This window comes from Cryptomeria japonica, chromosome 11 (genome assembly GCF_030272615.1).
Source record: "Cryptomeria japonica chromosome 11, Sugi_1.0, whole genome shotgun sequence".
Classification (NCBI taxonomy): domain Eukaryota; kingdom Viridiplantae; phylum Streptophyta; class Pinopsida; order Cupressales; family Cupressaceae; genus Cryptomeria; species Cryptomeria japonica.
Genome location: NC_081415.1, coordinates 132,068,158 through 132,212,336, shown reverse-complemented (window position 1 = coordinate 132,212,336; position 144,179 = coordinate 132,068,158). Strand labels below are relative to the sequence as shown.

The following is a 144,179-nucleotide window of genomic DNA, read 5'->3' as shown; positions in this document are numbered from 1 at the left end:
GAAAAACACAGTTTGGTTAAGGTTATATAACTTCCCATCGGACTATTGGCACATTGATATCGTAAAAGATATATGCAAAGATCTGGGCACTTTTGTTTCTGTGGACGATATTCTGGAGGATAGGGTGTGGGGTAGCTTTATCAAGATATGTATTAATACCAGCCAGATCTCCAAAATCCTAGAAGAAGTCAAATTTATTGAGGCCGGAGAGGTATGGATTCAAAGGATTGACAGGGAAGATCAGTTGCACCTTTGCCCCAAATGCTTCTCAAGGGAGCACATATGTCTTGATTGTGAAGTATCGGCCTCTATCCTTAAAAGTTATGCTTGTGTGCAATCTAAGCCGGTTGACATGAAATTAGTCGAGGAGAATACAAAAAATTGGGAAGCAAATGATGTTGAGCAATCCTCAACGACCAGTATGAAGGAGATGGAAAAGAATAATCATGTTGTTTATTCTCCTCATGTTGTGTCTAGCCATCAATAGGCCCTTTCTGCCAACAGTGAAAGTAATCAAGCTCTACTAAATCTTTTGGAAGATGCTAAAACCCTTCAAAAGGATATTATAATAGAGTTTGCAGCTACTCTTTCCTCAGTACCAAATAAGACCGGTGATTTTAGTATGATGGAGGATGAGATTACCCCCCCTCTGCCAGATGGTCCAACCACCTTTGATGATCCAGGCAAGAAAGGCTTCACCATTGGCTTGGAAGAAGGAGAAATTGTTTCCTCTGCCTCAAAATGGGAAGAAGATACTGAACTGGTTGCCAACCTTATAATGGATGATACTACAAAAGGGTTTGGGAAGTCTGAGTCACATATTAATGTACCAAACTTCCATCCAAAGGGTAAAAGGGGGTGCAAATCAAGGTAAACAATGTTGATAATCGCAAATGCAGCTAATGGGCAATCCAAGCTTAACTTAGGGAAGGGGAACCCCCTTCCCCAAGCTCCGTGAAACTACTATCCTAGAATGTCAGGGGCCTTAATGCCCCTGACGAGTGGCGTTTAATTAAGCGCCAGATTGATGAGACTAAGGGGGATATTTGGGTATTACAGGAGACTAAATGGAGTCAGTCTGAGATTGAAAAAAAAAAAAGTATGGAAATAATGGAAAGGTCTTTTAAGGTAATCTAAGGGAGCCTCTAGTGGCATTGAAATTATCTGGAACCCTTTGAATGTTCAGATCACTCTCCTTGGCGAAGATAAATATTGACAGCATTGTCTGATCACTAGTTTATGCAAAAATAAGAGTTTCAATCTCTTTAATGTCTACGAACCCTCTGCTGCTAATGACAAACGTGAGCTATAGGCACTCCTATCAAACAGATTCCAAAATATCACTATGGGCAACTGTGTGTTTGCAGGCAACTTCAATGCTATCTTGGCAAGTAATGAAAAGAAGGGTGGTATTCAGAGGATTGGTATGGCTCAAAAAAATTTCCAGGATATTGCTGATAAAAATCAGTTATTGGATGTTGCCCCGAAGAATGGTACCTTTACATGGACAAATAGGTGTGTCGGTTTCACTGAAATTACAGAACGTCTTGACCGGTTTCTGGTGGCTGGTGATTGGCTAGCTCAAAATCTTATTCTTGAATCAACTATTCTACCCCTTATAGGTTCAGATCATTTCCCTATTTGCCCTAATGTGTCTCTAGAACATTCTGAGGGTGGCCATCCTTTCCGATTTGAGTTGATGTGACTTAGAGTGCTAGATCTACATGATCTGATAGCAGCATGGTGGAATAAACCGGTTATCGGAAACAACTCGAGTTTGTTCGAGCTAAATAAGAAACTCAAGTATATTAAGATCAAAATCAAAGAGTGGAATTTGAGTCAGTTCCAAAACATCCATATGGAGAAACTCAGGGTTACAGCAAAACTGGAGGATCTTTCCAATTCTGTCATTAAGTCAGGCGTGACTGAAGTACTCTTCCAAAGGGAAAGCTCTCTCAATTCTGAGCTAAATGAAATTCTCCGGCGTGAAGAAATTCACTGGAGACAGAAATCTAGAGAACTTTGGCTCAAGGATGGTGATAGAAATACCAAGTTCTTCCACAGATCAGCTAATGCCAATCGTAGTAGGTCCAAAATATCGGAGGTGGTAAAACTAGATGGTAGTATTGCCAGAGATTATGAGGATATTGCCCAGGAAGCAGTAAGACATTTTGAATCTCTGATGAATGACAATTGTCAGAATGATCAGGAATCAAGAAACATAATTCTAGATGCAATCCCTCCTTTAATTACTGAAAGACACAATATAGAGCTCTTCAAACCTATTGACTTAGAAGAAGTCAGGAAAGTTACCTTCCAGTTGAATCCTAATAAGACTCCAGGCCCTGATGGTTTTCCTGCGGCCTTCTTTCAGCATTTCTAGGACATTATTGCCCAGGATTTGCACCTAGCGGTAGAAGAATCCAGGAAAAAAATGACTCTGTTGGGAGCCATCAATCACACCTTTCTAGCCTTAGTACCGAAAAAGAAGAACCCTCAGCAAATGAGCGATTTTAGACCAATTTCTTTATGCAACTCAGTTTACAAAATAGTAACAAAGATCATTGCTAACAGGCTGAAACCTCTTCTAAAAAATATTATTTCAGATGAACATAGTGGCTTTTCCCCTGGTCGCTCTATTGTTGAAGGCATCATCTCTACTCATGAAACCCTCCACACTGCTAGGAAGACTAAAGCTTCTTGTATGATATTAAAGCTGGATATCATGAAAGCCTATGATATGGTGGATAGGGAATTTCTAGTAGAAGTATTGAGGAAATTTGGCTTCTGTAATGAATGGATTACTTGGGTCAATAATTGTCTATCAACCACCAAATTCTCAATTTTGGTTAATGGTTCATCTCATGGTTTCTTCCCTTCAACAAAAGGCACCTGCCAAGGGGACCCTATGTCGCCATTTTTGTTTATAATTATGGTTGAAGCTTTAGGTCGGATGATTAAATCTCTTCACTGTGATGGTCACTGGCTGGGTGTCAATGTGGCTACAGGAATTGAACATTCAACCCACTTGCAATTTGCTGATGATACTATTCTTTTTGGATCCTCTATCAGAAGAGAGGCAAGGATAAGAAATACATGCCTGAATGACTATGGTAAGGCTTCGGGGCAAAAAATCAACTGGAACAAGTCAAAAGTTTTATTTATCAACACGATGTCGAATATGCAAGTTGTCCTATCAAGAATCCTTAATTTAAGAGTGACAAACTTTCCAGGTAAATTCCTTGGGACTCCTCTTTTTAGTGGCTGCAATAAGATTTGTTATTGGACACATCTTATTGAGAAATGTAAAGCTAGGCTTGAAAATTGGAAAGGGAAGTGGTTATCATCTGTCGGCAAGCTTACTATGATAAAATCAGTCCTCTCCATGGCTTGCATGAAGCTACCGGTTGCCATAGAAGATGAGTTAATCACCATAATGAGAAATTTCCTTTGGAATGGATCAAATGATAAAGGGAAGTTTCCACTTATTACCTGGGGAAAAATAAGCCAACCAAAAAAAATTGGAGGTGTTGGCATTCAACAGATTTCTATTATGAATTTGGCTATGGGGGCAAAATTCGTGTGGGAAGTTTGTAGAGGCGGTAATCAAAGATGGACAAGAATCCTTAAACACAAATATCTGGACTCACTTGAGCCTAAAAGGATTCTCACAGTTACCGACCCTCCTAGGGGCTTAGCCATTTGGAATTTTATTTAGGAGTGCAGAGAGATCACTAGCGATCAGGTCACTTGGGATGTTAGAAATGGGAGGAATGCATCCTTTTGGTTGGATTCTTGGAGTGGCAATGAAGCCTTGTTTCATAACCCTGTTCTTCAACCTATAATGAGAGAAACTTGTTGGCTTTGGGGTCACAAGGTCTGTGATTATGGTCATTCAATCAAGGAGAATGGTATGGACAAAAGGGTGTGGAACTCTCTGGACCCATTGGTTTTAGCCCAAAATCAAAAAGACCTTCTTACCGATATTCTAAAGAATTGTATTATTCATCCATCCCCAGACGAGGACATCATTAGATGGTGTGGCTCTTTTGATGGTGAGTATAAGGTATATTTTGGCTATAAATTGAAAGAAGCTACAGTAGATAAGAAGGATTGGCCAGTTAGGATGTTCTGGCACAAACATCTTCTTCCTAAAGCAGGTTCATTTGCTTGGATGGATTTTCAGAGGAAAATCTTAACCAATGAAAGACTCCTTAAATTAGGTATTAATGGGCCTAGTAGATGTGTATTATGTCAGAATCAAGAGGAAACAATTGATCACCTTTTGCTACACTACAATTTCTCCAGCAACTATTGGTGGCATTTTATGGGTAAGTTAAATCTGGTATGCCCTTTTCTGAAAGGTTTGGATGATTGGTTTCTACTATGTCCTAAATCAAAATGCCAGGCATTATTTGGGGACTTATTTGTTATCCTTCCCTCACTAATGATTTGGGAAATTTGGAAAGAAAGGAATCGAAGAATTTTCCAGGATAAAGAGATGGGCCAGTTAGCCCTCTGTGGGAAAATTGAGAACCACCTAGTTGCGCTCCTGAACAAAGCGGCCAAGTCCAAATCGCTGAAAAATAATTTATACATTGACTAGGATTGGAAGTTAAATCTTGTGTTCCCAAATTTGACCATCCCCTCGCTTTTCGATAATGGCAATCCTGAGATACCAGTTAATCCAAGATTGAATGTTAAGTGGGAAGCCCCAAAACCAGGGTGGCATAAGATTAACTTCAATGGTGCCTCTGTGGGGAATCTAGGGCATAGTGGTATTGGATGTTGTATTAGAGATTCTGAAGGCATTTGCATTAAGGAAAATTCTGAAGACATCGCTCTGGCCACTAACAATGAGGCTGAATTTCGAGCGGCATTAAGAGGTTTGCAATTGGGGGCTAAGTTGGGGATAAAAAGAATCCATTTGGAGGGTGATTCATTAAATGTTATCAATGTTTTTGTAATAACCATACCCCCAATTGGCATCTCAACCTATGGCTTCGACCTATGGAGGGTTTGCTTGAGACCTTTGAAGATTTTCGGATCAGCCATATCTATAGAGAAGGCAATGTGGATGCAGACAGACTATCTAAGATGGCAATTGCAGACGGTGGTCTTGATCCGAGCATTCGGCTCAGGCATAGGTAAATCTTGATAATAGCAATTATTATGATTTAATGCTGCATTTACTTTGGCAGAGGAATGAACCGCTTTGGTTTCCCGAAGTTTGGTCTCTATCAATCGGGAGTACAAACCGGGGTATGTACCCTTACCGAGTATGGGTCTCCCTTTGATGGTGGTTTTTATAGCTCCTACTGGTAGGGGTATCAATCCTGGCTACCTGGTCTTTACCAATTGGCGTTGTCATTGTTTTCATAGGCCTCTTGTACCTTTCCCCCCAACTAGTAATTTGTACGCTCCGGTTTAGGATCTCTTCGGAGTTACTCCAGTGCCTTTATTGATGCTGCCAGAACGATTGTCTAGCAAATTTTTGATAAGCGGTTGCATTCGGTTCTCTCTTCAGACACCTAGTTCAGATGGAGGCACGTCTACATTTTGATTATGGTAATTATTATGGCTGAAGTGTTACATCCGATCTTGTTCTAAGAAGGGATGTTTGTGCCCCCAATGGCATTGGCCCCTATCGATTGGTAGTTCTTACCAGGAGATGTATTCTTACTAGGAGATGTATTCTTACCGACCTCTTAACTATCCCCAACCAGTATTCTTTATGGTTTCGGTAGTATGATCCCACTAGGATCATTAACTCAAGCTCTGGTTTAGATGCTGTCAGAAGATATCTAATTTGCATCATTACTTTTAGATACGGTAAAGTCGGACGACGGCTAACATCAAAGAGGCAATCAATTGCGATTAAGGTGGCATGCTTAAGATGTACCTTGTTTGTGCGTAGTAATTTGGCTCGCTTAGCTAAGCCCTCGAGCTCCTCAACCTTTATGAGCTGGCGAGATAAATATATAGGTGTTGAGAAAATATAACACCACAGGAGCCTGAAGATCTTCTGCAAGCCGAATAACCTGTTACAAGGAGAAGCAATGAAGCAAAATTTGAAGAACATACAAAACACAGAGAATATGCTCAAAAAGAGAGAGCTCAATATTCACAAAAATATGTAATGTGATTCTTACAATGAAAAGAAAGAACTCAACCTTTAATAGGTCAAGAAACCCTAAAAAGGGAAAACCTAGGTTTGCACATAATAATTAATTAAAATAATTAATTATATGCACCTAAAGTTAGCTTAAGTGTAAAAGAGATAAAGGGAACTTAAATAATTAAACAAAGAATGTTTAATTAATCAAGTAAATACTCGAATACTCTAACAAAATAAAGGATGACCTGCCTATTTTTAACATATCAAACTCTTCCCATTTCTTGCTCTACTGCTTACAATGGAAACACCAATTTTGTTGGAGGCAATCGGTCCTCGGATGGCATTCCTAGGCAAAATCTCTGATAAGCACTTGCAATCGGTTCTCTCCTCAAGTCACCCCTTGATTCTACATTGTATTAAAAGAATTTTGGGGGAGGAATTCCTTAATGCATACCATAGATATAGAGCTAATGCGGACATCCCGACTTTCTTCCTAGCCATGCTTCTCTATATGGGGACTAGCAAGCAAAGGGTTAATCTTCTCACCCAAATGGTGTTTGAGCATCGCTTTCTTGGGGAAATTGATGCAATATTGGATAATGTTGATGGCAATCTCAGATTGCCCTTTCCCCAAAATTATTATATGAGTTTGGGAAATGGTGCAGAGGTGCGGAAAATGGTGATCGTAAGCTCTTGACTTCAATGCCTTGGAAGCCTCCTAGCCTATTATTACCAGAAATATTGAGTTCCTCTGCAAGATTGTCGATATACTGCCCAACTTCACGGTTTCCTGGAGAAGCACCTATATCCAGGAGGAAGGGCTTTCGGGTAGAGAAGACATTGGTATTACGGCCAACGGTGACATAGTTGAAGGCAACTCTTGGGGGCTTGGCAGTGGAGAAGAGTGGATTCCAGATGATGACCATCACCCTTGGGAGAAAACGGAATCATTGGCCCATGCAGCTTGCGGGAATGATTTCCCGGTAATTTTGGATGTAGTTGTTGCTGCTGCTTCTAGTCCCAAGGACCCAGACTCAAATACAGAAGAATCTTGATTTCCTTGTTTAATTTCATACGCTGTTTAGGCCTTTGGTTCAACCGAAATTTTTCTCCTCTGGTTGTTTTCTCCTAGATTTTTAGCATCTCGACCAGCGTGGCTGGCTTTTTTGTATTTACTGTTGGAGCAATGGTAGGGGGTTTTCTTGCTGGTTCTTTCCCCCTACGGCTCTTTCTGAACCAGTTATGTATTTTTCAAGTTTTGATTAATACAAGGGTGTTGCCCCTTTGCAGTTATTAATCTATTAAAAAAAATCACCTATATCCAGGAGGAAGGGCTTTCGGGTAGAGAAGACATTGGTATTACGGCCAACGGTGACATAGTTGAAGGCAACTCTTGGGGGCTTGGCAATGGAGAAGAGTGGATTCCAGATGATGACCATCACCCTTGGGAGAAAACGGAATCATTGGCCCATGCAGCTTGCGGGAATGATTTCCCGGTAATTTTGGATGTAGTTGTTGCTGCTGCTCCTGGTCCCAAGGACCCAGACTCAAATACAGAAGAATCTTGATTTCCTTGTTTAATTTCATACGCTGTTTAGGCCTTTGGTTCAACCGAAATTTTTCTCCTCTGGTTGTTTTCTCCTAGATTTTTAGCATCTCGACCAGCGTGGCTGGCTTTTTTGTATTTACTGTTGGAGCAATGGTAGGGGGTTTTCTTGCTGGTTCTTTCCCCCTGCGGCTCTTTCTGAACCAGTTATGTATTTTTCAAGTTTTGATTAATACAAGGGTGTTGCCCCTTTGCAGTTATTAATCTATTAAAAAAAATCATAACAAAATATAAACTAATCATAGAATGAAAAAGAAAAAACGCAACCATCTACCTTCCATGGTTACAATAGCCTATCTTGGCATGCAAAGCATAATGTGAAGATCCAACATTGAATCTCTATTTTTTTGTATGTATTTCTGCAAATGGTCTCTTCTATCACCATTTGCCTTTCGATGACATAGATATAATATGTCTATGGTCTCCAATTTTGTTCTATGGAGATGAGCACTAGAAATATGAGTCTAGGAATGTGTAGATATGTATGGTAGGACTGGCTTTGGGATAGGGGTCGGTTCACTTTTTTGGAACCTAGTGATGGATGAAGAACATTCTCTGTAAGTGACAATGGATGTAAAACTTTTTATTATCAATACAACGGGTGTTGCCCCCTTAGCAACTATTTAACTATAAAAAAAAGACCTATCTTATAATGGAATAAAATAATCATCTATGAATGTTCTCACTACTAAATCTTTGTATAATACTAGCAACAATCAAAAAATATTTTAATATATGAAACAAAAGGTAAAGTTGGAAGCTATATATGAAAGGAAAGCTTCAATTTGAACAATTTCTAATGATAATCCTTCAAACAAAGAGTGTACTTGTTTAGTTTTAATTTTGATTCGAATAGAAGATTGTATCAAACATTCACATATTGAAACGTATTCTATATAACATAAATTGGTGTGTACAAACATCAATTTAAGAATGTATCCTTATAGTTCTCTAAATGTTGCAACCAAACCATATCCATATCAGATCTCTCTAAGAACTCATACACAAGTCTTTAAAGATGGAAAAGTGTTGCTTTAAAATTTGAAAACCCTCACAATATACGAAGCTCATATTAGATTTTCCTTTTGTAGAATATTAATATTGTAACATTTGATCCTTGTATTGTGACACCCACAAAGCTCTTAAAGCAATTTATAATTTGGAAGATATTTGGCAGTTGTAGAACTATTTTAAACATTAGAAAAAACCTTCAAAGCATTTAAAAATTCTTCTATTTTTTATGAATAGGTACATTAGTTTCTATTAATTATAAAATATACACATATTCACAATTCTTTTATTTTTAACTTGTTAAAAATCAATAAAAAATTTCAAAATCCTCCTATTAAAAAAATATACATCAATAATTTATTTTACATTACCTCATTTTATATAGTTAAAAATCTAATTTAAAAATAATTTAAAAAATATTATTTTTTTTATCTTTAAATAAATTTTTTTTAAAAATTGAAACATTAAATACCACAATTTAATTGATTGAATACAACAAATAAGAATAATAACATGTTATTTGATTATATTATTTACCAAAATTCAAATCTTTTAAAAACACTTAAATGGAACACAACAAATAAAAACATTAGTATTCTCAACAGCCAATATTTATTTAATCCAATTATTTCTATTAAATAAGATATCCTTGCTATACTCTTCTCCACTACAATATGTATTAAAACAGCATGCATTTGAAAAATCAACTGATTATTATAGGATTTGAACGAATTGTGTGATGTTCATGTGATCTTTAAATGCTAAGGAATGGAACATTTGGCATTTTCTGAACCAAAGACAAATGGAATGAGTATCTTCCCTTATTTAATACTGTCCACCGAATATACATCTTAACCTCTATGATAGCGTGGCCCCACCACACAACATCATAGCCCGGAACAATATAATTGAGAAAATACTATTCTTGCTTGCGCGATCTTTCGTAGATACTCTCTTACCAAGCTAAGAAAGTGGCCACCCTCACAAGTCAACTCCAACTTTATATCATCCTCTCAACCTGAGAGAGACAATATAATTGACAAAATACTCTTCTTTTGCACAAACTAGTGAAAGTGTGTTATCTGGAAGGAAGAGAATAAGGACTTTGTCAGTACCAATTTTCCATTCTTATGAGTGACACTTCAGGTTTTTTTTCCCTTAGAGAGAGGTTGAAAAAAGTATGATCATGTCTTCCTATCTAAATTTTGTATGGAAATTCTTCTTTGGGTGGTATATATCATTATGAAGATAAAGGCATATTGCACATTCATCTAAATTTTTAGATGAGTCTTTCATAGTATTCTTAATTCATAATTCATGTAAGATCAGTGAAAAAATCTAATCTTGTAATATGACGTGAATATGACAAGTTTGGCATCAGTGCACCCAATTTGGTCATAAAATCTTGAATTATAGAACACTACAACCAATAAATGTTGTTATTAGCCAAAACATCTAAATGCATTACTAGATTAATAATACATAATGTGGACAAATTTAGAAGAGAGAAAATGGCCTTGAGGTGATGGTCCAATACGACACCCTCCTAAAGAGAGCACTGCATTAAATATGTCATACTTCAAAGAAATCAACACCCGAATCAAAAATAGCATAATAAAAGCATGTTAATTGAGTTATATTTGTGGGGAATTTAAGGCCAATCCCCTAAAAGAGCCATGTGTTAGGAGAAAGATTTCAACCAAAAAGGTTGAAAGAATTCATGAATTTAATTCCAAAGTTGTTGATATCTAGGATAAAACCAAAAAAGATGTTTAAAATATTCCATCTATCCAAATAAAGGGCAATGAGGGTCCCAAATACCCATATGATGAAGCCTTAACCCCACTAATAATCATTGCAAAAGAGTACACCAAGCATGTAGTAGGAGGGCTTGGGTTCAACAATAGTTGGCCAAATGTTAATGAACTTGCATTGCTAGATTGAGATCGGTGATTGCAAATGCCATCTCATTCAATGCGTGACTTGCAATTTTAAAAAGTTGTAAAGTTGTATTAGGACTTAGCCTCCAATCATTCCACCAAGTTCTAGTAGAATGAACACCAATTTTATGTATCGTCTTGATAGGCATGGCCCTCGTAATTGCATCAAACATGTCCCAATCCTGATGAGACGAGTGAAACTGGTCATGAGCTCATCCTAGGACATGAAACTCATTAAAGTTTTATAAAATAAATCTCAAGGGAATTGAATACGTTTCTTGTGAAATTGTAAGGCCTTGAACCATGAGAACCAGGCTACTATGAGACCTTGATTATGTAAAAGAGGAGACCGCCAGAGATTATGTTGATTAAGGGAAAGGTCATCCCTAAAACCAAACATATACCATTGAAGCTAAGGATTGATAGCTTCCCAAGCACACCAAATGCTTTTGACAAGCTTTTGACAACAAAGGTACCCTTGATATGAACAACATCCTTCATGAAAAGGGTTTGAAACCCTCTCCCCTTCAAGCATGAGACACTCATAAAAGCATAGTAATTCATTTAAAGTAATATCACTCTTGGTTTATTTTTGTACTCTCATTGGTATGAGTGCTTCATTGAAACCTACAAAATTATAAAAGGTGTGCAATTAGTAGTGTTTGCTTCATGATCAAAATAATTACAAACTAGAAGTTGCTTCAGCTATTTAATAACAATCAAAAGAAAGGTGAAAGGATAGAAAAGTTCACTTATACAAAAATTGATATGAAATATTTTGCATGTTGTGGTAGTACAATATGAACCCATTTGATGCATTCAAGTGATAGACTTTGTGTAATATAGCAATGCAACAAGTCTCTATGTGTTTTTGATATTTAAAGTAGCCAAAAACTAGGGGGCTGACCCAGATACAGTCACATTAACAACAGATGAACAACTGTTAGTAGAAAGACAACAAAATCACAGCCTCCTAAAACTTTTCTCTATCAAAAACTTTAAACATACTACCCATATTAATAGAGTTTAAAAGAGTCATAATAAATAGTAAAATATGCCACGTAGGGCTAAATATGACCAATTCCAAGATTAACCAGGAAGGATTATAACCATAACTAGAAACAGTAAGGCCACCTAGGCCATCCAAAAACTCAAGAAACCACCAAGTAGCTAACATCCCTACTTCTTTTTGCCATGACTCATACTGGGTAGGAGCCTCCTAGCCCATTCCTTGGTAAGAAATTTAAAGAGGTATTTGTAGTCCTCTTCCTCCTTCCTTTTTCCTTTCTAGGTGTTCTCCTACAAAAGACACAAGGTGGTCGCAGAGTTGTGCATGACTTTCAGCGTGATCTTAGTGACCTCATGCAGCCTTTTTTCGATGAAATTTTCTCTATTAACAATTTCCTGCATTTTCTCGTTCAGGGCGTCCACTTTCATCTCCAAATCTAGCAGCTTGCCCTCCGCTTCCTCCTTGATACTGCTAGCTTCCTCTACAATAACCATTTTCTCAAACCTAAGGGTAGGGGACGAAGAATTGGCCCGAGACTTGGGTTCAACATTTGGGTTCATAGATTTTTTAGGGCTCTTAGAGACGTGAGTAGAGCTATCAGTGTGAGGGGCCGAGGTAGAATGAGATGGGGCCGCATTACCCGAGGGGTTGGTGTCCCCCGTATCATGGGATGAGGAGGGGTCCTTTAAGGGTTTCTCTTTTTCAGGGGGTTTGGACGCCAATCTCACAGAGCGACGGGAGTGTTGGCTTCATTAGTGATCTCCACATCAGAGTCAATTTGTTGGATTTTTACTTTTTTGGACTCGAAGGGTTTTGAGTCCTCCGAGTGGTAGGAACACTTTTTGTTTTTCTTGCTAGAGGAGCCAGGTTCAAGCATAAGAGTAGGGTTTTTTTCAAGGTTGGCAGTGGCCATGGGCGGGGACTGGTTTTCAGGCACATTTTGGACCGAAATCGTGCGAGGAGGGCAAAGAGCCAAGTGGAAATTATACATGCAAAGGATAAGGCCTTGATGAAGAATAGTGCAATCCTTTTTTTTCTTCTTGGCTTCAACAACATCTCTCACATTAGCAGCCATATAATGCAATAGATAAAACGAAATAGAAATAAGATCCATATTCCTAAGATGATTGAGAAAAGGGAGGTGGTAGTAATAGAAAACCCCATACCGCCCTTTGAGAGTAAAATATTTCATAATGACGTAGCACACCTCATCCCATGGCGCCAGAAGTTCCTCACGATTGAATCCATCGGCCCGCTTCACAGGGTTTTCACCATCGCAAAGAATTGATTCAAACTAGTGGTGTCCAAGATACGACTCTACTTTTTCCATTTTCGGCCTTCCATGGAAAGGCTAGTCGCCTGAGAAATAACCTCCTCATTCACTTCAAATGAAATGCCACCCATAGTGACCCTTCTATCCTCTCAGAAAGCCACAAACTGTTTAGACAGTCTCTCGTCATTGCCTTTCATACTCTCCATGAACTTATCAATTCCTCCTTCCATGCACACAAACCAAACTGTCGACCTGGCTTTGAAATCATTTGTTTTATCCAGTTCAAGTCTTAGTCTATCACCCCCCATAATCACTTCCTCCAGCTTAGCAGTAGTAATGAGAAGCAGGGCAATGAAAATACAGAGCCTCTCAAGAGCCAAAGCAGAGTCCAGAAATAGGACCTAGCGAATTTTGATATAAAACAGTGCAATAATTGTCGTGATTATTGCAAGTCATGTTTAAATAGATCTCCCAAGACCAAGATCTATTCTGCTCGTGTGAACCATCAATCTACCCAATGTTACTTAACTGAGACAAGCTTTTGCCTTCATCACCACTAATGTCATTCATCTAGATGATTAAAAAAATATTGCATTTCCCGATATCGGTACTTCGCAAGTAGATAAAATCATTATTTAACCCCCTTGATTTATTTTGGGAATGACAAATAGACCATATGCTTCTACGTGGTATATCCACCCTACAATTAGCGGGTTCCAACTTCAAATTCAAAATTTGGTAATTTATGATCCTCATCAAATTACAACTAATTAAAAGGTAAAGCAGAGGGAGGGGAGTCATCATTAGAACTTAGTCTTTTCTTTCTCCAAGATCTCCTTGGTGATCACTAGCAGCGGATCAGTATTCCTCCAACACCGTAAGCCCTCTTGTAGAATGCTGACAATAGCCATGGAGTCGGTAGCCACATTCCCTTCTCTGTAAACGTGGTGGATAGTGAAACTGTCAAGATTAGCTAGAAGCATTCTGGCATTCTCAATATCGCTTCCACTTTCCAACCCGTCACAGTTCTTCCACTGACAACCTCCACAATTACTTTTGAATCACCTTCAATTTCAAGTTGTCTGATACCTATAGCAATGTCAAACTTCAATCCCCATAGAAGGGCCATTCCCTCGGCTTGGTTGACAATATGATTCCTCAGGCTTCCCGCAAAGGCAATGATAAGACCACCCTGATGATCTCTTATAACACCACCTCTCGCTTGCCAATCATTGTGGGCTGCCCCATCAAAGTTTAATTTGTGCCATGAGGGACTTGGGGCTTCCCATTTGGTCCTTTTTTCTATCAATCTTTTTAGTGTTTTTAAACAACTTAAACTTCAAGGGGAGTTTCCAATGTTCAACAATTATCCATTTAGTTGGGTTAGGGGGGTTGGAGGAGGTTTTCCATCTAGTCACCGAGATATTGTCCATAATTATCTTGAAGCAGCTATTAAAAACATTGTCTGGGGAGTTTTCAGCATTCCTAAAGATTCTGATATTTCTTTCTTTCCAAACACTCCAGCATATATGAGGAGGGATCTACTTCCACAACTGTATAACCAGGGGGTGGTGGGAAGGTGATGACCAATCATTCACAAACTGGTGTATGTCACCATGGAAAACCCATCAAAGATCATATTTTTCAAGGGTAATGGTCCACAAGTGTCTAGCAAAAGGGCAGTGGATAAAAAGATGGTTGATAGATTCTTGCTCTGATTTACAGAGACTACATTTGTTAGGTAATTGGAAGCCCCTTCTTCTCAAGTTATCTCGAGTCAACTTTTCCATGCATGAGGGTCCACTAGAAAAAAATAATCTTTGGAATAAGTTGCAAGTTCCAAATCTTTTTCCAGCATTCCATATCTCCATTGAATCTCAAGAGCTATTTGTAAGCAGACCTGACCAAGAAATCCCCAGACTGAGTCCCCTTCCAGATGAATTTATCCTCGTGGGAAGATAGAGGTATCCATAACATGTACATGAGGTCCTGGAGTTCTAGGACATTAGGTAATAGGTTAGGTCAATCAATAAAGATCAAAGAGATGTTTTTCCACTTTCCACTTCCTGGCATAATGTGGTCAGCAATATAATCACCAAAATGGTCGTTTAGGATGTTCATTAATTGGCAGAAGCGGGTTTCAGCCAGAGGTTTATCTTCCAGCCACATATTCTCCCAAAATCTAATATTTCTCCCATTTCAAATCTGTCACTTCAGTCCCTCCCTGATAATAGGTCTAAGTTCAAGTATGTTGTTCCATAATTTAGATCTAAGAGGTAGGCCAACGGAATTCAAGTTGAAACAAAATTGTTCCCTTTCCAGGTACTTAGCCTTGATAATGTTACACCAATCTTCCTCCCCTTTAGCTAGGTTCCAACCCACTTTGGCAATTAAGGCCTTGTTCAAGATGTTTATCTTTCTGATACCTAGACCACCCATAGACTTAGGCAAGCATGCAATATCCCAATTAACTAGGGAGAGGCGTTTCTTTTCTTCCATACCCGTCCAGAGGAAAGATCTTTGAATTTTCTCAAGCTTCTCCCCCATAGAGCCCAAAATTTTGAATAGGAAAAGGAAATAAACAGGGATACCCTGGAGGGAAGTAGCAAGGAGTTGGAGCTTCCCCACACTACTAACAAATTTACCCTTCCAACCCGCAAGTTTCTTCTGTATTCTTTCAATGATAGTATTTCAGAACGCCAGAGTCACCTCTTTGACAGTGAGAGGGAGACCCAGGTAAGTCCTAGGTAAATTGGCAGAATGACACCCAAGAATATTAAGAATTTTAGTTTGTAAGTGGTGTTGAAAAAGTAAATATTACTTTTATTATAGTTGATACATTGACTTGAAGCATAGGCATAGTAAGAAAGCGGGTTCTTCCAATGTTTAGCTTCTATCACAAAGGATTTACCAAATAGGAAGGTGTCATCCACAAATTGTTGGATCACAAAAGGGGGAATAGTAGAAGCAGCTTTGATACCCTGTAATCTCCCATTGACCATCATATCTAGGAAATTTATGCCCAAAACCTCTGCAATCATGATAAAAAGATATGGGGACAGGGGGTACCCTTGTCTGATACCTTTTTCAGATTTGAAGTAACCCCTAGGAACCCCATTGATCAAGACAAAAAATTGAACTGTAGACACACTCTCATATCATATCAACAATTTTTGGATTAAAGGCCAATCTTGAGAGAGTTTTGAATAGGAAACACCAGTTGACTTTATCATAATCTTTTGAGATGTCCAGTTTAAAAGCCATACCTAGAGATCTGCTCTTGTCCATGGAATGGATAATTTCATGAGTGGCAATGGCCACATCCAAGATTTGATGACCTGGGACGAAGCCTTTTTTAGAAGGGTTGATAAACTTAGAAAGAAACGGTTTGATTTTGTTCACTAAGACCCTAGAGATGATCTTATAAATAATATTGCAGAGGCTTATAGGCCAAAAATCCATCATGCATTTAGGGTCATGATACTTGGGAATGAGAACAATGTAGGTGCTATTCAACTTTTTCAACAATTTACCAGTCCTAAAGAAATCCTTCACAGTTCTGGTGACATCAAAGCTAACAATGTCCTAGAAATCCTGGAAAAAGGTCGAGGGGAAGCCATCGGGACCCGGGGTCTTGTAAGTACACATCACAAAGACTGCCAAATGGACCTCCTCCAAGGTAATGGGTGAAAGAAGCTGGTTGTTATCCTCTTCACCGATGGCAGTAGGTAATTTACTCAAAAACCTGTCCTGAAGAGCCTCACTTCCTCCTCCAAACTCAGTATACATATAGATGAAGAAGTTAGTAGCAGTTTGACCAATTTGGGCTTCATCCATGAACTCTTGTCCATTGCCATCCTTTAGACATTTGATTATGTTTCTCTTTTTGTGAATACTAGTTGAGCGGTGGAAGAAGGCAGAGTTCCTGTCTCCCTCCTTCAACCATTGGATTTTGGATGTTTGTTTCCAATAGATTTCCTTCTAAGATAGAATTTCCTTCCATTTATTTTTGCAGTCTTCTTCTTCATTAAGGAGGGACTGACGAGGATCACTAGAGGCTATAATGTTTTGAATTTGCTCCATCCTGGAGCATAGATCCTTCTTCTTGAATATGTCACCAAAAGTTGCTTTATTTCATCCTTTCACTTTCTATCGGATGAGGTTCGGTTTCTCAGCTAACCTGAACATAGCTATCCCTTGGATAGGGGAAGCCCATCACCACCTGACCAGATATCTAAAATTTGTGTGGGAGGCCCACATAATCTCATATCGAAAAGGAGGGGGACCCAAGGGGTCTATCAGCCCAGTGGAGGAGGAGAGGGTTATGATCAAAATCAGTCCTTGGGAGGGTCCTTAGGTAGGAGTTGTGACCAATATCCCATTTAGCAGAGACTAAGAATCTATCCAGTCTGTCTTGGATTAGGTGGTTCCCTTTCCTATTATTAGACCAGGTGAAGGGGACACCCTAAAGATCTAAATCAAAAAGACTAGTAGCATTTATAAGATTGCCCAGATCCCCCATACAATCAGAATAATCCATAAGACCACCACATTTTTGAGAAGGGTAGAGAGGGGTGTTGAAGTCACCAACCAACATGTAGTGAGTATTCTGATCCTCAAGGATGCAATCAGCAATTTCATACCAAACCAGGCACCTTCCCAACTTAGAATTTGGGGCATATATATTAAACAGATGCTAGCAGATATCACCAAATTGGAAAGTCACTGCCAGATAATTCTGTGAGCTTCCATGAACATTACCTTGGGGCTTGCAGGGGTTCCAAAGGGTAGAAAATCCACCAGATGCCCCCAACGCCTCCACGTATAGAAACACATCGCCCGACCAAAGTTTTCCAGCGGTCATTGCAAAGGTTTGGTGGGACATTTTGGCTTCTTGCAGTAAACAAATATCAATCTTCATATCTAAGATATATTGTTTTATAGTAAATTGATTTTTGGGGCTATTGAGTCCCCTTATGTTATAGGAGAGGAACTTCATTTCTTAGTTTTGTTATTTCCATCAAGGGTCATCTATCGCCCCCTTGAAATATCCCTCACTGTAGATTTCTGCCTCAACACTCTCTCAGTTGGTCTTCCAACTTTGTTGTCAGTGCCCACATCCACCTTCTTAGTCCTAGTTTTTTTCTTCTGTGTCAGCCATTCCTCATTATCCACAGAAGGAATACAGGGGGGGAGGTCTTCACATTAGATGTCAACAGGAATGACTTGGACAAGTCCTCCAATATCACCAAATTGCTAGAGGACTAGGGTGGAGATGTGAAGCTTGGTTGATTTAGTCTCCCCAGAGAAGCTTTCTCATCACAGGTTTTTTGGGGGGATCGGGGAAGCAAGGGGTTGGCTTCACTAATGGGGCGAGGGGAGTGGTGAGCATCATCCTTATCCCTTGAGGGAGAGGAGGAAGGATTAGGGGATAAACACAGGATAATCACCGGGGGAATTTCTCCATATTCAAGAGTCTCCATTGGTCTCATTTTCTTCACAGGATCAACAGGAGTTTTGATTATATCAAGGATCTTGTCTGTGTGGGGGTAGTCTTCAGACATCGCATAGGGGTTAGTCAATCCCATAGGGGCTGAAGATAAGGGTGCACTTGGGCTAATAGAATCATCGTTGATAGTAATCTTCTCTTTAAGCTTGGGTTCATAAGTAGTCAAGGCTTTACAGTCAATAATAGTATGCCCCTGCTTAGCACATTTCTAACAAAAAAGAGTAGCATTTTCATAGATAAGGGGCTGAGACCATTTTCCCCATTTTGATTTGAGGGACATAAAGTTGGGTAACGCTTTGTTAATAGCAACATTAACACAAAAACGGGCATAAACTAACTTGGATTTAGCAAGGGTGACTGAATCAGCAGTGACAACTTCCAAAGGAATTCCCAATCCAACGGAAGATTTTCTCATCCAAAAATTCCAGCGAGAGGCCAGGAAGCCTGACCCAAATTGGAGCCATATGGTTGAGTTCAGCAGAGGGGTCAAATCCAGGTTTCCATTTGGATAGTGTTAAAACATGTTTTCCATAGGCCCAAGAACCTGAAATGACAAAGATCAAGTCCTCCTCAGCAGTAAACTTGAAAAGGAAGAGACCTCCCGACATAGCCAAGATATCAACACTTCCCTTTAACTTCCATATTGTCACAGCCCATCATCTAACCATGTCGATAGATATTCTGAAGGAGAAGAATGGTCCAACAAGCGCCAGATGCAGGGATGAAGCAATTTTATCCATGAGATTATCAGGTAGCCTGATCTCCATCCCCTCCTCAGTTTGGATAAGGTTAGCCAAATTCGTCTCCAAGGTCGTATTTGTAGAACCAACAAGTGCACTTTTCCAATTGGATTTAGTCTCTTTTTTACCTTCTTCTACATCCTTCTATCTGGCAACATTTTTTTGGCCCAATAGAAGGGGATTTCTTATTACCAGATTCAAGGTTATCCTTTCTTTTGTCCACATCCTTCTAACCAATGGTAGATTCCATTAGGACCAAAGGGGATGAGCCACAAGAATCTTTGCTCTTGTCAATCTTTTCTGAAGTACCCGCAAGCAGTGGGGTCCCAAAAGTAGACACATGGGCCTCATGAGGAGCATGTGAACCTATAGCAGTATTGGGAGGGGGGTTTGGTTTCAAGGAGGAAGGATCCTCCCCTGGGGTAGCAGATATGCAAGGGATTTCAAAATTCAAACGTTACCAAGAGCAGGAAAGTTGCAGAAGTCATCCTATGTTCTTTGAGTCTCTATGTGTTGTAGACATGTAGTGCAATGAATTTTCATGCAACATGGTAACATGATAATCTATTTGTAATCCAATTTAATGTTATAAAATTGAGCTCTATCTAGATGTAATGATGAAGCTTTGTCTATCACAAATCACTATCTAATATCTCAACTATGAGAAGCATTGAATGATAATATGTTTTCCCTCCTATTGGTTGCATCTAATAGATACAAGGAATTGTCGGAGAGGAAAATTGATACATGACAATGATAAAAACATAAATAAGTGAATAAGGTGTAAGAATATAATCATGTGTAACATGTAAAGATGGCTCTAATTAATTGTGTGAGATTGTAAATTGGAAATGAGCATTAAGGCATAATGTTGCCCCTGATATAGAAATTTCATGAAGTAAAAATGGCAATATGAAGAGCATAAGAGTATTAATGGATTATATAAGATAAAGTTATGAAAAGAGTATTAAATGTATGATCATGAAAAAAATTTGAATATGGACTTTATAAGGTATAGTAGCACAAGCATAATACAATAATAATCATAAAGTGACAAACATTAAGTCATAAGTAGGTACTCATTATAAGAATAAGATAATAAATCATGGGTAATGGTAAATATAAACATAAAAGAGATATTACTCATGGCATGTGGTAGGAATTGTAAGTGTGTATAATTAAATTGTCATGGATCATGAGAACATGATATCACAATAATATGTAAATAGATAAGTGAAAGTGGTATCTATATGGAAAAGTATAGAAAATAACTACTATCTAAAATTTTCACCCTTGCTAAGCCATCAACTCAACAACCTAGAGAAATATGGGATCATTCTCAGGTTATGGATGACTTGTGGTGGAAATGAACCTCTAGAGAGGATTGGTTCCATTCAAGCTTCACCTACTAGAATTAGATTTTTGGGACAAGGGAAAGATATGGCTTGGAATTAAACCTAAGACTACATGTGGCGATGCACCAATTTTATTTCAAACCTATATTACTATTTTAGACATACAACATGACCAACAACTAAAACCACAATATACACAACTCTCAACATTTTAGATTGCAAAATTGTTTTATAACTAGGTTTAGTATTCTGTAGACAACATTAAAAGGAGCTGAAAAAGTTGTTACAACTTAAACTCTATCTTTAATTGATTAAACACAAGCCATGACTTGCAAAATATACATCTTTTTGCATAAAGGCAATGAATATGGGATAGAAACGAAGAAGAAAATACATCACAACAAGATTACACAAGCCGTCTTGAATAAAATAAATCATAATGAAACAACTCTAAGAAGGTTAGAAAGCTTGTATTTATTTATCAAAAGGTGTTACAAATAGATATACATGTCTAAAATGTTTTCTCTTTGAATTACACTATTTTAGTCGACTAGAAAGAGTTGGCTTTTATTGGGAAATATATAGGAATACCAAAGATTGTGAAGATCAATCTCTATCCAATAAAACAATCAAAGGATGAGATACAATGCTTGGACAACTACAACATGAAAATATAAAACTTATATGGAAATTTAAAAAATCAAGTCACCTTAATGTGGAAAATCACGCTTAGAACCTTCTTCTTAATGATGCCAAAAATCAACCTACATATCATACTAAGTAATTCTATCTTATGTGAACTTATAACAAGATAAAGAAAGAATATCACCACCATAAGATAGTAGTAATGAGGCACAAATCAGCAACATGAGCACACCACATAGCATAGGTTTTACATAGAGAAACGCTTGCAAGAAAAAACTCCACCAAGAAGAGAGGTCAAGTATGTGTTGTCAATAGTAAATATAAATTTACAATACGTTCACTTTCATTCTCCTCTTTTCCTCCAACATGGTATAACCTTTATAACTCTGGACAACCTCCTTATGCCTCCCACCTATCCTTGAACTGTAAATTAACTCTCCATTCAATTGTTCTTCATTTCATACATTTTACATTCAAATATATAAATTTATAGAATGACAAGAACTCCAAAACCACCAAATAAAGCTCTTCATTCCAAATGACCACTGCCCTTATTTCCTTCACAAGAGTCAGAAGGACGCTAGTTTTGGATCCAATACTCGCCCTCCAACTTGGGCACCCAATCTTGTGAGATAAACATTACATTAAATGCAATGATGGAATACCAAGAGATGATTGTTGCCTCTTCCAAGCTTGCAATTGGAGAAGCCCAAATGTCACTCATTTCTACACTTCCTAAGTCATTAATTATCTTATTCCAAGCATCCACATGTGGGAAAATAATATTAAAGTATTGTGTTCACAACCCACCTTTAGTGTTGCTAGTGGAATCCATCACCCCTTGTGAATGTATTACAAACAATAGTGAGAATACATATTAAAAAATATTTCCCCTATATAACCTAAGTGCCTTGGGACACTTTCCAAGGATGTTGGAACCATGCCATAGGATTTACAAGGTAGATGACACCTTAATCCTAACATCTTCCACTTGATATCATACATTGTAAATACACCCATAGAAATCACATACAAGGGAAACCATCCCTTTTCCGACCATTTACCATCTAAATCTCCATCATGCTCTCATACTCCAACAAGACACCTGCAAGATCAACCATGATAACCACTATCAAGAAAAAAAATCCTCATATCCTCCAACATGTCACATATGGAATAAAAAGGAACATGCCAAAGTGAACCATATCAACTATCACTGAAACATGCATTGATATTTATGTGAACATGAGTTCATCAAATTCAAATGATAATAAAGGCTTTGAGTAACTGCCTTAATCATACTACTTAGAATAGCAATCCCGACAAATTGCAATTTATCCAAGCTAACCATACCTCAAACCAAGGTATACCAACATAGATAAAACTTCATGCCATCAACATATCAACTCTAAATTTATAATCAAGTATCTATATATCCATCCTACAAGACCAACTAAGTATGCATCAATAATGAAACAACCTCATGGATTTAGATAATCCACATTCGAGTCATATTACTGTAATTGAATAGATAATTATCCCACATAACTGCATAACTCATAGATCCAAACATTGAAAAATGCAAACTAATCATCACATCAATAATCCACAGACCAAGATATCAAAGAGAATACCCAAACATATATCCATAAACTCTCATTCCATGACTAATGTCAAATATAAAAATAGATCCAAGCATATCAATTCTATCTATAGTACTTCACATAGAGGACATGGTTAATTCTTGTATCACAGTGTCAAGGAATTATGCAAAGATCCACAAATCCCATAAACAAATATGTTGTAGTACCTCTCTCATTGTCGTTGTCCATAACTCTCCCAAGTTCTTCATACTCAGTTATGCTAATACAAACATCAAGGAAGTGGAACAACTTCCTACACTAATCATGAGAGGAGTTTAATGCACAAAGAATTTAGATCTTTTATAGTTACAAAAACTTAACAAAAAAAACATAAATGTCATGCATACTACAACACGGTGATTTACATGGGGAAAAACTCTTTCGGGAGAAAAAACCCACACTCCAAAAGTTGCCCAATATATTATTCATGTAAATCAACAACAAAATACAATATACTTGCAGAGCAAGCTTCTCACAAGAGTATCACCAGCTAGAGATTTGAAGGTAACTCAATAGATATAAGACTCTTACACACAACCTCCATCTCTTGTACCTAATATATAGGAGATACAACGCATGAAACTATCAAATGGTATTACAAAACCATGAGCTAAAACTACCCAAAAAGTGGCACCCAACTTAGTACCAATCCAAGACGCCCTATGATGTGTCAAAACACACACCAACATGTGTAACTCCCTTTTACAGTTACTCATTTATGTGTCCAACATGTTTTTATATTTCCCATTTTAGGAGATCCAACTTCTATAGGTCATAAATTTTGATCTAAAGTCTAATTAATGAATCATTTGAAGCACTAGAAAGCTTGTGAAGTGCTTTATCAAGCTATAACCTGCTATGTTGGTTACAACCACTTTCAGGCCTAAAATTTGCCTCTAAGGCCTTCAAAATTGACTTTAGAACTTTCAAATAAAACTTTCAAAAATGGAAACTTTAATATTTTTTAATCTAGACATGATCTTGCAATGAAAATTTATCGACATGCTTATTTAGCCAATCTATAGGTTTGGAGAAAATTTTGGACCAATTCGTGCTGAAATGTAAAACTTACTATAAGTAGTAACCTTATATAATTGCACGGTTGAAACAACATTTTCCTACTAGGGAGAAGAACAAACCCAAAGAGAGAACCTGCAAATCAAATCGTATCTTTGTTCCGCATTAATATGTACTGAGTTGTGTACAAGGTAAGATCTCCTTCGCCATTCCCAAATTGAAATGATATCAACATCTAACATTCAAATTAAATCAAACATGACTTGATGATAGATGTAGACCTCTCCTACCAAAGGTAGATCAAACAAACCAATCATTCTCACAACAAAGGTAATGTTCCCAAAGCCACAAACCATTTCCCATGTACCTCTCCAAATAGGTCCTCAAAACTAGATCCATAACTTAAGATCAACAACAAGGAGACCATTAAAAATTCATAAAAAGCATGCACCTTCTTCTCAAGAAGTCATAATAATCACATGAGAAGACAAGATACAAAATAAATAATGCATCTACTAATCAAGTGGGCAATACCACATAGATCATTTACTTACCGAGTAGACCAAGAGTGGAAAACAAGATTTTCACGAGCACAAAAAAAAAGCAATTAAAGCTTACAAAAAATGATAATCTTCTCTTCATGTCCATAATGGATTCACATCCATAACTAGGTGTATGCTCCTTGGTATTTTTTCTAAAATAATAATAAAAAATCAACCATCTCGAAACACGATCCTAAAAAACATGAGATCTCATAGCGTCATCAAAGTCTCTCCAGTCTCCATGAGCATCCACCAATTAATCCATGCCAACTTCAAATGAAATCTTGCAAAGTAAAAAGCTCCAAGACAATGATTAATACTCAAAACCAAGGAGAACCAACAAGACCATTGTCAAAGTTCCAACAATAATATCGAGAACATATCATGACATTGTGATCTAACATATCCTTAAAGGAAATCATGTGCTCGAAATAACATATCATAATTGGTAGCTCACAAAAGAATCAAGAGTCCTCCACGGCAAACCAAGATGTCACCATCTCTGAACCACATGAAGATATTCATTCATCATCAAATGATGAATCCATGTCACTACCAAAGCTCCTATCGAACTGTGTAACCAAGTTCTCTAGGCATCGTGATAACCATCTTCTAACTAAAGATCCTCTATGGACCCATCATGATCAAAGAACTCAACACCAAGAGCTCTTGAAGGGAAGAGTCAAACCACAATCTCCAAACTAAGAATATGTAAGTGCACATCCTTCGTAACTAAAACCAAAGATGTAAAACTCTCATTACAATTTGAAGGCATAATCCAAGAGCTCCAAATAACAACAACAACCATTGCAAGAGACCATTCATCTTCTAACCAAATATTATCCATGGCTAACTGCACACAACAACAACAACAACAACTTAGAACCAAAATCTTGAAACAAAGTAGATATAATATATTACGTAAGTGCATAAGGCTCCCACTGAAATTGATATCAAGATATACATAGCATCACAAACAATATCATTACCAAAAATCTACTAAAAGTGAATGGAGGTTCTCATGCACCATAATCTATTGCTAAGATTCAAATGAATAACTACATCAGGTACTCCTAATAAATCCATTTCTCATTGTAATCAACATAATAATGTAATAATGGTGATCAACAATAAGGCCTGCCAAACTAAATCCTTATCAAACAATTTACAAGGTCTACATACATGCAACATCTCGAAGGAGAAATAAATAGCTAGTTCTCCAACCTCAAATAACCAAATGATTTAAACCCACACCAGTCTCATGCAAAACATAGATAATCAGGCATAACATGTGGATTTCCAAGACCTAAACACCAAAATAAAAACTAGATATGATTTTCCAAACAAACCCACACAGGAGCAAGCATAGATCAATGAGAAACCTCTAAGAAACCATGCAAACTTGTAATTTTCTTCATTTAGAACACCCCGAATACAGTCTTATCACATATCTCCATACCACAAATTTTAGTTAAGATGTAAAACCTGCAAAACCATCTCTGTAAATTTAAAATCCACTTAAACATACAAACATTTGCATTAAATTTGTCATTTGAATAATTTGGAATAAGCACAGATCTACAAACCAATAGTTGAAAAAAGAGAACACTGCAACTCAATAAGTAAAGCAATTTGTCCAAGAGCTTAAAACATATGAAGCATATCAAATCTACAACTCATAAAGAGCTCAATGGCTTATCTTTTAATTCTTTCATGTAACCACAGGCTAATAATATGAACCCAACATAAATACTCCAATATGTAGTCCAAATAGTTGGTATTTCTCTATGTAACTAGGATGTTAATATCCATCCAGCATGAACACCTTCTCACTACACATGACCACAAGGTAAATTAACAAAACCACCAAACAATAATATACACACATATTATCAAATAAGAGATCCAAGTTACCAAACCATAACCAACTCCATGAAGATCCATAATCATGAGTTTCCAATACCCACCACACATCACATTAATAATATCTATAATTTCTAGTCTCACAAATCTGCAAAACTAAGTTAACTCGTAAAAAAATCATTACAACCCCATAAGACTATCAACAACCTTTAATTCCTTCTAATAGATTCCCACAAGCTTTCCAAGCTAAGAAATAAAAAATAGAGGAATACTTGAAACTAGTTAAACCTTTTGCTATGATACCAAATATTGTAAACTATATAGGTTCAATACCCAATATTATGAAGATCATTCTCTATCTAATAAATTAATTAAAGGATAAGATGCAAGGCTTGGACAAATACAACATAGAAATATAAAACTTAAATGCAAATCTAAAAAAATAAGTTGTCTTAATATGGAAAACCATTCTTAGAACCTTCTTAATGATGCCAATAATTAGCCTACATATCATGCTTAATAATCCTATCTTATGTAAACTTATAACAACGATAAATAAAGAAGATTATCACCACAAGATAGTAGCAATGAAGCACAAATCAACAATATAAGAACACTACATAACACATGATTTATGTAGACAAACCCTTGCAAGAAAAAACTCTATGAAGAGAGAAGATCAAGTATGCATTAGCAACAATAAATTTATTTACAATACATTCAATTTGGACAAAATAACAACTCCTATGTTCCTCAAAAAAACCTCCTTATGACTCCCAATTGTCCTTGTTCTTGCAAATTAACTTTGAATTCAAATTTTCTTCATTACATACATTCTACATCCAAAGAGCTAAATTATAGAATTGCAAGAGCTCCAAAGCCACCAATAAAGGTGTCCAAATAATGCTCTTCATTCTAAATGACCACAACACCTGGATTACCTCCATGGAAGTTGAAAGAACACTATTTTGGGATTCAATACTTTCCCTCCAGCTTGGGCACCCAATATTGCAAGATAAACATTACATTAACTGTAATAAATGATAGAATATCAAGAGACACCCAATGCTTCTTCCAATCCCCCACTTGGAGAATCCCAAAGATCACTCATTTTTCCACTTTTAAAGTCATTAATTATCTCATTCTAAGTATTCACGTGTGGGAAAAATGGTATTAAATAATTGTGTTGACAACCCACCTTTATTGTTGCTAGTGGAACCCATCACCCCTTATGAATGTATTACAAGCAATAGTGGGAATAAATATTACAAAATATTTTCTCAATACAACCTAAGTGCCTTAGGACACTTTCCAAGGATTTTTGAACCATGTCATAAGACTTACAGGGTGGATGGTACATTAATCCTAACAATTTTTAGATTACAATACTAGTCTAAGAGAGCAAGAACGAACTAAAAAATAAAGCCTAAGTATTTGATTTACGTTGTGCAACATCTTGCCAAGCAATGGGAGCACATGTTTGAGATAAAATGACAAAAGCTACATCAATTTTGTTGGGTCAAATCTTCTTGGGCGTCTAGTTGATGTGTCCCCCCACTCTCGAGGTCCTTAAAGTGCTCTAAAATGGTGGTTACATGAAGAATCTTCAACTGATTTGACCCTTCCATTAATGGTGCCCCTTAATCAACTTCTAAATACTCTTAATAGGCTCAACATAGCCTCTTTCATCTCCTCATATAACCCCTATATTCCTATCCCATGTTTCCAACTTGCCCAACTACCTTTCTAAGCTTATAGGCCATGCGTTCTTCATGAATTCGGAGTTGAAAAGTTGTAAGATCAAATAGAAAAGAAATAGGTTATTAAAGACCTCTCAAACTACTCTTAATTGTGCAATAATGGCATATAACAAACCCTTAAATGATTTTAATACACATAGAGAGTATTTGTGCAGGTCAAATTGTTAAGAAAAGTGTCAAAAGATTGGAATTAGAACTTTTGGGTACAAATTTCATGTATGCTTTCAATTTCTTTTCTTTTCATGAGGTCAACTAAGCTTGTGTCCATTATAGGACTATCATTCCTTTCTACCATACCATTTATTAGTTGGCATTTTTGATGATTATGTTGTGATTGTCATTGATGGACACACACTTGCTATGAGATCACTTTTTGTATGTATGAGCTACACTCAATCGGTATTTGTTTCAAACCGGTATTATGTTATAGTCTTTAGACTATCGGTGTCTTGCAGAAAGTGTTTACCGATCTCCAGCGGCATGAGGACCTCAAGCGGTTCGAGGATCTCAAGCGAAACTGAGCAAAGGAACTAGAAGCGGCAATTATCATTTTCCCAGTCTTCATTTCTGCCAACTGGTAATCTATTAAACCGACATTACTCTAAGTTACCAACCAGTAATCGGTAAAGTTGTATAAACCAGTAATACTCTGTGATGAGTTACCAACTGGTATATCTTTGTGATGAGTTACCATCCACCGACACTTTGACGGTGATTTTGTGTCGTGTTACCAAATGTGTCTAGATACAATGAACCTAGGAACTTTCAATGTAATCCTATTGGACTGACATGAAATCATATTCCTTTTAAGGACATCATGTCTAGGGTTTTAATACGTGTGTAGTTGTTAGGGTTTGTGGTGGTTGATGAGTTCTTGTATGTGCGATCTTAAAAGAAAAGATCAAGTCTATGTGTTGTAACAGAGTGTGGATTTACTGAAGACTGAAGTAATGCTGAAATGCATTAGCAATGAGCTATCATGGATCTAACCAAGTAGACTGTGCTATTTGCTAGATCATTCACTTGTTGATTACTCACATCTTTGACAAGTTAGAAACCCTTAATCGGGTAGGCCCAGAAAAGCCTTTGTAAATCCTCTAACAAGGTGATTCACATCTGCGGATCTAAAATCCTCTCACAAGGTAGTCTTTAATCGGACTTATCTCCTAACAGAGATTGAGATTTCTAACAGGATCTGTTCTGGTAAAGAACATTGTATGACCTTAACCGGTCTAGTTACTATTCTGCAGATAGTTACTTGTGAGTTTCATCTCACCGTGGTTTTTCCCATTTGGGTTTCTACGTCAAAATCTCTTGTGTTATGGTGATTGTGCTTCTGTGGGTGAATGCCTTGCTGTTTGGTTTGCATTTGTGTTAACCGATTTGTTAGTTAAACTGTTATATCGGTTTATAGCTAGACTGATAAAGTGTTTGAGTTCAGTAATTATTGGTATACTAATTCACCCCCCCCTCTTAGTATTCATCAATTGGTATTAGAGCCAACCTTTCTATAAGTCTAACCACTTGGAAAGAGATATGGGGGAATACACCGTGAGGGAACTTACTCATCGACTCACTCAGACTGAGCAAGCCTATGATGAACTTAAAGTCAAATATAAGAACTGAAAACAGTTCTTTTGATGAAGTGGACATGGAAGCCCTAGTTCAAGAAGTTGAAAAATTGAATGAGTCCAATGCCAACCTAAGAAGGGAACTTGAAGGACTAACTATCGGAATGTGTCAAGAGCTTGAGAACCGGATGAAAGCTGAATATCTGGTAAAAGACAAAGATCATGAGATCTCCAAGCTGAAGCAAGAGATCAGTGCACTTACCGCTCATCTTCATGAAAATAAAATGGAAAAGGAAGAAATTCAAGGTGAACTACACATGGTTGTTTCTGAGAATTCAACCTTGAAGGAATCCAATGCTACTATTACCAAAGAACTTACTGAGTCAAAGGAAATACTTGCCAAATTCAATAAGAGCACCGTCAAGCTAGAGTAGAAGCTTGAATCAGCTAAACTGATAAGGAATACCAATGGAATTGGTTTCTCTGAATATGAGGAAGGTGAGACCTCTGGAACAAAAGATGGAGCTCAAAGAAACAACCGGAACCAAAGGATAAAGGTAAGCAAAAGTTCAAACCTGTTTGCTTTAATTGTCTCAAGGAAGGACACACTGCTAATGTATGTAGAAGTAAGGCTTACAATAACTTTCCTTATTTTCTAAATGATAAGCCTAGACCCAATAGATTCAATGGCAATTGTTATGCATGCAACAAGTTTGGGCATAAAGCATTTGAATGTAGGTCTATCATGCACAACACCAAAAGATATCCTCAAAGGAGTAAAGGAGCTTTTTCTGAATCCTCTGGGAACTGGAACCCAAACCGGTTTAATACCTATAATTATCAGTCAGAAAGCAGTGGCTATCAAGCGGCAACTGGATGGAGAGCAACCTTTTTGATCTATCATGGTAATGGTCACACTGTTGCAACATGCAGAAGGAAGAATGGAAACATGAACAATGGACCTTGGAGAGCACCTGGAATGATTTGTTATCATTGCAACAAACCGGGTCATAAAACAAGATTTTGCAGAACGAGAAAGAATATATCGGGTGATCTATCGGTAACTCTGGAAGGAAAGATAGATGTTGAAACCGTTCAAGCGGATATGAAGAAAACCTGGAAGAAGAAGCCAGAAGAAGTGATTCAAGAAGAACTGGTTTCTGCACCTAGTGTGGAAGTCACTGAACCAACAAACTAAGCATTAGAAAAGCTTAGGGGGAGCAAACGGTGAAATATCTCGAACCCCCGATTTACACCAGTAAAAGACCTTAACTGGTAAATGATACCCGTCAACTGGCAGAAGACCGGAAATGATAAAAGGCAAATTAGGGTTTACGCTCTAATAGTGGAGCATTTATTATGGTAGGTGGAGAACTTGTTTAAAAGGATTTTTCAAGTCATTTTTCACCTATCAGTTCTCGAGCGAAGAATTTTTTTAAAGCACTGAGCGACGAAAAGCGATTTGGATTGCGATTCGAAGAATTCTCAAAATCTTGAAGAAGAATCAAAAGCGAATATCAATCGATCAAGTGTAGAGCACAAAGCGGTATTTCAGCAACCGAAGGAGTGCATGGCGAAGTGTAATTTGCAAGCCCTAAATTTTGAATTACGAAGGTATTTCTCAAAATCTCTTTGTTTATCATGGCTTCCGCATCGCACTCTAGCCCTAGTGCACCCGTTGATCCAGTAGACTTCATTCAACGGAAGGCAAAATACAATGCCCTATCTCAAATACCCGCTAGTGTTATAGTGGAGGAAGGCATTTCCGATTACATTGATTGTAAAATTGAAGACTTAGGATCTCTTGTAATCCATTCCCAGTTGAGTTTGTTCTGCGGGAAGGACAAGAAGATTAAACCAGAATTTAGCATCCTGGAAAAGAAGAAGCTTCACAATCTAGTCTATTTCCTTGAAGAGTTTTCAGATGATCACATCTGCATCATTTTGAGCAGAGTGCACGGTGATAAAATGTACTTAGAGCAGATGCATGACATCACACCGGAAGTGATTCATGTCGTCATGAGTTTCTATAACGTCGGTGAAGTGCCAGCCTTAAGGAAGATCAACAAGACTAGAATGACCAAGCTCACTGGTTCTGTAAGCGACCAACGAGGAATGACCATCAATATCATCAAGGACGATCTGGTGAAATATGCCTACATGGTAATAGGTTACCAGACATTTTATGCTAGTAGGATCAACTCTGTCTCTACTGCAGCGGTAAATGCTGCCTACCAGATGATCATGGAAGATGCATCATTTGACTTATGCACCTATATGCAAAGGCAACTTCTGGTGAACCTAAAGTCAATTAAACAGGACAATGCCTTGAGATTTAAGTTTGGACAACTATTGGTTGGGTTGTTCTTCTACTTCCAAGGTTACTTCCCAGGAGTCAGAGATATTTAGGGGTCTGTCGACCAACTGGTTACAAAGCAAATCAAGGAAATCCTTCAAATGGTTTGAATCGGTTATCCAGAAGTTCTGAACAAATACTTTGATGAGTTCAGACGCAAAATGAGCCAAAGAGTGAGAATATCAGGTGATATTGTCAAGAAATATGAAGATGACATCTGCTTCACCATCGGAGTTGACGAGTGCATAATGGAGGTGGTTGAGCCTAGACAGGAAGAAGCGGAACCGATGGGATATGAGGTAATGTATGACATGCTAGATGGGTATGCCTCTACCCTACTCGCCTCGCCCCTTGATCCAAAGGCAAAGAGAACCGACACCTATTTGGAAAGGGTTACACCGGTTGAAGAACCGTCAGTAAATAAGGGAAAGGCAATGCCTTCAGTATCCACACCAGTTACCACAACAAGTCCCAAAGTGACCAAGTTGTCACCAGCAAAGAAGAAACTGAAAGCTGCACCCGCCAAAGTCTTTGAGAGAAAGAGGAAGACAAAAGACACCACACTGGACTCAGAGGACACTGTGTCTGAAGAACAACCTAAGAAGACTAGGCAAATGAGGAAAAAGACAAAGAGTGAACTGGCAACATCTGCACCGGTAAATATTGATATTTCCTCCTACAAACCTTTGACACATTGTCAAAGAACTATTAAGAATATTAGAAGAAAAGTACTTGGTGATTTGAAAGAGTGCTTTTATGATTTTAATGATGATGAAAAGAAGGAAGTTGAACAAGAAGTCATCAATTATTTATGTATTAATGACCGGTGGCCATCAGAAATTAAATTTGAGACACCTGATTCTTTGTATAATTCTTTAGATAACAAGTGACGCATTGCCATAGAGAAGGAACAGGAAATAAGAGAGGAAGTATTTGCACAATACTTTCCTGATGTGCCTAAAATTGAACTTTATGAAGTAGTGGAAAGATATAAGGGCCTCTTCTTCATGAGAAGAAGGAGACTTTTGTTGCTAGAAGGAAAAGTTCCTGAAGTGGTAAAAGATACCCACTCTCATGCCCAAGCCACTTTAAGGTTGCATCAAGTGGCTGAAGCCAACAAGAAAGCTGAGCAAGAACCGACAACCAATAAACTGGATGAGGTATATGACAGTGAAGGAGAACAGGTCACTGATCAAATGGACCTTATTGATGTTGATGCCTTGAATGGTGAAAATGTCACTCCAGGTACACCATCAGAAGTGGCAGGACAAGAAAAACAGGATAAAGAAAAGGCTGCCAAGGAGCAAGCGGAGAAAGAGAAGAAGCAACAGGAAGAAGAAAAGAAGAAACAGACAGAAGAAGAGAAAAAGAGAAAAGAGGAAGAAAAGAAAAAAGAGGAGGATAAGAGGAAACTAGAAGAGGAAAAGAAAAGAAAAGAAGAGGTGAAGAAGAAACAAGAGGAAGAGAAGAAGAATAAGGAAGAAGAAAAGAAAGAAGAAGAGAAACGATAGAAGGAGGAGAAGAGAAAGGCAGAAGAGAAAAAGAAGCAGGAAGAGGAGAAGAGAAAGGCAGAAGAGAAGAAGAAGCAGGAAGAGGAGAAGAGGAAGAAGGATGCAGAAGAAAAGGAGCGAAAAGAAGAAGAGAAGAAGAAGGAAGAAGAAAAAAGGAAGGAAGAAGCAAAGGAGCAAAAGAAGGCAGAAGAAGATAAGCTAAGAGCCAAAGAGAAGGAGGAAGTGACACAGAGCACACAGGTGGAGACCCCAAAGGCAACCGGTAGTCAAGTCAAATCGGCTGACATTACCAGTCCCATTGACCTCCAATCTGCTAACGAACCGGAGCTGCTACAAAGCATTAAGCTTGCTCAAGAATGCCAAGAGGTGATAAAGAGGAAGAAGGAGCAAGACGTGATCTAAGCTGCAGTTGACACTCTTACCAGTTTGATATGTTAGAGTATTTGGGTATTTACTTCATTAATTAAACATTATTTGTTTAATTATTTAAGTTCCCTTTATCTCTTTTACACTTAAGCTAACTTTAGGTGCATATAATTAATTATTATGTGCAAACCTAGGTTTTCCCTTTTAGGGTTTCTTGACCTATTAAAGGTTGAGTTCTTTCTTTTCATTGTATGAAGAAGGATTATTATTGATATACATTTTTGGAGATTATTGAGCTCTCATCTTTTGGAGCATATTTTTTCTGTGTATTCTTTCCTTCTGTGATTTGCTTCATTGCTTCTCCTTGTAACAGGTTTTTCAGCTTGCAGAGATTATTTGGGCTCCTGTGGTGTTGTATTTTCTCAACTCCTATATGGTATCAGAGCTTTAGATCTGCAGCTGCCTATTCTTGTTTTGAGAATTTTTGCTTTGGAAGCAGATCTGGGGTTTTAGGAATTTTTTTATGTACCTAGGGTTTGACCTTTTTTTTTTTAGCACTTTGGGCCTAAATGAACCTCACCATCGTGCTTAGAAGGCCCGAAAACCCCTATGGTCATATAAAAATTGACCTATTTTGGTTCCTGAGCTTGTGGGTGAATTTTTTTCTCAGATCCAGGCCATACGACCCTGACACGTAGATCGAGAAAAAAATTTTGAATTTTTTTTTTTCCTTTTTATAGCATGCAGGCCGGAATTTTGATTTTTTATTAAAAAATCTTCAAAAAAAAAGAGGCGAAAAAGGATTTAAAAAAAAAAAAATTGTTTTTGAAAAAAAATTCGGGGGGGGGGTTCCCATGGTACGCAGGGTACCATGGGGCCCCTTGCCCCGCAGGCCTGCATCTGTCCTTGCAGGTACTACCACCCGGCACCGGCTGTTCCCTTCGGCCTCCCCGCCGCCTGTTGCTGCACCCAGCCCCTTGGCCGTCGGCCCTCCGGACCCTCCGCTGGCTCCTGGCCCCCTGCCGGCCTCCCGTCGCCGTGCCGCCCACCTACGTTGTTGGCTGCCTTACCGCTGCCCACCTGCAGTATCGGCTATCCAATCGCTGTGCCGCCCACCTGCGCTGTCGGCTGCCTTACCGCCACCCAACCGCCACTTCCCTACCGGGCCCTGCCCACTTCCGCTACTGGTTGCTCGACCACCGCCGCTTGACTCTTAGCCTCCGCTTCGCTCCCCAACCGCTGCTTCGGCTACCACTTGCGTCTACCCCCTTTTTTTCGACCGACCACCGCCCAACCACCGGAGCTCCGCTCGGGGGCCACCGGTCCACCACCCACTGGCCACCAGACCCCCTTTTTTGGCTTTTTCAGGGGGGTTTTGGTTTTTTGGCCCTATCTTGGGCATGCAGAGTCATTTTTTTGAAAACGAATAGGCATCGAAAAGCTGGTTCCGAGGCTGACCTCATGGTGTTGGTAATTTTTTCCAATTTTTCCATTTGACTATGTTTTTTTGCAGTCAAAGTGAGGTCTCTTTTTTGCACTCCAGGAGACGTAGAATGAGCATTCGACCTCCGTTTTTTGAAAAATTTATATTTTCAAAAAGATTGTGTTGTGTACTTTCCATCCATCTAATTTTTATTTCTAGATTATGCTCCATGCATATTTTATTCAATTTTTTGCTTTTCAGCACTCTGGTGGATATCGTGGTTGTTTCAGGTCCTGGGATCTCTTCTCTAAGTAGGATGTATCTTTTTTGATTCACGTTTCTTTTTCCAGTCTTCTTATCATTGTAGCATTGTATATATGCAAACACGCTGAGATAAAGTGCCATCATGCATTGTTTACTTGGAATCTTGCATATCTTGTGTCTTGTTGTACATGCACTATTGATCAAGTGCCATGAGGGGGTTGATGTTTGCCTTTTGTTTGCCATCTTCCTTTGTCAAGTGAGTGTTCCTTCCACGACATTCGCCTCATGATAATGTGTCTCAGCACCTTTGATGTTCTTGGTTCTTCGTCATGCAGTTGTTTTTGGCTGTCCTTTTTAGTGTTCCTGTCCCTCTCCCACTTCCGCATTATGGGGAGGTTTATCCTGTTGGTTCTACTGCTTCCGTGGTTCGATTGATCGGCTCTTCAGGCTTTGGTTTCTCATGCCATATGTATCTTCGATTTCAGTTGTTTTTGCCTTGTTTGCCTCCTGATTCGAGTAGTGTCATTTGAGGGCACTCATGTAGATTACAGTCTTCTCTACCTGGTCACGTTCTAGTTCAGTGGATGTTCTTTAGATCAACAGTTATTCTTCGACAGAGTTTGCAGGTTCTTCATGCTTCAGTGGTATTCTTTTCCATCTCTTTTTGGAGTAGAGTTTTGTTCCCACATGGTTTTCTCTATTTCTCTAGTTCATAGAGATTTCATTATATTTGGGTACCTGATCAGGCCTTGTTGCCGGGACCCATCTTTATTTCTTTCAGTAGCTGGTCTAGGTTTTAGCTTCTCTCTAAGTCTATCTTAAGGGGGGGTGTTAGAGTATTCGGGTATTTACTTGATTAATTAAACATTATTTGTTTAATTATTTAAGTTCCCTTTATCTCTTTTACACTTAAGCTAACATTAGGTGCATATAATTAATTATTTTAATTAATTATTATGTGCAAACCTAGGTTTTCCCTTTTAGGGTTTCTTGACCTATTAAAGGTTGAGTTCTTTCTTTTCATTGTATGAAGAAGGATTATTATTACAATACATTTTGGAGCATATTTTTCCTGTATATTCTTTCCTTCTGTGATTTGCTTCATTGCTTCTCCTCATAACAGGTTTTTCAGCTTGCAGAGATTATTTGGGCTCCTGTGGTGTTGTATTTTCTCAACTCCTATATGATACCCAGTACCAACCTCCCCGGTACTGATTCCTCTCTGGCCCAACTAAAACTCTTATGCACAAGTTGTGGAGGACCAGGCACAAAGCTTGGAAGAGGTTGCCAAAGCGCATGCCAAGAAGGAGCATCAAAAGGCTTTGAACATTGCCTTGGTGAAAAAGTTACATGAGCTCCGGTTCGATCTGCAGAAGGCACAGAAGGACATCAGAGATGCAATGGATGAGGGGAAATTGTTGCTCAGTAAGATATGTCCACCCCATCTATTTTGTGATAATGTGCTTGCCCAAAAAGAGAAACCGCAAACTGATTTGTAGACATTCATAAGCACCTTCAAGACGCCATATGATTCCTTTACTGCTTATGGGCAAATCATTCACTGATTTCAACTGCAGGCTGCAAGAATTGATTTGGAGATTAGCAACCAGACCAAGGATTTGCAGAAACTACAACTGGTTCTACTACCAAGACTGCAAATACTTCAGAAGTGCTATCTCAATCTGGATGCCTTGATGGTTACTCAAGAGATGAGTACCTTGGACGCCATGGAGGAATAGGTATCCTAGATGCAAACAAAGAGTGAGGTTGCTACCTCATTACTTGAGTCATGGTCCTTATCCATGAAGCAATTTATGCAGGACTTTAAATTAGTTTTTGACAAGTTTCACTCTTTATTGTCATAAACATTTATTCAGCTAATAGAAACAGGGGTTATTCAGATGTATTTTTTCATTGTTGGCAAAGGGGGAGAAGTATTCTAGTATTTAAAATTTTGATGCATGCTATGTATACTCATGTTTATCTCTGTAAGGAAGTAGTATACATTTTTTTTGCAAAGGGATAGTGTATATGCTTAGGGGGAGTATTTTTTATTATGGCATATTTCTTTTGTAAAAACAATTAGACGTCAAAATTTTTCCTAAATGTTGCCATCAATGCCAAAGGGGGAGATTGTTGGCATTTTTGATGATTATGTTGTGATTGTCATTGATGGACACACACTTGCTATGAGATCACTTTTTGTATGTATGAGCTATACTCAACCGGTATTTGTTTCAAACCGGTATTATGTTATAGTCTTTAGACTATCGGTGTCTTGCAGAAAGTGTTTACCGATCTCAAGCGGCATGAGGACCTCAAGCGGTTCAAGGATCTCAAGCGGAATGGAGCAAAGGAACTAGAAGCGATAGTTATCATTTCCCAGTCTTCATTTCTACCAACCGGTAATTTGTTAAACCGGTATTACTCCGAGTTACCAACCGATAATCGGTAAAGTTGTATAAATCGGTAATACTCTGTGATGAGTTACCAATCGGTCTTTGTGATGAGTTACCATCCACCAACACTTTGACGGTGATTTTGTGTCGTGTTACCAAATGTGTCTAGATACAATGAACCTAGGAACTTGCAATGTAATCCTATTGGACCGACATGAAATCCGATTCCTTTTAAGGACATCATGTATAGGGTTTTAATATGTGTGTAGCCGTTAGGGTTTGTGGTGGTTGATGAGTTCTTGTATGTGCGATCTTAAAAGAAAAGATCAAGTCTGTGTGTTGTAACATAGTGTGGATTTACTGAAGACTGAGGTAATGCTGAAATGCATTAGCAATGAGCTATCATGGATCTAACCAAGTAGACTGTGCTATTTGCTAGATCATTCACTTGTTGATTACTCACATCTTTGACAAGTTAGAAACCCTTAACCGGGTAGGCCTAGAAAAGCCTTTGTAAATCCTCTGACAAGGTGATTCACATCTGTGGATCTAAAATCCTCTCACAAGGTAGTCTTTTATCGGACTTATCTCCTAACAGAGATTGAGATTCCTAATAGGATCTGTTATGGTAAAGAACATTGTACGACCTTAACCGGTCTGGTTACTATTCTGCAGATAGTTACTTGTGAGTTTCATCTCACCGTGGTTTTTCCCATTTGGGTTTCCATGTCAAAATCTCTTGTGTTATGGTGATTGTGCTTCTGTGGATAAATGCCTTACTTGCTGTTTGGTTTGCATTTGTGTTAACCGGTTTGTTAGTTAAACTGTTATACCGGTTTACAGCTAGACTGATAAAGTGTTTGAGTTCAGTAATTATTGGTATACTAATTCACCCCCCCTCTTAGTATTCATCATTATCCTCAAGAAAGACATTTGCCCTATCCTCACTCATGTGGGTGCATTTATGTCAGTCACATCTCCTTGGGAAGAGAAGCATAGATGGGATTGAGATCCATGTGTCGTCCTCTCATTATAAGAGGGGAGATGACATGCCACCCTTGTTTATACCTCCTCTCAAGCTTGAGAGGAGAGATTTTGGAGTTCACTTCTATTTTCTTGTGTTAAATGTTATGGTTGGGAAGAGAGAGCTTGAGGAGTGTGAGAAGAACAAAGAAACCCTTACAAGGGATTTGAAGCTTGGATGGGAAGGTCTTGAAGGAGGAATGAATAACTTATTCTTTACAAGCTATGTAGAAAGATAAGTCCCCATACTCTATTTCTATTTTTATTTATTGTGTATATTCTTGGAAAGTTTTATCATCATGCAAATTCCATTGTTCTATGTAGTTTAGTGAAGAGAATTGTGTTCATTTGGAAATGTTTTTTTATTGAAGCAAATAAAGTTTGGATAAACTATTAGTGTTGTTTTTGTGAGTTATGAAACGTTATTTTGTAAGATTGTGTTCCATATGAGTTTTGGGTCTATATTGATCCTCCTTACTCAAGGGAATGTTTAGAGCCCTAAGATGCTTAATAATGGTATTTGTGATAGGGCGGAGAGCAAGTTTCTTCTTTTAGTATCACATGAATAAAGATTACAACTTTTGCATTCTTGGATGGTTATGCTTATTTAAAAGTGAAGTAACTTTCTTCAAATTGAAGTAGAGGGGTGGAGTTTAAGGTTTGTATACAAGTGGATAAAAGTAAGTGTTTCTATTATTATAGGTTGGACTAAATGTGTAATAAATTCATATTCAAGCCCTTGTAATCTCCATTATAATAAATAAGCCATTAAACAAATGTTTCATGTAAGCATACCTACTTGAAAATATGACATTTCAACATGATCCTCAAATATTTTAGTTTATTTACAAGAGGATTATAATGTGTTATTATCTTCTTCTTTTTCCATGACAAATCATAACACACAAAGTTTTGTTCCATATTTGTACATCAAAACTTGTATGCAATAGTATATTACCTATGGATCTCTAAAACTCCCCAATAAAAAATAAAAACTAAAAAAATGATAGCTTGTTGCTTTTATTGGTGGAACTTGTATCAACGATACATGTAACATTATACCCACATATTTATCAATGTTAATAAACTACTGAATATATATGCTTTATATTAAATATACTCCAAACAAAAATCAAATTAGGTAGGGTAAATCCCTTGACATGATTTTCAATTCTATAATTTTGATTAATAGTATTAATTTTTTTATAATTTGGAATTGTCATTGAAGAATTCATAGGATGAAAAACTCAAAACTATCATATCAAAAGTTAGTTTATAACATAACAAGTTAGATAGCATCCTAAAAGCTTGAGGCCTAATGAAACTATTATTTATAATACAATTAAAGGAGTATATATAGAACAAATCACTTCATGGAAGATAATATAAACAAGCCGGACTATCAACTTTACAATCTATTATATTTCTTCAAGTGAACATAGGTAAAATAGTTCCCACCAAAACCTATGATATAATGACCAAACGAGTAGGATCTAGACCATATATTACAAGAGTGTGGACACATTTTTATAGATGTTGAGAAATGAACCATAATCAATGCACTCAAATTTTACCTAAATTATCATTTTTCAATAAGACATGGTTCACAAAATCACCAAGTCACATTAAACTCATAAGAAGTTGACATATATGAAAAGGTAAAAGTGAGGAAAACCTTTTTAAGTATATTTTGTTTGGGTGTTTTGGTTAGGGTTTTCCATTTGACTACAAGGACATCTTAGATTCAATTTAATTCATATGGTCGAATCACTATCTTATGCCAAAGCCTTCCCTTTTTTTGCATTTTCTTTGGCTCGACCCTTCATGGCTTCCCAAAAACACAAGGACATCAACATTCACATAAGTTCCCAATTTCAACAAAACTAACCATTTTGTAATCATTATTGTCAATGAGCTATACTCAATTCAATAATAGAAAAACAATTATTTAGATAATCCAAATGAAACCCCACCTTTGAATTTTGTCATCTAGCATAATCCATGCTAGTAGGAGTAGAAAGAACAATGCTAGCCACTAAATTTTGCATTAGGTCATAATTGATATAAGCCAAGGTTTGGCTAGACTCTTGTATCAAAGATCCATTCAATATGGTCCCTTGACCTTTTACTATAACCATTTCAATATCATTTGTGATTTATATACATTATATTTTTATAGTCCATAATATAATTTTTTTGTAATCTTTTGGATTTGTTCATGTAGATTTATTTATTATCAACTTTTCGAATCATACTCCACGATCCATTATCGTTTCTCTTCTTTGGCTCTCTATATTTGGCTAATAGATCATAGAGTCAAAACATTGATGAAAAAAAATCTCTAGAGTCAAATCCAAAAGCTTAAAAAAATTAATCATTTACCATGTTTAAGACATATACTTGTCTAAATTCTAACACAACTCCTCAAGTACTTGTGTCTAACTTTCCATTAAGGTCCTACATCTAAAGCAATAATACTATATCACTACGACTGACCAAGGTAGATAAGAAAATCTAAACACCATTGTAAGGTCAATTAGGTTTTATAAAATATGACAAATTATTACTAACATCTTAATTTGACCCTTGATAAACAACAAACAAAACTCTATGTTAGGACGAGGGAAATTTATAGCTAGTGATCTATAATGTATTTTCCAATATATGACATTCTTACTAACATCTCAAATTTGACCCTTGATAAATAAGGACACAAACTCTTTGTTAGGACGAGAAATTTAGAATTGGTGATCTATAACATATTTTCTAAAATATGACAAATTCTTAACAACATCTCAAACTTGACCCTTGATAAATAATGGACAAAACTCTTTGTTAGGACGAGGGGAATTTATAATTGGTGACCTATAATAAGAGTGAAGGTAAATAATAAATAACAATTACAAAACACACATAAACAAATAGAGAAAGATAAAATAAATTGAACAAATGAACAAACAATTTTTTAAGGGTAAACCCTTTTGATTCGGAGCTATGAACTAGTGAGGTCACAAAAGGGGGTCGTCATCCCCAACATAATGATCAATGATAACACCTTAATAGGGTTTGGATCTTGATGACAAAAACCACATTTAAACCTTATGCCAATACCAACAATAACATATAATTTTACTTATAGATAGTAATTATTAAGTTATCTATTTCTTTCTTTTTTGATAACCCTATAATTCATTTATCTATTTTTAAATATAAAAAATAATTTATTTATAAAAAATTAATAAATATTTATAAATAAAATTAATATAAAAATATTTAAAAAATCATATAATCAAAAAACTTTATAATTGTCATATTTTAGAAAATATGTTATTGATCATCAATTCCAAATTTCTCATGTCTTAACAAAGAGTTTTTGTCCTTTTTTATCATGGGTCAAATTTGAGATGTTAATAAGAATGTCATATATTAGAAAATACATTAGGGATCACCAATAGGAGTTTTGACTGTTGTTTATCAAGGGTTAAACAACAACAATTAGAAAAAGTTTGAAAGAAAACTTTATATAAAAATAAAGCTACCAAGGTACCTATCGGGAAAAAAGTTGAAATAAAACTTTATATAAAAATAAGCTACTAAGGTATCGGAAAAAAACAAAAAGTGCGATTTTATTGAATTGTTCCAATCATAAATATGCCGAAGGCAGATAATTGTGCTACGCTTTCCATGCATAGGGAGAGTTTTTTCTTCCTTTTTAGCCGTTCAGAATTTTTAAAGCTTTCCACCCGCGATTTCATTTTCCCTCCACATCAACATGGGGCCAGATGCACAGGTCTCCGTGTATCTCAGTAACTCTCGGAAGCATTAATTATAAGTAAAGACGCTCCATTTTTATTATTATTGTAAAACTGGTGGGACTTCACAAAATCATTCCATGTGCTCTTTCCAACTAACAAGCCAAGAAAGAGAAAAGCAAAGACCGCAGACGAAGGAAAAAAAGATTCCGAGCAACAACAACACAAGGTGCAAATCCCAGCGCCCACGAGTTTCGATCCTGGGACCTGTTGTCTTTCTGATAGGTACTACCGGAGTAACAAAACTTGAGGAGTGAGCACTAGTGTACAGGTATGCAGGCTTCGGATTAATCAGCATTTCGATGAATTCTGTGCAAAAAGCTTGGCATTTGTTGTCTCATTTATTCTCATTATTCTATGTTAATCTATTGAGACTTAGCTTGACCAGTATAACAGTAGAAACTATATTAAACTTATATTTATTGAACAATATTTACGCGTAGGCATTTGTTTTCAAATCTACATAGCAACCTGTTGTTGTGCTCTGCTAAATAAATGGAAATATTGACTGTATTTGATATTACACCCTAGAGAACTGTACTGTAGTAATATTGGATATGTATGGCTGCGGAAGGGAGCATTTGTAAAACCTAACAGGCTGCGGTGGAAAAAGAAGGTTTTAGCGCGAAAGTGAACTTTTGTAATTTATTGTTAATTGGAGGTGCTTTTTTATTTATTTTGGACTGTTTATTTAGATGCGGCCGCGGAACAGTTAGAAATCTTTTGCTACTGTTCTTTGTAGAAGGTTAGTGAAACAAAACCCTGTTTAAGCATTTTTTTGTTTCTTGCGTTGCTGCCGGTATTTTAGTTTATTATCAATCCAATACGTTTTATGTCTTTTCTAATCTGCGGCTGTTGATTTGGCTGTGGTCGCTGATTGCTGGAATTTCTATTCCTGAGTACTTCCATTTTTAAATAACATGTTAGATCGACAGGATCCTAGGTGTCTATATTCTTTATTAGTGTTGAGAAGCGATTTCTTAGATTGTTACTTTTTTGATTTGGTAAAATTTCAATAATTGATTTCATAAAAGAGTTTCACTCGCTTTTTAGTATCGTTCGCTTAAAAATGCTTTGTTTTTTAGCCGCATCTTTTGCATGTTAGATATGTAATTTTGTGAAATTGCAACATTTTCTCATGTGTAGCGAGTTTGAATCCTGTTCTTCGGCTTTGAATTAACTTGCTTTTATCATTTGAAGTCATCCTTTTGGATTATATTTAGTTTCCTAGATTTTTGTTATCATTTGAACTCATCCTTTTGGACATTATTTATTTTATTTGAATTCTAAGGCATTGTGTTTTCCTAGTTTGCTTTTACTGTTTGAGCTCACCCTACTGGATATTGTTTTGTTTATTTGAGCATTATTTATTTTATTTGAATTCTAAGGTGTAGTGTTTGTCTTCTCTTTTATCACTTGAGCTCATTTTATTAGAAATTATATAGTTTATTTGAATTCAAGGGGTTTGTGATGCTTATTTGGCAGTGATGGCTGAATACTTAGAAATTCATTGCCATGTATTGTCACTTTTTGCAGTTAATGGGCAGTCAAACAAAACCTTTTTCATATGTGTGCTTTGCTTGTAATGCCACGGGCAGTATTTATTCATTTTTCTGTCCAATATTGTGTTTAGGTAGAAAGAGAAAAAATTCATTTTGTTGATCGACTCGTGTTTTTGCTGTTTTAATCTAGAAAGTTAAAAGAATATTTGATAATTCAAATAAAATGGCTGCCTTTTTAAATCTGTATTTACTATTTCTGCATTAGACTGTGTTGTGTCTTTATGCGATCAACATGTCAGGTCTTATCTTTTTTACTCCTTTTCCGGGTTTAGGAAATATGCATATTTTCAAATTTAAGGATGTTATTCTCTAAAACCTGAAATTTTATAATTTGTGTTGTTTGGTGGCGAAAGTTATAAATCTTATTATTTTCCCTTTTTATTTATTTTATGTGAATCAGGAAATTGAACTTGTCTGGTGATTTAGGCTTCGGCAGGGAATTTTGAAGGGCTGCAAGGCCATATACTGGTACTCTATTGAAAGTTGAGCCCTTTCGACTGACATATATGTTATGTTAAATACTTGACCACATGAGGTTTTGTAATGGTAGTTTTGTGCTCTTATCATTTTAATTTTAAATATTAGCATGAAGGATCTAGTATTTGGATATGCCGTCCTTTTCTGAATTAGTAGATTTTGGGAGCAGGCATTTTTCCCAATTGGATATTATTCCAGTATACTTGTTAACTGCGATCAACTTTATTTTGAATGGAAACCCATAATTTTGGCAAGGCTGAGTATGACGCTTCTTCTATGAACAAGAGCTCAGAAGCTGACACTTTGAAAAATTCAGAAGCAGTTGGAATAAATAATGGGAATGGAGATGAAACTTTGGATCTTGGATCCACTCAAGATGACCCAGATTATGTTGTTGGCATTCTCGCTCAGTTTGAACAGACCCAAGATTTTCTTGAGGATCTGGAATGCAGGTTATCAGTGTCAGCCATGGTTTCAGATGCTGTCACAAATGGGGTTGCGAATGCCCTCATGGAGGAAACATCTGAGGCCCTTACTGCAAAGGAAGCTGAAATAGTTGCATTAAACGATAAATTGGAAGATAAAGATATTAAACTATGGAACCTGACAGAAAAACTACGACAAAAGGAGCAGGAGCTGGCGATGCTCCTTGCCGAGAACAACTCTGACCGTGGAAGGCTGGTGTCAGACTTTATGTATGATAAAGAACGTCTGAAGCGTAAGTTGAGTGAAGCTGAAACACATTGTATAGAAAAAGAGAAACAGTTGGCAGAAAAAACTGAGGCCATGATGAAGATGACATCAGAGTTGGAGGCTGACAGGAACAGAATCATTGTTATGGAAGAGCAAATAAAGAACTTGCATGAAGAGGAGTTGGAAAACGAAAGAAATTCCCTTGATTTGGTTGAGCAACTTGAGAGATTGAAATCACAATACGTTACTGGAAAAGGGTCAATTATGGAAGAGGATGTACAGAATCTTACATCAAAATGTGGAGGACAACTAGTAGCAAAAGAAGAATGCGAAGCACAGATGCTTAGGCATGAAATTGAAAGATCTGTCTGTGAAAGCATATATGAAGGACAGCTGCTAGAGCTACAGGACAAACTTGAAACAGACAGGTTGTGGTCTAGGTCTACGATTGCTACTATGGAAAAGGAAATGAAGAAGGTTAAGGAGTTATCTGAAACTAAGTTGATGAACAAGGGATTTGAAGTTATGATTCTTGCTGAACAGTTGAAGGAAATTGAGGTTGCTAATGCATTGCAAACTTCCGTTATTGTTGGTGTACTGGATTCATCAATTCAGGAATTACAAAATCAGATTTCGAAGAACATTCAGGACTTGGGTACACGTGACGAACAGATAAATTCTTTGACTTCTATACTTAATTGTCTAAAGCAGGAGTGTGAAAGTCTGAAAGCCCAAATATCCAGCAATCATGTGATTGATGCAGAGATTGAAAACAATCTGAGCACCTTAAAGGTAACAATGGAAAATCAATGTACTAGATTGAAGCAAGATGTCGAGGAAGAAAGAGCACGAGTAAGAGATGATTTGTCAAGGATAACAAAACTTCAGAAGCTCAACAATAGTCTGGCTAAAAGATTAAGGGAACAGCAGATAAGCTTAGAGCAGGTGGAGGAGAAACTGGCAGAACATGAATGGCAACAATCAATTGTGTGCCTTTTTACAGAAGAAGTTTATGGGAGCAAACTGAATGAAGCTGTGCAACTCATTACAAACCTTAATTCAGAGTTGGAAAAGAAAGATTCAGAAGTAGCTTCTCACATGGAAAAAGCTGCTGCTCTGCAGGTGGCATTAAATGCTGAGAAGTCAGAGGTTCTGAGTTTACAAAGAAGGTTGAAAGGTTTTGAATTTGAGATTGACAGTTTGAATAGCATCGACTTTCAGAAGGTGGATTCAGCATTTGAAAATATTGATTGCAGATTCTTGAAAATGTCTTTAAGACTGGATGGCTTTGAAAAGAATTCGAAAACCTGCTTTGAAAATATCCAATCTCATGTTGCCGAATTTCTGGAGAAGCAATGGAAGCAGAATTTTGAAGAGCATATCAATGGACTTGTGCTAAGGGAATTCCTTGAAGGCCTTGAAGAGCAGCTCAAAGCAAAAGAGCTGGAGGAAAGAAAGTTCTGGGCAATGCAAATCAGATTGGATAAAGGAAGGGAGGCATTGATAAATGAGGTTAAATCTCTACGTCAAGAGTTAGAGCAGTTGAAATTTGATGAGCCAGGGAAATCTACCTTCACTGCTGATGGTAACAATTCAAATGGATTTCAAACTTTCTCCCAACTTAAAAAGGAAGTGCAAAATGGAGAAGCAAATGATGGTCACAGGAAGGATTGGACTCCGAGGAGGTTTTCTACAGGTCAGATTTCTACTGATATGTCAAAATTGGATGATGGCTGTGGGATTGCTGTGACAGGAAAGGTTGGAGAAGCTCAATTGACAAAGGAACTTGATCTATCTGTGCATACTTCACTTGAGTTTGCAGACACTCCAGACTCTCCATTAAAAATCCTTTCTAGAGAGCAACTCATAGAACATTTCAAACGAGTACTGGCTGAGCGAACAAGGAAAACAGAATGCATATTGGAAGAAAAAACAGAAGAGATCTACAAGCTTAAGAGGGACTTGATGAGAGGGAAAGATGGCACTTATCTGAAAAAAGATAAGGAGTTGAATGCTTTGAAGAAAAGGATTACCGAGATTACAAGGAAATTGGACAATATTGTTGAGGAGAACAATAAGCTATCTTCCTGTGTGGTTGAGGTTCAGGATCAGAACTATGATTTAGTTTGCAAGCTCAAGGATGAAATGAAGGCCGAGAGGAGACATTTGCTTGAGAAGCTTAGGCAAAAGGAAAACGAACTGAAAGCACTGTCTGATAAACTATTAGATGCCTTGAGAAAAGAGAAAGATTGCTTGGTTAGAGAATCTGACTTATTGAAACGCATTGCAGACTTGGAGTCAGAAACGGAAATGGTAGACATGATGCACCTGTATGAAGCTGACATAGTAAATACAATCTTTAAAGAGACAATTAATGAGAAAAAAAATGCCTTGAATTTGATACTGAAGGAAAATGATGAGAAAACAGAGCTTAAGAAACAAATTGTTTTGTTGGAGGAAGTGATCAAAGAGAAGGATGATACTTTAGGTTTAGCATCTTCACAGTTAGAGGAAATAGAACAATTTGAAAAACAGAAAAGCTCTTTAGATTTGGCACTGAAAGATTGTGAAGAGTTTAGGAAGCAAGTATTATCTTTGAAGGAATGCATAGAAGAAAAAGATAATAAATTGAAAACTTTATTTAGGGAGTTAGAACAAGTTAGGAATGAAAAAATCACACTGGAGGGAATTGTCCAAGACAAGGAAAATATGATAAAGACAGAACAATACCAAACGAAGCAATTTTTAGCCGCCACTGCAGAGAAAGAGAATGCTTGGACTTTGGCTGCAAAAAATACCAAAATACATGAAGAAATGATTACTTCCCTACAACAAACTCTAAGACACAAGGAGTTATGCCTACAGTCAACTATAAAGGATAAAGAAGAAGCTGAAGAACAGAAATATCTCTTACAGGAAGAGGTACAGAAAGTCATGAGTACTCTCAAGCGCATGCAAATACAAACAGAAGCAGCTCAGAAGCAGTATAAAAAAGAACTCAAAGATTTTGTTTGCAAAAGCATGGATGCTTCTTTACAGTTGGAACAGAGGGTTCTGAAAAGGATTGCAGAGAATATGTTTAGGTACTCAAACTGCAACTTTTTTTTGTTATGCTTACTCATTAATGTTTAGAATATTGTATCTTGGATGCAGTTTGAGAATCTTTTCTTCCATATGAGGTTGGCTTTTGAAGTGGTCTACAAGCAGATATGATTTTGAACATATTTTTGGTCAGCTAGTAGGATGACATTAATTCAAACAGTATTTTAGATGTGCCTGTCGACAGTCTTATTTGATTTCTGAAGGGAAGAAAATATTGCTTGTGCATGCATGCAATCTTTATTTTTGGCTGTTATGAGTTTGGTCCATGCTATGCCTCTTAGATTTATAAAATTATGGATACCATGGTTACATTTGCTTTTATAAGTTTATATATATGAACTGGAGTTGTGATAGCATTTTGGAGGTTTGCATTATGAGCATTCTGATAATACTTTTCAGCCAAAATTTAAACCTTTTCTCATCAGGTTGGAACGGAGTAAGCAACATATGGAGAAGTTAAAGGGTGAAGCCAATTCATTTGTGCTGGGAAGCTCATACTACAAAGACAAGCTTGAAAAGAAATGCCTCAATCTTCAAAAAGCTGAAGAAGAGGTAAAGCAGAGTTACCTCAAATTGTGATAACTTGTTTAATGTTATATTCATCATTTCCATGTGATATTTATTATAACACAATTCATTCATTGAGTCCATAACTTATGCATCAAAGGATTGTGTTTCATCATTTCCATGTGATATTTATTATAACACAATTCATTCATTGAGTCCATAACTTATGCATCAAAGGATTGTGTTAACCAATAGTTCATTAACTCATTTGAAAATTCAGCTACCTCAGAAAAACGCAGTTTATATAAGCAAACTACCATGGAACTCCTCAAATTCCACTTACAGTTGGTTGACACAAAAATCAAAATATAATGATTTAAATTCGTGAACTATTTTTCATAAATCAGAAGAACTCAAATCTATGCTCATGCCTTCAATTCTGTTCACGGAAGTTTTATTTAAACAAATCCTGAGGGCTTCCTTATGAAGGAGATTCACATAAATATTTCTTCAGAGTTTTAATTTTCTGATATAGTAACTCTTTCCCATGGTTTATGCTTTAAAAGGCCTCACAGACAACTTTATTTTCTCTTCCAGGTGTTGTACATTTCTAATTGCTTCCACTATATACTTATTTGTTTTAATATTTTCATCCTAAAATAATAATTTCTTTACAGTATTCTGTCATTTGTGCAATATGGTTCAAATTTGCTGATTAATTTATTGCGCTGTTAGTTGTTTTATAGCTCTGAACAATTTATTTCTTTGTCCCCTAAGAGATCTGTATGTGATGCAGTTCAGGATCTCTGTTTAGAGTAAAAGAAGTGTCTTTGTTAAAGGTTAGATAGCCTTGAGTGTGAGTCTTCTCTTTAGTCTAACTACAACTGCAATGTTTTTTCCTGTACGTTCCATCAGGTATGGAGCTATATTAGATAATCTTTTTGCCTGCAAAACATGGAAGACATCATGCTTGGCCATGATGCCTATATAGATCATAAATTTATATAAAAATTCAATTTTAGCAACTATTTGGACTATATGGGTCTCAAGAATACTCCTTCTGGATGGTAATCCTAAAAAAATGCCCATCTTATAGATCATAAGTTTCATTAAAATTCTTAAAAACTTCTTGGATTTTACAATTAAAATGCAAGCCTCAAAGAGTCAAGTACTGCAGGTGGCTTGCCACTAAATTAGCAGTGGAAGGAAAGCTTTCAGAGTTTGCAAGTTTAATATTGACTGTGAGAGAAGCAGGTACAAATATCACAATTTTGTGCACCAGTTGGAAATGGTTGTCGGTGAAGGGTTTGCTCATGAGATTGATAATTGTGAGCTTAGGATGATTCGTCTAAATGTCTGGATGACAATGACATTTGATTGATTGCTAGCGACTGTAGGAAGCTAGTCAAAAAAGGAAATGTCAAGAAATGCTTTCACCTGATGTAGGGTTTGTGCTTGAGATTGAGAATGGTGAGCTCAATTCAGTCTTGGAAATGTTGAGCAGTTCACGCAAAGCAGAATGCTAGTTATCTAAATTTCTGGATGACAATGCCATTCAATTCATTGCAACCGAGTGTAGAAAGCATGTCAAAAAGGAAATATCAAGGAATGCATTCACCTCTTGCACACTTTATGAAATTGTCATTTTCCTATCAAGGTTTTTGTGGAACCAATGTTCATTATTCAACAATGTTATTAAGTTTAAGAAGATCAGAATGGCACTTAGATATGTGGTTATCCTTCTACTACCCCATGTTTGGTTCAATTTTTTTATTCGTGAATTTGGAAAGCAAGGTGATCTGATATCAGCTTTATTGCTTTTCAAAAATCTCAAAGGGCAGATATGAGCGCAGATATGTTTCCATACCATGATATAATAGATGCTTGTGGTCTTTGTGGAAACTTGAAAGGGCTAAAATTATGTTCAAGGAGTTGCTCAGCAGAAGGTTACTCCAAATGTTTTGTGTATAGCACCATGAATGCCAATGCAGGGAATTTGATTATGTTTTGCCAATATGCAAACATATGTAGAACTGAGGTGTGGCTGCTGATATGACAACTATGATATATTATTAAAGACATGGACAAGTGGCAAGATTTGTGGTGGTTGTGAGTTTGCACATTAATGTTCTTGCCATCATCGTGAAAACCATTGGAAAACTAGTCATGTAGCAACTTGTAGCAAGATTCAGTCAAGTTCCAAGATTGGTGCGGCTTCGAGTGAAGAATTTGGTTGAGTGATATATATTAGATTGTAGTTAAGTTTTAATAGTTTGATAATAGTAAGCTGTTATTTATCATCCAATTATTACTAGTTTAGTGTCTTAAAATGTATTATTTTGTTTAGAATAGGGTCCATTGCCATGTTAAAATGCAAAATTGTAAAAACAAATTATTAAGAAAGAATGCTTATATTGTATGTGGATGCATTACATGGCGTCCATCTTATGGGGGGCATTCCAAAACTGAGATTGCATTCTAAAACTGAGCTTTAAAGTGAAATTTTCTAAGTAGCAAATCAATTGGAATATGGAGGCACAAGAGGTTGGAGGACATCGATGACCTCTTGACTATCACTAGCGACGAGGCTGCAAAATTGTTTTAGTGACAAAACTACTTGTGCCAAAATGATTATAGCCAAGATTGGTTTCCTAGTAGCAACAATGACTAGTACCCCAAGCCTTTTTATAGCGATGGGAGATACAAGAAACCATAAATGGTATTTAAAACCACAAACCCTAAATCATGGGTTTGCATTTCCTAAGGGCATTGAAGTATGACTATTGATGTGCCTTTGTCACCTTTCACCTACCTATTGGTGCTCAATTTAGCAGTGTTGGAATTTGCTAAGTGTTGATGTGTTTTTATGCACATGCGAACATAGAATAAAATACCCAAAAGTACCTCATCCTCTTGAACAACAACTTATGGATGCTGAAGATTTAGCTTAAGGATCACCCAAAAAGACTCCAAGGTTCATGTATGTAGGATCACTTCGTGTGGATAAGCTCATTGGTTTGATGTGATTATGCTGGAATCACAAGGGAACTTACATTTGAATACCTGAATGCTTGATTTGGTGGAACTCGATCATCTGATGTTGCTATATGGTGATGCTCTTCGTCCTAAGCTAGCTCGATTTTGAAAAAAATGGCAAAAAGTAAAGGGTTGAGAAAGCCTATTCTAAGACCTAGAATGTAAGAACATAGATGAATGACTATATGGAACCCTACCGAGCGAGGTCTCACCATCAACTTAAACAATTTGACACAAGCTTAGTGCAATCTTCTAAAGATGTTTCAACGATGTTCAAATCAATACTATCAAACATTGATCACAATTCAAGTTAATGCATAAACAATGATTGTAGAACGATTCAAAATTAAGCTCATATCATTCCAGTTGACCACACAAGGCGCACTTACAAGTAGCAAGAGGCTAGTGGTATGGATTAGGCAGATTCCACACAAATGCATTCAACGACTTCTTCCATTCAATCTAATTAACATGAAAATAAATTGAGAAGTAGAACCATGAGGCTTGTTGAAATAACAAGTTTCACCATAACTTTAATGAAAAGAGTATATCATTTACAAGTCATACCAACAATTCTTCCTTCTCCTAATCTACTTCTATTCTAAGTGCTATTCTACTCACTATTAACCAACTATTAGCTATTAACCTTTACAAATGAAGAGTTTGAGCTTTATATAGAGAGCTCATTTACAATGAAGGGCCAAGATTGAATCTCTATCCATGGCCAAGATTTTACAATGAAAACCCTAATTAGGGTTTGTTAGAACAAACTCTCCTTAGCCAATGAAAAAATTACATTCAATGAGCGTGGACCAATAGATGTCAAGGGTATGTGTCTCGAAGTTTGTGCCATCATGGAGGAATCGGGTTCGCTGAATCAAGACATGCCAATGTGTATCTTCTCTGATTGGCACATGGTGACTGGGATGATGACTAGGACACCACCTTTAACTTGCACTTTGTAGGCTTGATAGATCACCATGAAGGAATGTTTCTTGATACTCAACATTATGTAGCTTCCGTGATGATGATGATGATCTTCTGACTTTGATTAACTCTTCTGAAACTATACTCCTGAGGTTTTCAATGATGGAAGTGCAAGGTATAGATCTTGGTCTTGAAGTATTGATGTATCTTAGAATGAACTCTTGATGTCACCACTACCTTTATCCTTTGGAATTCCTTCTCAGTGACTCCTTGGTGCTGTGAGAGTTGGTGTTGTGGTTCATGTCTTTGTCTAAGTGAGTGCTCCTTGTATAATCACTTTTTTATGTTTGTCTTATGAAGTTCCCTCGAGTGTATCTTCCTTGTATTTCAACCTGGATGTTGAAATTGATCCTGGAGCGGCTTGTTTCAATCCTCCTTCAATATGATCGCCCTGATTTCTTTCTTCATCTCTTGCAAAACAAATAAGCAAGCATCAAATACATATGATATCCCTTATATTATAACCTCCTAGTTCGATGTAATTATGTGATTTCATGTGATTTGCAGGTTTAACAAGAGCATCTATAAAAGGGGTCACTCCTTGGTTGAAGCAAATTTGTTGTCTTCTTGATGAATTCGCTTCTTTTGTGACTTTTGCTGTCACCAATGATTGGAGTTGCTACTTGTGAATCGGATTTGATGTTGATGCTTACTGAACTCACTGTGGATGTAATCAAATTCGCTGATGATATGTTTCCTGAATCAGATCTGTTGTTGATATTGATTGGACTCCTTGCCCTGCTGATTGAATTAGCTAGTGGAGTTGATGGGGACTGCTGATCTGCTGATCAAGTTCACTCTAAGAAAAAGGATCGCTTTGAATCAGTGACTAAATGATTGCTTCAAGTCTTATTATATAGGTGTCTTAATGAGGAGATGAGTCCTTTTAGGGTGACGCCGTCTTGTCATAAATTAGATTAAATCAAAACTTACCTTGGTCGACTTACCTCTAGATTGATTTTGAATTTGTTTTGGGAGCTAAAATGTTTGCCTCGTGGAATTTTTGCTTCGTGCAAGGTACATGTAATTCGCTTGATGTAGTGACTTCACTCTATGTCCTCTCTAAGGACAGGCCCAAAACGATAAATTCGCTTTGTGTCCTTGATAAGGACAAGGTCAAGTTCACTCAATGACATCTCTAAGGACAAGGCATGATTCTTAAACAAGGTTCGGATCAAGGCACGAGAAGACTCTAAGCAATTTTGGTCAATGATCTTAGTAAGGACAGGACCTATATGGGAAATTTCGCTCTAAAACCCTTCCAAGGACAAGCTTCAAGAGGTGAATTCACTTGATGTAGTGACTTCGCTCTATGTCCTCTCTAAGGACAGGCCCAAAATGATAAATTCACTCTGTGTCCTTGATAAGGACACGGTCCAAGTGAGGTTCGCTCTCTTTCCTTGGCAGGGACAGGGCCTATTTAGCAGTTCGCTCTATGTCTTCTCTGAGAACAAGACCTATAATTGATCAAGTTCGCTTGGTGAACTTAGCAAGATACATTCTCATCAAATGAGCTTTATGTCTCATGGGCGGACAAGGTCAAGATAAATGTTTCGCTCCATGTCCTTTCTAAGGACAGGCCCTATTTTGATAAATTCGCTCTTTGTCCTTCTCAAGGACAGGACCTATAGTGCAGTTCACTCTCTGACCGGCCTAAGGACAAGGTACATGCTTGGAAAAATTCGCTCCAAACTTAGAGCAATGTACATGGCATTTGTGATGATATTCGCTTCCCTTTTGATCTTACTTGCATAGTAATTTGCTCATCCTTTTGACTTCAATACTTGAGCGTTTCAATTTACATTCTTGGAGGTTCGATTCTTTGATACTTAGATTTTAACCTCCATCTTTGTGACTTGTAAGAGCGAATTTCATCCTTGTTTGCACTTTCAATTTCCAGCTGTTTAGGTTGGGGTCTCGTTCAAATACTTCTTAATTTCATCCAACTCACTTCCTTCTTGATTTTGACTTCTCAAGTTCGCCTCATCTTCCCTTCCAAGTGTAGTTATAGTTCTTCCTCTTACATCGTTCAAATACTCCTCATGATCTCAGGTTGATGAGCAGTTTTCTTAGTAATTTGCCAACCTTCATTTCTAAGGAAGATCAATCTGGTGCTTCATTTGTTGCAGATGATTAAATTGATCAACTTTGATCACTTAGTTGCTCCTCATGAAATCGGTCCTTAAGGCTTGGTTTGTGTAATCTGTTTTGAAGCAGCTTTGTAAGCTTCATTCGTACAATCTTGGACTTACTGAGCAAGCACTCATCAAGGTCATTTTCTTCTTTGAAAGTTTATCTCATTGTATAGATGCAGCCTATATGATATGAATTCACACATGATCTTCACTTAGATCTGAACTGAGCTGAATCTGTGATTGAATTGTATGAATATCCACCACTCTTCCTTGTTAAAATTTGCATTTCCGAGTTCTTCACTCTCCCTGTATTGAATGTGAAACCTGAATTCTTGATTGATCTCCTTCGTTCCATGCTCCATGCATCCTTGCTCCCATTAAACCTGGAAACAAACATATTTTGATCAAGATACTAGAAAGAGAACAATGTTTTCTCAAATCTGGAAATAAATTTTGAATCTGATTTCCCTTATTTCTAATATGTATTTGCTCCTTTATGTTGTTATTTGCTTCTACTCTTTTATACTCTGATTTTGAATTTGCTTTGATTTACTTCATTTGAATTTAAATCCCAAATGGTTTTGGTCTAAAGGACACGTCTTTAATTTCAAGGGCCAGCTTCCTTATCATTAACTCCACACCTTGCAAGGAAATGGTGAGGTGGATGTTTTCTTCTTTTCTTTCTCTAAAAAAAATGTCTTAAAACTTTTGAATCTCCACCTTAGAGTTTTGTGGGGGCCAAGCAACGATGTGGCAAAGCATGTGGAGACTTTTAAAATTTCCTTCTTTAAAGTTTGTGGGCCCAAACAGTTATACAGTAGAGAGGGAGAAGAATGAAATACTCTATGTCTTAAGAAAACCTTTTAGATCTCCATTTTAGAATTTGTGGGGCCCAATAATATATGGCAGGGTAGAAAGGGATTTAAGGCAGTGAGGGGGATGGAAAGGGGTGGTAAGGAATAGTCACGAGAGTAGGATGTAAGGAATGTAAGGGGGAGGATAAGAGAAGTGGGATGTAGGGTGGGGTAAGTGAAGGTGGATACAGGGGTTATAAGGAGTGCTGTGGTGGGAGGTTAGAATGGGGTATAAAGGGGATAATGAAGTTTAGGAAGGGTAGTGGTATAGGATGGGATAGGGGTAGGAGGTAGAGTGGTAGGTAGTGAATGGGTATGAGGTAGAGGCAAGCTTAAAGAAATAAGGTAGGTAAAGGCTATAATGGATGAGGTTAGGATAGGTGATGAGAATAGGTAGATGGGTAAGGAGGTTAGGATGGGGTATATGGGGATAGTGAATGAAGTTTTAGGATATGATAGGAAAAAATGGAAAGGTAGGAGAGGGTAGTGTAGGTGAAGGGTATAGGTGATGAGATGCAAGGGGGAAATGGGGATTGCAATGATGAGGGATGGAAATGATGGAAATCGGGTTTGGACGCCCACTGACAGTGTTGGGAGAAGTGGTTGTGATTGTGCCTTGGCTGGGCAAAGGGAGTGTTGAACCTCACTTCATCCTTAAGAAAGAGACTTGATCAGCTCCTGAGCAACTACAAACAAAAGGTCAATACCAAAGACTTGACATCAACTAACAACTAAGCCAAGACGACTAACCTAGAAATCGAAAAAGTGGGGGTCCATGAGCTTTTAGGCATCTTGCTTGGTATACCCTTTGGTTATGATCAATTTCAGAGACTTTCAAATGGGATCCTTTGGTCAGACTCACTTTAGTGTTGTTCTTGGCTTTCACTCAAGTTCATATCATGTGTTGAAGATTGCAAAAATCCAAAGAGATCATGAGTCAGAGAATGTTTTGGTCATTTTCTATTTTTTCACAATGTTGTAGACTTTTGGTGTGGAATTAGATATTTCTTGCTCAATCAAATGCCTAGTTCCAATGTGTACTCTTTCATAAAAGTTTCTCATGGGCTTTTGAATCCTTCCATCCCTCCCTTTCCTTTGGGTTCACTTTTTTGTGAGATCTTGATGTGGTTCTAGACATTTCTTCTTGACTTTTGGTCGCTGCTATCAGGTATTCTTTCTTTCCATGTTCCTCGGTTTTCTCTTGGGAGATTTGGACTGTCATTTAGACATTTTACCTCATGTCTCAATCGCTCATCCATTCTCGTGTCATATCCCTCTATATTTGCCTCATACCTCAACCCCTCATCCATTCCCACATCATATCCTTGTAGATCCATAATCTCTTCTTTCTTTTCACCCTTGTGAAATTTCAAAGTAGATCTTTATCTCCACTTTATCCACTTCCTATGTCCACTTATACAAGTTTATCCTGCAGTCTTCTTTGTGAAATTCCTAGGTATCTAGGCCTCCAGCCCAAATGCCCACTTTCTCCATCCACTTTGGAAGTTTTTCTTGCACTTTGTCTTGTCCCTTTTTGCAAAACTCTTGCCCACCTCCAGACTCTTGACACGTGTTTGTTATTGTCAACTTAGATAAAATTAAAAAAAAATCTTATCTTTCTTGAAAGAAGATCAAATCTTGAAATAAAATTTGATTATCTCAAGGCTTCGAATGTCAAGTCTTGACATATAGGATAAATTAAAAGTTCTTTGTGGATACTATTTAACAAGTGCCTTTATGGTTTAGGTGTTAAAGATAGGGTTATGCAGATGATTTTGATCAAAATTATTGGATTTATTGCTAATTGATGCTTGGAGATTTAAGCTTGACAAAGAAATAGAAAAAGAAAGGGGAGAAGAGAAGGTTATAAATCTTAGGAAAATTGCACAAGTTAATACCTAAAATTGCAATTGTATGTCATAAAGCCAATCTATATTTCAATAGACATAGTCACAATTACATATAGATGGTGCAAGCTTCAATGGAAAAATCTCAAATCATGAGAGATTATGAAATGCCTAGAAACATGGCAAAATCCCACAATATTTTACAAGATGACAAGTCACTTTTGATATTTAGAGATAAATGAAAGTATGGATGTACAATTACATACCCACAATAATCTAAGACAAAATTCACAAATCTGCATGAAAAAAACTTTAAAGGTAACTGAGCAGTAATGATTCTTTATTGCTAGTTACACAATTATTAACAATTTCTCTTACTATTTAAAATGATAGATTGATGGGCTTTCTATAGACACAAGGTGTAAAAATTTGACTACAAAATAGTAACTTAGATAAAAAAGTAGAGATCAATGACTAAGATTTAAAAGCATAAAATCCTTAAAAGAATATTTGTAAGCTAGAGCATATTTAGAAATAAATATGCACTTGGTGAAAGATATACAAACTTATTAGGATCTAATGTTCAATTATCTTGTTTGTCATCAATTTTAATGAGGACTTTATCTTGCTTTGCTTCATTCTTTCCGGAATCTCTGTAGGCTATTAACATGTTCATTGTCCCATCTCTATCTTGCCCTGCATGAATTTCTATATGAATCGTTGAGAGCTGAAGACAAATTTTGGCATATCTCGTGTTTCTCTTAGCATCAATCCTTTTTATTATTTTGATAACATGGCTCATCTTCATCATTTTATTAAACATTTCCATATTAAAATCCTTAGCTTGTTGATCAAGCTTATTTAGAGTGAGCTTTTGCATTTTGATAGAAGATCATCAATATTTTCAACCTCATCTTGGAGGACTACCAAGTTTGTCAACCCTTTAACAATTGTAATTTCTTCATATTTGGACTCATGTAGCTTGTAATTCAACTTCTTAATTTCATCTTTACATTCAACAATCAATTTCTTTTCCCATTTCAACTATGTTACTCGTGGACGTGTCTGGGAGCCTAAATCCCCTATCGCTGTCTTGGGGATGTTTCAAGGGTGCGGGGATGACCAGGGTACGTCTTCCCGCTGTCCCCAAAATTGCAAAAATTCAAGGAAACGTCCCAGAAATTTAGGGACAGCAGTGATTCTCAAAGGGGACGTCCCCCCATCCCCAATATGGTTGGGGACGTCTTTGATGTCCCCTTGTCGTCCTAAGGACATGTTGTAACGTATTCACACATTGCTCCATTGCAAATGGGGACCCCTACTTTTTGCTTTTTAGGGTTAGTCTTCTTGGTTTAGTCTTTTAGATTCTTGGCTATTAGCCTTTGCATTGGAGAGTTGCTAGAGAGATCATTAGGATAGCAGGCTTTGCTTGAGTTGAGGTGGGTTAGTAGGTGGTCTAGGTCAAGGTCTCTTTGAAAGCCTTCTTTAGGTCAGGCCTTGCTCTTGTTTCTAGGTTAGGTCTTGATTGAGTTTGAGGAAGTCCTTATATCCTGCTAGGGTGGCCTTGCCTTTAAGACCTAGGGCATTTAGTCATGGAAGTGATGAAGAATTTGAGCACAATTGCAAAATTCGCTCTTGACCCTTCCAAAAGGACAGGAGCGAATTTCCTTAGAATCCTCTTTTGCTCCCAGTCTAGATTTCAAAGCTTACTCCTACGCCTTGACTGAGTAAGGAATGACCTATTTTTGCCTTGTGAACAAGTTGGAACGAGATGGGATGAGGAAATTGAACCTAAAACATGAATTTCGCTCCTATTTTTGCCATGGGAGAGGGAGAAGAGAACTTCATTTGAGGGGATAATTTAGGGAATCAGAAGTGCAGATCTGATATAAATAAGAAGTGCAGATCTGAATGTGAAAGGTTGTGTTCCTTTCAAAAGGCAGAAATAATGAAGAGTTGCACTCTTTCAAATGGTGCTAATGGTGGAAAGGGTGTGTCTCTTGGCAAAGGGGCATACATGATGAAGAGGTTTGACCTCTCCCTCACATTGGAGGATATAAAAAGGAGAAAGTCTCATTTGAGGAGGACATCCAAGGGAGATCAATTCGAAGAATAATTTATTATTCTCAAAGGGCAGCAATGAAGTGTGATGATTCATTTCTTATGAAGAGGTGTGACTTCCCGCAAATGAAGATATAAAGAAGAGATTAATTCAATTGAGAAGGGGGAATTGGAGGAACCATCCATAAGATCAAATAAGACAAGAAGCGGTTGTAGGTCATAATAACAATGGAATACTATCAAAATATTTTCCAACCAAAAAGAAACAATGAACTACATGCAAACAAGTGCTGGCATATTGACAATGAATTTTCAGTTATAAATGCATATTGAGTATTGACAATGAATTCTAAATTATGAATGGATATTGAGTATTGATAGTGAATTCTAAACACAAATGTGCTAGTTAAGGTTCTATAATATATATATATATATATATATATATATATATATATATATATATATATGCTTTATCCATGTTTTCATATGAATATAATGTATATATACATGCTTTATTTATTTTTCATATGAACATTTAAAATTTCCCTATATATTTAAAATTTTCCCTATATTTAATATAGCCATCCCCTTTGCTGTCCCCCTGCCGTCCCCAAAATTCGCACGAAAATTTGCTGTCTTGGAAACTTGTCCCATTGTCCCCTACCGTCCTCGTCTCGGAAACTCGGGGTAACATAGCATTTTAACGATTGAATCCACCTTCGAAGTTGTATGATTGATTGCTGATCCAATATGCTCTCCTATAAGAAAGTTTGATCATCTAGTTGTTCAATTGCTAGGAGCTTAGGGAGTTTGATTTCATTTTGCTCCTACGTGATATTGCATTCTTCAATTATCTTTTGGATCTATTTTTGCAGCACCATAGTTGAATCCTAGGAATTAATGGCAATTTTGTGCTCCTCTTCTCTTTCATGCACTAGTTTGTTTATCCATTCTTCTGTGGCATTGGATATGTTTTTTGTTTTATCCAAGGAAGATGCTTCTTGTAATATTGACACTAGGGAGGTATATGTTCCATCCTCTTGGCACAAAGGCTTACAATTTGTTTTATACGCGCTTGCAATTTTTCAATTTCTTTTCTATTTCTTGTTCCTTTGTCTATTTGCATTTTGTTAGTTACAACAATAACTGTGGATCAAAGTTTTATTATTTTCTGTTCTTTGGTTACATACCCTAGGTTGATATTTGCAACAATAATCTATTAAGTGCTTATCTCTACTGTCTTTTTCTATAGTAGGAATGGCAATTTGGGCAATTCTAGATCTTGATGTATCTCTTTTGATAGTTGATATCATCTTGGCTTTTTTCTTGAGTTTTGGAATGTTTATTAGTCCATTATATTCTTAAAATCAACAAGAAAAACACTTGGGATTGTTCTCTTTGTACTTTTACTTCTAACGGAGTGGGGTAGTTGGTATTTGGTAATCCTCTTGCTGCTCTTGTTCTATTTCTTGTTCCTTTGTTCTTGTGGGATTGGATGCCTTTTCTTTTTATATGTCTTCTTGAGTTGGAGCTTTTGTTGATACCTGTTGTGACGTTTGCACACATCGCTCCATTACAAATGGGGACCCCAATTTTTGCTTTTTAGGATAGATGTTTTGCCTAGTTTTCTAGTTTTAACCTTGGCTTATGAGAGGGTGTCATGTCAAAATGCAAAAGGATGTTAAAATTGTTAAAATGATCCTAAGTGTTAGGCTGCCTTGGAGTTTTGATTTATTCTTGCTAAGTGTTGAATTTCAATTTTGCCTTAAAATGTGAGCGTAATGTGTTTTAAATGTTCCAAAATGACGTGATTTTTGTGAGTAGGTTTTAAAAGTCCCTATAGGAGTTGTTTTTCCACTCCTAGGAGGTAAAATAAGTCAAATGTGCACAAAGTCCCGATGGACTCTTGTTTTCCCCAACTCAAATCTAGTTAAAATGTTGAAAGTCTCGATGGAAATAGGATTTCCACCGAGCGAATTGATAAAATTTTTTAAGTTTTGGTTTTTACTGTGTGAAAATTGCCATAGTCTTGATGGGAAATGTTATCCCCCATGAAATTAAGGCATAAAATCAAGTTGTCCAAATGGGAGGCGTTTTTCCACCAAGTTTTGAAGGTAAAATGGACTCTGTCTTGATGGAGGGCGTTTTTCCACTGAGTTTCATGTTTTTTGGGGAAAATCCTGATGCATCTGGATTCTCCATTGCGGTTGTCACGATGGAGGTCGTTTTTCCAATCAAGGCGAATGAAGTGTCTTGATGACCCATGTTTTTCCGCGAGGCTAGTATTTAATAATATTTATCCCACATTCATTGTGGAGTGGAGCAAAATGAGGTAAAAATGAATAAACATGCAAGGACTTGAACAAGTTTATGTGTTCGATGGAGGTTGATTATCCATTGGGGATAAAATGATGGAAAATGACAAGATTTTCATGTCTAGATGGGGTTTGATTTTCCCTTGGGGATATTTTGATGGAATTTGACAAGTTTTAATGGGATTCTGAGTCCCAATGAAGGGCGAATTTTCACCAGGGGGCATTTTTACATGAAATGATCAAATTTATTTGTCTAGATGGCCATCGATTTTCCCCTGGAGTGAATTTGGGGATGCAAATGAATTAAGTGATTGACTTGAGATCTGATCTTAGGAAAATCAGCATCCAAGAAGATGAAGAGTTGCCTAGACGTACTCGGGAACGGAAGACACGGATGGCGCACGGACACGATGGGCCTACCCGTCGGTGAGATTAACCCAGAGGCCGACGACGCGCAAACGGAACAATCGTCGTGGGACGTAGAGTGTGATGGCAAGAGGTGAAGGGGAAATTGAACCCCGTAATAATCCCGACACAATGTTGAGATAAATTGTGGCCGAAAGGAAAAATAATAAAAGTTTTTTTTTTTGTGTACATGACGTGTGCTTGCTATGTACGGAAGTGATTTATGCCCAATGTATTAAATAAAGATAGAAATATAAAAGCAGAAACGGACGAGTGGGAGGCCGCGCAGAGGGCCTTGATTCTAGAGCAGCGAGTAGAACGGAGACGGAGGCTGAGGCAACTTGCCGAAGGATGACCTGTCGAAGGGTGGCCCGAGGGGAACCAAGGAGGTGTCACGGAGGGTGCAGAAGCTGACGGAAATTTGTACGCGTTGCCAGAACACCGTAGGGTGCGAAGCCATGAAGAGTTTCTGGAGGAAACAAGGTTAAGGAGAGATCTAGTCGAAGAGACCCGGGATCGGTTCAAAAACTTATCCCTTACACCACAAAGTGAGGATCCCCAAAGGGAGCTCGGAGTGGGCGCGGGTGACAATGAAGGGGAGGATAACCGTATAGTAGGTGCCACACTCGGCAGGCAAAACACCGTACCTCCAGTCACCCATGCAGGACACACCACCGGCACTGGAGGGATTGGAGGGAGCGGCCAGGGGCCCACACACAGCCATAGCCACCTCCACGAAGATGACCCCCATCGATGGGGAGTAAACAGAAACTACCGAAGTTCAATGGCGATGGGAAGGAAGATCCCGTCCGCCATTGTCGAACGTGGGAAACCATATGGTCAGTGAACGGTGTTACCAACCAAGACGAATGGGTAACACAATTCCCAACAACCTTGAGAGGAGTGGCCATAGACTGGTACTCAGACATGGATAAGGCCAAAGTCGGCACATGGACAAACCTGAAGGAGTTTGGATAGAGTTTCGCCTCTTGAGAGATGACAACGAAATAGTCGCCGAGATCTATGGAATGAAGCAGAACAAGAATGAGACCGTCCGAGCCTATAGTTGGCGGTTGAAGGAACTATTGGGAAAAATGGAGAGTCAACCAGCAGATGGGTTGAAAAAGCGATGGTTTGTGGAGGGACTAAAGCATTCCCTCCGAAAGAAGATGAAAATCGTTCCACCTACATCGTATGAAGACGCATACAATAGAGCGATGGATCTCGAGAGTGAGACCAAGACATCGAAGAAAAAGAAGAAGAAGGATAGCTCGTCCGAGGAGGATGACTCGTCACACGAAATCAGTAGCGATAGCAAGGTTGGCAAATGGGTGGAAGTGCTCCAGAAAGACATGGAGCGAATGAGGAGGGAATTCAAAATAATGAGAAGCACCGGTTGAACTGAAGGGGACATATGGTGCACTGCATGCAAAGAGGAGGGGCATACAAAGGGTACTTGCCTGAAGAAAGCATTTTGCGAGATTTGCCAAGTGATGGGACACTCCATCAAGGAATGCCCATACAACATGAAAACCCAAAGTACGCAATGAGCCAAGTGTTGTTCACGGAGCAGGCCACAACATCCGCACCAGCGGGTACGGCCTAGCAAACCAACACAACGGCATCATCTGGAGGTTACCGGGACAACAGACGCGGCAGCGGAAGGAATAGCAACAATAACAATAACGGAAGCCGTATCCAGTATGACGCCAAGGGCTGGCCAATTATCCAATGTAGGGCCTGTAATTAGTGGGGGCACTTCGCCCGTGATTGCACGAAGGAAGCCACCCCTCAGCACCTCTGCCGATGGTGTGGGTCAGGCGATCATGAGGACACAAATTGCCCATAGGCAGGGGTTAATCTCCTCAACATTGAGAAGGCTGAGAAGACTGGTGAGAAAGAAGTACTGGCGATCACTTGCGCCCAGACGGAAAAGGCCACTTATCTCGACCCCCGTACGGATAAGGAGAGATTATTGGAGGCAAAGGCCAATATTGAACGTGAGATGATGGCCGAACAACGGGACAGCGAGGTGGCGAGTACATCATCCCGTACGGAAGCGGAAAATAACATCATTGGGCAAGTGCTGCAGATGGAAGTACCTATAAGGGTAAAGGACCTTCTAGAAACAATGCCACAGTTAAGAACCGCCATTCTTAGTTCCATACAAACCACTACGCAGGCACCTTTGCGTGCCACATGGGCGAAAGTTCCGGTCAGCCCCTCGGCTGACCCAATGTTGTTGTCCTTAAATAGTAGTCGGCATCCTGTTGTAGTAGAGATGGGAATTCTTGGGGCTATCCTCAAAGACACCATCGTGGACGGAGGTTCGGGGGTGAATGTACTGCCAGAGGATACGTGGAAGAAGCTGGGGAAGCCAACACTATGGCCACCTACGTTCAACTTGGTAGGTGTAGACCAGCACGGCATCAAGCCACTCGGCACCCTGATGGCCCAGTCGGTAACCATCTACACGCAACCTTTCATACTAGATTTTGTGGTAATCCCACTCAAGAAGAAGGGGTACGACGCCATCTTAGGCAGAGGGTGGCTGGTTACAGCAAAGGTGAACCACGATTGGAAAAAGAACACCCTTTCTATGGAAAAAGGGGGGTGGAAGTACACCATTGATCTGAGGACCCAGGTTGTTGACGAGGAACTGGCATCATCTTTGGAATCGGAGGATGAAGGAAAAGGCGACTCGAGGGACGAAGGACGGGGATGAAGGAGGGACGACCAGATTGAAAAATTATTTGATGGCATCTGGAGCCTGGTGAGCCCTCGGACCTCGTGAGGGGCGTTGTTGACCTTGCTGGGGTGCTGCCCCAGACCCCAGTTTATTTTTGAGCTACAATACACTTGTTGGAGTTGGGCGAAGGGCATTAGAGATGTCATGGTAAGTGTTGTGGTTGTCCGTACTGTGAGAAAGAAGCCTGCAGCTAAGCATTGGCGGGGAAGCCATCAGCTGTAGAGGGAGACATCAGCCGTAGAGGGAGACGGATTTGGAGGTTGGGAACAAACAGAGTTTGAGGGGAGGCATTGCAGGTCCGCGCAATTGTATGACACCAGGTAGTTATTCAGTTCAGTTATTAGCCTTTGGGGAGTGTGACAGAGTATTTGAGGTGTCTCCTAGCCTTTGTGCCAGTGGGTTGTGGCCACCTCTAGGCAAGAATGGTATGCTTTGAGGAACTTGGAGTATGTCTCGACTGGACGTGAGGTTGCCTTGGTGGATGCAAAGAGGGCTCGGGAGGAGCTGACCACCAAGTTGGAGGCAGTACTAGCGTGAGACATAGCTCAACGTACCCAGGAGTTGGTTGCCGAGAGGGCAACGCGGGTGGCTATCGAGGACAAATTGGCTAGGGAGACAGTATCATTTGAGTAGCAGTTGGTGGAGGTTGAGATTGAAACACGTGTTTTGCAGACAAGTTTGGTTTAGGCACAGGAGGATTGTGATGTCAAAGGAAGCACTAATGGTGAAATCTGCACTTGAGCATAGGATGGTAGCAGAAAAGGGTTTTTAAGCGAGGACGCAACAGGTGTATAAGTTCAGGGCTCGACTGGCGTCAGCAATTTTGTTTAATGTCATCTCTATTTTGTATTAAGTCGTCCGGAGACGACTTCTTTTCTTTTGGGGGGGATGATGTTGGCGGCAATATTGTACATGAAAATAAAACTAGTTAATTAAGTTGTAATTGTCTTGGTTAGTTGGCAACCAAGGGGTGGTAGTTGCGGTGCGACGGTTGGCGCTCGCACCCCCTCGGTATCTTTATATACTTCCGAATGTAACTTGTGACGGGGAACAATTATGAATGGAATAACATCTCTTATATTACATCTGATATCTATGGCATTATTATTCTGCATTACGTGTTTTATCTGTGTGCTTTAAGTTATTCACCCGAGAGGGCAAACACTTATGTCCAAGGCTGGAAATATCCTCTCTAGTGACTCCAACTCCACATAGAACCATCCTTTGCTCAGAATATCTTCCCAATCCTCTAGTTGATGAGCAAAAGGAACCATCAAACACATCTGAGGATCAAAATCTGAACTCGTGTAAGCTGATCAGATTGTGGATAGTAGTGCTAACGCTCATTGTCACAACTCCAAGGCTCTTTGAAATATGAGCCATAGCATAAAGATGTTCACTATCCTGGACCAACTTTGGAGGTAAATTGTTAAAGTTTACAACACAAACCTTCATAAAGAGAACTCCTTGAGTTTGGAAGGTCTGAAATAAACAATAACTACTGCTGTAAATGATTGAAATCAATGAAGTGCAATCTGATTGAAATGCTCTACATAGAGGACAATAGTAGTACCAATGAATTTTCCAAGTATAAGCATGAAAGTTGAGCATTCCAAATGCTCAAAAATAAATCAAGAGTGGCTAAAAAACACCTCCAAGCAATCTCCAATTGAAAACCATTACTTGCATGACCAAAGAAATTGAACAACTGTTTATAATATAAAGGAAAGTGATTGGTATGCAAATATTATAATATTAATCTCCATATAAATCTGTTAGGAAGATGCATTAGTACCGGTCTTCCCTCATCAAGCATGCCACCCCAAGTTGGATGGACTGGAGGTCTTGCCGAACTTGTGGGCCAAGGGGCCAAATGACTCAGAGGCTCATTCCATGCCCTTGGGCTTGGTTGAGGAAGATAGTCTCTCGACATCCTAACAAGAAATATAAGATTAGTAATCATTCATTTGATTTTCCTACAAACAATCATATCTGGGATTAGTGAGGAAATGTGGCAGGGAGATGCAGCAGTACCGGTTCCCTCAATTAAGTAGACCACCCCAAGTTGCTTTGCTTGTGGGCCGATGGGCTGAATTGACTTGGATGGTTGCTCCGCACTCTTGAGCTTAGTTGTGGGGGATAGTCTTTGGGTGTCGTATCATGCTTTCCCATCAGATTCCTAATATGGTTGGCTGTTGGAAAAAGCTATAGTATGGATCCCAATGCATTTAGGATGTTTTGTTTTCAATAGGGATTATTCATGATCATAATTTTGATGTTAATGAATTACAATTTCTCTAAGTTTAATTGCAATTATGTAATTTAGTTATAGAATACCCCTTGTATATAAATTGTATCGTTTGAACTGTTATTTTTGGGCAAAAATCAGGTATATCCCCAAGGGGGACATTACATAAGTTTTAAAAATGTCACTTGATTAGATGGCGAATATAATTTTTCATGCAGAAGAAAAAACAGATGAAAGAAATGAGTGGCATCAGAAATAGTAAGACTTGAAAGTTACATCAAGCACTTAAAGAAAATCAACTTTTTAAAACAGATTGAGATGATTAAAAGAGTGAATTAATAAGTCATATTTGTAAAGGAGGCAGTTCTTGATGTTTTGAGCTGGCAGACAATCTTTGTATGTGAAGAACATGTTGGGAATTGGACATTGCAAAAGAGTTTACATTCCATTGCATTGATGCATTAAATCTGTTTTTTGACTGTCTTATATTAAGAAGAATGATGTAGGTACCATCAAGGATAGCATAATATATGTTCAGGTCCTACTGGTTGTAATATTATATAGAAAATTATATATGTGACTATAGAAAAGGGAAAATGTAGGGTTTATACCAGGCACATAATAAAATTATTAAACAAGCAGTATATTAATTTGCAGTACTTAAGTCCTGAAATGCCAAAAATTCATCCAATATTAAAGCACATAGGAGTAAAAAAGGCCTACTTTGCAATTCAAGCTGGCATATATCATAGAGAGAAAGAGGGGTAAAAATCTATTCGGAAAGTACAAACAAAAAGGCCTTTGGCTCCACCAAAACCACCAACAAACAGCTAAACAAGGGACCAAAGAGATCCCAGAAAAGAACACTTAACCAGGCCTGTCCTCCATGACTAATCTATCAAGAGTCTCTGAGTACTCAGGGGGGAGGAGCCCTCGATTTTCAACATCCCACCCATCCAAGCTCTCAGAGGCCTCTTTAGCCAAACAGTCAGCCACCTTGTTCCACTCTTGAGGAATATGACAAAAAGAAATCTGATCAACCCTAGTGTTGATGTGTTTTTTATGGACAATCAAACACAAAACAAAATACCAAGGTATCTTATCCTCTCTTGAATAAAGTCTCTCAAATGCAATGCTTCGCGATCAAATGAGAGAACTCCAAGGTTTCTACTGTTAGGTCTTGACTCGTGGATCAACTCGATTGGTTGTTGTGATTGCTTTTAATTCAAGGGGACTCACGTTGAATAATTGGATGCTGAATGTTTGGGTGTTGATGGAACTTAGATTCTAACTACTAGCTTGGAAATAAAAAAAGAGCAAAGAGATGGGTTCAAGAAGACTACACTACTCCTAAGAATGCAAGAGACAATGAACAATTAGGTGAAGTTCAACTAAGCTTCGCTTCGCCATCAACAAACAACTCCACAAAGCTAGTGCGATCTCCTAAGGTAAGCATATGATGTTCAAATCACCACCATGAACATAAACACCATCAAGATGATGCATGTCAATGAAGAAGTAGCAATTGAAGTGAAGTTTGGCTAAATAGATCCAGTTGACTACGCAACGCAAGTCTACAATCAGCAAACTCCTAGTAGTAGGGACATACGAATTTCACCATCGATCATACACAAAGTTCTTTCATTTATCTAATTATCATTATCTAACATGAAGATCCAACAAGAAACAATGCAATTGTGGAAGAAACAACACATTCCACCATAACTTCAATGAAAAGGATGTTTATTTACAAACTTGGCAACAATTTCTGCCTTCTCTTCCTTTTCTACTCTAGCTGCTATTTGCTGCTAAACTATTCTTGAACTACTAACTATTAACTATTAGCCTGCTATTCGTTATTAACCTGCTATTAACGTATACAAATGAGAGATTTGAGCCTTTTATAGATAGCTCTTTACAATGAGTGGCTCTGATTGATTCACAATCAATGGACGAGATTACAAGATGGCAACCCTAATTAGGGTTTGTTACAACAAACTCTTATGACCAATGAGAAAATTACATTTAGGTTCAATATTGAATGTGAACCATTAGAATATGGGGGTAGGTAGCTCAAAGTTTGTGCCTCCATGGACGAGTTAGGTGCATTGCATTTGAACATGCTGATGTGGAACCCTTTGATTGGTTGAGTGATGACAAGGATGCCACCTGAACTTGCACTTGTAGACTTGATTCATCATCATGAATGAGTATTGAGTAATATCTCTTGATACTCAACATTATTCAGTTTTCTCAATATGATGATGATTGATCTTCCCTTATTCATAGTCTTAATTTTGTCATTCCTTGGTGTCATTCTTGACTTCATGTTGTGGAATCCTTGATTTCTCATCACTTCCTTGTAGTGCGAATCTTGCCTTGATATTTTCTTGTTGCTGAATCTAAGTTCTTCATGCTGATGTTGTTCCTTCTTGATGCAACATTGTCCTAACCTCCAATTTGCCACCTTGAAGTGTTCTTGGCTGAGTCTTTCATCTGACTTTTCTTCCATGTTCATCATGACACAAACTCATCCTTCCTTGGTGTAACTCTCAAATGTTGCAATCACCTTAAATGCCTTGAATGTGATGAAGTCTTCACGATGCTGACATGCTTCCCCATGTATCAGAGCTGAAAAGAAAAATTTAGGAATCAAGAATCATATAAGTGTAATAATAATACAACACTTCCCACTCTTGCTACATCCTTAATCATGCTTCTAATCAAAGAAGATGACTGATAATACTCAGGAAATTATCTATGTGCTGAAAGTATATGAATGAATTCCCTTTGTCTCTGATCTAATTCGCTGCTCTATAAGGTTTAGATCACTGCTCTGCTCTCTTAGGGAATAATCTGCTTTGAGATGATGGTTAAACGACTAATTTGAATTTGAATTGGCATTTATAGGCATTCAAGAGGAAAGGTGTGACTTTTCATCCCTAGGCCGACTTGATAAGGTTTTTAAAATAAAATTGATATTATTTCCTAAGGGTCGACTTGGTTGTTTCATTGAGCATTTCCCTTAAATTCAAACCTTAGCGCTGTAATTATTGAGCAATTAGAAGAATTTCGGACCTTTTGACCCTCAAAGGAAGGTTTGGACTTTTGGGAGGGCAAAGGAAGTCCATCCAAGAAAAGTTCGGACTTTTGGCATGGCAAAGGAAGTCCATCCAAGAAAAGTTCGGACTTTTGGCATGGCAAAGGAAGTGAATCCTATGATGGCTTGGGGTTTTAGGATGGCAATGGAAGTGATGGATCGGGGTTTTCTAGTTTGCCTCCATCAAGTCTCCATTAATTTAGTCCTTGTTTCCAATCTTCATGCCAATCATCCATGTCAATGAGCAAAGGTGAGCTTGTATTTGAGATGAAGCACAAGAAATGCTCAAGTTTCTTACTCCAATCGCCCAAGCTCATCAATTCATTTTCATAAGAACTCTTTGTATCCACATCAAACCTCTTAGATGTCAGAAAAATGTCTTCTAGGCCATATCGGTATCCATGCTTAAGCCAAGGCAGTAAGTCGTGATCCATGAAGAGCAAAGGCAATTTCGGATTTCCCAAGTGCCATTGGAAGTGATTTCAGACTTTTAGGGGAAATTTCCATCCAAGAGGCTTACCTCTCAAACCTTCTTGCCTATCTTGCTCAAATTGACACAATTTGACACCTTCTTGTCATCCAAAGATGATGATCAATCGAAGGAATCGTCTCATATTGGCCCTTGAGAAACTACACCTCTTTGATGCAAAGGCTAATAGCCAAGACTCTACCACTACCAAAAGCTAAGCTAAGACAACTAACCTAGAAAGCGAAAAAGTGGGGGCCCCCATTTGCAATGGGGCAATGTGTGAAAACGTCACAACACCTAGTACACAAGATCAATATTTGCTTAATCACTGAAGCTAGCTGCCAATTAACTCTATCCAACCGCTGATCATTTAGCAAGTCTATCACAATCTGGGAGTCAGTCTCACAGACAATCCTTCGCCAACCCAAGGAGCATCCTCTTTCACTCGCATGCAGGATAACATAAGCCTCCATAAGATTATTATAATGCTGGCCCATATAGGTAGAAAAAAGGAACACAACTCTACCATCGCTATCACACTTGATTCCCCCAACGCCAACATGCCTAGGATTCCCCCTAGAGGAACCATCAGTATTAAATTTTAAAATTCCATGAGGAGGAGGGAGCCAAGAGCCCTCCCTATGAATCTTTTCTCTTGTCTGACTCAGCCACCTGAAAGCTGAGTGAAATAGCCTATCGTTCATTAGCATCAAATTTCTAACAACGTCCAAATCAGCACGATCCATACTAACTGAAAGATCACACTAAGATGGCATATATCATAGCTAGGATACTAAACATGCATTAAATAAGTCCTAAACGCCATGAATTCATCTAGTATTAAAGCACATGGGAGTAGACATGGCTTAAAGCTGGCATATTTGGAGTTCATTTTTTTTTATTACTTAATTTTTTCAATGAACGTCCACCAAAAAACACAATAAGTTTTTAATATCATAGTTAATACATTTGATTATTCACTCAACACCCATTCAGTAATGTTCAACCTATCTATTACGGTGAAGTTCATTGGCTCAACCAACCTGAGAAGATAAAATAGTGATTGCTGAGTCACAAGGTTTGAGTTTGAGTTCATGCTCGACAACAATAAAATTTCGATGAAATTTGACAAGGAGAAAAAATTCAGAATTAAATTCGCCTTATATAATTTAAAAAAATAAATATAAGTAATGTATTCAGAAAATTATATATGTACATAATTTATTGTATATAATATAATTTATATTTATATTTATAAATTTAAAATATTCATTTTTATTATTAAATAAATAATATGTATTAATATAAAATAATATTAAAAATATATAAAAACATCTTATAATAAATATTATATATATTAAAAATTATAACTATGTAATGTTATATATATTTATGTTAATAAAATAAGCTTTAATATAAACTATATTATATTTATTATTTATATTATAATTAAATCATATTAAAAACATACAAGAACATAATATACAATAAATAATATTAGGAACATATTAAATGGGTAGAGCAGGTGACGAATCCCTGATCTCTCACTTCGGTGAACCCTATGACTTGGAGTGACTGTAAGCAAATTGGTATATCTGCATCTTAGGGCAGTTTTTTGGAAGGCACAATTGCATGGAGCAAGAGAATTCAAAACTAATTTAGGGTGTAAAAACAAAAATCTACTATGCCTTGATAGCACAAGGGACTAATATAAAATGTAGATGAAAATGTGCTGAAAGTGCAAGGTTTTATTGTGCAGGTTCTCCAGTATTACTGCATACGTGTCTACAATATCAGATGTATAGATTACTTTGAGAGACTTTGGTTGAGATTCTGGTCATTAGTGAAAATTTCGATAGTTTGTAAACAAGTATTTGATTTTTCATTCAATGCTATTTGGCCTTTTTCCTTGGGTTGAGTGTACAACAGACCTTTTTCAATACTTTTTTGGTCTCTGAATATTTGTGTACCTTCACCTGCATGTGAGATGATAGGTTTTAACCACTTGTCTCTTTATGTTTGTAGATTCTAGGGCTATCAAGCCTTATATGCTCAGACACTTCAATTTGTGCCCTGTTCCTTGTATTCTGAGTCTGGACATACTTACCTTACTAAAAGTTATTCTCACATGTCTTAAGTTCGAAAGCTTCTGAATTAAAACTGTATAGTATTTTTTTGCTTCAATGTTTGAGATCACACTCCATGATCCATTATCAGGATGAGGAGAGCATAATTTTAATCCAGAAGCTTTCTAATTGAATATGATGGACTGTAGAAATATCACATGTTTAATTAATACATGTCTTTTGACATTTGCTGGGTCACTTCGCTTTATTCTTCTGTTTCTTGATAGATATAATCACTTTTTTAGAGAAAATCCTAACTGATAGGATCTGTATTTGTAATGGCAGGTTGATGCGTTAGGAGATGAAGTGGATACTCTTCTAAGTCTCCTTGAGAAGGTTTATGTTGCCCTCGATCATTATTTACCAGTATTGCAGCATTATCCTGGGGTAAGATTAGTCATAATCTGTTTTTATATTTATATATTACAGAACTTCTGAAACAAACAAACACTTGTTGAATGAACATATTATTCAATTTGTGACCGTTGAATTTATTAACGATTTAACAGTAGTGTCCGAAAAAGATGGAGTTGAAATGGAGCTACTCTTTGTTCCTGGCTAAATTAGTTTTTGATTGATGCTTGCTTGCCATCAGACTATAGTTGAGCCCTACCGGGGTTTCCATTAGTTGTTGGTTTGGACAAGATCCAGGAGAACCATAGCCTTTCATTCAATGATTAGTACTTTTTCATGTAATGTAGGACATTTGGAATGTGTGTGCATGTGTGTGTGACTGATAGGATGACATGAGAAATAGAAATGATATCCTCCAGTTTATGCTTAAGCTTTTAAGATGGGTTCTGCATTGATTGACAATTTTGCCAATGCTGATGCCTAATATTTATCTGTGCAGATTGATGATCTTGTAAAACTGATAAAAAAAGAGCTGATAGATCATGCTGATAATGGACTTTAGAGATGCATTTGAATATAAGGTTGGTCATCTATGCAATGATATATATCGCAATTTCATTTTTCTATCTGATATGTTAGAAGGCATATTTTGATTTCTGTACACACACAAGCAATTGCATTCTCTTTATCAGTTTTATTGTGAACTAATGTTTATTTAAGGTTTCTTCTTATATTTAAATCATCTGTTTGTACTATTGGTATATGTTTTATTCTAGACACTAGGTGGAAGTAAACATTTTCGTCCAATAAGCATTTTTCTTAAATTTCGTCTGAATTACTGAAGCAGTAGTAATTAGAGGAAGAAATAACCATTTCATAAAGATTACTAATTTATGTCACAGTAATCAGACATGATCCACATTGCTCCATCCTCTTGATAAAAGTAGCAATGAGGAAAGAATGTGGAGATGGAAGACAATATAATCTTTTTCTTGAGAAGTTATTTAACTGCTCTTTTTCTAGCTGTCTTTGATTATCTATCAGTAGTAGGCAAAGCCTGTCCTTTTGATATACTGTCTTTGAAGCCAAATGTATTAGGATGCATTTATTTAATAAAGCTTAGCAATGTGAGTGTGCATTAATTGTTGTTAGTCAAGCAATCTTCGTGACCTAAGAATCATTTATTGCTGGAAAAGAGAACCAGACTCTTTAGAAAATGATGAAGTCCCAATGGTTGCAAAGTTTGCTTGCCTAATAACAAACAGGGTTGATTTTAACTTAGGCGATTTGTGATATGCAACATAAAATTTGTTTATCCTTATAATATACAACATTGGGCAGCTTGTCATAGACAACATAAAATTTGTTTCTCCTTGTAATATATCCCTTGCTAATGGGGTGGTTAAGACTTATAGTTCCCCATAATAAAATTATTTTAAACTAAGCTTTGGTATGGTGCAAGGATAGTCATAGACAAAAGTTTAATACGAGATTGACAAGGTATCTCCTTGATATGTGATGCAGGAGCATCCAGTGGTGTAAGGGCAATCTTGCATCACCCAAAATATTTCTTTTTGTTTAGTTTTCTTTTCATGTTTTTGCAGATTTGGATACTGTTGATGTGTATTTGGTACACTATCAAACACAGAATAAAATACCCAAGGGTACCTTATCCTCTCTTGAGTAAAGTCTCTGAATGCTGAAGATATCGCGAAAAGGATCAATCAGGGTGACTTCAAGGTTCTTCGATGTAGGATCTCTACGTGTGGACAAGCACCAGTGGTATGATGTGATCTGCTGGAATCACAAGGGGACTTACATTTGATGATTGAACGTTTGATCTGCTTTGAATATTGCTGGAACATAGGCTCTTACTAGCTTTGATTTGAAAAAAAAGAAAAAAGATGAGGGTGAGGAAAGGATCTAATTCTAATACTAAGAATGTAGGAGCAATGAATGATCTTTGGTGAAATTCTAACTAAGTCTTGTTTTGACATCGCAGGACCATCTCCACAAGGCTAGTGCGATCTTCGAAGAAAAGCTTTATGATGTTCAAATCATCACTGCAGGCATAGACACCATCAGGCTGATGCATATCAATGAAGAAGCGATAATTGAAGTTAGGTTTAAGCTGAACAATTCCAGTTGACTACGCAAGGCAAGTCTGCAATCAACAAACTACTAGTAGTATGGATATACGAATTTCACCATCAATCAAGCACATTTCTTCCATTCATCTAATCATCTACCATCTAGAATTGAAGATTCAACAAGAAACCATGCATATTGCAAGAAATGACACACTTCACCATTACTTCAATGAAAATGGAGTTTGTTTACAATCAATGGCAACAATTTCTTGCCTTGTCCTCCTATTCTACTCTAATTGCTAGACTAATTCGCTATTCTAACTACCGACTCTCTATCTTCTATTCTATTCTCCTTTCTAACTCCTTCTAACTGCCTTTACAAAATGAAGAGTCGGGGCTTATATAGTGCCCATAATACAATTCGATGGCTCAGATCAATTTGAGATCAATGGCCAAGATTCAATAATGAAAACCCCAATTAGGGTTTGTTACAACCATTACATAACATTTAATGCTTGACCAATGATAAAATTGTATTTTAAGGACACATGTCTTCTCTGGAAAATTCAACCAATGGATAGCTGGGGTAGGTACATCGAAGTTTGTGCCACCTTCCATGAGTTAGGTACATTGAATCTGGACATGCTGAGGTGGACCAATCTGACTGGAGAAGTGATGACTAGGATGCCAACTCGTCTGACACTTGGTTGATGCCAACTTGATGTTGCTGAGAAGCTAGCTTTAATTAACTCTTCTGAAACTATCTGCTTCTTCAACGAACCCTTGCTCTGACTTCTTTTTCTTTGATGTGTAGGACGATTGATGTACCTTGCCTTGGAATGCTGGATTGGAGAAGCCGCCCTTGATGACGTTAGTCCAAAGAAGGCCGTCCTTGTCGATGCTAGATTGGAGGAGGTTGCCCTTATCTTTGCTTGATCGTCCTTGATGAGAACTTGCCGACTTGTAGATCCTGTGGGCTTTGGAGTCGCCATCTTGATACCTACACAACATTTCAAAAGTAAAATATCTTGAAGTCTAAAAATTAAACTTAAAAGGAAGATTCAAGATTTTAATTAGGAAACTTCATGACAAATCTTGAGTTATCATTTCCTAATTAACCATGTAATACTTAGATTTTTCCAAAAAATGTCTAAAAAATTAAACCTTGAACAAGGGTGTCAAGATGATTTCGCCATACCTCCTCTTGAGTTTTAAACTATAAGAAATGATGTAAAAATAATAGATTTCGCTAGGCAAAGTGTAGATCAAAGCCTTCTCTTGAACAAATTGCGCCTCCTCTAGCTTGGAAAAGAATAAACTCCACTAGCCTCTTCAAAAATCTGGAAATTATCCTCTAGTCTAGCAAGAAATTCGCCTCTCCAATAGCCTTCAAAATGAATTTCGCCCTCCTTAGTCTCCACACTTAGTAGAAATTCGCTCCACTCCAGCTAGATTTCGCACCTTCAATTAGCTCTCCAAATTCGTACTTGAAAGGATGATTGAATGATTGATTAAACTTGATCAAAACACCCCTATTATATAGGGCACTCACTACTTTGCTTCCCATAGGCCGACTTGATAAAATAAATAAAAATAAGCCCTCAACTGTTCCATTTTTAATTTTAATTTCACAAAAATTAATTTTAAATGCCTTTATAATAAAAATTCGATTTTTTGAGGCTCAAAATTAATTTATTAAATGCCAATGTGTTCTTTATTAAATGCCAATTTAATATAATTTTTTCAAATATTTCAAAGTTAGCAATTTTTGGCATCTAATGCGATTTGGAGGATATTAACGCCCAAATATGGTAAAAAATAATGAATGCCACTAACTTTGCCCTGGTCCCTTGGTGAGGGACAGGAGCGAACTTGCAATTTAAGCCTTGCATTCCTCATTTTTAATTGCCAAAACTTCATCTAGGCATCCAAATGGCATTTTTAATTGGAGTCTTGGGTTTAATTTCTCTTGATCTCTAGAAGGGAAGTGCATTAGGACATTTTCGCCCTGGACCCTTGGAGAGGGATAGGAGCGATTTTTCACTTTTGGTCTTAATCCTTTACCTTTTATTTGTCGATTCTTGTTGTGGGGTAAACAATGATCCCTTTCATCCGTTCTATGCATGCTTAACTTGTTTTTGCAAGGCAAAATAGGTGCTCCAAAGATTTTCGCCCTGGGCCTCCAGTGAAGGACAGGAGCGACTTTTGCATTTTAGCTTAGGATTATCAAGTTTTGAAGTCAAATCTTTGTTCACCATGCTTTAGAAAACCTTTTCCATCCTTGCACAACCTTGCCTCAGCGTAATCTTGGAGGGAAGTTATTGGTTTTGTAAAAATCGCCCTGGTCCTTCAGTGAGGGATAGGAGCGCTTTTGAGTCCTTTGTACAAATTCTTGATCGCTTCAATCTTCAAATTACTCTAAGGCATAGAACATCATTCCCCACTCCCTTTTGAGTCTTGGAAACAAAAAAGTTATCTCGAAATGCAAGGAAAGTGGGCACACTTAAAAATTTCGCCCTGGACCCTTGGAGAGGGACAAGAGCAAATTTGCAAATTGTCATCAAAATTTGTAATCCTTGCATCTCAATTCCACCTCAAGGCATTCCAAACATCGCTTCAAACTTGTGTCATGGCTTAGATTTGTCCAAACTCGGAGAGAAAGGTTGGATATTAGGTTTTTCGCCCTAGTCCCTCAGAGAGGGACAGGAGTGATTTTGCAAATTCAAGTTTATCCGTCCTTTGTTAGCCCTCCAAATTATCTTCAACGGGCAAAACACGCCTTCTTCCATTCATTTCAATCACAAAACTTACTTCGTCCTTGCAAGAAAATTGCACCTTTTAGAAAATCACACTGGACCTTCAACAAGGGACAGGAGCGCCTTTTGTTTTTTGGGTTGATTTCCTCCTTTGTGGACCATTCAAATTATATTCAATGGACAAATCATGCTTTCCTTGATCTCTTCCAATCATAAAATCACTTTGATCTTGCAAAAATAGTGCAAATTTGAAAATCAAGCTCCGGACCTTCAACGAGGGACAGGAGCGAACTTTGCCATCTTGATCAAACTGCTTCATTTTTCATCTTGAAATTTCTTTGCTAAGGAAGATGTTATCTTGCTTCATGCTATGAATAAATTCTCATGTCCAAGAAAGGTCACAAGATGGTGCATATAAAGAAAATCGCTCTGGTCCTTCAGTGAGGGTCAGGGGCGAAATTATCTTTGTTGCCCAAAATTCAACAATTTTCAAACTTTCAAACTTTCAAATGCATCCAGTAACGTCCAATCTTCTCTCCAGGAAACCCTGCACAAAACAAGTTAGCCAAAATTAGCGAGAAATAAACTTGAACCACATTTTCGCCCTAGACCTCCAGCAAGGGTCAGGAGCGAAATTTACAATCTAGGCTAAATTGCTCAATCTTTTAGTTTCAAATCACTTCACAGGGCAAGGTAAGATCATTTTCAAGGCCAGGAACAAGGTTTCAAATTCAAGCGAGTTGGCAAACGAAATCTATAATGAATTTTGCTCTGGACCCTCAGCAAGGGTCAGGAGTGAAATTCCCAATCTTGGCCAAAATTCATCATTTTCTTCAAGGTGTTCAATCAATTCCAAAGTCCAAACAAAATGCTTTGCAAATCAAAATTTGGTCAAATAAGGCCAGGAATGAGTCCTAGGTTGATTTTCGCCTTGGACCCTTTGGAAGGGTCAGGGGCGAGATTCGCCTTGGACCTCTTGAGAGGGTCAGGAGCGAAATTCGCTTTGGACCCTCAGGAAGGGTCAGGAGCGAAATTTGACTTTTTGAACTCTCCGACAGGATAATTTTATGGAATATAACATTTAAGTATAAGAAAGAATTCTTATACTTTAAGTTATATTCCATATATACTTTCAGGATGTTTGAGAGTGGTTTCAGACCTCCAGGAGTTATATTGCAAAATCTAGTTTTTGGAGGTTTTTCAGTTTCCAGACTTAGTCAAATTTCAGGATCAGGACTTTCGGACTTAGCCAAATTTCAGGATCAGGACTTTCAGACAAGCCGGACTTGCTATCCATGTGATCCCCTTGGTGACACTCAAAATGCAAAGGCCAACTGACAAAACCCTAAAAAACCTAAAGAACAAACCCTAGAAAGCAAAAAGCAGGGGTCCCCATTTGCAATGGGGCGATGTGTGAAATGGTCACAACAGATACCCATTTGGATGAATAAGAGATTCGAACTCTCAGAATTGACAAGCTGCTTTTTTGTAGCTGATTGCAAAAAATAACAGTTTTAAAGGCGGATAGAGCCCGAATTTCGCAGGAAGTTTAAGGAGGGAAAAATAAGAACTTTGGCGAAAGAATCAGATTAAAATCATTTACGGTTTGAAAGTTATTCAAGTTTTAGTTTCTTGAAAAACTGAAAAAAATTCTTCCAAGTCAGATTTGAGGCATTAAATGGCCCCGAACAGCCTCGAAAATGGCGAGAATCGGCAGAGCGGATGTTTAGCCTATTCTTCACTCAGAGAGCTTTCCGACGCTTCAAACGATTTGTCAATTTGATTCTCGGATCAAAATTTATGGCTGCCAGAAGTTGGACAATTTTTCGGAAAGTTTCAATTTTTGAATTTGGCTATATTTTCTTATTTGTTTCCAATTTCATGTTTTGGCATTTGTCCGCCAATTGGTAATTTCTAAATTGTAATTTCAGCTCCAAAATGGTGGAAGGCTATTTAGGACTCATTTGAGGAAACTTGTAATAGTTTTTGGAGTTGAGTTTTTGGGAGTTAGTTTTGGGTTGGGAAGTAGCATTGTAAGGGTTTTCCAAAAAATTCTGTAAGCTGTTGTATTGCAGCCTGTGAGGATTTATTCCTCTTATATGGATTTGCATGTATTGAATATAATTTTCAGATAATAAAATATAGATTTTCGGTGTCTCTTTGTTGTGTTTTTTTGTTCTTCGGGTTGTGCCTTCATCAATATGCATCTCCTTTCACATCCCATGGGGCACAACCAATGGCAGTAGAAGACATTAGAAGGATCACAAAACAAGGGTTAATGAGTATTATCCATCATAACCACTTGTTGAAGATATTGGAGACTTCCTTTCCATATATGGTCAATTCATGAAGAAAATTCAGCAAGATGAAGCTGAATCCAAGTGCAGCAATGTAATCTAGACAACAAAAGCACATGATGAAGTTGTTCACAAACAAATTGGTGGAGTTGATTAGCCATGTTATTTCAAAGAAAGTCTATGCTATCCTTTGCGGGGAGCTCTCTTTTAGTCTAGACAAATTGGAGAGCTCTCATTTCTTTAATGAAACACTTAGTAGACCCTATGGGCTATCTTCCTTTGTAATATTGGTTTTGAGGTTTTTTCCTAGAAATTTAGTTATTTGGAAGATTCAAATCTTTTGTTAAGCTTTTGAGTATGAATTGATGATGGATGGACAAATTGAGTGTAGAACTTTGTAAAAAGATGTTTCATACTAAGCTTTGTAGAATGTGAGTGTATATGGCTATCAATGATATATAGGCAAGCGAGCTTTGTTAATTTTCTAAATGTGGCAATTGGTTTGGAACATGGAGGAATTGTAGATAGTCAGTGATTTATTGGGAAAATTTTGTGATTAACAATTGTGAAGTGGGAAGCTTTAAAATAGGAAAATGAGGATCAACTATATGCCATGGCTTGACCATATCTCTTGTGAGATGCCTTTCAAATTCAACATGGTGAGTAGTTGTATATTAACCTTTATCATTAAGGGTTTCTGAATATTTTAATGAGACTTCTTTTGAGTTGTTTGATTAATATTTGATCTAATGGTTTCTTGAATTCAAGCTGCAAAGAGGTGGCATAGTGATATGGCAGTAGAGGGGTATGGGAGATACATATGAGGAACATTGAGCTGCCTGATAATCAACTAACTGTAATGGCTTATCAGGTTAAAAATTGGCAGCCTTGTTTGTTAGAGCTTTGAGGCCAAGGGGATTTGTAGGCTTTGGATGAAGCTAAAGATTTGATGGTGAGGAAAGCTTAGCAGGGTTAAATCTAAAGAGAATGACCGTTGCAAAAAAAATTGCATTAAGGTTGTTCATGATAATTGCAGAAACAACTTTGAATATTAATGCTAGGTTTACAATTGTAGAGGTAGATGGGAAGAGGCAGGCTTGAGATTTTGAAATTTAATCACTTTTAGAAAGCAAGGTCGCTTAGTTGTCATTGGATTGATAAACAAAATAAGCAAGAGAAATTTGGCTCATTTAGATTTTAAGTAAATTGGATGGCTATAATGTTCCTTCAAGCCAGATTTCAAGATTTTTGGTTTGAAACATTATAAGGCAAGGAAAGACAAGGGTTGTTGGACTAATACTAGGATTAATGATGTTTAATATCTCAAGAAAATGCAATAAAGCCTTTTTAGAAAATAGAGGTTATGGATCATCTTAACAAGCTTTTGGCATGTGGTTAATTGGAGCAAGGACCAATTGTTAGATTTGAAGGCTTTGGATGAAGTTGAAGATTTGATGGTGAGGAAAGCTTAGTATGGTTGAAATCTAAAGAGAATGAATATTGGGGAAAAAGTGTATCTAGGTGTGTCATGAGTCATTATATCTAAAGAGCTTTGATAATTGTGAAAAAGCTTTGATTATTAATGCTATCATTGTTTTCATAGAGGCTGATGGGCAGGTCAGCTTGAGATCTAATTACTTTCTAAAAGCAAGGTTGCTTGGTTGTCATCAGGTTGATAAACAAATGAAGCAAGAAAACTCTGGCTCCAATAGATTTTAAGTAAATTTGGATGACTGTAATGCTTCCTCAAGATATATTTAGAGGTTTTTGGTTTCAAACATTATAGAGGGTAGGTTATCATATTCCCTTCTCAATGTTGACATCCTGAGCAATTTTCTGGGCCCAATTTATTGCTATATGTGGGTGACTTAGTGATGCTTTATTAAGCCATCGTTCTTGAGCCTTTTCAGCTTTTGTATTAATTATTAAAAAAGTACTTTTTATTTATTTATGACTGTCATTATCTCTGAATGAATTTTCAGCGTCAAACACCCAAGATGAAAGCCCTTGTTGGCGTGATCTAGAGGACGAAAACCCTCTGAGACTTTAAGATTGAGGATAGAAACCTGCAATTCCTCTATTTTGGTTGGATGCAATTTGGTGGTAAATTAATCAGCTGCTAGGTGAAAATGTTGGCCTGCTAAATCAATGCCCTGCCTTTCTACTGCCTGCTGTAGCCTGTAATTTTCATTATAAATTATCTCATCTGCTCTACTGGTACGATCTGCCTTCTTTGCAATTAACTTTAACTATTATGAGCTGACCACTGGGCAAACTGTTTTTTTATTGCTTCTAATATCTTTCCCTGCGCTCTATATTCTTCTTGGTATTGTGGACTATTATATCTATTGACTGTGACTGTGATCATTAGGTTTTTCCTAAAATTATGAGATTTTGATTGGGTTGAATAGGGCTGTCAGGCCTAAGGGTTGCTATACAACTTCTGATTTACTGGAATATTATTTGCCATGCCTATGCTGATTACTAGCTATTATTAAACCTGATCACTGTCACAGCACCCATTTAAGGTGCTCATTCTAGTTATAAATTCATAATTTAGACAACGTTGATATTTAGATCAGATCCGAGTCATTCTGATTTGATTTCATCTAGTAGGGTATCATAGTTATTTTATTTTAACTCCTATACAATCAATGCAAATTTAGCTTAGGGTTTGTTAGTACAGTTAATTGTTCTAATTAATTTTTTAAATAGGAATTAAAAATAATAAATAAAAAACAACATATATTCATCAAAATTCATATTTCCTTAAGTTGCATTTCCACAAATTATTATAACGGATTGCAGATTGCCTAATCTCCTGATATGATGACAATGTGACGGTGAGAAAAAAAGAAGGGTTGTTGAATTAGAAATAAGATCAATAGCATTTAGCACGTCAAGAAAATGCAATAAAGCTTTCTTAGAAAATAGAGGTTTTGGATTATCTTAACAAGCTTTAAACAAGTATGATCAAACCTCACCATCTTAAGTTTTTAGCTTTGGACATATGGTTAATTGGAGCAAAGAACCACATCAACTGTTGATCAATAAATGACCAACTGGTTAAAATGAGCTCTCATGCTTGATGAATGGTTCAAATTGGCTCATTTCATTAGTAGAAATATAAACCCTTTGATAATGCAGGAAATTTAGGGTGGCAGACAATTAAAAAGAAAGGTTTTATAATACTTCTTAAAACTTGTTGGATCTAGTGGAATTGGATTGCTTGGTTAAATGCAGAGCCAAATGTAAAGCTTTCATTTCAAAGGAAATGAAAGCACAAAGGCTTCAAGTCATTCCTCATTTATTGGATTGAACAATCAGAAAGATTTAGTACTTGCTCTGGATGAATATTGACCTTACTAGTGAACTGCGACACAACAATTGATTGGAAACTCAATTGAATAAATTTGAAGCTCTAGTTGTGTTGGCAAAGGAGATTTTGATTGAAATTAACTGTGATTTATAACGATAACTATTAGTTTAAGAACTTATATGACAATTATTGAATTAAACAAAAGTTTTTCTTTTCTTTGAATGGTAGAGGTAACAAAATTCACACTTGCTCAAGTTCTTGGATTCTTTGAGGCCAACAAACCCATAGAGCTTGCAACATGGAAGATGATGTACAAAAATGAGGGGGAAATCAAAACAACAATAATGACAAAGGAATTAGGAAAACAAAGGAATTAAATGTAGGTGATGATTTATTGGAATTTAGCTGCGTAGTTGTGAATATGAACGGTCCACTTATCATTCATTGCATTTCGGTGATGCTTGCAGGGGTGAAGCATCAGGAATTCCTAATAGCTCACTTATCCTAGTATTACTTTGGCTCAAAGTAGTTAACCATTCAGTTTGCTCCACAACTTAAGCAGAAATATTTCAAGACAATTGTACAAAAGGAAAAGCTGCAAATTGTAAGAAGGATTACAGCAGATACTCAAAAATTAGTTTTATATTTTCAAAAATAATGTTATCAATTTTAAATCTGAAATATATATCAAAACTATATTATAGGAATAAAATAGTGTTTGTAATTAATTATGCAAGCCCTATTGTGAGTATTTGATATATATTTAAAGCAAAACTAAGAGAATCCTAGAATGATACATTACAATTTCATTTCCATTCTATCTCAGTAATACCCACAAAATGAATTCATTATAATGCTTCTCTATTCAAAATTACATATACAAGCATAGAAGCAAAACTCAGGAAAAACTGCGATTAATTGCGAAGTGTCATTCTTGGTGCTTTTTATTCCTAAAAAAATGCCGTCTAATCAATAAATTGCTCGAGGAGAAAAGGCCATGTTGAACCATGCAACTGACTGTGCCTTTTTTGAAGTTTTGGGATGGAGTGGAAGCAGCTGCAACCAACTCCCACTGTTGATGCTCCCCAACTATACCTCCATCAAAAGTGATAAGATTCCCCTGGCAAGTAATCGTGAGTTTTACCAATATTTGACCGATTGAATGAGATTTTAACTAGGTCAAGTGTTTTTTCCATTACAAATGGGTTTTACTTGTTTTTGGCAGGCTATTTTTGCATTTATTTGCAACTTTACATGGCAGCTAATTTGCCACAACCTCAATGAATTTTTAAAGCTTCCTTTGATCTTATATGCTACTAGTAATATGTTCAAAATGGTATTACATACTTACAGGCTTATGTGTTAGTGAGGTTGTTAAGTTATTGACATTGTGTATGTGCATTGTATGCTTGAACTAGTCACATTGTGTATATGCGATGCATGCACAAGTTATTGCATTGTGTATATATGATGTATGTGTGAATTAGTCACACTTGTATATATGACATATGGCTAAGCTAGTCACTATGTACTTGTGATGTGTGTATAAACTAATTACATTGTGTGTATGCGATGTATACTTAAGCTAGTCACTATGTGTACACCTATGATGCGTGTATGAACTAACCACATTGTGCATACATGATGTATGCCTAAGATAGCCTTGTATATATGATGTGTGCTCGAGCCAATTACTATGTGAACTTGGGATGTTGGAAATGATATGGTCCTTATGTGGTTTTGAATGTGTTTGTACATTAGGGATTGATAGGGAACTGATACTCGATGGAAATGTGTCTGTTATCGTTTAACTGGATTAATTTGAAAGCATAAGATCCATGAATAGTTGTGGTCTAAAATTGAGACCAAATGTCTCATACAAGAGAGAATGAATTCTTTCTATCTTTGGTGTACAAACTGCAAAGCCTTCAATTCCCCTAAAGGGATACGTAGGTAGAGTCATCATGAATGAATCCATGAGGATTAAGGTTTGGGTCTATGTATGACAATGACATTGAGAGCTTACCACTTTCTAGTGTACCCCTCTTAAGGGTGGCATAGAATTGTTGCCTTGATTGTGTTGGAGAAGTTATGAAGGCAATGTTTCTAAATTAGATGGATGATGCTTGGTCAATTAAATTTCTAGTTGTTGTGAAGTGAATAAAAAATAGTAGTAATTGAGGGGTGGTTATTACAAAAAAATCATAATAGCTCAAATTGTAAAAGTAGTATCATATCTTATAATCATATAAATATGTTGGTATCAAATTCAATCTCAAAAGAATACAAAACATCACAAAAATGATCCAACACCAAAATGTCAATTTGTTAATTTGTTTGTTCTCGTGAATACTCAGTTCAGCTCTAATTTTTCATAATATGGCTATATAATGAGTACGGTGAATGTTTTATCTTATGAATATTTTATTTTTTTACATATTTTAAAAGTTTCCCTAATTTTTAATTGCCCCCCCTTGTCATATCCTACAAAGGCAACATGCCATGTTTCTTGCCATCTTGAAAACACATCCCTATTGATGAAATGCCATGGAACATAGGGAAATACTGCTCTTTTCACCATTTCTCCACATGTTTGTAGTAGCATTGAAGCAATGTCCCTTATTCTCACCTCTTGAGCTTTCGTTTTATAATTTTTTTTTTGCACATAAGCAAAAATGATGTCTTTAATGCACGACAATTGTTTAGAGCATAGATTTACTACTGAGAGGTGGGGGGGTGAATCAGTAGTAAATGAAAACTTTTATTTTTAGAACAATTAAAGCTTTTATCCTTCAAACTGAAATACGAAAGAAACTGAACCTGAAACAATAAATCAAAACACCACGTAAGAAACAACTGCACAAGATTTGACATGGAAACCTAGGATGGGAAAAACCACGATGTGAATTGCTGCTAGGATCTACCGTCCTAATCCAGCCTCATAAATGAAGAATTACAAGTTTTAGGGCACCAACCCAAGGAATCACCCAATCCCCTTTTATGAGCACCAACTCAGAATTTATAAGAATTACAATCGGTTATAGTCCTGCAGTTTTCTTTTACAAACATGTATGATTAAATCATTAAGCAAAACAATTCCACAAATTTCTCTGCAAATTGACAGTCTGAAAACCTAACAAAACTTCTTCTGCAAACTGGATTCAAACAGATCCTTTTGTAAATTGAATTCAACTTGAAACAGTAACAACAAATCTTCTCCAAACTGAATCCAAATGTGAAATAATAACAGTATTTTTCTGCACTGATATAATAGCACTGCAACTGTTATCTGAAACACAATTTGTCTAAAGATATGATTGAATGAACATCAGACTTTACTGTAAATATGGTATTCTAAACTGAGCACTGTAAAATCAGACTTGAGAAAATCACTGTCATGATATACCTGATATTTTCTTTAAACCTGTTACCTTTCCTTCTTGAAGAAATAACCTCAGACTGCAGCAATAAGTCACCTTCAGAATATCTTCATCAAATCGATGCACATATGATAATCATTCAACACTCTTCTGTAAGCAGCATTTGTCTCAATACAACCTCATTTGTTTCATAAACAAGAAATATCTCTTTAAATTCCCTAAAACATGCTTGTTTTTACTCCTCCGTATTGGAAATTATGTTCTCACACACACCTTTTTTTTTATTCAAATGAAAGAAAGTGCATATATAATGCATCATGGTTGGAGAAGTTGTAACTATAGAGAGCAGTTGTAAGTAGATGGAACACTCGCAGAAAAACTCGCCGAGTACTCTGTGAGTTTTTGCTGTGAGTTTTTATGACTTTAACTCGCAGCAAAAACTCGCCAAGTTTTTGCAAAAAACTTGGCTAGACAATAAAAAGAGGCCCAAACATGTCAAAAAATTATCAATTTTTGTTTATTCAGTTCAGTTTCATTCTCTTCATTAGAATATACACATGAAATAAAACATTTAATTATAAGTGGCATTTCAATATTTCTTTTTCCTTTCTTATACTTTATAACACCCAACACCTTTATAAAATAATAAAAGTATTTTTGGCCTTGCGGGGCGCTGCCCCTCGACCCCGCCCTGTATTGCGCAAGGGGCACTGCTCCTTGACCCCAACTTGGGGGCGCTGCCCCCAAACCCCCGTCGAAAAATATAGGGGGAAACTGCGTTGATGGAAGTAGGGAAAATTTAACGTCCGAGTCTGATTAGGCTCCATATAACAACATAATTAGCATTGAAGAAATCTTGGTATTATACATTTTAGAGTTGAAAGTTTGAAACTATGAGTATGAATGATGAAATTTCAAATATTGCGCGTTTGTAGATCTCCACCAAGATCTAGACCTATCTCTCTACCCTTCTTTTTCTCACCCTCAGACCCTGGCGAGGGGTGCTACTTTCAGGCTAATTTTAATTTGCAGATGCTTGGTGGCAAAGTTGGTGTGGAAATACCCCAAATCTCAAATATTGCGCGTTTGTAGATCTCCACCAAGATCTAGACCTATCTCTCTACCCCTCTTTTTCTCACCCTCAGACCCTGGCGAGGGGTGCTACTTTCAACCTAATTTTAATTTGCAGATGCTTGGTGGCAAAGTTGGTGTGGAAATACCCCAAATCTCAAATATTGCGCTTTTGTAGATCTCCACCAAGATCTAGACCTATCTCTCTACCCCTCTTTTTCTCACCCTCAGACCCTGGCGAGGGGTGCTACTTTCAACCTAATTTTAATTTGCAGATGCTTGGTGGCAAAGTTGGTGTGGAAATACCCCAAATCTCAAAAAATTTGCCTTCAGAATCTTATGTCAACCTTGTAGTTCATCCAGTTGTGAGCACAATTAGAGTTTGTTTGAAGCCTAAGTCACAAGGTTCGAATTCGAATTCGAAATCGACAGCCATGAAATTCGTATGAAATTCGACAAGGGAAAAATTTGAAAAAAAATTCGGATAAAATTTGCCTTCTATAATTTTGTTTATTTTTAAATATATGTATACTTCTAATAAATTATCAGAATAGCGACCCTTGTTGGAGAAAATCCGAGGGCAACCCAGCAGTTGTAGACACCCATGACCCAATAGATACAAAGCATATACAAAGAATACCCACGACCAGTTGAGTTGTGTTTAAAGGTAGATAGCAGTGCTTTATAGAGGAAATTCGATTAAATTCGATTTTTTTAATAGAAGTTTGAAATTCGATTAAATTCGGACCTCATCCATGAAAATCGCCGTATCCCGTGACTTAGTTTGAAGCCATCAACACGAAGAAGAGGAGCAAGCTAGCTCAAAAACACCTCAATGACCTTGTCTTTGTGCAATATAATCTTCGATTTGCGTGTAAGGAAGGTAGAGGAAGTAGCAGGTGGTCCACTTGACTTGGATGATATAGATCCTTACAGTGATTGGACATCACAGGAGCAGCCTCCATTGTTTTCTGAGGATGACAACATTGATTTGGAGAGGCAAGCTATGGAAGAGGAGGGGGGTGGATTTGTTTCACGCTAGATGACATTGAGGAGGAAGAGGATGAGGATGAGGAGTCATTGCCAGTGCCACAAGCAGGTGGAGACATTGCTTCATCCAAGATGGAGGATGAGCCAGCCATATTGAGCGAGGAGGCACAGTCACGCCCACTGCAGACTTCTAGGACTAGACCCTCTAGTTTTACCTCTCCTCTAGTTTTAGCTAGAGCTGGGAAGAGGAAGTTGTAATTGTAATTTGTAATGATGTATTTACTTTTGGTTTTACAAAAACTATTTACTATTTTGCTTCCAGCCATCAGCATTCCTCATGAGGATGTGATTTTGTAGACACTTTGCATTTAAATATATCTAGAATCAGCTTGTTTCTTTTGTGTTATCATTTATTGACTCGTTGGATGCATCTTCTCATTAAATTTTGCAAAAAAAAAGCATTTTTTATTAAAATTAAGCGTGTTTTTACGTTGCTGAGTTTTTCGCCAAGTTTTTCCGAGTTTTTGCCGAGTTTTTTTCTCAGGGGCTTGTCGAGTTGAGCCGAGTTGCAAGTAGTCCAACTATGGTTGTAACCATTAACCAACCAACCAGCCACCTGTCAATGTGGACTATGTACCACCGCTTCATTATTATCATTGTGATTATTGTCTCAAACAAATGCCAAATTTACAAATAAAATAATTAAAGATTCATTGTATTTCTAAAAGCAAGATAAATATCTGTGCAGTTCGAAGATGTATTTCTAAGATTTATTCTCTGCAAACTGTTTATAGCAAACCACGTGACATTGAAACCAAATCCCTTGCACACCCCACGACAAGAGAAATATATTGTTTTCTGTTCAATTGATCATCTGAAAACCAATTTCTACATTCTGAGATAATTACCAGCGATAGGCTCATCAGATGTTCTGTTCAGAAATCGATTATAAGTTTTATTCTGTGCAAAGTCTGACCATACCATGCATTACAAGACATTTTGCAGGAGGATAACTTGTTCATAGAGACTGTATTCTATTCACAGAGACGCAGCATTCTTTCATCAGATTTGCATATTCTTCTTCAATAACATAAGCTTAAGCACAGGTAAGTCTTCTTTCACAAGACTCAAAAGCTTTCCTTCCCAACAAATTTCATTTACTGCTTTCATCACAATCACCATACTAAACCTGTTTGCACAGTCTTCTTTTGACCTCAATGACAATGCTGGCTAACAGATTGGGAGTTTATGTATTCATCATACTTTAAAATCAAGTTCTCCAGAAAGCCATTCATAAACTACTTCATAATTATTGGATTGGTAGATTGGACCAATCTGGTTTGATTGCACATTTGTTGGTAAATTACTTGTCATTTGGACAAAATAATCTAACAACAGTGTAGAGGACAAAGTTCCTCCTCCATTATGAGGGGGGTTCTCTTTGTTCGACTGAATAGTGAAATACTAATGTGCTAAAATTTTTATGGATTGAAAATGTGAAAAATGTTTATCATAATATGTAAATTGTCTAATGTGAAGTAATTTTGATTTACTAGATTAAGAGTTTAACCAAGCATATGAGATATTAAGCATAGTTTGAATGTCCTCTAGATTGCAAAAACTCTTGCAAAGAATGTAACTTGGGCAATAATCAGATATAAAAGTGTTGTTTTCATAAGTGTAGGAAACAACAAACACAAAGTGTTCAAAGACAATCAGATTCTTTTTACAACAAATAATAAAAGCCCCCTTACAAAATATTGAGGGTGGTCCCACCATTTGTGGTCTAGTTGACTTTTTTCAACTTGCTGATACATTTTAGCTTGTATGCTTTGTGTTTCTCCACTAATTCCTTCATTGTCTCTTTATCACGACTATCATCATATCTTGATCTTCTTTCCCAAGAAAAGAGGAATTCTTGATTCCTAGTTGGGAGACTAATGTGTTTAACCATAACCTTGCCAACATGCAAAATTAAAATTTTCTTTGCAATTTCTACATTGAAATTAATAGGTGTGGCTAAATCCTCTTTGACAAATTTGAGGAAGTGATTCTTGATGATAGCCTTTGATGGTTGGAACATGACTTGACCTTAAATATTGTCTTGAGCATTATTTCAACAAACACCTACAAGTCACCCATAACATCAGGATTGGTGTTCACAATGCACAAAAATGCTTTTATAGTTGCTTCCTGAAATGGATGGGAAAAGGATCCTCTACCCTAAGACCACAAATCCCAGTTGTTTCATTTGATTAATCATAGGAGGAAATAGCCAACAAGATCCAACTTCATTCCTAAAGGAGAGTTGGATGTTGCGTATGAATACTTCCTCTTTTTGATAAGGGTTGATCTAATATGATTTGATATGAAATATACAAGATCTAATATGATTACATCTTCTTTTTGATAAGGGTTGATCTAATATGATTACTTCCTCTTTTTGCATAGAAAGTAAGATACAACAGAAAAAATAAACAAAATAGTAGAGGTATGAAAATGAGACACAAAAAGGAACATGTAGTAGAAATTTGGGCCAGAATATGTTGGACATTGTAGTTGGGTGAATTAGTCGTCAAGGTGCTTTCAATAGCTAAAGGTTCTAGATTTTGGATCAGAAGGCTTTGTAGATCCGTGTCTCTAAAATTCGGACAAAAGTTTCGGACATCGAAGCTAGGCAAATTAGTCCATGTGTTCTTGCTTGTTCAAAATATGAGAATGTTTGTCATAGTTTTCTTTGCACAATTTTGCAACTTTCGGTTGTTGGATCTATTCCTACACACATGAAGAGAAGAAAAATGTTGTGTTGTATAGGGGCTTGCTTAAGTAAAACACTGTGTTGGTGTTTCCACCTCCACTTCAACAATGTTGGATGAAAGAGAGCTTACGCTTGGTAGGGAAGAGGCTGAAAATCTTAAAGGAAATGCTTGAAAATGACAAATGATACCTTTGATGTGAAACCCCTTGCCTTGAAGCCTCACACAAAGTTTGGTGTTGCTTGATGGATGTTAATGCACACCTTCATCATGGAGGAACACATAAAACTTGATCATGTTTGTTGAACTTGAATGCTTGAATCCTTGATTGCAGACTTCTCATTTGGCTAGGTGAGTTTCATGTTAATGAAGATTACAAAGAAAAACCCCTGTGTCTGCTAGGTAATTTGAATATTCGATTGCAAGATGGGTGTTGCAGTGACACCAAGCAAAATTTTTGATATGAAATTGCAAAACGATTGTTGTAATGGCACCGAGCAAATCATGGTGTGTGATCAAAGTGTACAAACCAGTTTCGTGGTGTGTGCACGAAGTGAAATGCATAGGGGTGTGTATGCCCACATGTTAAAGTGATCGCATATGCTAGTTGGGTGCAATTGCTTTAAGGTAGCATATATACATCCAAAGACAAGCATGTTGCAACAATGAAATGTCCCCAAACATAGTCAAATCAAAGGCGATGGTCATAAGAACATGAAAGAGCACATTAGGGATCCACGATTTGGGGTTTAGCATGCACATCAGATAAATCATGTATATCAATATGATTGTTTTGAATTGACCTCATCTCCCAAATGTAGTGGAACTACAAGCACAATCGAAAAAGAGCACATAAGATGAGCAAAGGTTCTTTTTGGGTCAACATGGAAGAAACTAAAAAGTTTGAACACTCTGCATCATCCCCAAAATACAACACGAGCACATTTATGTCAGAAGCATGTTTACAACACATGTATATGACATATAGAAGAATAAATATACAAATAAAGGAATGTTACGACAAGATTGGTGTCTTTGTATCCTTGTGTCAACAGAACCTCAAGGGTCATCCAAAGAGAGCCTAACAAACAAAAATACACGCCGAGCAAATAAACACACAAAACAAAGTGTCATTGCACGAAGGAGCTAGTCTAGCATATCATCGGCCTCTTCATCTTGCTCATCATATATAGAGATGGGGGACAAGACGGTAAAAAAGATATGACTAGTAGAGTAGGAGTTGTCTAGTGCCAAACATGGACCATGCTCTAATGATGGATTACAATGTGTGTCACTAGGAGATAAAGTTAGCACTTTTGAAAATATCAAAGACAAATCATCATTTTCAATAGTTACAACCATATTATCAGAATCATCATCCAAATTGATCAGTATAGGTGATTTGATAGGAGGAGAAGAATCCCTTGGAATCAACAACTTCAGCTTTTGATGAGGTTGGGCAAGGCAAGGCTCCTCTCTAGGGGTGGGTGATAGTAAGGAAGGCTTAGAAGGTGAGACCAAACTAACATTTGATTGCTTCGGGGAAGACTCACTTCTTGTAGCAAGCTCACGAGCCTTGGTACGATGTCTTTCTCAATGTTCTCTTGCACTATGATTTTGTCAGTTACGATTCAAACCTTTTGTAAGAGGTTGGGTATCACTCAACGTTGATTCCTTTTCTTCCTTTGGTCTAGGAATAGGAGGAGGAACGAAAGGAACCTCAAAAGGTTGAGAGATAGATGGAGTTCTAGATGGACCAGCGTTTGCCTCCTTGTCATTTGTAGGATGGTGGGGATGGAACCATAACATATATGCTAGGAACTTTAGGAGTAGGGAGGATTCTTGGTCTAGGATGAGTTTCACTCACTACCTTTGGGGCAGGATGAGCTACTTCCATATGCATAGACGTCGAAGGGTCCTTAGGGGTAGTAGTCAAAGCAGGTCTCGAAGGATTACCTAAGAGTAACTCAGTTACTCTCTTGGCTTTAAACTTTAGATAGGATAGGAATAAGACATCTTTACGAGGTTTGATTGGTTGAGGCTTTTGAGGCCAAAAGTAACCAAGTGTAAAGTTTCGACGGTTAGACAAGAGTTGGAAGCCACTACGATGTATGGTTTTGACTTATCCTTCGAATGATTACTTCAAACACTTGTTGACTATGGAAGGGACTGCCTTCATGGATGTGAGGCAAGGATGACCCAACTTCACACAAAATTGACCCGAGGTAGTGTTGACGTGTATTTTGTACACCATCATACACAAAATAAAATACCTAAAGGCATCTTATCCTCTCTTGAATAAAGTCTCTAACTGCTGAAGATTCGCATGAAGGATCAGTTAGGATGACTCCAATGTTCTGGTTAGTAGGGTCTCTACGTGTGGATAAGCTCTAGCGGTATGATGTGATTTGCTGTGTCCTCAAGGGGCCTTACACTCCGAAAGTCTGAAATTTTACTAAACTAAGAAGCTTTCAAAAAATAACAAAAGGATAGGGTTTTGCAAGAAGTCTAATCTAATTTAATCCTAAGAATGACTTCATGTGAACAAGACTTGGTAAGATTCTACCAACTTCAATTTCGCCATAAAATAACAACTCAATTGAAATTGATGCGATCTTCTAAGGTAACAAAATGATTTTCAACACATCAAAGATCGAAGACGCTACCACGAAGGTACATATCCAAGATACAATAATGATTGAAGTTTAAGTGATTCAAATATCTCCAGTCGACCACGCAAGGCGTTCCTACAATCAGCAAGAAGCTAGAGGTTTGGATTACGAATCCTACCAAAGATCAAGTCCAACACTTTGTCCTTCAAATTAACACACTACTTTGATTGAGCATGATTCAAGTAAATTGAACAACCATGAAGATAACCAAGAAAGTTGCAACAAAACACCATAACTTCAATATTTCATTGATTTCAAAGTCACCATGTACAACAATTGCTTGAATTCCTTTCCTCAAACTCAATCTTGCTACAAAAGTAAAATTGCTTCTAACTCTAATCAAAACTCTCTCTAATCTCTTCACTATTCTCTATTCTCTATTACATTGATTACAAATGAAATGAAAAATGAGGGTATAAATAGCATCCTCAATTACAATGAAAGGTCCAGATTGAAAGTAGATCAACGGTCAAGATTATGACACCTAAACCCTAATTAGGGTTTGTTACAAATGGCCTCCTTTTACTGAACAATATTAAATGCATAGCCAAATATTAAATTTGGCACAAAAACCTAGGAGACATAAACCAATTACAAATAAGATGCCATGTCATCTATAACAACCTTTCATCTAGAATCTTATTCCCTTTCCAATTCTCTTTTTTAGCATATACAATGAATCTTGATACGATTCCTTCGATTTCAGCAATTGGAATCTCGGGAAGATTCTTCATACTTTCTTCCAAGTGAATGACTTGATCGAATGCATCTAGAAGAGCTGCGTCCCACGAAGATTCAAGTTCCTTTGTTCTTTCAATCAGGAGCATGGTGGCAAACATCTGATCATATTGCTCGTCTGTAACATTAGCGTCTTTGCAAAAGATGACCTTGATTCTATCCTCTAATTCCTGCATATCCACATCTGTCTCAACCTCGATCCTCCTGCCAAGAATGGTACGAAGTACCTCAAATACTCTGTCCTGGATCGGATTGATCACCTCCTCCACTTGGCTACATCTAGTACTAATGTCCTCAAAGAAAACACTCTTCATATGGAGTAAGGTTGACCACTGAAGCAAACTGTGAGGTCCTCCATCCATGATCTTTTCTTGTGCTAAGACCTTCCTTGATGTGTGTCTAATGACTTTCAAGACAGGAATGATAACATCTTTGGTATGAGCAAATGCGGCTACTGTTATCATCAAATTGTGGATTATCTCAAGAACTTGGATAGCTTGATGAATAATCTTCATCATCCTTGTTACAAAATCTACGGCAACTGTATGAGATTTATCCATCCAAGTACTTGTACGCTGGACCATATTCCTGAATCTTTCTGCCTCATTAATTGATTGAAGGGGAAGTGCCTGCATTGGTGATCTAGCTGGATCCTGACGTCCCAAAGGTTCATTGAGATGACTGAAATATGTCCTCCATGCACCGACCTCTCTCTCAAGCTTTCTATTCTTCTCCATTTCTTCTCTAAGCTTGTCTTTCAATGCCTCAAATGAATCGGTAGCATCATCTAGTGTCTGCTCAGCTGTGGATGGTCCCAGCTCAAAAGTCTGTATATTATATTCCTCTGCTAGGATCTCACCTTCATATTTGTCTACCGCCGGTGTAGCTATCTGCAGTTTTCTGGATCCAGTCTCATCTCGAATCATCTTGGATATCTTGGTAGCCTTCCTCTTTTCTGTTACTTCATGAGAACGTCCAACAAGGCTTTCTAAATCAATTGCACTATCTTCGTCCTCTATCACGATCACCTTGGTTAATCTTTCCTTCAACCAATCTGGGATAGCTGATCTTGTTTCTTGAACTTGTATTTCCTTATGCACTACTTCTTCTTCTCTGGGAGGAGATGTTATTTCGTTGCCTTCTCTATCTTCATCTAACTCGTAATCTTGGAGAGATCCATCTGGTGACCCTTGCGGTGCCTGTCCTTCTTCCTGCCTATCGTTCTGTACCATCGACTCCATGGATTCTTCCACTTGAAGTGTCCTCTTCTCTGGTCTAGAAGATGTACCGGATGAACGATCTCGATTGGCCCCTTGCTTTCTCTTGGAAGATTCCTTCTTTTCTGATCTTTCTTTCCTCTTCGAACCTCTTGGATGGAGATTGCCCTCACTGACACATCGAAGGTTACCTTCACCTGAATTTCTAGGATTAGGATTGCCTTCACTCACACTAGCTCCACCTTCGGCTGGTTTCTCTTCCAAAGTGAAAGTCATAGCTATGCCTTGCTCTCTCAACTTCTGATGCTGTACGTCAACCCATTTGCGAGTACAAGACAAGACTGGAGCCATCAAAGCATCCAAATCCACGACCTCGGGCTCATTCCAATCTAACCTTACTGATTTGCTTTCTCGATCATAGGATGATTGGATATGTCTGCCACTGTCCTGTGCTTGGTCGGCCACTCTGTAAATCCTGCATTTCCTGATGAAATCCAAAGGCAATCTAGAATGCATTTTCTGTTTCACTTCAAGATCATCTAAGAGATTCATCATAAAATCTTCTATTTGGTACTCATGCTTAAACTTCCTACCGATTGTCTCCTCTAAATGTCCATGTGGATCAAAGCTTTCTCTCAAAGCAAAGGATGGAAAAGAATACAAGGCTAACTCCTTCTCTGCGTCATCCATAGCTAAAGCATTAGGACATACCTCAACTGAATTGCCCAAAATGATAGGTACCGGAACTCCATTCCCATGTCTGTGTCTGAATGCCTTCGCATATGCTGCCAATTGTCTTGTTACTTCAAGTAACACAATTCTGTCTGTCGGATATCTCGGCAACATGTATGGAGGTAAAGGACATCCATGCACTCTAATATAAGTGAACTTCGGAAACTGAATAAACCATGCACCATACCTCTTTATTAGTTCTTGTGCATCTTGAGATAATCTGTTGTGAATCCCACCTTGCAACGTCCTTGTGATGTTCATCGTGAAGGTATCATTGACTAGCTTGTAGTTGCTCCCTGGCGGATGATGCAAGTAGGCATAGGAATCACAAGCTCTGACCTCGCCGGGTCCTCTTCCAATCAGTCCTCTGTGAGGTAGTCCTGCGTACTCAAAACTCCTAATCAAGGCATAGATGACGTATGAACTCATGTAGAAGGACTTGGTAGCCTTGAGTCTCCTCAACTGTACGTCCAAGCAATGGCTAATCATTCTAGCCCAATGTATGGTTCCCTTTCCTTGAACTATCACCTGGATGAAGTAGAACATCCACTTCTCAAAATAGAAGGCGTGAGGGGCTCCTGTAACTTGGTTGAGCATTGTAATCAAATCTCTGTACTCCTCCTGGAAATCAATCCTATGCGGTGTGTTCGGGATCTTGCTCAGGCGAGGACGACTCTTGAGTAACCAGTTCTTGTTGATGATGCTTAGACAAGCATCTGGATCATCTTCGTACATTGACCTGGCTCCTTCTATGCTTTTGTATATCATGTCTCTGTGCTCTGGAAGATGGAAAGCTTCACTTATAGCTTCCTCTGAAAGGTACGCCAAAGTGTTTCCTTCATTGGACACGATCGTTCTGGACTGAGGATCATAATGACGAGCACACCCGATCATCAATTCATGGCATTGGACTGCTTGAGGAAAGCCGGCCGCCTTAATGATGCCACTCTCGATTATTCTCCGGGCGACAGGTGATGGCTTGCCAATGTAAGGGACCTCTCGAAACTTCTTCGTGCTGAAGTTACCCAAGTTGGTATCTCCAATGTTGCTCCACTTCGATACGATCTTCGTCTCCGCTTCTTCGGTCTTTTGATCTTCCTTCATGAGAGCTGGACGACTGGTGGATGCTCCCGCCTTCGGGGTTGCCATACCTACACAACATTTCATAATGAGAAACTAGATCTTGCAATATATAACATAGATTTGAGAGTAAATTTTAGGAAACATCATGATAAGTCATTGAGTTATCATTTCCTAAAAAATGATTGAGCTAGTTGGAATTCAAAATTTCAAAATTCAAAATTTAAGCTATGACGATCAACGATTCAAAATCAAAACAATAAAGCAATATCGTCATACCTCACTAGAGAGCTAACTCTAGAATGCAAAATGAATAAAATCGCCTAGGCAAAATTGATATTAGATGACTTTCAACATGCTCTCTCAAGCTAGCAATTTCGCCACCTTTGGGATGTCCTTGACGTGATCTTCCAGTGCCTTTGACAAGCTCGCACAAATGAAACTAAGGTTCGTAGCGCCTTGGATAACACTTCGCACCACCTTGCTTGAACTAAAATTTGCACCTCTAACACACAAATCGCACTACTCCTTTGTCTTCCTCAAATCGCACTTGAATGATAAAATGGTAATGTGAAAATAACAATCTTCACCACCCTTTATAAGCGCTCACACCACCAATTCACTTAGGCCGACATTTGCAAAAATATAACAATTAAAGCGATTTTAAAATTAATAATAAAGCCGACTTTGATAAACCTAAGCGCTCCATTTGATTTTAAATTAATAATTAATAATTAATTATTAAATGCCATCGTTTTTTAATTAATAAATTCGATTTTTTACAAGGCAAAAAAAAAAAATTAATTAATGTTTTGCGCTATATTAAATGCCATTTTAATTGAATTTTCAAATTTATCGAATTTTCTAGCATTTAAATAAATTCAAAAATGTTTGTTTAGCGCCCAAAATTTAAAGATGGAAGAATGCAAACCTCATCGCCCTGGTCCCTGACTGAGGGATAGGAGCAATCCATCATTTTGGTCTCGATCCTTGTGCTTTTGACGTTCAAAGTCCTCATCCCTACGTTGAAGTTGGCATTTTTGCTAGGATTTTCAAACTTGAGTGACTCGACCCTGCAAATAAATGTCCTTTAGATGTGATATCGCCTTGGTCCCTTGGAGAGGGACAGGAGCGATCCTGATGTTTTCTCCTTGACCTTTGTAACTTCGAACTTCAATCTTCATTGTGAGGGACAAACAATGTTATTCTTTCATTCCACTCTCGTTTCACTTGAATTCTACAAGACACTTTGATGTCTAGAGGAATATCGCCCTGGTCCCTTGGAGAGGGACAGGAGCGATCTTGAAGCTCTAGCCAAAATTTGCCACCTTTCAACCTTTGTACTTCGATCATCACCCTTCAAATGGCGTCCTCGATCTTGCCTATCCTTGCCTTGTCTTGATTTTGAGGAAAAATGACTGTTTTAATAAAGATCGCTTTGGTCCTTGTCCAAAGGACAGGAGCGATATAGCTTCCTTGTTCAAATTGATGATCCTTTGACGTTCGAAACCTTTGTATATCATCTTCTCAAGACACCTTAGACCTTTTACCACCTTTCATAGCGTTGACTTAACGTGATTTTTGAAGGATTTGGCAACTATAGTCAATATCGCTCTGGTCCCTGACTGAGGGACAGGAGCGAATTCCAAGGTTTTGAGCTTGTCTTTGCTTCCATTGACTTGCAATTACTTTCATCGTGCAAAATAAAGTCCCTTGATCCTTCTCAATCACTTAATACTTGATAAACTTTCAAAATTTAGAGCCTCATGAGGATTTCGCTCTGGTCCCTTCCTGAGGGACAGGAGCGAACTTAGGTATTTGGTGCAAATCTTTCAATGTTAGCGACCTTTGATGCTTTGTTCTTCATTGAGATGCCTTAAAACGACCTCACCACCTTGTTCTTCGTCTTGGAGTGTCTTGAATTTGGAGGAACGACAATATAATCATCATATCGCCCTGGTCCCTGACTGAGGGACAGGAGCGAACTTAGTCCTGTAGGCTTCATCTCACTTTGCTAACCTCAAAAATTATCTTCAATGGCCTTGTAGCGCTCCGTTTCATTCATCTTTGGCTTGGAAATCTTTGTAACTTAGCAAGAAATTTGTCTAAGACAAAAATCGCCCTGGTCCCTGCCTGAGGGACAGGAGCGAACTTGGGCATTTAGGTCCCTTGTTGACGTTTTGTAATCTTCAATTTATCTTCAACGGGTTCAATTCACCGCCTTTCTTGCCTTCAAACTTAAGACTTGCTTGATCTTCGTCCAGAACATGCCCTATGAAGGATTTCGCTCTGGTCCCTGGGAGAGGGACAGGAGCTACAATGGATTTCGCCCTGGTCCCTGACTGAGGGACAGGAGCGATTTTTTCTTTTTGGTTCATTCTCCTTCATGACGGCACTTCAAGTTATATTCATTTGATAAAACACATCTCCTTTGATCTCTTCAAATCGTCAAGTTGTTCAAATCCTGCAAGGACAAGGCAATATTTGATTTTGAGCTCCGGTCCTTCACTGAGGGACAGGAGCGATTTTGCTTCCTGAGGCATTTCCGTGTTTGTGAAATTCTTCAATTTATATTCAACGGAAAGATCACGCCTCTCTTTATCACTTCCATTTCGAAATTTGTCTTGACCCTGCAGAGATAGTGAGATTTTTAAAAACGAGCTCCGGTCCTTCACTGAGGGACAGGAGCGAACTTGCTCCTACAGGCCAAAATATCATGATTTCACAAGTTTAATCACTTCACGAGGCAAAAACAAATCATTCCTAATACCCAAGATCAAAAATAAAAAAAAAACTCAAAATTTGGTCAAAATTACTCAATTGGATAAAATTCACAATTTCATCATAACACTTAGACAAATTTAGACTCTGCATTCAGAATTCCAATTGAAAATAGACCACTCTGGCGAATTCACTTCATTCAAAATTGCATCCTACAAAAGGAAGCTCAAAAAGCTCTCAAGACTGACTGGATTCTGGCCTGAAAAGATCGAAAACGGGAACCCTAAGGCTTGACCCTAATCCAGACATCTGACAAACTACCAAAACCCTAAAAAACAAAACGAAAGGCGAGCGAAAAACGAGCAAAAAGAGGGGGTCCCCATTTCAAATGGGGCGATGTGTGAAATGGTCACAACAGGTAGGAATAATGGTAAAGGGAACATCTAAGCGCTTAGAACCAACTCCAACAGGAAGGGTAATGGAACTAATGGTGGGGCAAGTGAAACCATCATGCACCTTAATCAAGACTTCATATTTATTGTAAGTTCCTTAATATAATTCATGCGTGTAAAGATATTCTTTTGTAAATAAGTTCATCATACACACTAGATCAATAAGCACCACATGTGTGAGTTTGTTTGTTATTGAATCTATTAGTAATGTATAATGGTCCATTGGGTGCATTTAAGATATCACTTGAGGTAAAGGTGATATTGGGTTCACGTTTAGGCTTAGGTTTCTCTTGTTTTATCAGATTCATAAAGTTGTTAGCTTCATTAGATAAGTCATCAACGGCTATATAACTATCATCATTAGGCTCAACAAAATTCGTGGAATGGGAGGGCAAAAGATTAGTAAAGATTTGCAAGTTTTGATTAGGTGGTGCTACATATTTATTCTCTTTATCATTCACATCATCCACCACAATAACATTAGGGTTGATGAGGTCTTGAATTTCACTTTTTAGACCCATACATCTCTCCATGCCATGTCTAGGTTGGATGATATTGACAAAAGGCCTTTGGGTTAAATGAAGGAGACAAAGGCTTTGATGAATTTGCGAGATGGATGGGGAGAAGCTTCATCAAATTGTTATTTAGCAACTAAGGACTCGGAAAGTGGTGTGAAGTTGCAATTCTTCAGTTTAGAGGAAAAGTGAGCTACAACATAAGGTGTTGTGACTGCAACTTTACTTTCAATGTTGTTGGAAGAATGGTTGTTTATCTTAATGGAGTTTTTGTTCTGTTTTCTAAAGGCTTGGTAAGTTTGATGAGTATCTTCAGACTTATCAACTAGAGTCAAATATGAAGAACCTTCATAATACATATAGACTAACTTGAAGTTGATATTCATGAGTTGTTGTGCATAAGTGCGTGAAAGATGGGTTTTTCATAAGCAAAGCTTCTCTCTAATATGTGGCTGTAAATTACCAATAAAAACTCTTTGAATATCAGCATCAGGAAGAGGATAAGAAATTTGTGAATACAAAGTTTGATATCTACCAATGAAATCAGTCAACTTCTCTTAAACACCTTGTTTTTATTGCACCAAATTAGTTAATGTAACTTCTGGCCCAATGTTATTTTGAAAATGTTGCATAAATTTATTAACCAATTGTTGAAAATTGTTAATTAAATTACTAGGGAAAGAACAAAAGTATTCCAAGGAAGTTTCTTTTAAGGATCTAGGCAAAAGTTTCGCAAGAATGTTTTGTTCAAAGAAGAAGTCACTGCATAGTGCAAAGTGTAAGCTCATTATATCAGGTTCTAATACCTTGTAGATTTTAACTTGACCATTTGAAGTGCATATTGTAAATATACAAACAAATGATGAATAGCTCCTGGCCACATGGTTGGTCAGATATTGTGACAAGGCAGTTATCTAAAAAGCAGAAAATTTTCATAAATGTAGAATAAAAATAGTATTATATAAGGATTGGTTGCACCTAAAAATTAATACGTTTTAAGAAAATACAATAATGGGATTTTGAGGCCATTCTTGATCATTTGTGTTAGGGTTTTAAGGCAGATCAGAGCAATAAACAATATTAAATATGATGTAGAATAATAAAGGCAAAATAACAAAACACAATAACATAGAGATTTAACGTGCTTCACCCAATGTGGGCTTCATCCACCAGAGAAACGACCGTCCACTTCTTTTCTGTTATCCAGCAAAGAGGAGCAAATTACAATATGATCTCTTTTATTTATAAGCTTTTTTGGCGGTTTACAAAGGTTGACTTACTTACCAAAACCCTAGCCGACTCCTTTATGAAATAATGGGCAATTTTTTGGCTTCAGGGGCACTGCCCCTAAAACCCCCGACTAGGAGTGTTGTCCCCAGCACCCCCAGGGGGATAGTCCTCCCGGGCCTTGCATGAGGGGCTCTGCCCTCCCTGCACTTGCTCATTAAATAATCAGGGGGGAAAACACGGTTGACTAAGTTACCAAAATTCAAGCCCAGCAGCATGATCAATTGCCATAAACCAAAAATTTGTTCTTTACTAAATTGTTGCAATAAGAGTAAAGTATAACCATAGTTCCATGGAGTTTCTTGACAAGGAGATGGGAGGAATGGGTTTTGGGGATGGAGTGGCCAAGGGCCTAAGTTTGAAGACAGAGGTGGGGGGAGATGTAAATACACGAAGTACCTGAAAAATAGTTATAAAATGGTGCACAAGGAATAAGTATAAGAACATAGAATTACAAATTTACAAATGAAACTTTGGCATACTAAGTAAATTGAAACAACTAAATAGTAAACACATTGCATGGATTGCATTGAACATTAACAATGAAATGTTGAATTTGGAATTTATATTATATTCAAAATTTCATAATGATGATTACAATGTTCAAAATGACAAAATGACCAAAAGTGATGCCTTTCATCATCCCTTGAATTGGAGTCCACATGCACAAGCTCCTCAAAATTAATACGAATCAACTTTGTGGCTGTAGCATTATCATCAACTTGTGTTGGCTCATCTGGCTCTACATCCCATCGAGATGTTGGACTCTCCTTGTATGTGAGTGTGCTGCAATCAATTAGATACAAGACACTATGTACAACCTATCGAGCTTGGCTTTCTTAGAATATCCACTAAGAGTGATAAATTTTGTACACTCAGTACAAATGATGTTGACATCATTTCGAATTCTATATCTTTTGAATAACCTTAATGAACTTGGCTTCACCTCAACATCTTGTATAGGTGTAATTTTGCCAACTCTTTGCATGTACCACTTTAGGTTCAATGCATAGGTAGCCATGTGCAAGGAAGTGTTGAGCTTTTCGTATCTATGATGAATGGTTGGCTGAGTATGTTTGTTTTAGAATTTAAATGTGGGGTCTTTTTGCTACACTACCTTCATTTGGTCAAGTATAGCATCAATGTACTCAGACAACTGTCCAAGGCTAGGTGCATTGGCATCCCCATATCTAATCACTCTGAAAATTGTTGTAATGATGCAGACGATATATTTTGCATCACCCAAAGAAACATTACTCTTCACCACATCCTTCACCCTCTTTCCCTGCTCTGTCTTGGACTTAGGCTGTTGATTCCATTTTGCTGTCACAAACATTAGTTGCAATGCCTCTTGCAATTCAAGCATCCTCTCCAAGAGAATGAAATATGATGCATATCTAGTCTCTATAAATTTCAAGAGTTCCTTCTTGAAGTTGGTCTTGAAGAGTGCATGTTAAGTGAGTTGGTTGTAGATAAACGTCTGCACATTTCTAGCATCACTAACAACTATTTTGATCCAACCAATTTTCCGTATGTCCTTGAGTGCATTATTCATTGCATGCACACAATATGTCTACCGAATATGTCTATAGGCTGCCCTAGTTAACCTCCCTTTTGCTTTGCATGTATTGACCACATTTGTCACTATTTGCACCACATTTTGTGGCCCACTCTCCTCTATAGTGGTTTTAAGGATTTGTAACTAAAAACTAGCATCCTTGCGATGCCCTGAACAATTAACACACCTAAGGAAATAGGGGCCCTCTATACATGTAACCATGACATTGTTTTGAAGGGGACTTAGGATTATTACAACAATGTATTATGGTAATTATCAATTGTATTATGAATACTAATGGTTCTCTAGTTTTAATAATTTGATTTAAGGCATAATAAGTATGATGAAGTGTGTTTAATTATGGAAAACAGGCATACTCCTGGTAGGGGACATTACATTCCTGAGCATAAACCAAACCCTACTGGGAATTCTAGGGCAAATTGAGTTAAGTCCCAATAGGGGACATTACATAGGTCATCAGGGTTAGGGGTTTGTGGTACACAGTAAAGGATTCTTTTTTAAAATTAATCCCTCACTCATCATATTTTGCATTTATTTAATACATTGCTTGCTGATTTGTGCAATCTTTTTATAGCAGGTGAGGCATGCAATGATTGATTGATATTAATTTTGTGAATGATTGCTTTTTGGTCTAATTCTGTTACCATAGTCTAAAATTGTGACACAAATAGTACATAGTGAGATTTGTCCATATTCTTTCACAGCTGTTGTTGACAGTTAAAATCAGTGGTATACGAGCATACTACAAATCCTAAACTGTTACGTCCTAACAGTCCATGCAAATTTATTAGCCTCAAAAAGAAAAATCATATCAACTAAACTAAGCCTTAGCTCGCATGAACTACAGTGAAACTGGTAGATGGAATTGCCCAAATAATCTGTGAGAAAAGGAATTTGTAGGGTATTCAATTTAAATGATGTAGCAGATGGAACACAATTTTCTAATGTCTGGTCTTCTTTACAACTATTAGACTTAATGACAGTCATTTGCAAACATAAATCTGTATGTGAAAAATTGAATTAAGTCAAACAATTAATGCTTTCAGAATTTATCCTGAAGCTTATTATAAAAGCAGTTTTCTATCTAAATGGATAACATTTCAATAAGGTCCTAAAGGTTGCCCCAAATGATGTTAAACTACTTCATCATCATCATCATCATATATTTCTATATTTCTTCTCATTCATCTTGTGTGAATTGATTGAATGTACGCTGCTCTCATTCATCATATATTTCTAGTATTTTTTAGGTGTTAATATTAGTAACTTATAAGTATTATTATAATACTTATAAGTTCTATTATTTGAATTTATTTGCTTGTGTATATATACGGGCATCTTCCTTTCTTTGCTCATTTTTTCGTAGTTTATTTGTTTGCTTATTTCTTAAGTTGTTAAGCATTTTTTATTATTATTTCTTAGTTGTTTTATATGAGTTTATATTTTTTTCTTTCTTTGTAGTATTCAGTTTTTTGGTATTAATTTAATTCCATTTAAGTTTATATATATTCTTATTTTACTTCTATTATTATTATTATTATTATTATTATTATTATCACTTATAAGTAGTAATTTCCTTTCTTATAGTTCTTATTTTTGACTTTTTCTTTCTTACTTGCTAGTAGTAATTTTCACATGTTTATTTTATTACTTATTAGCCTTATTTTGGTTTATATTAATCAGCTTTATTTGTATTGTATTCTTTTACAATCTGGTTGTTTTGCTTCTTTATCTATTCTTTTTATATTTGTATTCATTAATTTGTTTTTTAGGTAGTTTTTTCTATGTATATTTTTGCTTGTATTTAATCCTTAAGTTTTGGCATTTTCTCATGAAATTTATGCTTATTTTATTTGTTTTCTTGTTCTTCTTTTTCTTCTTTTTATATTTATCCTTTTTCATATTTTTTATGTATTTCCTTTTTAGATTTGTTTCATATTTAACTTTTTTTTAGAACTTCTTAGTTTTCTTATTTTATTTGTTGTTTCTTGGCCTTATATTGAATCTGTTTTATCTTTTTATTTCATTGTCTTATCCTTTATTAGTTGTGCTTATCAATTTTTTCTAGTTTCATTCTCTCTATTTTTTAGTTTTCTTTTAGTATTTTGTAATATGTATTCTTTTTAATATTACTTTTTCTTTTCTTTATTCCTTCTTTTTTCAATACAATCAACCGGTCTTGTCTTTCTTTCTTTTATTGGGTATCCCTCTTCTTCAAGCCTCATGTCATTTCTCCTCTCCCCTCTTCTTTTTATCCCAGGTCTGATCTGCAACTGGTCATCTTATGTCTCCTAGCTCTTTACTATCCCGATGATGGATTAGGGAGTGTGATCTGACATGTTGATGCAAAAACTATCACACAATCTAATCCAGAAAATTAGCACTGATTACAATTATGGATTGTGGAAATCAGATATCATCAATTTCTAAACTATTAAAGGCAGTTCTTAATAAGGTTGTGTTGTTCCAGTGTTCACCCTAAAGGTTGGCCCAAATGATGTTAAATTGCACCATCAGCATCATATATTTCTTCTCGTTCATCTTGTGTGTGAATTGATTGAGTGTAACATTGATCTCCTTTTTTGTTTGTTATTAATTTCTAAACTATTAAGGAAGTTCTGAATAGGGTTGTTTTGTTTCAATATTGACCCCTGAAGGTGATTAATCTGTGGACCTATGCAAATGTCAACAAACGAATTAAACATCAGCATGTAAACTGTTCAGCTCATGATACACATATTTTGGATCTGTAACATATCTTCAGTTATTAAGATGTGTTTATGATAAAAGTACATTTTATTTAATTATGCCTGAGTTGCATCAGCTGTTTTTCTTTATTGTTAGTAGAATTACATTATTATCCCTTTTGAGTGCAGATTCATGATTGTATGATGTTTGCTGAGAAAGGAGTAGTCGATGTTCGTCTTCAAAGGAGGCTATGTGAGATTCAGAAATTGTATTCTAAGCACTTTTGCAATGCTGGTAGAGCCTTACTGTATGTAAAATTAATAAAATTTGATGTCATATTTTTTGCTTAGGCATGAGTTGTACATATGCAGAGGTCTGATTAGTTCCGATTGTACTATTGCCCTATAATGTGTATAAATATATATTCCAGTTCCGAATTATATGTTTATCTCCATAAGGTTCAACACTATCAAAGTTGCATGCTTAAGTCATGTTCTTTTTGACTATCCGAGTCTTTAGATCTCTAGAACTTTTACGCTGTGTGTAGATAAACACAATTTTAGAAGTCTACAAATGCATGCAATTTTTAAATATGCATTGAATGTCGTAAATGCTTTATTTTGGCGAAAGCAGGGTTTAAATAATAAATAGCATCCTACCCTTCTATTATAATTGAACAAGGCATTCAACGTCTCAAATCTTAAGGGTGCAAGATCATTGTTACCGGATTAATGATTTCTTCTTTGTCGATCAAACACGACGTGGCGTATAATATTTTATACTGAAAGCACGACTTATATCGATAATCAGACCAAGGACCTGGAGTTTGGATTATTTTTCAGACGATAGTGCAAACTGATTTTGTTTTAGCATTTTTAATCATTACACACGTGGGATAGCAGTGATGGGAAATTGTCCTTTGAAGACATACAATAGTTTTGGTGAGACATTAGTTAGTTTTTTGTTTTCAAAGGCTAAAATCATGTAGTCGTCTGGTGTAAGTAAATCTGAGTGGATTATCACACGATCAATTATGAGTGAGGTTTTTACTTATTGAACTTCAACATTGTATCAAAAATATAATTAAAATGCGGTGAGATAATGTTGTCTTTTCAAGATTAGTTACATTAATGGTACAAGCAAACCATTCAAAGCTAGGATATAGATACTGTCCCTGAGAAGGGTAACCAAAAACTGCCAAGAATTCCAATTAATGTAAATACTTCTCAAAGCCAGGATATGCATACTTTTCATCATTGTTGGGATATTTGATTATACAGTAATATTTTATTGTGCTGCATAAAGAGGGGCTCGTCTTCAACTACATGCAGTGGGTAATCTGTTTATTCTATATACCCTGCACAAAGAAAAACAGTCTTGAAGAAATTAGAATAGAAAGCTTTTTCACGCCTAATCTATATCCTTGTAAAGGATAGAGCCAAGGTGACTTTTAAGTGTATACTGCATACAAGTTCAGATCAGCTTCAAAGATTCTTGGATATGCTATAAATAAATGTTTACCTTTTCCTTTCTTGTGCCAAGATAAAAAAATTCAAGGCCACATTTATTTCATGTGTTGCTTAAATTTCTTGACAGGATTTGATTATGAGACCCTTAATCCAGCATTTATAATGTGTAGCATACAACTCCATCCTTTACAAATCTTGAAAATTTGATATGTGCAAATACTTTAGAGGTAATGTTGTCATGAAAGAAGTTAGTTCCTTACGCTTGGAAATGTCATCATGATTATTTAGCATTCGTGAATAGAAAATGTCCCATAAGTGGTGTAGGTTGGGTGGAATACATTTGACAACGTATGTGTCATCATATTAAGTCTTTGGTTAGCAACTCTTAGTCTTTTATAGTCTTTTGACAATCTACTGATTATTGTTTGGAATATGTTCTGTAAGTTACAACGATGTTATTCAGAAGTTTTTGATTAATTAATTATAATTAGGTGGCTGAGAAATCATAGTGTAATGCAGGGTAAGATGGAAAAGAGGGATTCCTTCTTTTAGAAAGAATGTTTGCAAGTAATGATTTTGGTTGTTGTCGAACTAGTTTCTTTTAGTTGTAGACGAATTCGTAACGATGGGAATATAGTAAGGTTGACAATTGTAGCCATGGACGAATTTGTCCCCACATAAAACAGAATGATAAAATTGGAAAGTCTTTTGAAGACTTGAAATGGTTTTACTTCTAGGGGACATCTTCTTTCTTTGGAAAGCATGGAAGAATTACAGAGAAAAAAATCTCGAGGTCATTATTTTTCAATAATGATAGTCTTGGGATTATTCACAATTGAAAGTGCTTCACTAAATTAGGTGCAAATGGGAGTAGGCTAGAAGTGAAGTTCTTATGTGCTTTTGAAGCAAGCTTGTATAGATTAACTTTTAACACAACACTAGAGATTAACAGTACTGAAAATATAATTCATACTGATGATTCTTCAATTCACTATCAATGGGGTTTATGGCAAATATTAGTGTCACAGGATTTCACCCTATCTTTAGGACATGCTGATACACTTAATATTTATGTTGCTTGTATTGTATCCCCTTAATCCTTTCTTATGATTGGCAAGTAAGGTAGAAGAGTATTACTCATTGTAGAGAATTTGTAGGAGCAAAAATGTATGAAGCAAGCTATGGTGATGGTGGGTTGTAGAGTGAAGTAATTAGAAAGAACAGAATAAGAGTTGATGCATGAAACAAGCTAACAAGGGTTGTAGAGCGAAGTAATTAAAAAGAAGAATTGAATGAGTTAATTGGTTTGATTGCAGTTAAATTCATTAAGATAATTTTGCTAGAGTTGAACTTATGATGTTTTAGTTGAAGTTGAATTTATCAAGTAGGTTAAATTGATCTCAAAATATTGGAAGAACATAATGTAAATTGTAGTGTGTGAGTTTATAAGTTTGATTTTCTACATCAGAGAGGTTCGGAAGTAGATCATAGATTGGTATTTTGTATTTTTGGTTGTTGGGAGTAACCGATATATTGGGTGTGTTTTGGGCATCGAAATACACAATTAAGTATGAGTGCTGAACCTTTTAGAGTTGCATTTTGGTCATGTTAGGATTACTACATAGTAAAGGAAAAGTCCATTAACATGTTTTAAGATTGGTTGATTACATAGTCATTGAAGTTCACTAAATTAAGTGCATGTGAGAGTACTAGAAGAGAGGCATTCTTATAGGCCCTTAAAGGGATCAAGCTTCTATAAACTGATTATTATTGTTGTATTTATATTATTATTGTATTGGTTTCTTTTGTTGGAGTGCTTTTCACATTAGGTTATTTATGGTAAATATCTCGAGTTATCTTTTGCTTGTGTTTATCTTTGTAATTACTTGTTTATGGTGCAAGTTTCAACAATTGGATAATAGGAATGCTCGTCTCTATTGATATTAGAACTCCATGATCAATTTTAGAATGGTACTAGTGAGCAATAATGAAATAATGTATAATTACATGATTTCATATTAGTGAGTCCTTCGTTGGACTATCTATTGGTAACAAACATATAAATATATAAAATCATAAGAAATTTTGTTTTAATTATCAAAAATACACATATACCTTATGTTATGGAGTTCTAGATTGTTGGAAAGACTTGCTATCATTTTTGTAGAAGAATATTTTAAAGGTAATTAATTTTTCTTTTATAAATATCATATAAAATTTTGCTATAACAAATACATAAAATAAATGGTTAGATATTTGTAATTATCAACAAAAAAAATCATAAATTATATGAAATAACAAAAATAAAAACACTTAATTAGAAAGCTAAGAATTTGAATAAATAGAAGGTTGCTTAATAATTTATGTTAGAAAACCAAATAATTTATATAGTTCCATGAGGACTATTATAAGACACTATTCGAATGATATGATAGGTCATCTTCTTTCTAATTGTTTTCTAATACAAAATAAAATGGAAAGCAAAATGTCAATGGCTAAGCTAAGAACTAGTTCGCATAAATTCAAACGTGAAACTAGAAGATGGATGATACCTAAAGAAGAATGGACATATAGAAGATGATGTTATTGTACTCAAGAAGTGGAGATGGAATGGTATTACATCATGGAGTGTTCGACCTACAAAGATATACATATCAATTACATTGAGATGCCAAACATGAGCAGCTCGAGTAACTTGTTCGAGGAAAATATGATAATAAAAGTTGCTGAATTCTGGATCGAGATACGAAAGGAAAAAAAAAATAGTTGGAATATTGTTGAGCTTTTCTTTGTAGGTTTTAGAGCTTATCTGCTTTGTTAGCTATCTGTGGATCCCATAAAGTGTTTATCCGATTTGTTGACTATTTGTGAATCCCATAAAATAAATATTTGACTTCATATATGTTATTATCATTCATTCATTCTCTTGAACTTTTGGCATACAATGACAAATTTAAATTATACGTTGAAGACACTTGCGTTAATGCATGGATGCCAGAACCACCTTCCAACTTAGGCCATCCCCTCATTGCTCCGGGCTCATCTTAGAAAGTAACAGATCAAGGGAAAATGAAGGCGGGACGGGATCATAGGCTATGGTATTGGGAAATAGTTAGGAAGGAAACCCTGCTTTTTTTTTGGTTTGCTGGTCTGCTATATGTAGTGTCCCTGAGGATTGTGAGATGCTACTTTAGTGGGGCCTTGAGTATGGCATAAATCATTGGCTTTTCCTAAAGCTATAGTTCCTCGATTTCATAGAGACCTTTTCTGTCAATTCCAAATTGGGTGAGAGTTCCCAACCTACCGTTCACTTTTGGAACACATATTGCCTCTTGGCTATTGGCAACTCCATTTAAAAATATATCTCTGAGTCCAGACAAATCAAATTTCCATTTTGCATTCAAGTTTACATGGATCTTAATGTGTTTGTTAGAGCAATTGCCAATAGAAATTGAGCGCAGGTTATGCCTCAAAGTGTCATAGCCCCCTAAAAACCATGATAATATATTTCTATAATCTTAGCTCCGATGTAATTTAGACTAAGGGTGGACTTCTGGATTTCATTATACGTACAATGTGTGTGTTAGTTGTGAACCTTGATGTAAATATTATTGAATATAATTATTGTCTTTATTATGTTTTTGATTAAGTAAAAACAGGTTTTAAGGGACCCGAAACCCAATTACATTCGAAAGATATTCAAGAAGGAAACAAAACAAGACAGCTGCAAAAGATCAGCAGAAAAAAGGATAGCAAGAGGCCAGCAATAAATTGACACCAAGCCCAACATTACAAGAAAATTAAAAACTCTTCATAGTTTCCTCAGCATTCTGCACCAAGAGCATCATTGCCTTGGCCGCTTCCCTCAGGTCGTTGTTTTCTTGTACAATCTGACTCTCTTTCATTTTCGTGTCCTTCTCAGTAGTAGTCTGCATCATTGCCTTTATTATGTTATCTGTAATTTAATGCATTTATTTTGTTTAGACTAATTCAGATGAATAATGTGTGGGTAGATTTTGTGTGAGGTTTGTCGTTGGTTGCAGGTATAGGGGTGCAATATTAAACAGATCTTGTGGTTTTGTTGGTGAGAGATAGGTAGTCCGGTGTCATCTTTGTGTCAAGTTTCTGGTCAACTCTTGCCGATAACTTAAATTTTCGCTATCCAATTGAATTGAACTTGTGATATTTAATAATTTCCTTAGAAGGATGAGTGAGTCTAGCAAAAAATTGTTTTGAGTTACCGTTTAACCTTAGGACCCAAGCCATTTAATTAGTCGTTATTATTTAATTGAACTTGTGATATTTAATAATTTCCTTAGAAGGATGAGTGAGTCTAGCAAAAAAATGTTTTGAGTTACCGTTTAACCTTAGGACCCAAGCCATTTAATTAGTCGTTATTATTTATTGTTCCTGACTAAGTCTATGAGACATAGATAAGAACTTAATTCAATATAATCAAATTGTAGGCGTTGGATAATAATGATAGAAGAATCATTACAAATGGATATATATATATATATATATATATAAAATAGCTAAAAATAAATAAAAAATATATTCATAATTATTATATGGCTAAATAAATGAACTATAAGGATAAATAACTATGTCCAATTAATTTAAAAATAAATAAACACTAAATAAAACCGTTTTTAAATGGGACATCAACACCTGGATCATCAATACAAATCTCCCAAGTAAGTCATAAATGAATCATGATTTGAAAAACTAAATTAGATATTCACATAGAGCTTTCCTATTCATATTCCATTAGATACACCAATGAAGGTACCTCAAATGCAACAATAAGTGTACATACATACCACCAAGCATAGAGGAAACATATCCAGATAAGAATGAACTCAAATAAGAACCTCCATGCCTCCAAATATAGATATAACAATGAACAATCCCAAGACAAGCCTTTAGAAACCACCTGGGCCCCAAAAATTGAGAAACATGGCAAAACTGACTCAAACCCTAAATCTGCGTATATGACCACAAAATCTGCATATATGACCACTAATTCTTTACATATACTTACTATTTTTTTACATATGATCATTGGTTCTGCGCAATTGTGCTCTATACCTGTGCATTTGAACTAGAAGCTAGGCAAATGTAATATGGAGCACTTGGGAGACTTAAAAGACCAACAATCAGGCCCTGGAAGTGAAAACGACCAAAGGCCCATTTGAGATGGGTCTATTTACCTTCCATAAAGTCAATCAATTGACCCCCAAGACAAAGAAACAAGGTTACAAGACTCACAAAACATAAAGAAACCCCTTAAAAACTCCATTTGGAGAGGGCTTCAAAACATAAACTTAATGCTCAAAACCGGAAGAATGAATCACACTCAAACCTTGTAAAAATACACTAAATACATCATTTCCTTTCTTACCAACTCGATCAAAACAAACTTTTTTCATTTGGACATAACCCCTAAAACATTTCATAGAAAACCTTTAAGAAAGAGAACGAATTCAATGCCAATTTCAACACAAACATAACCAACAACCAAAACAATGACAAACTTCATTTCAAAGCACTGAAAAAATTTCTTTTCTTTACCAAAACAAAGAGAATTCATCTAGCAATAATGGGTATCAAACCCTACCTCGAGTCCTACAGATACAACAAAACAAGAAGAAGAAAGAAGAACACTGAAGCACGAAAGCTATCTATGCACAATCAAAAGTTCTTTCAATGAGAAATCAAGGCATAAACAACAACCAAAGTCTAGCAATATCTTCAGTCAAACATCCCAAGAAACATCCAAAACAATTCCCTTTCCAATATGCACAAAATATTGAATAATTCTCTCCAAAAACCCTTCTCTGACAAATGCAAATCAATCTCTAAAAACTCTAGCAAAATATCCCTCAAATGAACAACCTTCTTCCCTCTAAGAACCCAAGAAAAACCAATAAAATTCCATCACAAAAGCCATCCAAGGGAAAGCCAACCATCTCCCAAAAATAAACTTAATAAAATACTCATAATAAAAGGTTACTCATAAAAAGAATAACTAAACTCCCTGTGTGTATTTTGTTTGCATCAACGTTTCGGATCACACTCCATGATCCATCATCAAGATGATCCGAAACGTTGATGCAAACAAAATACACACGGGTTTTGATTAAAGAAAAACAGGTTTTTAAGGGACCAAAAACCCTATACAAGATAGGTTTTAAAAGGACCTGTAACCCGAACTGAAAGATAAACTTGAAAGTCCACTCAAAGAAACAGAACACAAAAGAGACTCGGCATAGCCAATCAAAAGAAGGGGAACAACATAAGAAAGACCCCCACCAAAAACCAGCAGGCTGCAAAAGACCAACAACCCCAACCCAACCAGGATGGATCAAGAATTTGACCTACCCTTGTGGGATCAAAGGGTCATATCAAAAGAGGACTGGGACAATTTATATTTTTTACTTTTAACAGTAATCCATCCCTCCTCAACCCTAGCAGCAGCCTTTTGCCAAGAGGATGGGTCTAGAATAGAGGACCTCCCATCACCAGGAGGAACAAAGCCAACATCCAGAGAGGCAGAGACAACAGAAATCGGAGAATCAGACAAAGATCTAGCAGCAACCTGGGAAGTGGGAAGGTCATCCACCGAAGAAGAAGATCCAACATTTTTCAAACAATCAGTCGGGATGCCACCGCAAGAATCCACACACTCCTGAGGCGCAACCAGAGGCACAATACCATCGGCCTAAGGAACCTGCGCAACCACTTGGGAGAAGCTTTTCTTTTTCACATAATAGTGTTCAGAGGAGGCACCCTTCCACCAAGAAGCAGATCTTTTTTTCTTTTTATCTGTTTCACACCATGCAACAACATGTCCAGTCTGGAAGCATTTTCGACATCTAAAGGGGATACCCTCAAAGTCGAGCGGTTGGACCCAAGATCCCAAGGAAGATTCAATCTCTAACTCAACTAGAAGCCCTTTAGAAACATCAATGTTAACCAAAATCCGAGCATAAGTAGAATGATAAATTTGGTAAGAATCCTTATCAATCATTAGGAATTCGCCTAAAGCCTCCCCCACTTCCTCTAGCAGAGAGTCCGTCCATAGATGGAGGGGAAGGTTAGGGAGCCTAACCCAAATAGGAATCTCATTAAATGAATCAGTAGATGAGTTAAAACCCGAGAACTAGGGTTTAACCATCAAAACAAATTTGTCCTCCCAGCTGAAAGGATTAATACATAAATTTTTCGATCTATCCTCTACATGTTCAAATTTAGCAATGAAGAAACCCTTGGCTGAAGGAAAAATGTTACTTGAACCTTTTAGTATCGGTTCCCAGCTTTGGGAGATCCAAGTGTGCAGCTGAGGAAGGCTTGGCCAAAATCCCTGAAACCTGCAAATCAGACCATGAGATTCAAACATAGAGGAGTTGTGGATGATCTCCTTTTCAGTATCAAGAGACACCCTGAAAGCCAAGGGTTTGCAAACAGTAACAACCACATGCCCCAAGCCGTGGGCAACCTGATCAACAATAGAGGGCGCTGGATGCACCGCATCACCATCCTCTGTATTAGCGACATGAGAAACCCTCGCATAGCCCCCATTCGCAGCACCAGGTAGAGCAGCCTCGCCAGGGGATCAAACAGGGGACTGGACGACAACAACAACCGACCTTAGGGTAGCGACAGACGACTTCACAGTGGCAGACGGCTTCGCAGCGGCAGACGGCTTCGCTGCAGCAGATGACATCGCTAGGTTTTTAAGCGCTTTCAAGATCGTTGTTACAAAATACACCGGGTTGAATCCAGAAGCTTAACATAATATTCATCATGAACTGTGGAAATTTAATATCTCTAACTAAATTCCCATTAAAACAAAACAATAAAATAACATAACCAAAATATAAATATCATCACCACTCCAAAGTAAAGTCACTATTAAAACAACATATATTTATTTTACCATCATCATATAGTACTCACATAACAATTTAGTCTCATGATTAATAATAATATAAGTGAATTTATAACATATAGTTATATGATCATTTTAATAACAATACTAATAATCATAAGTACTCACATTTAATTAATATTATCAACTCAAAACATAATCAAAATACCACACAAGAAAGCATAAGACAACCAAAATAAAACACCATTCATCACTTAAATAGGACAACTAATATAGGGATTCAAATATTGCCTTTATGGCAATTCAAATAGGTAGACTCAATACCATAGGTGATTGTCCTAGTACGAGACAATGGTTAGGGCTAAATCAACTTGGGCCTTTATTTTATCTCCATTACCACCATTGGGGATTGTTAGGCACACTTAGACCTGTGAAGCTAGGTGGAGTTGATGCTTGGCACCTGCATCAAAGCAAAACACAAAACACCTGCAAACATACACATCCATATATATGCATCTGACAAATAAAATTAATAATCATAAGTATTCCTCATATGCAATCATTTGAACATATGTTAGTACATCATAACCACAAATCATCATCTAACATATAGCCATCCAAAGATTATAACACAAAACCCTAACATCATCATAAGACCTCATGAGCACAATATATCATAATCATAATACTACATCTCACATCTAATCATCAAGTAACCCTAAGCATGAAATCCTAATATTTCATTGTTATACCCTCAATAGATCAACAACACTAAGACATCATAGATGTAATCATAAACCCTAATACTGCCAATAGGTCCATGAAAATATAAATCATCACCACACAATCATCTCCTAAAACATAGATCCATTATACATATCTACCTCTAACAAACAACATGCCACTAAAACCAACTTAAACAAAAGAACCATAACCTGGGTACAAGCATAAAAGATTTCACCCTAGATCATAGCTTATTTCTCAAAATAGAACACATAGCAAACATGGTTAGAAAAATTACACATTATTCTTAATTCTTGCAGGTTGAATCCACTCTCCCTTCTTGTACAAGTTAAAATAAACCTCACATTTTATTTTGGAGTGCATAAAATGAACCTCAAACTTGTTTTTGGTGCTTAAAAGAAAATTCATCTTCTTTATTGCAAGGTAAAAAGAACAACAACTTCATATTTGCTTTCTTTTAAGATTAGAGGAAAAACACTTCATTTTGGAAGCTGTAAAAAGAACCAACAATCTTTACTTTGGCAAAAGTTTTAAAAAGAACCTCACCATCCTTTGGTGTTTAAAAGGATTCACTTTATTTTGCAAAAGGAAAAAGAACCTCATGTTCATTTTATGCAAAGCAAAGAGGGAAAACTTTCCCCTATCGACTTTAATTTTGTTGACCGAAATCACGATTTACTTTGTTGACCAGACTTGTTTTACAAAAGTTTTGGAAATACACACTTTTCTATGAAAGGTTAAAAGGAACACCATGCTTGTTGGAGCAACATCTCCAAGTAGAAGTTAGCAAATCATTGTCTTGAATGCTAAAAAGAACCTTATTTGCCTTGTCTCGAAAGTGGAAGGTATATGCTCTCCCCTTAACTAGGTGATCAAAAAGCCAAACCACTCTTATGTTTTTCAGTATTTCAAGCAATAAAACCTTTAGCAGGCCTACTTTCTTGAGGGGTTGAAAAACTCTTAAAGCCATTCTTTGGCTGGTGTGAAGGGAACGACCTAAGTGGGAAACGACTTTGATGCCAAGTGTTCCAACCCACTATAATCAAAAGTGGAGGTTGACGAAAGTCCCTTCAATGGTTTTCTCAGCGATTAGCCTTCCACCAGTATCTTTACGATGCGTAAAGCCTTTGTTCTAAAGGTTGGGAAGCCTCCCGAGGGAGTTTATCATTGAAGACCGAACGAAAGCCTGATTACGAACCTTAGCATTAGAAACTTTGAGCTGAGTCAGTCGCCAAACATTGGCAATATCATAGTGCAAGGGTGGGGAAGAATCTGCCCCCAAGATTACTCACCATATATCTCCCAAGATAACTACTCAATTGTGAAGCAATTCACTTTGAGTTAATTTCTGGTAAAAGGCAAAAAAATGGGCGCCCCCTAGGGGGTGACAAGGCTTTTTGAACTGACAGAGTATCGAGACTAGTGGGCTATGATATTGTCAATGACCTTTGAATAAAGAGTCTATCTGATGTGTCTTTTGTTGTAAATCAAACTAGTGATAACATCGGGGATTTGAACACATCCTCAAAAGAACATACACTCAATGTTTAGCATTAGGATGACCATTGTCTTCATGTGTGCTATGTATTTTTGTCACAAATTTTAAAATATCTTGCAAAGTATCCAACAATCAAAATCAAAAGTCAGTTCAAACAAGGAAAAATCATAAAGTGGAGAAGATTTCCAAATCCAACAAAGCATCTTTTGAGATGGTTATCAACATTTCAACTATCTTTAGGAAAGACTTTCATCCAACAAGATTAGGGGAATGTCAAACCAAGTGATCAAGTTTATCTATTCGACTTAGTAAGCTTGAGTGTCCAAAACAAAATCATCCATCAAAATCACAAGTTGTTAAAATTCAAAAAACAACAAACATAGAGCAATCATGGCAGTTTAGCGCGTAGGATCAACTTCCTAGCGCATCTGGAACATTCTCTAGCACATACAAGCTGAATCTTAGCGCTTTCATCACTCAACTTAGCGCATAACTAGTATCACACTGGTGAATTTTCAGGTAGTGCTTATCAACATCATTGTAGCGCATTCAAGCATCAACGTAGCACATCCAAGACATATCATAGCGCTTTGAGCTCAAACAATAGCGCGTAATCAGGACATATTAGCGCATAACCCATCCAAAGCGGTCATTTTCAAACAATCTGAGTCAGCGCATAGGAGAGGAAGCTTAGCTCATCGGGGTCTTCCTGTAGCACATTTGGATCATTCTTTAGCGCATCTAGTCTTTGGCTTAGCACATGGTCCAAACTCAGAAAACCAGAGAGCAAAACAAGCCTTTCTGGAAAATTTTATCAAACTTCTTGAGTATCCTTTCAGGTCCAATATCAAACACGGTCATAAGAAATCAAATCAACAACACCAAAGAAATCATTTCCAAATCAAACAAGTCAGTCTTAGAACAAATTTGTCGATCTTAAACTAGCTAGAGATGACACTTTTTCTTATCAAAATCAGGTTACATCATCACACTGATCAAAAGGTCCATCATTGAACATACCTAGTTTAAACCTTAAGTTGTCAAATCAATTTTTCATATCGGGAGACTTTATCCATATCATTTGACACACTTTGTCATGAGGGGGAATCTAAACCTTCATTTGATAAAAGTAGACTTAAGTTTCCAAACAAAGTATCTCAATCCAAACATCGAAAGAAACCATTGATCATTCGTGTATGACCACTCCTCATATTTTGAGATGAACAAGTCTTCATCACAAAACTAAGTTAAAGAAGAGACAACCTAGTCCTAGGGCCCTTATCACAAGGAGTAAATTTCTCTATGTCAACCTATCAAAAACATCAACTTTGATCGTTCGTATGACCATTCATCATCAAACCGAGAAAAAATAAACTCAGTCAAAGGAAATGACTCCTAGCCTAAATCAAGATCAAGATATCATGGCTCTCCAATCTAATCCTATTTTTGATTAAGATCCCACCTATCAAGAATCTTATGATGATCCCCTAATATTTTGGTATTCCATCCATGATGATCCCCTTTCATCTCAAGAGAAGAGTCCCATTCAACATCCACCTCCTAAGCAAGAGCATGATATCCCTTGTATCTCTTCCACTAATCTAATTCCAAATCAAGAGGAAAGCACAAACTCAAATGATCCTACTCCAAGTCAAGATCAAGATCAAGGAATCCTTTCATCCTCCAAATCTATCTTAGGTCTTTTCATTCCAAAGCCAATCCTTTCATCCTCCAAATCTATCTTAGGTCCTTTCATTCAAAAGTCAATCTCCTCATCCTCCAAATCTATCTTAGGTCCTTTCATTCCACAATCAAACTCTCCATCCCTTCCATCCATCTTGGGTCCTTACATCCCTCTAACCACTATTCCATCACCTCAAATGATCCATAAGAAAGATCAACAAAGGAACACATCTTTGAACTTCTTTCAACCCTCTATCTAAACATCTTCCCAAATCTATTCTTCCATCATTTCCTCTATTTATTTTGGGTCCTTATGTCCCAAAATTTGACTTTCCTCCATCTGTTCATCACTTCTCAAGTTGTGTACCAACACTCATCTTGAATACATTTCCATCTATCCTCGCACAAATCTTCAATTATTCTATCTTTTCTATCCTTCCATCCCTTTCATTCAATCCTTTGCATAAATCTTTCATCTGTAAACAAGCATTTGTGTCATTTTGTCACATGCTTGCCCATGCTCGAATCTCATGTTCAGTCCTTTTCTTAGATATCTATTCATGAAATGCTTCAGAATCCGAGGTTGTTCCTCTTTATCATTTTCTTTTGGTTGGGATACACACTCAATCCAAAAAAGAACCACTTATTGTATCTTGGTACCGACATCTTTTGATTACTATATCTCATATGCTTAATCGATTGCTCTAAATCATTGTGATCTCTTAAATTGAAGACATGGCTAGTGAAAAATCTAAAATCTTGCTTCAGCGCCATTTTAATTATCAGACCCATGTAAGTTTCATCACTTATAAGCCAATGCAAGAAAAATAAAGAGCAAAAAAGAAATATCAAAAGCATGAGCAAGAAAATGAATATCAAGAAAAGCAAAATGCAATGCAATATCAAAATGCTTGGCTATGGGAACATGCAAGTAACTTCATCGGGGCTATGGATGCCTGGCTAGCAATGGAGAAACATTTGTAAGGTTACAACGATAACCTCGTCGGGGCTATGTACGCTCACTGGCAGCGAGGCTCTATCCAGGATGCTTTTGAAGTCAAGGTAACTCATGTAGCTAGCCATGTTGGATTCTGAAGATTACAATTATCATATGAGCCGGAATGAACCCACTTGCACACACATGGGTAATCAAAGACTAAGTACCTTGATCCAGTTTGGGATTTTTCTTCCCTTTTGAGTCTACTTCCTAGTTGCTAGAAATGTTCAGTTGAATTTCCCAGAGGTTCTAAGTGTGGGTTCGGTCTCTATCTTTGAAAAGTTCAAGAACACTTATTTAGATGGTGCAAAATGTTGTGACAATCTTACATATCACCTTTTTGCAAATGGAAACCTCTATGCTTGGGGGCAAAGTTCATCCACTCTATTCTTCCTACCATACCTCCCATTATCCTTCCTCCAATATCCATTACCCTATCTAACTTCATCATTATCTAAGATCTTGCTTCACTCTAATCCATATCCCTTATCCTATCTATTCATTTCTTCTATCATCCAATGCTATCTACTATCTTGCTACACCTCTCCCATTATCCTTCCTCCAATATTTATCCTATCTATTCATTGCTTCTATCATCCAGTGCTATTTGTGATCTTGCTTCATTCTAATGCATATCCCTTATCCTATCTATTCATTTCTTCCATCATCCAATGCTATCTACAATCTTGCTTCACCTTATCCATGTCCTCTAATCCATATCCTCTTATCCATACCATCTATCCTATCTATTCATTGATTCCATCATCCAGTGCTATCTATATCCTATCTCCATCCATATCCCCTTTTCCATCCTTGATCTTGATCAAAACTAAGGGCAACAAATCTATTTCCACCTCAATGGTTCAGTCATCCATTCATAATGTTCCTTGTCTTTCTATACATTGGGGCAACCAAATACATCTTTCTTCTAATCCAAACACTCAAAAAATCGAAATATCCAAAAAACTCAAAAAATCAAAATATCCAAAAAACTCAAAAAATCGAAATATCCAAAAACTAAAATTAAAAAAATCGACAAAATCAAATAAAAAATTGAAAATCAAAACATGAACCATCCATCAAATCAATTCAACAACAGGAAAAATTTCAAAGTCTGCATTCAAACTAATCACATGTCTTGTTAATCAATTCATTACTTGAAATCAACATCAACATCAAACATGTCATAGACAGGGATAGGTACACTCGAAACCAGATAGATCGGTCTTATACGGGGTACTCACTCTTTGAAACCAGACATTCCTATCAATCATCGAGTCTTGATAATCAATCCATCTATCTATCAACATCAACATGTCTTATACAGAGATAGGTACACTCGAAACCAGACAGATCGGTTTTATACGGGGTACTCACTCTTTGAAACCAGACATTCTTATCAATCATCAAACAAATCAAAACAATGACATAGATCAATATGACTGCTAGATGTTATTCTAGTTAGCCTTATCTTTATCAATTGATGGCAGTACATGTTTCACAAATCATGTTGTGCATATCATATCCACCCATCTGAGACATCACCAGAAATTCGCAAATGCTTATCAATCCTGGACATACTTAGCGTAGTCACTGTCCTTGATTTATCTGAATCAATCATCCAAATCATATCCCACCATGGCTTGGTGATCAGTGTACATATCCATATCGAATTTGTATCAACAACAAGGGGCAAAATTCTGACCTCGTTGGGGGCCTTTCGCCTTCAAGATTTTCAACATCAGACCAAACACGTAGCAAGACAACAAGGATCAAAACAACCAACAAATGACAAACGACAATGCAAGAAGGCTAGACATCATGAACTTGAACTGATTTCAACTAAACAAAGATCTATTTGCAAGATGTTTTAATTGACAAGAATACATTCCAAATAACATGCATGCTTACTTATGGTTGTTAATTTTTGCTTATCATATCTCCTAAGTGACTCAAGGATGTCTCAATGACTAGAGAAGAAAGGAAGGAATGCGATGTTTTATTTGTTTGCTATTTGTGAGTGGCCTTTTATCATGCAAATTTGTCCTACGAAGCAATTAGGTGGCATATCGCTGAGGACATTTCGGATATGTATGGGACAAAGGTTAACTCTTGTCTGTTTACGCAAGAAACACTCAGGTCTTCTCGGTTCAATTATACCTCGATGCTTGTGTCGTCTTGCAATATCAAAATCCATGTAAGCTATACTCAGGTCATTATGGTTCAATTATACCATGATGCTTGTATCAACTTTCAACAAATCAAGGCTCGATGATGAAAACAAAGGAAGCACTGGCACTTTGATCACAATAGATGGCAACATTGAGAACGAGAATGCATATTAAGCTTTGCATTAGTTGCACATCATTATCATCTTAATCTTTCATTAAGTTGCACATCATTATCATTATCATACATCTCATTTTCAAGATACATCTCACAACATATCATATCATACATCTCATTTTCAAGATACATCTCACAACATATCATATCATACATCTCATTTTCAAGATATATCTCACAACATATCGTATCATACATCTCATTTTCAAGATACATCTCACATCATAACATATCACATCACATACATTTATCTAAGCATCACATCATCCTCATAAAATCTCATATCGAAACATAATGCATATCATTCATCATTGCATCCCTCACATGCATATCTATCGCATCATCATGGAATCTTTCTTCACTTTCATATCTTCATCATTCTTCCAAACTATCTTCTATCATATCTTATACAGGATGTATCTTTCCTGACACCAGATGTTTTGATTAGTTCTTATACAGGATATATCATTCCTGAAACCAGATGTTTTGATCAGCTCTTATACAGGATATATCGTTCCTGAAACCAGGCATTTTGATCAATCTTATACAAGATATATCATTCCTGAAACTAGACACTCCATCATCCATGTCTTATATAGGCGGTATCATTCCTGAAAACAGACACTCGATCATCCATGTCTTATACAAGCGGTATCATTCCTGAAACTAGACGCTCGATCATCCATGTGTTATACAGGAGGTGTCATACCTAAAACCAGACTTGATCTCAATCCAATCAATCTAATCAATCTTATCAAACCCATGCATGTAATCACTATCCACTCTTCTATCTTTCAAATAACATTCTTCTTCTTTCGAGAGATCTTTCATGCCTTTTGTGCACGAACGATCTCCTGAGGGGGCATTATCATATCAAATCTCGACATCAATTTCATCAATTTCATATCGACATCAATTTCATATCAAATCAATTCTTCATATTTGGGGCATCATCAATATCGTTCATCAAATCTGGGGCATCATATCGACTTTTCATATCAAATCAATATTTTCATATCCTCAACATCATATCGATCAAATTTTGACATCATATCCAACAGATTTTCTTTGAATCAACATGTTCTCACACGTTAACTCAAAGAGGGGCAAAATGTAGACACATAAAAGTTGCACAATGAATTAAGTGAATTTTATTCATTTAATTATTCTTAATTCTTCCAATTAATTAAATTAAGATTTAATTAATATACTCTTATTCTATCTAAGCCATTTAATTAAATTCACATTTAATTAAATCCCCTTTCTAGCTCATTTAATTAAATCCCCCTTCTATCCCATTTAATTAAATTTACATTTAATTAAATCCCCCCACTTGCAAAATCCTACAAATGCAAATTTGCAACCACAATTGAAATAAATTAATTTTATTTTAATTAAATTCTATTTTCCTCATCCACTTGCATTTTCCTACATCTCCCACTTGCATCCTAACCCTATTCCTAATTTCTTCTAGAATCCATCTAATCCTAATCAATTAACCTAAACCCATCCATTATCCCTTTTCCCTAAATTTGAGGAGGTCACTTCTCAAATTTGGAGTAAAGTCTTCAAAAGGCATTAAAGTCTTTCCCCCAAATTTGGAAGGACTCTTACAAATTTGTCCCCAAAGTCTTCAAACCATTAATGGTTAACTAACCCTTAGTGGCATGGTTAGAGACTTTTTGACTAACTTAACCTCCATCTATCCCAAGGGTCTCATCAAGAATTTATTGCTTTGACCATGGTTATTCCTTTAACCTTTGCACAAGAGTTTACCCCTTGGGTAAAAGCTTTATCCAATGGATAACCCTAACCTAACCTTAACCCTTACCTCTTAGGGTAACCATGAGGTCTTCTCAAGCATTTAATGCTTCTTACCTCTCCTCTCACCCAGCCTTATGTTGACAATTGTCACCATTTCATTGGTGAGAATTATGAACATGGATTGATTAACTTTCAATCCTGGCCCTTGTTAAGATTATCCAATCTTGACCATCCATTGCCCTATTTTCCCTATAAATAGAGCCCATTCCTTCTTCAAAACAATCAAGTCTTTGTGCATCAAACTTATAGTCTCATAACATTAAGCATATTATCTCTCTTTGATGGAATAGTGCATTTTAGATCATTTTGATTGCATTATAATCTTAGATACATCATGTTAATCTCATATCATGTTAGCTTCATCTTAGTATCATTTTCATACTAGTTTAAGCTTCATATCAATATCTTGCATCTCATCATCATCTAGTTTCATATGTAAATCATCACTAGGATCTTGGTTGCATTCCATTTAGATCTTAAAATCATAAATCTCGTTCTTTAGGTTGTCATCTTAAAGAATCAAGTGCTCTTCCAAGCTGAGAGCCACCTTGAATCTTGAAGATCCTTGGAGATAGAGGAGCATGGAACGATATTAAAGAGTTTAGATTCATTTAACTTGTTTTGATTGATTTTTAACCTCTAATGCAATGTTTCATGTGTGTGTTTGAATTGTTTTCTCCTCTTGTAGGTTGATACCACATTTTTGACATACAATAACATTATCATAGTATCATTAAATGACCATCTCCTAATTAGTATAATCAGAATATTTCCACATTATACCTAGGTATCCTCATATACATATAAGAAATCAAAATATAAAATTCATTGGAAGGGTATTTTAACATCACATGCATTGTCCAATGATGTGATATCATCCCTTTCCATCTAATCATCCATACATGCATATTCATGCTACCATCCATAATTAACTTTGGGTGAACTCACAATACTGGTTCCCACTTTTTGGTACATCTTGATGTTTGCTGAAATCATACATTTTTTAGAAAACATAATGATTTAAGCTTTAAGATATAATCATTATCTAAAATATAATGATTTAGTTAGATTGTTGTTGTCCTTTGGGGTTCCTTAGTAGGGTGTTACAATGTCTGTATTTGAAGATATTAAAGTTTTTATTTTTAAAAGTTTCAAAGTCAATTTTGAAGGCCTTAGATGATTTTTTTGGGCTCAAAAGTGGTTGTAATCAATGTAGCAGGTTATATCTCGGCAAAGCACTTCACGATCTTTTTGACACTTTAAGTGGTTCATCAATTGGACTCTTGGATCAAACGTTATGATCTCTAGAAGTTGAATATCCTAAAATGAGAAATATAAAAATGTGTTGGGCACATAAATGAGTTATAAAGGAGAGTTATACATGTTGGTGTGTGTTTTGACACAACATATGACATGTATTGTATCTCCCATGGTTTTGTCAGACCATTTGACGAGTTTCATGGACTATATCATACATTTTTGCTGATGTTTGTTGAAATCATACATTTTTTAGAAAATATAATGATTTAAGCTTTAAGAGGTCCCATTTAATGTAATTAATTTAAGAGAGTTAGATCAAATGCTCCTAGATCATACTTGCAATGGAGTCTCCTTTGCATCTATCAAATGCTGATAAAAAACCAATTTTACATTAGCTTTTTGGGGGTCAAATGAATTCATTTAGAAGTTTTATTTTTTCAAGTATTTACTCGTTATTATAAGCTTTCCAAATAGTATAATTTTTAATATATTTAATTTCATTAATATATTTTTGTTTTATTTCTTATGAATGTAGGCTTTTCAGCGAACATGAACTTCTTTGTTCAATGCATTGGGAAAAATAGTAAACTAAATTAAAAAAAAAATGAAAAATATCTATTCACTAGGTATTGATGTCTTCTTTCTAACAAAAAAATAAATAAATTGAATTTTGATATATATATATATATATAGAACAAGTTATGTGTTCAAACGTACACCTATATCTATATTATAATTAGTCAGACTTCAACACTTGATAAAAAGAAAAATATTCAACATATCACTATCAAACCAATTGTATGCCTTGGGTATTGATGTTACAAACCACAATTCAAAAGAATTGAGTTTTTGTCATTTATAGAAAAAAAATTATATGTTTTGGGATGCACATCACTCTTAAAAAAAGTTGTTTGCTATAAAAGAAACTACTTTTCGAGGGAGATGGAAAAATCAATTAAATTTTACACAATTTTAAAAAAAAAAAAACATTTAGAATCTATAGACAAGATGTTACAAATCACTAGTTTGCATCATCTTCAAATTATTAACGGTTTAAAAGTCATGGGAGTTGGAAAGTGAAAGTTTTTTTCAAAATGTTCATCTAAGTGTCAATGTTGGTCAAAAAGTGGGAACCAGTATTGGGAGTTCACCCCTATATTAGTAGAAACGTTATCATCATGACAACCACAAATATCTTTATCTACATTGATTACCATTTTAACATTTACATCCTCTGCATCTAAGTGTAGGTTCAATGCCATAATACCCGCTTTATCGTGTGAGGGTTATAAGGGGTATTAGAGACACAATTTTGCAATGAAAATTTACTAGCATGCTTATTTAGCCAATCTATATATCTTTGGGGAAAATTTTGGATCAATCCATGCTCAAATATAACTTTACTATAAATAGTAACCTTATGTAATTTCAAGGTTAAGAAACCATTTTCCTAACATGAGGAACCTAATATCAAAATGAGGTCACAAGCTAGGATGTTAGTGTGTTGCACATGCATTCATGCGTTGCACTATCATCCATAAAATAAAATATAGAAAAGCCTCCACAAATCACAAAAAATGCAACTTAGTGGCTTACCTACTTAGCAAAAACTAGAAATGACACATCAACAAATGCTATATAGCAAAAATATTAAATAAATAAACTAAATAATGATATTTAAATGATTGATAAAAATATATTTACAAAAAAGAAAGTACTTACGAACCTCTGTGCAATTCAAATCCTTGCTTTAAAATTTATACCTCTACATTAGCCAAGATAGAGAAATAGATAAAAAATGTGTGATCCTATCTCAACAGTGTCTATGATTGGTCAAAGATATGAATGCGAAGGTGCTCATTTGCACAATGAAAGAAATGCTTGTAATAATAATGAAAAAATAATATTATCCAAGAGACTTAAGGAAGTCAATAGAGTGCCAACATTGACATGTTGTGATGATTAAAGTGTCATATTGTTTTTCTTTCCATCAAGGTTCAAACCCCGTTGGGGTATTGTTGTTGAATGTTTAAAAGGGGATGAGGTCCCCAATTTGTGACCTCACTAGTTCATAGCTCTGAGTCAAAAGCGCTTACCCCTCTTTAAATAAAAAGGAAGCCAATAGAGCAAGAGAGCTAAAATAAAATTTTAAAACAACATTGTATTATGTTGTAGAATGGAAGGGAGCTATGAGAGAGGTTGGGAGTGAAAGAGAGGAAAGAGAGAAAAAAATGAAAAAGAGATTTAAAAGAGAGGAGGGGAGAGGAACAAGTTGATGAGGCATTTGGAATAATCACAAACTATTTCCACTTAGCTGGGAATATGATAAATATAAAATGCTCAAGAGTGACCTCCAAATAAAAAAAATCACCTGATGCTAGTGTGACGTGTAGACATCAACACGATGCATTTGTATCCAAACAACTTATATTAAAAATGATTAGAAACTAGAAAACATAAGGGTAGCACAAAGACGACAATAAAAGAGACGACACAAAATATGAATAAACACCTTGAGATTGAGAAACAATGATGTAAGGGCTGAAATGAGCCTACAAAAACACTAAGGGAATGGGCACCAAAATGGACACAAAACATAACATGTAAAGAGCTAAAATGATGCTTGTAAGGTCACAATAATCTATAGACTTTTTAAAAATACATCTAAAGCACCTCTTGTTTCCTTCAAAATTGGGTCAATAGTGAAAACCTAACATATTTTTTAACCCTATCTTCCCTATTTACAATTTAATGTAGTTTTCTCTTCTCTTTAGTTACTATGAAGAAAAATAATTATTTTTCCATAAGAAATTAATTGTTGAAAATTAAAGATGTGTTAGGGATCCAAGTTATTAGTAATGTGTTCTATTGTGTTGACTAAAAAATAGAAAGTGAACCATGTTATTTTCAAATTTTAGATGTTTCAAAAGTTAAAAAGCCTACAATAGCAAACGAGCTAGTGTCTATCTCAAATTTCATATTTTGATATTTTACTATTAGCAAAATTAAAGCCATAGAGTTCATTTTCCAAATATCTATTTTGAATGTTTTGACATTTAATTATTACACAATTTATAAGTAATTTATTTTCAACAAAAAATTCAAGTGCTTTATTTTATATTTGTTTTCAATAAATTATAAATAATCAAAGAAGATTATTTATAAAAAATGTATAAGCATGTAAACATTTATAAATAAATTATTTTAGCACTCATTTTCTAATGTAATTTTTTGTTTAACTTTCTATTAAATTTATTTACTCTTTTTTATACATTTTTGTCAGGTTATTTTTAATAGATGTAATTTCTATCATATTTTTTTGTATTGTTTAAAAGATTTAATGAATTAAATGCAAATAATAATTATTTCAAGCTTTGTATATGATTATTATCATTTTGATCTCTTACAACTCTGTATACAATTTCAAGATGCTCAAATTATAAAGTATTATTTTGTATCTTAAATTCAATTTTTGTGTGCATTTTTGATGTCTACCCTTTAGTTTAAGGAGTGTGGAATTATGTTGTTATAGGTTAGAATGGTGCAAGCACTTGTAATTTAAGAATCAAAAGAACATAATTTCTTTTAAGTCATTTTTTATAGGTGAAATGTTATCAAGGGGTCAGATAAAAAAAATAAAAAAATGCAACTCTAAATGTGTCTAGGTGCATGCTAGGGGGAGTGGCTCTCAATGGGACTCAGGGCCCCAAAGTGGCTAGCCAGGATAACCCATTGTGAATTTCCTTAACAAGTGATTACATAATAAAATAAACTTGGGTAAAACATTAATCAAGATAATTGTGATGCCTCGCCCATGGCCTTAATGCTCATACCGACTAAGGATGGGAGTGGGAAGGCCTGCCCATCTTGGGGACGTTGAGCTAGCATGAGTGAATGTCCTTGTCCTCATGAAAGGAGTGTTCGGTTCAACATTAGTTCTCAAATGGGGGTTGGGATCTAGAGAGGCTAGCTAGGATAAACCATGTTGGCACTGTTGTTCACCAAATCTGTTTAACCCAAGAACACCTGCAGATCTATCTATGAGATAGCCAATCTCATTCAATGAAACACTTCAGGGCTTGGACAACATAACATAGGATCCTAATGACCCTCCTGCACTTCAGGTTCTACTAAACCTAGTGGGGGACACCCTTTTTGATGCATGAAATTAACTCATTTACTCACCATGACAACATCAATGAAGCAGATAAATCTCACCAGAGCTCAACAACAAGTGGGTTACTGTGGATGGGCTAGATCTACACATACAACTCAGCTATGCTTGAGCATGAGATAGATGAAACATTTCAAAACATAACATAAAAGAAAGATATTCTGATTGGATTTTAAATTGGTTTGAGATCCCCCTTAATTGCAAGATCAGTGCCTTATCCAAGGGCAATATAGTCATACATCAGACTATAAGTGAAAGCACTCATTGCAAATCCATCTTTATCATGAAATATTTCTGCATTAATGCCTTACATAATGCATTACTAAGCTTATCCATAGAAAATATCAGATCCAGAAGCATGAACCCTATTTTATTAATGTTTGCTCACAGAGTTTAAAATCTTCCTTGAAGATTACCTACAAACAAGCATTACACTCACAGACACAACTGTTTATGACAAACTTTGTCCTCCTTAAGAATCAAATTTGAATAAAATGAAGATACATTTCAGAGACAAATTCTATGCGAATTTGTGCATGCCTTACATACACAAGAACCTGCAACAAATAACACCTATAGCAAGAAAATAAGACTCCATTCTATGGAAAAGGACATTGCCCTGTACAATTTTGAAGAGAACTCAAAATTGGAAACCATGAAAATATGGAGCCATTCTCCAAATTTCTGGAACCCTTACAATGAGAAGAAAATTAGAATAAGAAGGAAGAGGGAACAAATTAGGTCTGCAACTAAAATTGCCAAGTGTCTCTTTTCCAACTGAATTCACTTTCTTCTTCTTTCCCATGGAAACTGCTCTCAAAAGATTTGATCTTTGTTGAAGCAAACTTCATAACTGCATTCCTCATCTCGAGAGCTTTTCGGCAATATATAATACTTGCCATTTTGAGTAAAACAAGACCCTGAGCGAATTAATCATTTTGTGTGCTTAATCATTTTTCAATTTTTAATATAGTCTCAACTATATATTAAATTGAATTTAACTTTGATTTTTTGCTCTTTTTATCCCCTGACGCCTTGCCACGTGGCAACCCTTGATTGGCTCGCAAGGTCCATTGGGTGCCACCTTGGATGACACCTCATCACTGCCACGTGTCTGCTCACTTGTTGACCACATCATCGCCACCTCAGTGCCACTGGACTGCCACCTGTGCGCTAACTGTGTGCCACATCATTGCCACCTTGGATGACCTGTGAGCTGTCTTTCCACCTGGACCCGCCACCTGGCTTTCACCATTTCGCAATGGCTAACGGGCGTGCAACTTCGGGCTCCAAAATCACGCGAGACGTTGGATCTTCCGAAGTTGCATGGTCTTTAACTCCTTTCGCGGAGCCTGGGTTTTTTGCCATTTCGCAGGGCTTAACTCGCGTGCATCTCCCCTTTGCGAAGTCGCATCGACCGTCGATCTCCTCCAAGCAGGGCTTAACTCGCGTGCATCTCCCCTTTGCGAAGTCGCATCGACCGTCGATCTCCTCCAACTTGCTCACCAGTTAAGTCGGCCTTCCTCTGCACCAGTTAAGTCGGCCTTCCTCTGCAAAATTTTGTCTACCTTGGGAACCATACATATGGTGGGGTCCACATGTCGCCATCTGCCGCCTTCTCGATCACCTTGGGATCTGCGCCCACATGCGTGGGGTCCACTTGGGCACCTAACGGGCACCGTCCGTCAAAAGCCTTGAAGCTTTGACATTATATTTGGGTGGAGATTTGTATTTAAACATCAAAACATTCCTTTGCCCAACGAATGTGGGACAAATAGTTTTATCCTGGAACTTCATTTTTGAAGCTTTCTCTGCAACTTTAATGGTGTATCTTGGACATTTGCATGAAGTTTATAATGCCTTTTCATCATCACGTGCTGGGAGAGGTTCGAGGTTGATTAATGCCCTACAACATTCCAAAATGAATTTGCAGAAGCTTCATTACCTCTTTTACCAGCTACGCAGAGGGTGGATTGGTATTACAACGCCTTTCCTCATTCTCCACATTCCACACAGGAGAAAAGGGGGCTGATTTCATTCATTGGGGGTTCTGCAGCTGCTACAACACTTCATGGAGGAAGGAACATTGGCCTGGAGACTTCATGGTCCACGCTAAACTTCAAAGCTTTGGAGTTAATTAATACCCTGCCACATTGCATTTGCTTTGATTTTTCAAACCTGCTCAACGCCATAGCCACGAGGAGAGATGAGGAAACACATGAGGAATGTGGGTTTTAATTGGCATTTACTTGCCTTGCTAATTTTCTGCATTCTTTAAACTCCAACGCCCACCAAATTTGCATTTGATTCCAGCTCTCCCCATTCTCCACGCAGGGACTTCATTGGCCTGCACCACGCATTACGCAGGCTAATGCACTTGCCATTTGCATTAGTTGGAAAATTTTATGCTGCTGTTGCATTTGTTTGAAACGTTTGCTGCTGGTTAAACATCACGCGAGCATTTGCCTTTTCTGTTTCCAGCCCCTTCAAGCACACCGCGTGAACTTGGAGATGTGGAGGTCCTCTACATCATGTTGAATGCATTCTTACTGCCCCCATCTACATCACGTTCTAGCTTGGAGGTCTTCTGCAGCTTCTTCTTGACATTTTCCATTCCTTTAAAGGCCTTACTCTAACATAAATGTTAGAGAAAACGTGCACTAAAAGGAAAGGCACACCTGTAGTTGAGTCAGATTGGCGCCATCCATAAATGAGAATATACACAAAGTTCTGTGCCTAATGAATGATCATATATTCTCCAAACACTCATTAACTATCCTTTGACTCCTTTCTTCATGCTCTGAACTTGTGTTTGTCAGCCAACCTTTAAAACACTTTTCTCTAACAAATAACAAATTCACTTCGATTGCATCTGACTTTTTTATTATCCATATGTTCAAGAATGAAATTCTTTATATTAACATCAGGATAAAAATAAAACCACCACTTATGGTCCAGTGAGAAGATAGGGTCCATAATCTCCTCCGATCTGGCTTTCACTTTAAACCTTGGTTCAAAAAACATTGTGAAGCTACAAGTCAGGTCAAGCCTCAAAGTGGGTCCGACTAAATTTTTTTTTTTCATTTTCATGCAATTGACCTCTAAAAAGCTTCAGGAACCTTAAACACACCTCTAGAAATGATCGGCAACGCTTTCGGGTCATAAAATAGAATTTTACAACTTTCAGGCACTTACACCACATTTTCGCATTTAATCGCGAAGATGTAATTTTCAAACCTGTCAAAACACCTTTTTGGATCTCGCCATTTGACAGGCGTGTACTCTAATATACAAGGATGAACTCTACCAAACAGTTTCTCAAGATGAGTCCCGATCGAAGAGATATTAATCGGCGAAAATGACCAACTGGCTTTGTCGACACTGCGGACCTGATGAAGTCAATGTTCTGGAAAAACATGACGCCTTTCTCAAAAATATCAAACGACCTTCATAGACCCTCAAATTTGAAACACAGGTACCTTGAAGTACATATAAAAACTTATAAATCTCAGTTTGACCAAAAGTCTGACTGGGTGCAAATGGCGCAATCATGAAAACGGCTACTTTAACTAATATAGCACTGAAAGTATGGACAACTGAAAACGATGACTCAATGAACCCTTTTGAAAACCAATCAAACGGATTGGTAGAGGCTTGAAATTTGAAACACGACTCATCATTTATACCAACAATAGCTCAGAACATATATTCTGGCATAACACTTATTGAGGCAACCTTTACACTTATGCGAAACAGGGCTCCGACTAGCTGCTGAAACAAGGACTTGCCAAAAACATACAAACTGCAAACAGTTTGAGCTTCAAAAACTGAGCAAATGGATTCATTAAGACTTGAAACTTTGCAGGTTGACTCACATTTATGCATACAATTGAATCCATTTTGAATTTCTTCATGAAAATCAACAGGGCAAAAGATGTAAACACTCAAATTAGGCTACTCAATAAAATCTGCATTTGTGCCTAAAATGCACTTTCAACTCACCCCTCGAAATGGGTACCTGCTAAACTTATCCAAATTGAATTCTGAAAGTTTCACATCATTGAATAGGCCAAATGAAAGGTGTAGGACACATTTCCCAAGCCTTACTCCCTGAAAATCAACTAGCTCCATTTTATCCCCTTTCTAACTAGGCCATTCAAACTGACTCATTTGGAAATGCAAAGAAAAAATTTGAAATGGGCCTCAAAACTTGACTCAAATTTAATGAGTCCCAATAGGCACTCTTCATGAACTGTATCTTAGAGCCCTATCTTAAGTGGTGGTGCTAGAAGACTTTGGTGAAACCTTGTGGTTAGTCTTGTTTGTCCATTTGTGTCCCTTGTGTATCCTTGGATGTTGGTCTTGTCAACCTAGTTAGCTTATGATTTTTGGGGCCTTGTGTTTATATCCAAAGCATGATGGGGTGGACCTAAGTGTTCCACATGGTCAGGATGTTGTTGGCTACCTCCATTGAAGATCGGTGGATGTGTTCATGTGTGTTGGGTGGATCTTGTATTTTCTTTCCAATTTCTCTCAGTTCAATGATGCATTAGCACATTTTATGCAACTTAGATATCATCTTAATTGTAACATTATCATTCTATATTAGACACTCCATAGGGAGGTTGATGTAATATTACTAAATGCAATTGAAAAGTTAGGTAATCTTTGAGTAATGTTTAAGTAGTGCGGTGTTGGTACTGACTACTTGTACATGGATGAATGCTAGTATTAGATGTGAATATTTCAACTTTGCGTAATGTTGTCGTTAATGCTTTATGGTTTAATATTTTTAGATATTGTTAGAGCATTGCTTGGGTATCAACGTTAGGGAATCCGCAAGAGGATTTAGTTTAGGTGAATTTTTATCTTCCACATGTGCAATTGTAATAATTGATTTCTTAACAAGTTATTAATGTAATTTTTATTGTTCTTTTATAAAAACATGCTATGTTTATTTAGTTAGATTGTTGTTGTCCTTTGGGGTTCCTTAGTGTGGTGTTACAATGTTTGTATTTGAAGATATTAAAGTTTTTATTTTTAAAAGTTTCGAAGTCAATTTTGAAGGCCTTAGATGATTTTTTTGGGCTCAAAAGTGGTTGTAATCAATGTAGCAGGTTATATCCAGTGGTTCATCAATTGGACTCTTGGATCAAACGTTATGATCTCTAGAAGTTGAATATCCTAAAATGAGAAATATAAAAATGTGTTGGGCACATAAATGAGTTATAAAGGAGAGTTATACATGTTGGTGTGTGTTTTGACACAACATATGACATGTATCGTATCTCCCATGGTTTTGTCAGACCATTTGACGAGTGTGCGCTTGTGCAGAAACTACTTTGTGGTCCTATTGAATGAATTTTTAGATAGCAAGTTTATTAGGGAGAATAGAGATGGAGATTTTTTTAGAAATAATCTTGAGATGTTGAAGATGAGGGATCTATTAATAGATTGAGATCTATGGGATGCTATTGATGAGAATTTTTTTAGACCTACAAATCCTATTAAGGGATCTATTAATAGATAGACATCTATGAGATGCTAATGATGAGAACGTATTTAGACCTACAAATCCTATTAATTAATGTTCACGAAGATTCCTCTACAAAGAAGCAATGAAAAAAACTTGGTGAGATGTATCAAGCCAAATATTTATCCAACAAGTTTTTCTTGAGGAAGAAATTGTATTTCTTGAGAATGGGAGAGGGTGGGCGAATTACAAACCATCTCGAAGAATTTAATACATTGGTGGCTCAATTGGCATTTGTTGGTGTCAAGATGGATAAATTATAGATCTTACCTCATTCTTTTCTTGATTTGTGGGATTCTATTGTTATGACTATTGACAATACTTATGTTATTTTGAAGATTGAAGATGTGGCATGTTCTTTGCTTTCTGAAGAGATGAGGAGAAAGGTATTCATTAGTATCAAGGAGGCCCTAAATGTTAATTGAAGACCTAAGGATAAAGGCAAGAAAAATGAGAAGAGTGATAAATCCAAGTCCAAGGGGAGAGCTAAATCTCTTGGAAAGTCCAAAGTTATTTACTGGAATTATGGTAAAATTGGACACTTTAGTAAGGAGATTAAAGAAGAGAAAAATAAGAAAAAGAAGAAAATTGATTAAGATCTCGAGTTTGAGAAGGAAGATGGTGATGTGTTCATTGTAACTTTGACCACTCATGCAGTTGATGCATGGTTAATTGACTTAGGTACATCTTTTATATGACCTCTATTAGAGACTAGTTTTCAAAATATGAAGAATTTGATGGAGGTAAGGTGTACTTAGGTGATGATTCTCGTTTAAATACTGTTGGCCAAGGTAAATTTAAAATTAGGTTTTTTGATAGTAGAATGAAAAGGTTCAATGGTGTGTTTCATATTCCTGGACTAGCATAAAATTTGTTACCTTTGAGGAGACTAATAGATGTGGGTGTGTAGGTAGTCTTCCTTGATGCAAGATGCAAAATGGTCAAAGGTGCTATGGTGATTGCTAGAGGTGTAAGATTTGGCACATTGTATGAGCTAGATGGATACATTGTTCAATGTTAAAGTACTTCTGTGAAAAACAAATATGTGAATAATTCATTAGAAGAGGTGAGGGTTTCACCTTCATTAGATGGTCATGACTTTTGGGTACCTAAGGGTTCTGTTTCTTCTAAATAAAAGTTACTTGTAGATAAGACTATGTTATGACACTAGAGACTTAGCAATATTGGAGAAAAGTGTCTAAGGACCTTGAAAAATAAGAAGCTTGTCGAAGTTTTGAATGCTTGTAATCTTGATTTTGATATCTGTGAGGATTGCATTAGTGAAAAATAAAATTTCGTTTAGTTTTACTTGAGTTCTCATAAATATTATGGTGTGTTGGATCTTATTCATTTGATGTGTTTGGTTTTGTAGATGTTCCTTCCATTGGAAAATCCATAATTATGTTTCATTTATTGATGATTATAGTAAAAGGACATGAATATATTTTTAAAAAGTAAATCTGAAGTTTTTCAGTCGATTTAAAGAATTTAAAACAATAGTTGAGTTGTGAACTAGAAATAAAATAAAATGTTTGAGGATTGATAATGGTGGCAAATTTTTCTCTAATGATTTTGGTAGATTCTGTAAATATTATGATATTCATAAACATAAGATAACTTTGTATTATCCACAATAGAACGAAGTTGAAGAAAGAATGAATGGGAAAATGATGGAGAAGGATAGGAGTATGTTGAGTGGTGCTAGATACCTGAACAAAAGTTTTGGGATGAAGTTGTTTCCACTACTTGCTACCTTAATAAGTATCCTAAATCAACTCTTGTTGATAAAATTCCTATGGAGGACCATGGTCAAGTCATATGCCTTCATTGAAACATCTTAGAGTTTTTGGTTGTGAGGCATATGCACATGTGTCAAAGGAAAAGTGAACAATGAATGTTAGAGGGCAAGGTTGTGAAATGTATCTATTGGAGAGATTAGGATCCCATCATGAAGTTGAACACACTTCAAGGGATCAAACCAATGAATTATCCAACCACATATGAGAATGTTGCAACTTGAGCAGTGATGAACAATGAAGATCAAAATAAAATGCTAAACAAGAGCTTACTATAAATTGATATGATACAATGTACAAATTAGCTTGCTTATATAGGCAAGAGACGATGAGATAGCTACAATTACCCTTGGTACAATTATAAATGCATGATGCATTATGAAACTAATATTAAATAATGAGCTACATATGACTCATCTCTATCTAGAATGACATCTAAGATAACTAACATGAACAATATTAAATGAGAGTTCAATGTGATAAATAAGCTATCCTAATTAAATATGTGTGAATAGATGCTCACTAAGAACTAGTTAGGTTATGTCCTTACTTGCACCAACATTATATTCATTGGATATAGTTATGGTGTGAAAGGATACAAACTTTGAGATCCTATTGCACATAAGGTAATATATAGTAGAATTATTATTTTTAGACAAAATTAATCCTCCTTCTATTACATTGTACAACCTGAACAAACTAAATAAGAAGCCATGATTAAATTTCCTTCCATGCCTGAGAAAGTTGAATTGATACCCCTAGATAGATAATAAGTTGGGGAGAGCTCATCTTTCTTTGAATCTTTAGAAGAGGAGAAAGAACCTTCAACTCAACTTGTTTGAATGCGACAAGGCATAATTAGCCACATGAAAGGCATTCACCTAATGATTGGAGATGTATTTTTTCGTTGAATACTAATATAGATGGACCTAAATATGTAGAAGAGACATTAGGAATGAATGATGCAAAATATTGGAAGAAAGCAATGGATGAAGAAATGGAAGATTTAAAAAAGAATGACACATGGAATGTTTTACAATTGCCCGAAGGATGAAATCCTATTGGTTGCAAATGGGTGGTCAATAAAAAGATTGGTTCACATGGAGCTATTGAGAAGTATACAGTGTAGTTGGTTGCAAAAGGGCACTCTTAGGTTGAGGGCATTGATTATGGTGAAATATATTCTCCTATTGCAAAATGACATCCATTAGTTTTTTGTTTTCTATTGTGATTTCTTATGATTTAGAGGTTGAGCAAATGGATGCGAAATCTGCTTTCCTTCATTATGATTTGGAGGAGGATATTTGCATGACACAACTAGAGAACTAGATGGTAAAAGGTGAAGGTAATTTGGTTTATAAATTGAAGAAATATTTGTATGACCTCAAACAGAGTCCTAAGATGTACCAAAAATTTGATACATATGTGTTGAGTTTGGGATTAATCAGATCACTATGTTCATTATAAATCTGATGGTTATTATTTCTATACATTGGATTGTATGTTGATCATTGGTAAAGGAATGAGTTTAGAACTAAAGTATCAGCTTGCAGATAAATTTGAATTGCAAGATCTTGGTGTTGCTAAACACATTCTTGGGATAAAAATTAGAAGAGATAGAGTTAATAGAAAGCTACGACTAGGCCATAGTAAGTATGTGAGTTCAATTTTACAGAGGTTTAACAAGAAATATCATAGACCATTATGTAATCCTTACAGTTGGAATAAAGTTATCTACTTTAGATTGTCCAACATCCCCATCCAAGATGGAGGACATGAGAAAAGTACCTTACTAGAGTGCATTTGGAAGTTTGATGTATTTTATGACATACGTCAACCATTGCTCAAGCAAGGGGAGTTCATTCTAGAAATACGTGTAATCCTAGTAGAGTTCATTGGGATGCAGTTAAAAGAGTATTCATATATTTGAAGGGTACACTAGAGTATTTTTTGTGTTTCATGGCAATTTGATAGGTGACAAAATTTATCTTGATATTTGTGGTTATTATGGATTCAAATTGGGTAGGTGATTTTGATATTAGAAGGTCGACTAGTGTTTATATATTTATTTTATTTGGCGGTGCAATCAATTGAATGAGTAAGTGATAGGTTGTGGTTTCTTTGTCTTCGATTGAAGCTAAGTATACAACAACTACTCATGCTTGTAAAGAAGCCATTTCACTTAAGGGATTTCATTATGATATTAGAATAAAACAAGGTGTAGTGATAATTTATTATGACAATCAGTGTGATATGCCTTGCTAGGAACCTAAAATTTATTGCTAGGACCAAGCACATTGATGTTCAATACCATTTTTATAGAGACATGGTTGAGGATGGCAAAGTGAAGTTGGTTAAGGTAGAGACTTTGATGAATGTTGCAGATTCTTTAATCACGGTTGTGAGCACAAAGAAGTTCAAATGGTGTTTGGAGTCTATGGGCCTCATAGCCATTAACAACTAACTTATGGTGCATATTTTCATTTTTTTTGCAAGGTATTCAACAAGTGGTTGAATGATAGGAAAATTGTGTCTCAACCTTGCAATTACTCAAGGTTACTATTTATAATAACTTTATATTTGACCACAGATTGGTCCAAAATTTTCCCCAAAGATATGGATTGGCTAAATAAGGATGCTAATAAATTTTCATTATTGCAAGATCATGTCCAGATTTGAAGATATTACAGTTTTTGTTTTCAAAAGTTTCAATATCAATTTTGAAGGTCTTAGAGTCATTTTTGGCTCAAAAGTGGTTATAAAAGGCATAGTAATTTATAGCTTGATAGAAAAATTTACGAGCTTTCCAACACTTCAAAATTTTTGTCAATTAGGTTCCCGAATCAAAAGTTATGGTCTTCAGAAGTTGGGTTTCTTAAAATTGGAAATATAAAAATATTTTGGACACATAAATGAACTATAAAGAGGAATTACATATGTTGATGTGTGTTTTGATTTGCATCATGGGGAATCTTAGATCGGAGGACATCACTTTTTTGGGTGGTTTTAGCCCATGAATTTGTAATACCATTTGACAGTTTCATGTACTATATCTCCTATATATTAGGTGCATGAGATGGAGGTTGGGTGTAAGAGTCATATGGTTGTTGAGGTACCTGTGGATCTCTAGTTAGTGATATTTCCGTAAGAAGCTTTCATTGCAAGTATATTTGATTCTTTATAGTACATTGAGCAACTTTTGGAGTGTGGAGTTTTTCTCTCAAAAGGGTTTTCCCCACATAAATCTCCGTGTTATGGTAAGTATGCTATTTGTGTTATTTATGTTTAAATTTTATAATTGTTGTAAATATATGACAAGTTTTGCATAACCCTCATCTCAAGATTAGTGTAGGAAGTTGTTCCACTACCTTAACTTTCTTTCACCTCATTATTTGTAATCTTTTGTTTTGTAGTCAACAAGTATTTCCTATTTTTCTGTTACAAGGAATTTGAACCAATCTACTTCCTTCAAGTGCCTTTGTTACTTTTATCTTTTTTATTTAAAAAACTATGTTTATAGAAAAGGATTCTCAATATGGTTTTAAATAAGTTTAAAAGGCTTTTGATTCATGATAGTGTAATTAGTGAAAATATTTTCAAATAAACTTACTTCTTTGTTGTTTTAGTTCACTAGAAGAATACCAATCATGATGGAGAGAAGAAAGAGAATTTTGAGCCAAATTGGTTGGGTCCCTATGCTAACATCCCCAGACTTGGATCAAAATTATACAAGCTAGCTCCACTAAAAATTCATAAGCTATATGGAATCGTCAACATCATATATTTGAAGCACTTATTTGTTTAAGCCCGCAACAACCATGCAAAATAAAAAATATAAAAAAATTAGAAAACAAGTTAAAAATACTAATAAATAACTTATAAAAAACTATAAAAAAAGTAGTAAAGAGATACGTTTTTTCCAATGGCGAAAACCACTATTTGTGGTGCCTTGGAAAAATACTATGAAGAAAAATCAACAAAATTCATCACATGTAGTAGGTAACCACTCTTGTCTATGAGTGTGCATCATTGCTTTATCTATCTCATCCCCTTTGTCATAATCCACCCATCCCTTTATCCCCTTTATATTGGGTCATTTTCTCAAATGCACCATCATCCATTATTATCCTTCCTTTTCCTTATCCTCTCCATCCGTTTTTAGCTTTACACACATTACATAGATATCCCATTCTCCTTTGTCAAATTACTCTTCTAATGAAACTCCATCATACTTCCCTTTCTCCTTATGCATATGTTCCCCCTCCATTCACTTACATCCCCTGAACTCTTACATTTCATTTTTGTTGTGTCTACTACCCCTTTTCCTTGATTTTGTGTTTAACTGGGGGTATGCCTCTTTGACATTTCTTATGGAATGGATCACATGTATATCCCCATTGGAATGAGACCCCCCCATTTTCCTCCATTATATCATCACATCCTTTTGATTGAATATACTATGTTTCCCCATTCACTCCTTATTCCTAACCAATAAGTTCCTCTCCTCACCTTGTCACCCCCACCCCCATCGATCTTTGTCCCTACCCCCCACCCCCCACCAAAAAAACATGTCATCCTCCTCACTCCATCCTACCTACATCATCCCACACAACCTTGGCTTTAACATTTTATTAGGCAATCGATTCATGCATGTTTTTATTTGGTTGTTTGCATCACCTTTTGTGTTTTCTTGTTTCTTATAGTCCCCAATGCTGATAGAAAAGGCACAAACAAGGTCCATCATTAGTAGGTTAGTTCCAACCAAAACCAAAACAAGATGAACAAAAACCATTTCAATACATATGTTAGGACCCAGAGGCAACTGCGGGGGGTGGGGT

The 144,179-nt window shown here is 36.7% G+C and overlaps 2 protein-coding genes across 6 annotated transcripts; both read left to right on the top strand.

Annotated features, from left to right (window-relative positions):
* Window positions 1-34,689: 34,689 nt before the first annotated feature.
* LOC131032663 (classical arabinogalactan protein 9-like) lies at window positions 34,690-35,052 on the top strand. Its single transcript, XM_057963703.1, has one exon. The coding sequence runs from the start codon at window positions 34,690-34,692 to the stop codon at window positions 35,050-35,052; it is 363 nt and encodes a 120-aa protein (XP_057819686.1).
* A 7,584-nt stretch (window positions 35,053-42,636) lies between these two features.
* On the top strand, window positions 42,637-108,629 carry LOC131032640 (WPP domain-associated protein). 5 transcript variants are annotated; one of them, XR_009103489.2, is made up of 7 exons: window positions 42,637-43,027; window positions 44,719-48,571; window positions 49,016-49,142; window positions 73,715-73,816; window positions 74,283-74,364; window positions 90,692-90,792; window positions 108,312-108,629. XR_009103489.2 is itself a non-coding variant. In XM_057963659.2 (7 exons), the coding sequence occupies exons 3-6, from the start codon at window positions 45,027-45,029 to the stop codon at window positions 74,343-74,345; spliced, it is 3,837 nt and encodes a 1,278-aa protein (XP_057819642.2). In that variant the 5' UTR covers window positions 42,637-43,027; window positions 44,719-44,786; window positions 44,965-45,026; the 3' UTR covers window positions 74,346-74,364; window positions 108,312-108,629. The 5 variants fall into 5 exon arrangements, 3 of the variants coding, with proteins under 3 accessions (XP_057819642.2, XP_057819640.2, XP_057819641.2); XR_009103488.2 differs by having other exon boundaries at window positions 90,681-90,792; XM_057963659.2 differs by lacking the exon at window positions 90,692-90,792 and having other exon boundaries at window positions 44,719-44,786; window positions 44,965-48,571.
* Window positions 108,630-144,179: the final 35,550 nt, after the last annotated feature.

What these genes read in the sequence shown, in the direction of transcription:
- LOC131032640 (XM_057963659.2), top strand. Translation starts at nt 45,027, where the DNA reads ATGGAAACCCATAATTTTGGCAAGGCTGAGTATGACGCTTCTTCTATG. An exon ending in ATTGCAGAGAATATGTTTAG is followed by an intron (nt 48,572 to 49,015) that starts GTACTCAAACTG and finishes TTTTCTCATCAG; the next exon opens with GTTGGAACGGAGTAAGCAAC. An exon ending in TATTGCAGCATTATCCTGGG is followed by an intron (nt 73,817 to 74,282) that starts GTAAGATTAGTC and finishes TTATCTGTGCAG; the next exon opens with ATTGATGATCTTGTAAAACT.
- LOC131032663 (XM_057963703.1), top strand. Translation starts at nt 34,690, where the DNA reads ATGGTACGCAGGGTACCATGGGGCCCCTTGCCCCGCAGGCCTGCATCT.